The 144,179-nt window shown below is 37.8% G+C and overlaps 3 protein-coding genes across 4 annotated transcripts in view; 1 reads left to right on the forward strand and 2 right to left on the reverse strand.

Annotated features, from left to right (window-relative positions):
- The window catches only part of postnb (periostin, osteoblast specific factor b), a 15,347-nt gene extending 12,058 nt beyond the window's left edge, over window positions 1-3,289 (reverse strand). Inside the window, exons 1-2 of one of the 2 annotated variants that reach the window (XR_013782789.1) lie at window positions 3,006-3,289; window positions 2,269-2,367 (exon numbers count right to left, since the gene is read on the reverse strand). Coding sequence is in view for 1 of the 2 variants with exons in the window: in XM_079391645.1 (XP_079247771.1) it covers window positions 2,269-2,367; window positions 3,006-3,124 (218 nt within the window). In the remaining variant the exon portion in view is untranslated. The remainder of the gene's footprint in view (window positions 1-2,268; window positions 2,368-3,005) is intronic. The other variant, XM_079391645.1, reaches the window with a different exon arrangement.
- A 2,186-nt stretch (window positions 3,290-5,475) lies between these two features.
- Window positions 5,476-20,870, reverse strand: LOC306854053 (short transient receptor potential channel 4-like). The gene is made up of 11 exons (XM_079391840.1): window positions 20,735-20,870; window positions 19,538-19,965; window positions 13,596-14,114; window positions 9,828-10,164; window positions 9,537-9,676; window positions 9,136-9,449; window positions 8,243-8,438; window positions 7,687-7,878; window positions 7,373-7,414; window positions 7,189-7,278; window positions 5,476-6,740 (listed from the first exon to the last, which is right to left on the reverse strand). The coding sequence occupies exons 2-11, from the start codon at window positions 19,913-19,915 to the stop codon at window positions 6,201-6,203; spliced, it is 2,748 nt and encodes a 915-aa protein (XP_079247966.1). The 5' UTR covers window positions 19,916-19,965; window positions 20,735-20,870; the 3' UTR covers window positions 5,476-6,200.
- Window positions 20,871-39,985: 19,115 nt separating this feature from the next.
- Window positions 39,986-118,000, forward strand: LOC306854198 (FRAS1-related extracellular matrix protein 2-like). Its single transcript, XM_079392021.1, has 24 exons — window positions 39,986-44,915; window positions 47,908-47,997; window positions 80,856-81,002; window positions 87,810-88,040; window positions 91,407-91,532; window positions 91,740-91,991; window positions 101,451-101,600; window positions 102,390-102,599; window positions 102,725-102,922; window positions 103,077-103,241; window positions 103,704-103,886; window positions 104,774-104,904; window positions 105,008-105,163; window positions 105,337-105,640; window positions 106,184-106,315; window positions 106,473-106,804; window positions 108,911-109,103; window positions 109,379-109,483; window positions 110,050-110,177; window positions 110,327-110,461; window positions 113,587-113,713; window positions 113,801-113,988; window positions 116,215-116,361; window positions 116,439-118,000. The coding sequence occupies exons 1-24, from the start codon at window positions 40,343-40,345 to the stop codon at window positions 116,928-116,930; spliced, it is 8,895 nt and encodes a 2,964-aa protein (XP_079248147.1). The 5' UTR covers window positions 39,986-40,342; the 3' UTR covers window positions 116,931-118,000.
- The last annotated feature ends 26,179 nt before the right edge of the window (window positions 118,001-144,179 follow it).

Consider the following 144,179-nt stretch of genomic DNA (forward strand, 5'->3'; position numbering starts at 1 on the left):
AAATCTACACATGTGCATATCAAATTATTTTACTAAGAATCATGTAAATTAAGGAAATGTTTTTGACTTGTACTTTAAGAACTTTTTTAAATAAGGATTTTAAATAACACCATAAACAGATATCTTTATGTATCATTATTGTTGTTTATTTCTTTTCCATTCCCTTAAGTGTGTGATCAGCCAGTTCCAAGTTCATATGCATCATAACAGTCTCTTAATATGAATAATGGCTTCAATAAAACTCACCTAAGCTAATTATACCAACTATATAGCAGCCGTATTGTAGAGTTAATAAATAGCTTTTAATGGGAAACAGGTTTTTTATATGGTCCTCTGAGAAAACACCACTGGAGAGTTACGATCCGCTGAAGTTCTCAAAGCTGCTGATATTAAATGCACTCTAGATTCACAGATGGACACTAGTCAGGGTTAGTGGGCTGCCGCACTTGGAAATCTCCACACCAGCAAAATAGTTCCACGTGATGCAAGTTGCTGAATTCCCCAAACAGATAAAACAGCCTGCAAATCATCAAATGAGAAATGACATCCAGTGCTGAGTTCTGTGGAACATTGCACAATCTCAGAGACTTGTCAGTTTCCAATCACGAGACTGTAAGAACCTAATAGGGATTTCAAAGTTGTCCTCTATGTGACCGCCTTACAGAGGATCCAGAAGCAATAGTTTTGGATCATTTCTAGCCTCTGAGTATTCTATGGAAGTGAAGCACAGCGAAAGGGGATGCGAGGGATGTCAGTGAAGTCATTAGAGTTTCACTAGAACATGAGCTTCTAAAGAATATTTCCCAAAAACCGGAGGAAAACATGACTCCTGTTGACCAGACACTCTGAGGGAATACAGCTACATTAATCAATGGGGAGAAGGTCAGATTTTCCAATTTCCCTGAAGTTCTCCCTAGTGAGTCACCAGTTCAAAGGATCCACAACATTACGCACATGTTCAAACCAATAGGATGGAGTTAAAACCATCAGATGGTGGAGATATCTAGCAAAATATATCTAGATAAGCTTTGTAGAACATCAAACCAATGATCTGAATGAAAATGGACACTTCAAAAGGTAGTAATCTTCAATCGTCCCTCATCTGCACATTGAGAAGCCATCAGTGATATTGTTTTTTGCACTAATCTTTGCGAGAGATCTAGGACTGTCATACTCATCTCAATTATGTAGGCTAAACACACTAAACCAGATATTTACAAAGATTGCCAGACCGCTATGTAATGGTCTGCTGAGTGCAGAGAAAATACTCAGAGCAGAACAGTTCCTGGGTTTCAAATAATCAAAACTGCAAGGGAAGCAGAAAATCTACAGAATCTCTCAGGCAAGTCTGGATTTGCAAGTAAGGAAGTTTGAAACCACTGGAGGTAACCTCACAGTGTTCTTTGGTCACACGTGAACGGCCCGGGTAACCTTTACGTTGCCGTTTCCTCTCTTTCCAACCACGGAAAAAGAATTTGAAACCGGAGGCATAACAAACTCAACATGAATCAACGGTTGTGGTTGACCATGCTGTTCTCCAGAAACCACCAGGTCATTACTGGAGCCTTCACAGTAGGACTTTGTGCTCATCTTACCACATATTGTTGATCTAGATGTTAAAATCTTTTTTGTTGTTGTTGTTTTTTTACATTTCACACGTCATTAAGTTCACTTAGTTTTGCCAAAGAGCTTCCCGAAAAACAAAAGATCCTGCTGACATTTCCACCTTGTAGACAGCTGTGTATTTTTGCCGTAGGACAGAAATTTAAGGAAAGGTGTTTCAACACAAGCCAAACACTCCAGGCAAGATCTACTGCTTTCTTTAATTATCAATGGCATGTCCTGACAATGTCAGTGGGTCTCACCATTTTATACCAATTAAGGTTCTGCAGTTCTCCGGTGGTTTGTAAGACTGAGTGCTGTAGTAAGGCATGGAATTTAGTTACTAGCAGTGGAGTAATTCTTTTTCTATTTATCCATTCTTTGTTTTGGCAGCCAGGTTGAACTGTAAATCTACTGTTGCTGTCAAATTCTGTATTTTTCAAAGTTGTTTAAAGCACTGTAAATTCAACTATTAAGCTGCATTTTGGAGCTCTGCTTAAGTAGGAAATCATATGTGCATGTAGCTGTTGGAAATCTTCACACACTCTTACCAGTTGGGACAGTGACCTTTCACCTTTGTCCATTGGAGTAGCTGGAAATTTCCAGTGTCTGTCAAAGAGACAGGATATGTAATAGCCTCCAGAAATCATAAAACATCACACTTACGCTTTCTTTCCACAGATGGCCCCTTGGTACCAATTACGGCAAGTGCTGAAGTATTTCTTCTTTGTCCCCACCACTTGCTGGAGAGCGCACACATTTGGTCTGGAGAGAAGTAAGATAGGGCAAAATGAGTAAAGCTATGACAGAGGACTGCAACAGATGCATTTTTTTGTGACAGCATGGTGCTTTTCTTTAAAAAGTTATAATTAAAACAATGAACTTTAATTTACCATTTTCCTAAGTTATTTTTATAAATATATATAAATATACCTAAAGTAATATCAAATTAACTTTATTATGCCTATTAAGGCCTCTGAATAAATAAAATAAATAAATAATACTCTGATAAAAAATTATTAAAAAATTACTATAGTAAAAATACAATTTCAAACAAAATGTGAAAAATCAAATCAAATAAAAATTAAATTAACATTATTAATTAACATTATGAAAATCATTAAGAATGAAAAACACAAATAACGTTGTATCATGTATCTACATATATACTTTTAAATAAACTGTTTAATTCTTAATAGACTGTTTTTATAATACACCAATTTAAAAATAAAAAGTGCTAAAACTATTTTTTTCACAATTTACTTATGTTGCACAAGGACAAAGAAAGTTTAAATAAAAAACAACAATAGCAGCATATGTAAAAATATGTACAAAAACGGAAATATAAATCATAATAATTGCTCTTATTTTAATGATAATAAATAAAATTAACTATCTCTTACCCTTCTTTCTTTGCTCGAATACGACTATGAGCAACTATCTTGTCATAAGCTGAGGAGTCTGCCTGGTCAAAGGCAGACAGCACAAAGAGTGCAAAAGAAGCTGCAAAGAGTAGCTTCATCGCTGCTTTCCCCACTGTGAGACTTCAGAGCAAGAAATGGGCTCCAGCGGAGGGGGAGAGGGCTTTTATAGCTCAGCTCTCAGCAGCAGGAGAGACTGGCAAACTATCAGTGCACCAGCCTTTCCTGTTCACCAGTGTGTCTCTATGATCTCACCTCTTTATACTGAATAAGCAAAACACAAAGAGTGGAGGATTAATTCAACATGAGCTGAGCTAATGAATACATCATATACATGGGGCGATATTTTAATCCTTATTAGGATTGGTATGATTCTTTACTGATGATATTTCACATTTAAGAAAACCTGCAGAAATATGTAACATACGTATACTGTTACACAACGATTTTATAACTGACAAAGGATCCAAAAGTCTGAGAAATTATTCTATTTTGCATTTTTCTAATTTGATTTCACATTTTATATTACAAAATATATTATCAGAATAGCAATTTGAGTGATTTGTGAACAATTTGAAGAAAGAAAATCCAGAATGTCTTATATGACAGCAGAAATCAAACTTGTGACTTGATCATGTTAAATTTGACAATGATCCAAAAATAACATGTCTATACAAAGTTTGGTTACGCTTTATTTTAAGGTGTCCTTGTTGCAGTGTATGTACTGAGTTATATTAATTAACTACATGTACTTACTAAAAGGTTAGGGATAGGATTAGGCTTATTATTACTTGCATGTAATTATGCATAATTTATTATTATGAGAGCAAATACGTGTAACGTGTAACAAGGACACCCATTTTTTATATATATAAATTGTAGTTATCTGTTCTTTGGTGTACATTTTTCATAATCTTTCCAAACTTGTTTTTTTTTTAAAGTTAAATCTTATTTCTAGTCATAAATGAACATTAAATTCCATATTGTTGGTAAATCTGTAAATGAATGGAAAAGTATTTCAGTGAACTAAAACATGAAGAACAAAATGTTGCAACCCAAAGGCTGCAGGATTAAAACCTAAATCAATTTTACGTAACACTATAGCTTATTCCATGTAACCACATTTTGACACTAATACAAATCAAGCCCAGAGGCATTTGATACAGCGGACTCATCCAGATTCATGTCTCTGTGCTTGGCTCACTCTTCTGGCCAGATGCAAACACAACTATGAAAAGATGAAGGTGTCTAAGACAGCCTTTGGAACCTTTTGGATGCGTGGCTCCATCTTGTGGAAAACCATAACAACAACAACAAAAAATAAGATTTTTTTGACAAAACTCTACTGATATCTTTGCAGAATTTTTTTAGGGGGTCCAGTCTAAAGACATCCATCTTTCTTCCCAATGCCAGTTCTAAAGTGCACTTTGTTGTCCCTGGACTTAAAAAGAAAACAGATTTTAAATATCACTTAACTTAAATCCCTTAATCACAAAAGCTGCAGTGAATATAAATAACGACTTTTCCAAACACTCGCCCCAATGGTTGCCAAACATACTGGCATTTAAGGGCTTTTTTTTTTTCTTAAGACCTGCTAATAATCAAATTGCAATGAAAGATTCTTACTTGGCCTCACATGTCCTAATAAACTCTGACTCTGTCAAAACGAGATTTGGGTTATCTTTTGAAAAATGTGATGTTTAAAAACTGTCATTTGCAACCTCACAGAAACGTGTTTCTGAAGTGAAAGCACATACACATGAGACGCATCTGGAAATAGCTCCCTCACTTTCTTCCCACTCTCTCTCTTTTCCCTCTCTTCTCTGTCAGTGCTTTTATGGCTTTTGGAGAAGTCGTGCCGCAGTGTTGCATGCGATGTTGGCGAGCCGAGAGACATTGGTAGTAAATATCAGAACATGAACATAATCCCCTCAAGCTGCAGAGGGATTCTGCTGTAAACAGATAGGAGATCACGAGATGTGAAAGGAAAGTACAGCAAAAAGGAAAACAGTAAGAAAACATACATGTCTTTAACTGAAAGTTAGTTTAACGGTCCACCTAAGAACTTTCTGTTCTTGGAACATTAGTTTATAATTATAAAAATATAAAAAAAGAATTTTTCTAGGAAACATTAGGAAAAAGATTCACTGCAAATTTTTCATCGCTACCGCATTTACCTCAAAGACACAGGGAGCGACTCCTTTCAAAAGCAACAAGTCTGAGAAACTATCTGCTGACAATATATTCACTGCTAATTGAAAACAGCATGGTGTGCCCCCAGATAAAGAAACTTCTGTGAAGTCAATTAAAGAACAAGAGCGGCCACTGCGTGCTGCCATAGCAGCAAAAGACAAATAACAAGCAATTGTGAGAGTGAAAGATTCTACGACTTCTGAAATACTAATCAGCTAGTGTAGTGGAACCAGATTGGAAAAATGAGAGACGACATGGTGTGCGTAATGAAAAACTTCCAGTATATCAAATGTCTTCATTTTTCAAAAACAAGTTCAGAATGCAACAAATCATTAAGCATTATTAGTGGGCATGAAATTGGAAAAATACAAAATTGCATGCTAGCAATTGTGGGCAGAGAGAGAGAGATTGTATTTCTTATATAGCCACAGTTTAAATATTACTGAATAGCATATGGTTCATGAAAGTCAGGTGAAACATATTTATAAGAACCCAAAGCATTTCAAGAGTTAGATACTTCTCCAACATCACAATATTGAGGATGGTGCTTAGAAATCTGCAAATATGCAATAATAGAGTTTCTCTGGTCATTGATAACATGATTGTTATTTTTCAAGATTTATTCTCCCCAAGTTATTTTTCACAAAAAACAAAGGATGAGAGGATGCTGCACAGTGGAAACGTGAGGTTAAATACATAAAAAAAAAAAAACTAAACTATCCAACAGGTCAGTTGGACACGGTGTAGTGCTTTCCCGAGCTTTGTCCATTTCTTATCCTCCAGATCTATGGTTGCTTTTGGCATCTGTAATGCTGGGAAGTTTCTTGAGCCCAAAAACAACCAAGCAAATACCTTTTCCTGAGACAATTCATCTCGCAAAACCTCACCTCTAGAAAGGATACGGTTTCATCTCTGACAAAGTGCGTCAGCTACATTTGAGATTCAGATAATCCTTGGATACAAAAAGAATGAGTGTTTGTTTATCTAATGGTCATGTGGAGATGCAATGTGCTCTTTCTCTTGGTCCTCCAACACAATTTCCTCTTCTTCCATCAGGTACTTGGATTCATTTTCTTCCTGTTCAGCTTCTTCTGCCAGAGGTTTCTCAACCGTTTCCTCTCTCACCCAGTCTAATATGTCAGAATCCGATTCCTTTGCCTCTTCAGTGAGTGAGTAGATCTTATTTGTGTTGAGACTGTTTTGTTTCTTTGGAAATAACCCAAAGTCTGTAAAGTCCTTCCTGGCTTTGTCTTTGAGTATCGGGTCAGTCAAAACTACTGCTGATCCATTGGCCGGACAAGACTCTCTTGTCTCTTCAGATTTTTGTTGCTGTAGCACTGCAGTGACATCGTACAAATGTAATTTTTTGTTCTGCGGAAGAGCCGAGGAATATTGAAGTGAACCATCTGAATGAGAAACATCGGAGGCCGCTGTGCCAGTCTTGTTCGCACAAGTACTTTTCCGGTTGCCTTTCATCATTCCAATGACTTCGTAGCGGAAGCTAGAGATGTCCTGCTTCAGCTCCTGCAAAGTGATCAGAGTCCACCATTTAATTGTGTTTTTTTATTTGAAGTGCTTATTTTAAAGGTGCACTAAGAAGTTTTTATAATTTAAAATGTTTCTCACAATGGCTAGAATTTTGATGGTTTAAAATGTACACTGAAATTATAGAATGAAGACTCCAATCATACTGTATCAGCGGGCAAGAAAAAGCTGTTTTACTCTACATAAGGATGTCCAACCGCATGGTGGATGGCATTTTGAAATCTAAATACAATTTCATTAAGCTTTACTATTTTTGGACACTTTTAGTTGATTTAGTAAATACATACAAAATACAAGACGGTTGTATTTTAGGACCGGTAAAAACATGAGCAAAAAATTACTTGCTTTTGTCTCAAATCAATGTGAAAATAAAATTAAATCTGACATGCAATGACTATTTGGTAGACAAAGTAATTTTAGAGCTTACTTTGAAATTCTCCTCTGTAAGTCCTTCCTCGGTCTTAGCGTCTCGAATCATAGCTGCCACATATCGTTTTACCAAGTTCCTCAAGACCTCCTGCATTTAGGGAAACAGCAGTACAATTCAGGTGGAACAATGACAAAGAAAATCAAAGCAATATAGAAAAACTGTATTTTTGGTTATAAGCTACCTGGTATTGGTGGTTGAGTCTCACGTTTTCAGCAGCTCTTCTCTGAAAGGACAAAAGGAAGGGTATGTGTAATAATTTTATCTCGGTCCCCTACAATATTAAAGCATCTCTCTCTCATTCTAAGAAAACCAAGCACGCTGGATATCTTATGACACATATTTAGGTATAATGAAATTTCCCTTGCTGCATTACATAACCATAACATTTCCAATAAAAATGCATTCACTTTTCTGTCACATCATATGATTATTTATATAAACCAAATTTAACATAAAAGCCAAGCAGCAGCAAAATAAACTTTAACAGAGTCTCACCCCTAATGTCCCTAATGTCTCAGTCCTCTTTGACCTCCTCTTGAACACATGCACCTTAATCCATGCAATCAGGTAACATATGGATTTCGGACTGGGGATAATGTTGAAGGGAGGTGGCAAGGTGCCTCCTTCCTCAAAATAACTCATCCATAATTTAGTCCTGGCAAATTTCCACTCAATATCAGCATGGTCCTTCAGAAAAGTCAGAACACACTATACATGAGAGTCAGGTCATTACTGAGAAGTTTACACTTATGTATTCATACCAAAGTGCACAATGTACAGAACATTGTACTGTATTTTCCGGAATGTATATCATGTGGCGAATTATATAATGCAATTAAGGTCAAGCATGCTAAACATGCACAAAAAGTACAGTTTATAGTTTGTTTCATACTTCTATTTTTAATTATTTTCTGTTCTGAATAGCATTAATAGTCATGTGCAACTTGTTTTCCCGGAAAATATAGTATATACAATATGCAACAATTACTGGAGTAGGACGTCATAAAAATATACCTACAAGTGCTCAGGTCAGACCTCAGAATGTACTTACAGCGATATGCTGATAGGAATTGTTCATCATGGCAATGAGCATATTGAGGAGGACCACCAAGGAGATGATATTATAGGTACCAAACATGGTGGCACCCACAAATTCTGTGAACTTGTGGTCAGCTTGGACATTGGTCACATGCAGATTGATCAACCCAAAAATGGACCAAAACAAAGACTGCAAGGTCTCAAATAACCTACAAACAGAGTACATGCAAGATTAGAAAGGGTAGTTCCAATTTACACAACTTTTCAACATTTTCATTTTTATCTAGAAGTTAAAATTACTTTTTAAGATTAAACTGATTTATAAATGGTGTAGTTGACAATGACAATAGATCAATTAAAGGGATAGTTCGCCCAAAAATTTAAATTCCATAATTAATTACTCACCCCCATGTCGTTCCAAACCCATAAGACCTTGGTTCATTTTTGGAACAAAAATTAAGATATTTTTGATAAAATGAGCTTTCTGACCCTGCATAGACAGCAATGCAACTGAAACATTCAAGGCCTAGAAAGGCAGTAAAAAATAATTAAAATAGTCCATGTAACATCAGTGGTTCAACCGTAATGTTACAAGAGTACTTTTAATGTGCAAAGAAAATGAAAATAACGACTTTATTCAACAATTTCTTCTCTTCCGTGTCAGTCTCTGCCATGTGTTCATGAGAGTACCACAACACATCCCCATCAATGTCCTTACTACGTTTCTGTGACTTGAAGGTTTCAGTTACATTGCCGTCTATGCAGGGTTAGAAATCTCTCCTATTTCATCAAAATATATCTTAATTTAGGTTCCAAAGATGAACGAAGGTCTTATTGGCTTGGAACGACATAAGGTTTTAAGAATTGAGATACAAAATATTAGATATTAGACCCCCCAAGACTTACGTTGAGAAAGCGTTGTTTTGACGTTCACAGCGGATGCCTTTGCAGTTCATGCCGTCACTACTCTCGTAGTAGAAATAAAGCTGGTTGAGTCCATTAGCAAAGGCAAGTAACACCAGGCAGTAAATGAAGAGGAACTTCAGGATGTCCAGAAGCATCCGTCCTAATGATATCTGCAAAGGACCTAGGTGAGAATTGGCCGTGAAGAGCGAGATGAGGCGTAGAGAGCTGAAGATGTTGGCGATGGCGAACACCGCCTCAGCCACTAGTGTGGGGTGCCACATTTCCCAGGTTTCCCTGGGTTTGCAACCACTGTACTGTTAGTAAAGACAAAAGTAACAGTTAGCAAGTAATTCTTGATCAATTTCCAAGTGATTCCCACCAGTGATTGAGATGTAATGTACCTTAACATACGCAACAATCTTCAGGGAAATGGTTGCAAGATACAAGGAATTCATCACAAAGTCCATGAGATTCCACCAGTCATGGATGTAATCCTGAAATCCACCATCCCACATCTGCTTAATCTCCGTCCATATGAATCCTGCAAGTGCGGCCAAGAAATTGTTGGTTTAGTTTCAAAGACCTTCGTAATTCTCTGGTCCAAGATGAACCATGAATGTGTTGCATGGAGAACATTACAAGCAAACAGCTCAATTTAGGATCAGTTTATGGAATCATATGTTGTGTCTTACCTAGAACCCAGGGTAGGATCATCCACTCCACAGTGGTGGGCTTTGGACCTTGGCGATCAGGATTGTTAGAGACTATGTGCTGAGAGGCCAGCAGCAGGAGGAAGAGGAAGGTCAGGTAGGAGGCTGTGTGGCAAATAAACTTGATGAAAGGCTTGCGGATGAACAAGCCGTAGAGACTCTTGGGTGCCACCAGGTAACAGAGGGAGAGCAGGGGGAACATGAGGCCGATGAAGACACAGGTTATGAACTTGCCAGCCCAGTGACGTCTCCTCCAGCCAGGAAATTCATCATACCAGCGTGAGGCCAACAGCTGCTGGCAATTTGGCTGTGCTACAAACTGAGATATAAAAATAGGAGAATACAGGGAAATCACATGTTACTATCTAAGTATGAACAGGTGGCCTGAGAAACAAGCTGCAAACTCTGTAATTGTTTTTTTCCCATCGTTTTGACATTTCATCATCAGATTTCCCAGAATTTCCTTTTTTACCATTTGCAAGACGTACTAGAATTTTACATCCGTGTCCATATATTATATTGGCATAGTTTGTGTATGACATGGGACCTTTAACTTACAGAAATATCATTACGGCATGTATTCCACTCTAACTGAGCTTTAAACTGTCAGTAAGATTAAGTTACAGCACATGCAAACTATACATCAGTGTTTTCAGCAGATTCCCTAAAGCCAGACTCCATGATACTGTGTGAAGTGTGCATTAGTGTCTTATAAAGTCAGAATGATAAAGTAATCATGAACAGGGAGGCAGGAGGTTTGAGTTTCTTCCATTTATTCCCCATCAGACTGCTGAGCCTCCTACGGAATAGTTAACATGTTGCTTCTTATTGCATGAGATTCAAATACTTACACAAAGGTTTGCAATGTGATTTCACAACCACATTGTTGTAGCCAAAACAGTCCAAAAGAACAATGCCACCTATAAGTTGTAAAATCATAAAAACGTAAATAATTTCAATAAGAAATGTATTGAAAACCCATTTTTCTAACTTGTCGTGCAGTTTCAATTGATACTCCCCAAATTTTTCATCTTTACCACAAGCTAGTAAAATGTTCTTAGCTAACAACAATATAATCCGAAAAAACAGCAACTAAACTAAAATTAATTTTAAAATAAAATAAAAAGCCTGAAAATGCAAAAATAATCACTAGCAGTAATCTAGAGATATTTAATGTTTCTTAAAATAAAAATGAAAACCAATTCTTATATATACACTTTAGAATAGGGAACACTTATTCACTAATTTGCTAATTAATTAATAGTTAGTAAGGTAGTTGTTAAGTTTAGGTATTGGGTAGGATTAGGAATGTAGAATAAGACATTAATATGTGCTTAATTACTACCAATAAATGGCTAATATTCTAGTAATATGCATGCTAATAGGCAACTAGTTAAGAGACCCTAAAATAAAGTGTTACCAAAAAACAAAACTACATTCTAAATTCTTATAAAATAAAAAAACCCCACTAAACTACAGTAAATCTAAGTCAAAGAGTGAAAAATAACATGTAAATGTAAGCTGAAGGGACAAACTAAAAACAAAACAGGAAAAAAACAAAATTATAATAACCATGTGTATATTGATCGCAAGAATGCTGAATTAAATCTGTATGGTTTGACCTTAAAATGAAATTTAGTAGATATGTGATTAAGTCATAACTATAAGCCACCTTCTGGACAAAGCTGTAAGTTAAACTTTGTAAGTTAAATCTGCTTTTAATCTTTGCAAAAATAATTCTCTGAATTATTTGCATGGCCAAGCAAATCTTACAGTACTTGCAGCCAAATATCGACTCTTGCTCTTGATGCTTACTTGTTCTTCTCAATCATCCTCTTCATCTTGTCTCCTGTGATTTGCCCAAAGCCATTAGCGGAGTATCTAAAATGTCAAACGGAAGTGGGAGGGCGCCTAACCAAATTACAAACAAATGCATCCTCATTACAGCAGAGCCAGGCGTTCTGGAGGCGATGACGTCAAGTCTGAGATGATTTTAAGTGTTCTCCGTCAGGGCTGATTTGCACGGTGCAATCGGTTCTACCGCTCAACTAAAGGACTCTCTGTCATGGGGCTGCTGTACGAGCGAAGACAGTACCTTAATACACCTCAGCAGGACAAATAAGGCTACCACTTAAAATAAATAAATAAATAAAAACAATCAGGCTCAGTCTAGCATGTGTCTTTTTACTGCTGTAATCTACAGCAACAAGTGAAAAATGGAAGAAAAAAAAACTTTATATAGTGCCATGTTCATTTCTCGGGCTTTCAGAACTATAAATGTGAAAAGTGCAAACTTTAATACAATGTCCAAATCACAGTGCATGTATATTATGAACCGTTTAAGCACATAATTTGAAATGCTTCACCTCCACAATAAATAAATAGTACAAGTATTATTAAAGGCAATGGTATTTTTCTTATCCATTCACAGCAAACAATCTGCAACATGTTCTTTACTCTTACAATATAATGACTCATATCTTTTCATCTGAGCTAATACAAAGCATGCTGCATCTGATCTGGACTGTTCTCTGATATTATAGTGGACATCCACATGCACCGTTTAATTGGAGGCATTGTAGTAACATTTACAATAATAAGATTAGTGCTGATGTGGCTGTCACTGCCACTTCCAAAGACTGTGTGACTGCTGGAACAAATGCCATTTAATATGAACTTAATCATGTCTAATATAAATCACGAGCTGAGAAAAATATAATCAATGGATATTTAAGTAATTTGCATACATTAAGCAACAAAGTGGATCTTCAGGGTGTAATGTCTTTGCAAAACCAAAAGAGGGCAAAATTAATTTCAGCCACAAGGCTCCAGGATGTCACAACTAATTGCTGCATTATTATAATTTATTTCTTTATTTAGTTATTTATTAGTATATTAGCAATTTTTGTTTCATGTTCACGCTGCATTAAAAAAAAGAAAAACCCTGAAATTAGGCTTGTGGACTATATTCTAACCTCAAATTCAAGAGGCAAAGTAATTAGTAGCTATGAATCCACACTGCATGCTGAAAGTAGATATGACTCCTCACTCCTACACTGCAATAAGTTATAACAGGTCAAAAGGGCCCCTTTTATGAGATCTACACGGCGCTGAGGCATGTGATGACCTTGTCAACGGTGAAGAAAATTACCCGACTCTTAGTTTGGGCCTGTAACACTTCAGTGCTTTTGAATTAATGTACAATGGAGGCTTGAGTTTCATCTGGCTCACCTCAGGTATTGCTAAGAGGACCTTCTTGAGCATACAATATACGTGGGAGTTAATTTGTCCTTAGTTTAGTCAATCTTAGGGGAGATAGAAATCACAATCTGAAAGAACTAATTAGGTTATTAAAACCTTAAAAAATATTTGACCCAAAAAATATTCGGGCATTTTAGCTACACATAAAAATATATAAATTGACTGTATTATAAAAGTAAACTTTTTTTTTTTTTTTTTTTACCAAATGGCATTTATTTAAAATTCAAGTTACCATTATTTATAATATATATTTATAAATTATTTATAAGTTTCAGGTAACTAAATTAATTTATAATTAATTTAATAAATTAATGAAAAAATAAAATAAATGATCCTGAAACCAGTTAAATAAAATCAGATGTAAAAGCGTTTTGGTGCCACTTGGTTGAATATTTGTTACCTAATGCAATAAACTGTAGATATTTTGAATGTCCAAATATTTTTGAGCCAACTGTATGAAAATACATGATTGCAATACCAGATCTGTACCTCTTTTTGGCGGTACTTGATGGCCAATTTCAGTCGAGCCAGCTCATTATTGGCCTCATCCTGCAGCAGGTTGACATCATCACGGAAATTGAGGATCAACTCCAGTTCACGTGAGGACCGGGTTTGGTCCAGGAGGTCCTTCGCAAAGCGTTTGCACTGATAGGAGAGCTCCTCGTATTCGGCCTTGAACTCGTTTTCAACTTTGCTGAGCTCCTGGAGCTCCCAGCTGAGCTGGAAGGCGGTGAGGAAAGGATCCTCGCTGGACAGGGCGATGAGAGAGGGGCTGGCAAGGGCCTTGTAGATGTTCAGACGGGAGCGTGAGTGCCGCAGACTGTCCACGTCTGAACTGGAGACGCACTCCACGCAGTTACAGCGCACCTCGTGAGGCTGGGGGACCGACACACCTTTCTGCACCAGCATCTTGATGATCTCGTAGTTGTTGGCGTGGGCAGCCAGGATGATGGGAGTGATGTCAGGAGTGAAGTCTGAGAACTGTTTATCGAGAAGGATGGGTGGTACCTGGTAAGAAAATGGAAAAAATGGCTTAAATTAATCTGATAACACACATGCGCCATTCATTATTTTTCACTACACAATGGACCCAAAAACAATGAACACATTTAGAAAAGTAATATGAAAGTGAACCTGAATATCCTTGTTTTACAACTGAACATACCAAATACAGTATATTATAAAACTAAATTTTATACTTTTTTAAATAAATGCCACTTTGTTTGATATTTTGTCATAATGCATATATACCCAGGTAAAAAAAAGTAATATTTAAAATAGTTATTTCATACTAAGTATAGTTCAAATCTATTAACATATTTACTGACATATCGCTCGAGACTTACTGATAATAATTAAGCTTTAATTGAAGTGCACAACACATTTCTTACTATTAAGTCTAAAATTAAATGGTGCTATTATTGAAGATTGCATGATCTTTGAATAATGTAAGCCTTTAAATGCAAGATATTTAAAATGTAGTATACTTGCAGTAGTTCCACTTTAGCACAATCAAATATTGTTCAGTATATCTTTAGTTGGACTTCAGCAATACTTGCTCACAATTAAAGTGCATTAAGTACAAAATTAGTTGTTCCAATTTAGCAGACATTAAGTATACCAGTTTAGTATACCAAAAGTACTAGGATATCTTTATTAAGCACATAAATACGTAAAGGTAGTAAACCTAGCACGAAATAAATGTATTTCAAATATATTTTATTATATTTTTCCCAATGTTACATTTTAAATTTTGACGTGTCCAATCACTACACTGCAAAAAATAATTTTAAAACTGTAAATCATAGATGATTGGATTTAACAAAAAAAAAAATACATTGTTTTTACTACTTCAAAATTTCAGTTTAATTCAATGTGTTACTTGCTGTTTGTAATTACTATCAAATTCTTAGTAAAATTGTTTCTACACAATGTTTTTTTCAGTGTATTTGGGTCCACTGTATATAATAATAATAATAATATAATTTAATTTGAAACTATTTTCACTCTGAAATCACAAACAATTGCAAAGAAACAGCAAATAACACATTGAGTAATCTTTGTTTTATTTATCTTACAATTTTCTTACAGCGTACTGAAATACTTGCAATATTTATTACTGAGACTTTATTTTATAGTATGAATTTTTTTTAATATATAAAAATAATTTAAATATGCAAAACATTGGATGAGTATTCAGAGACCGTGTTGACAAGCATTTAGTGTTGAAAAACAATTGCCATAATGAGGACGCATTTGCTTTACAATTGGCATCTCCACATGAATCGCTGAAATAGCCATATTTGCTGGATAAAACCCCCACAATTAAGGCCTCGTTATTATTCAGATCTCAAATGTGAAGGACGGCTATGACAATGAAAACTAAAGAATATTCCAAACGAGAGAGGAACACAAAGGCATACATTAGGAATAAGGGTATAAAACAATAGGAGTGCCCATTGTTGGTTCAATAATGATGAAATGGAAGCTACATCAAATGACCCCGACACTGGCAGGGAAAAGGTCTTTCCTGAAAACCCTCTGAGCACATAAGGAAAAGACACTTGGGAGAGAGGCTACAGACAGGCCTGTGATCACTTTGAAGTAGCTACAGAGCTTCAGTAGCAGAGCAGAACTGTGAGAAATCCTGTCTGGAGTTTGGCCAGGTTTTTGCTTGAAAAGCATAAAAAATTTCTGTGGTCACATAAGACCGAGCTTTTCTAACCAAAGCAATATGAGTGGCAAAACTAAAAGTGCCCAAAACTACAAACAACAATACATCCAATAAATTACACTGGGGGAGCACAATACTGAAGCACTGGTTTTCATCAGCAAAAATGATGCACCTTATTAAAACTGAAGAAAGAATGCCTGGCACAATGTAGCAGGAAATTCAGCAGCCTATTTCAATCTGACGTTTGGGAAGAAGTTCATCTAAAGGACAATGTTTTGGACAAGGGCAAGGATAAATTAACATCAGACAATTTAAGTACAAGATAGTGAATGTCCTAAAATGTTATGGTTGAAGCACTAATCCATAATCCTAATCCAACCATGAAGTACATGCAGTACTCGAATCGAACATTCTTAAACGACATGCACTATCCCTTGTAAGTGTAAAACCAGGAACTTGAAGCATAACCATCTTAGAACCACGGTTTTAAAAATAGGGGATAATACATTATCTAATCCTTTAGTACAAGTTTTAAATCAGCTTGAACTAGCGAGTTGTAATATATACACTGCAACACGAAGACTGTGTTCTGTGATCACACCACATTTGGGGGACATGGATTTAAAAAAAAAAAAAGAGAGAAACAAAGAAAGAGCGTGAAAAAGAAAACCAGGCAGCATGCACAAAAAAAAGTGATTAAAAGTGAGAAAGAATAACGAGTGAAGTGAGAGAAAATGGGTTGAGAGTTTGAATTAAGCCACATTGAAGAGAAGGTGCGATTTGAAGGTATGTGGTGATTAGCACATTTTGACTGATATCTTCATCCCTTTCACAAGAGCTCCAAGCCCACGGTGGCAACGGCAAAAGCTTGACTATTTGAGGAAGATAATGAAGACTCCAGTAGGAGAGACATGTTCAGGCTGGCAGCCATACTGATTATCTGCTGCTGCAATATGACGCTTTGAAGCTCATCCTTAACCACAATAGACTGGAGAGGTGAAGGGAAAAGAACTGAAAAAAGTAGAGGACTTGACTCAAAATGTCAGTATGATGACAGTTCAAGTCAGTTGTGTGTTTAATAAGTGAAAAGAAGCCAGTCTCAGGACTCATTACGCACATCTCCAACAAAGCTGAGGGACAGCTTTTTTTGTTTAAATCTGAACTGTTTTTAACTACTAAAGAAAGAGACACTTTGCCACCATGTAATTTTACTGACACCTGATCTAAGCAATGCAACTTCCTTTGAAATAGAAAATAATGCTAAAAGTGTCATTTTTACATGCACATCCAAGATGTAGATAAGTTTGTTGCTTCATCGGAACAGATTTGCTTACCAACGTAAATGGGTGCCGTCAGAATAAGAATTCAAATAGCTGGTAAAAACATCACAATGATGCACAAGTAACTAAAGTCCATCAAATTAATATCTTGTGAAGTAAAAAGCGGCATGTGTCACGATTTGCTGGCGCAAGGTAACAAGGAGAAGAGGAGTTCTTCTACAAGGTCTTTAATCCAAACACATAGGAAACACAGAATGGCGTTTAGCATAATGACATACAACACCAGACACTAAAGACAGGGAAACACAGGGCTTAAGAACTCTGGGGTAAACTAGATAATTTAACACAGCTCGGTACTAATGAACTAATAAATCAACCTAAACGAGGACAGGAACAGGAAAACCCAAATAAGGACATAGAGGGAGAAACTAGGGTAAGGAAGGCACATGGGGAGCGAAACAAAACACAAAACAGGACATAAGTCTGACAGCATGTTTGTAGGAAAACAAGTCAAGCAATAAGACTTTTAACTTACAAATTATAAATTAGAATTCCATAATGATGCTCCCTCCGGTGAAAAAGCCCATCTCGTGTTGTACTCTCAATGGTATATCATTAAGAACTGATTTGGACTGTTTTTGCTTGTAAACAGTGCTTGATCTGTTAAAATTTCTCTCCTGATTCAAACAAGACAACTTTTTCACTGGAGAATGCAATATTACGGATAGAGGACTCTATCTTTAAACATATTAAAATGGATTTGTTTATTACAAACACATTTTTTTTCACTTAACAAGACATTGATGTACTTTCATTCAGACGGCACCCTTTCACTGCGGATCCATTGGTGAGCAAGAGATATACTGATACATTTTTCCAAATCTGCAATGAAGAAACAAACTCATCTACATCTTGGATGGCCTGAGGATGATAATTATTTTCCGCAAATTTTCATTTTTGAGTGAACTATTCCTTTAAGAAAAGAACAAAAGTACATAACTTTTGTACATAACATGACTACATAGCAGCCAGTTACCTTATTTTTTATTTTTCATAAATTACAAGAACTCACTAATGTGTTAAAAATCACAAGACATAGAGAGCCACATTATGATCATCAAAATCATCATTTAGAAAATCAAAGCAAACAACCTGTTCCTGTGTACTCACTCGCCCTCTTGTTGTCTTTAGACATGCTGATTTTGTCATTTGCATATCAAAAAGTTTTATAAATGTGACATTAATAGACAGACAGGAAGAGACACAGAGACAGAGGAAAAGGAAAAGCGCTCAGGGATTGAGGAAGGAAAGATCAGATGCACAGCTGCTCTGGTTTGTGCATCCATCCCATCAGTTTTTCTAGTCTATTCGTAGCCAATAAAGGAAAATTTAATCAAAGTTATAAGGAGTGGACAGACCAGTAAGACCCATGTTAAGTCACTCAGTTGGTGAGACAGCAAAGATTGGTCCTTTGAAAAGTAAACACCATTAGAACAACAGTAATTATTAATTCACATGCCTGAGTGTCTGAACAGCTTTTTATAGCAGACGGTTTTCTTCTCTGAAAAGAAGCAGACAAGCACACTTTTTCTAAAGTGTTCTTGTGTTGACAACTGAGGACTTAATTCCTTTCAGCCCTAAAAGCACTCCTATCTGCAATAACAGGTTGTTTACATGAGAAGTTGATAAGAGATCTTTTGAATGTTTTGTGTCCAGGGAGACCCAATGAAATATCTGGATAATAAAGCAAACATCTATATTCAGATATGCTCTACAAGTTCTCTTTTGGGGATGCGATTTCAGGACTTAAAATGGTACAGCTCTGTTCACAGACAGCAGGGAAAAACAACGCAAAATGTGTACAATAAAGTGCAAATATTCATATAATTATGCATAGTTAGGACAGCGAAATAAACAAGCTTTATGAACTTTAGCAGTTGCCACAAATTAATCTGCCACTCGGTATCTGCTTAATTTGGCAATTAATTGTTTTGTGCAATTAATTATTGGCAGCTGAGAGCATGAAACCATCAAAATTCAAACACCCAAAATTGTTTATGTGTTGTTGTATTTATGCTAACAAATTTGTTTTTATGCTGTTAATACACATTTCAATGCTTTTAATGAGTCACTGGCTTAAAACCAACCAGCCTAGTTTCCACAAGTCAGACTGGTCTAGTTTGATGGTTTTAGACGGGTCTGGGTACTTATCAGCAGGTCAGGGTTGGAGACAAGTTAACCAATCAGCTAAACAAACAGCACAGCTGAACACCAGCACAGGAGACCAGCTAAAACCACCTAAGACTTAAAAACTAGACTGTTTTAAGCTTTCGTTCTAGCAAGGATCATGCAATTTTTCAGTTCTTTATGGAATATTGTTGTTTTATAGAATATTTACAGTGTCTAACTGATTAGTTGGCAAGTTTGAGACAGAGATGTGATCTAAAAAACTATAGCAGACAGTTCTTCAAACAAACCTGTTTCTCTCCACTGGGCTTTTTGTGGTTCAGCAGGAGCTCCACGGCTCCCACCACCTCTTTACGGATGGCGTGGAGCAGAGCATCCCCGACATACACGTTGAAGCTGAGGAGCAGCTCAATGATCTCCAAGTTCTCATTCTCAATGGCGATGAGCAGCGCTGTGCGCCCTAGAGGATCGATGCAGTTGATGTTGATCTTGAAGTAGATCTCCGCCTCTTCCAGCGCTAGTTTCACACTGGCATAATCGCCCTTCTCCACGGCGCAGAGGTAAGACTTCTCCTGCACCGAGAGCTCTGACTCGGCGCGCACTATCCGCAGCGGAATGCGATCCCGGTACGAGGAGTTGTCAGTCCTGCGGTAGTACAGCTGCGACATTGTGACTTAATCCATCACAAAACAGTTGGAGAGCGAGGAGTAATAACAACCTAAAGACAAAACATCTGTATATACACTTGGGAATTGATAGACACTCAATTTGATGGCTTTATAATAACAGGCTACTGAAAATCGAGCATAAGCTAGCAGGTGCAAGGTAATAGACCACACAGAACCATCAATAAAACAGCTAGCAGCTAGTCATACAAGTGGTTAGTTTTTGTAACATTGTCTCTGGTCGCACAGCTAATAAACAACTTGGAATAGTGGGGTCACGCAAAAGGCTAGGCACAGCTGAATAGATCATATTTACAAGAAATACCACAACAATCACCATTTCTATTGAGTTATTAAATTGTAAAAAATAAAAGGAAATAAAATGCAAACATCAAATATCAAAGCAAAACATTATTAGTCCCTGGTGGTGTGAAATAAAGCAAGCGAAACTGCCAAAAAGCTTGATTCAAATTACGCATGGTATCACCTTTCCTGCTCATGTTTTAGCGACTAAAAATCAATCTTTTAATACAATATATATAAAATATCAGTGCTCAGCGATTTAAATTAAAGCAAGCAAACCTGCCAGAACACACTAATCTCCAAATTACGCATGCTTACGCAATGACACCACTAATCTTCGTTTAAAAAACAGCTTCAATTTCATCATTAAGAATAGCGAATAAACCTTTGAAATGGCATATGAAGGATAGCATTAAACGCTTAACGGTTAAATAAACAACACGCACAGATCCAAGATTAAATCCTTGGATATGGATTGATATTCAGCGCGCAGTGTAGCCTACTGTACAAAAAACTTACTTTGCTGTCGGAACTTTGATTCTCACATGTATAAAGCTGATGCAATCAACTTCACCGATTCATCACTGAAAATACTTTTGGAGCAGTATTCCTACGACCACATGAGGATTGTTACGCATGGCGACTGTATTGTACTGCCACAGCACCGACGCACTGCTGTAATCATGCTGGAATTGCATCTCTGACGTAGATGATGCTGATAATGATTACCAAAGTAGTAGTTAGGCTATATGAATTATGTAATGCACGTGCTCCTACACAGAGGCGCATTAATACAATGTAATTTACGACCAGTGGGGAAAAAAATAATTTCCCTTTTGTAGATCGTCCTATGCGTTTTTACTCTCCGCTGTTTTAAAATAAAAAGGCGGCGCGTGCCAACGCCACAACAGAGGAGGGACATTTTATTTATACAGTTTCAATGCACATCCACTAAACTTTAAAGACTGTCAAGAACTGTTCAAATGTTAGAGGAGACCGGTAGGGGTGTGAATTATAAAGGATTCTGGTCCCAATCTCAAAGAACAGATAAACATTGGTAAATTTAATAAATTGATTTGAAAAAGTGTTTGGTCGCGCCTTAAGCTTTGATTATTTAAAAAAAGAGCCGACTTAGTTCATTAGGAATAAGAATCATTAGGCTAACACAGAAATCAGACTACTCTGAAGTGTTGTATGATTCATTAAGAAGAACCGGCTCTTAAGAGTCATTTTTAGGGAATCAGACTGGGCCAGTCATGTATGTTCTTGATAAATTCGTTCTGCTCTTTCGTTTAAGAATTGGACATTAGTCGCGCTGTAGGTTTTGATTAATCAAAAATAAACCGACCTGGGGTGCGTTTCCCAAAAGCAACTACGGTCGCAAGTTATGTCGTTACCAATAGAGTTCAATGGGAATTACCACCATAGTTAGCTAACGATGCTTTTGGGAAACGCACCCCTGTTTAGGCCAGTTGAGGGGCCACTGCTGTGCGTCGTCACGAAAGCTAATCAACTGCACACGTTTTTAAGCATTGCCAATTTAGACATTCAAAAGAGTGCATTCAAGCACAAGTGCCGTGTTCGATGCGCACACAGAGAGCCGCGTTTCACAGACAGTACGCAAACCGCCACAAGCTCTCCGAGCTCTCTGACTTCCTCCTACGCATGAATGAACAAATAGCATACACCTGCCAGTTTAAACATACACAAAAAGTTTAATTCAGCACCCTGGCGCTGTGTTCTGTGCGCAAAGCGCGCATGCAGAGAGCCCATCTCATAGCCCTTGAACAGGAAATAGAATTTTGCATCTTCTTGCTCTTGAACCAACAAATACATACACATTTATTTTGTAATACCCGTTTTGGCGAGGATCCTAAAAAAAAATCGGTTATGTCTTAAGTAGTCTTGTGAAGCCAGACCTTCAGACTGACGGCTGAAGGTCTGGAATACATGGCAGCTTTCATTGGCCAAGGCCCTCCCATGATGCCATTTAACCAACATGTCAAACAACCAATCACAGTTCGTTTCGTTCAGCATCACGTTTCGGGGCGTGTAAATGTCACCACAATAATAGACTGGTGTGTAAAACTCTCCGACCTATTTTAAAGATTCTATGCTGCGAATTTGAAATATTTCACATACTTGAAATATCCAGCGTTTAACTGATCCTAACAAGAGCAAAAAGGTTACAGGCAACTGTTTACACCATTTCAGTCTTCCATATAGGAGTTTCATCAAAGGTGGTCTCCAGAAGCAATGTGATATCTAATTTCATGCAATTTGATTAAGCCAGATGCAGGTGCAGCTAATGTTTTTTGTAATATTATATGCAGCGCTCATGTTTATGAATGATATGGTGCTGGCAGTGGGGTCTTTATACCAATATCAGATAATGTAGAATAAGAATAATTATATTGCACAGCCTAATTTGTGTAATTTTCTTTTGTCTAATAAACTTTAATGGGTATCAAATGAAAAATAGAATTGGTTATATAGGCCTATATATAACAGATTTATTTACAGATTTAGGTTAGAACATCCATTATTTCAGTAACATTAAACCCATTTGATGAGTACAGAAATCCTAAATATCCGTTAGACCATTTGTTTGTCATACTGTAAGCTATTTGTCAATTAATATTAATATCAGAAAACATAATGACTAATCTTACTGGTTCTGTTCTTTTGGGTGTATTCTATGAAAAGAGAGTGCACTGTACAATATTAAACTGATTATTCATAAGTCACTACTCAGGCATTTCAGACAGTTTGTTTGCCAGACAACACTGACTAAATTAGAACATTTTGGGGATGGGGGGAAAGTTTCTAGAAATGTTTTGCTGTGTTGTCTACACATTACTCCCGTGAGAGATTGTCTGACCTGCATTCTGTCACGAGGAACAAGATTGCAAGAAGGTGACAGGACACTGTTTAATTGCTCTTCCTTGATGCAATTAAGAGAAGGAAATTCCGTTGGGCATTATGTTAATAATGAGATTGTAGTGTTGGTTAATTAAACAGTTGATTCTGCTGCAAATTAAGTATTGTTCAGAATGAGACCTAAGTTAAGTCTATCGTAAAATCATGGAAAATAACATTAAAATACTTTCATTTTGAAAGCTGATTCTACAGACAAGTGGGCCCATCTGGAAACCAAAAGGCATAAATGTCACTTCTAGTGAAATCAGTGTCACTTTTTGCAGCCTGTCAGCATGTCCCAGTCCTAACACCTCCTTCATGCCAAGCAGTTTTGTTTAAAAGGCATCATATCTGTGAACGCTCATTAAATGTCTTGCTTCCCGATTTATTATTTGCAAATGTATCTTTATTTCTTAACTATTTACATGTAAAACATAGCACGGGAATATTCAACATTCAAGGTTGTTTTCAGAAAGCTTCAAAATAAGTCGAACCCTCAAGCACAATGTGTTTACAACAAACTGGGGTGAGCATAAATCAGATCTATTTTGAGATGTGCACATGAATATTTGAATGGGATTAAAACAGTTTACAAGCTGATTTTGAAGTCCAATAATTTAACGGGGATAGATTGTATGAATCACCTGTTGAAAGTGTTGTTGGGGAAGTCGTGGCCTAATGGTTAGAGAGTTGGACTCGTAATCCAAAGGTCGCGGGTTCGAGTCTCAGGCCGGCAGGGATTGTAGGTGGGGGAGTGAATTTACAGCGCTCTCTCCACCCTCAATACCACGACTGAGGTGCCCTTGAGCAAGGCACCGAACCCCCAACTGCTCCCCGGGCGCCGCAGCATAAATGGCTGCCCACTGCTCCGGGTGTGTGTTCACGGTGTGTGTGTGTTCACTGCTGTGTGTGTGCACGTTGGATGGGTTAAATGCAGAGCACGAATTCCGAGTAAGTGACATACGGCCAAGTATCACCATACTTGGCCGTATGTCACTTCACTTCACTTATAATGGATACGGCCATCTATTCCAAGGGTCAACAAGACCACCTGATTCTTGATAGGCAATTTAAGTGTTTTTATATTTACATTTATGTATTTAGCAGACGCTTTTATCCAAAGCGACTTACATTGCATTCAAGTTACAGGTTTTTTTTTAACATTTTATCAGCTCTTGCTTTCCCTGGGAATCGAACCCATGATCTTGGCATTGCTAGCGCCATGCTCTACTATTTGAGCTGCAGGAAAGCATTTTATAGACGTCATTCAATGTCTCCAGCATTCATGTAACTACATTTGACCAGTTGGATAACAAGATGATGTTTCATCCTCTGTGGCATATGAGAGTCTGTGAGAGATATGAGAGTGTTAAATAATGAAATAACTAGGTGAGAATAGACATTCAAGCAAGAGCCACAGCAAACTGCTGTTTTTTTCTACTTGTCATCTTGACTGTGAGATTTGTAAGATGCGTCTTATGCTTTCCAGATTGATGTGTAGTCATGATACGTCTAGCTACTGTATGATTCTTTCACTTTTTTTTCCTTGTGGTTGTTTTTTGAACACTAATGTTCAAAAGTTTCATTTTTTACTGAAGTTTATGTTCACCAAGGCTGCCTTTTTATGTCAAATACAGTAAAAAAAAAGTCAATATTGTGAAATGTTGCTACAATTTAAAATAACTGTTTTCCATTTTAATGTATTTTAAAGTGTAATTTATTCCTGTGACTCCTTGCCATTATTCCAGTCTTCAGTGGCACACCATCCTTCAGAAATCATTCTAATATGCTTATTTAAACAGTTGTGTTTTTAATATTTGTGCGGAAAACTTGATCTTTTTTCAGGATTGTTTAATAAATAGAATATTTAGTAGGACAGCATTTACTTGAAATAACTGTAACAAAGCCTTTACTGTCACTTTTGACCAATTTATCACATCCTTGTATTATTTCTTTAAAAAATAATACTGACCACAAATTTTTGAATGGTAGCGTATACGTAAATTAAGATTTAACCTGCAGCGTGTGTTAAACCTACTGCTCTGAATGAAACTGAATGGTGACCAAAACTATAATCATCTGAATATATTATTTATATATAAATGGCTCAAAGTAAATTAAATAAATATATAAATAGCTCAAAGCATTTGAAATAAGCTCTGATCTGAAAGCACTACACAATTAGACAGTGCAAATAATGATGTCTGATTGTTGAACCAGAGGACTCTCTGCAAGCTCTTCAAATATCTGGTGGAGTGTTTCATCTCTGAACCCTTGGGGGCGAAAAGGGTTTCTGTGTGCTCATTTAACCCACCGTGCATTATGCAAGTATATGCAATTCTTTGAAGGGAGAATAAAATGAGTTAAAATGATTCCTCTGTCTAAAACCCAGAGAATTACTCATCAGCTATTAATAAACTAATACACTTGCATAAAACTTCACAGACAGCTGACATTTCTGCAGGTAGGATGGTTTGAGAGGTTTGAGTTTGTAAGGTCTTCATATTATGGGACTTTGTAGCTTAAATATTACAACTGACATTTAGTTGTGAGGAACACTTGTCTAAAATCCTATTAGCACATCCTGTTAGCATATAGGCTAGTAGGCTACAAAATAGAGAATTCTTGCTAAATTTGTATGCAAAGCCACAAACAAAGATCCATTAAAGCATTTAACAGTGTTTCTGTCCAACACTTGAAATAAACACCATAAACCCGAATAGTTTTACAAAACATTGTGTTTATGGTCAAATTATTTTGTCACGTGACACTTTGGCCGATGTTCAAAAATGTGGCTTGGAAATTCAGCTGTGTAGATGTAATTTCACTGAAGTGTAGTTTAGTGGCACATTTCCTGTTGCTTGTGTTGTGCATCAGATCCTAGATACGGGACGGCAGTCCGGAGATGTGGGTTATGTAAGCTAAATAACTTTTGTAAACCGGTGTCTGGATAATGTTTACTGTACAAATGTAATCAGTTAACTACAGCTGCCTGACCAAACCATGCAGCTCTGCAGCTTTGTTTCCATTACAAAATAGCTCCTGTCTCAGCCATAAAGTTTTTCTTACATCTGTGGAATACTACATGAGACATTTTTTATTATGACACGATCTTTTCCATGCAATTACAAAAAAGGCTCTCAAGCTACAAAAAAATTATGCAAAAGCACTTTCTCAGAAAGCCTCCTTTTGTGTTTTACAGAAGGAAGAAAGTCATACAAGTTTGGCCTATAAAAATATGTTCTAAGAACACTTATTACTCATTTTTCTAGGTTATACGAACATTTTAGGACACAATCAATTGTAGCTTTTTGCAAACATTTTGGGAACGTTACTTTTGAATGTTCTCTAAACATTCTGAAACTAGTAACTTATCAAAAAAACTACAAAATTAAAAAAAAATTGTGTGTGTGGATTAGAGGCTGGAAAGACTGAAAGAGAAAATGATCACATCAGCTAGTTCATGATCAAGCCATTGATCTAGGTCCTAGGAAACACAAAATACACCTCTGTAAAAACCATGCTGCCTCATCACATTGATTGCAGCTGTTGCCATGCCAGTGTCTAAAAGGTGGATTAATTGCAGTTTTTCATTCTCTGATTTGCATATTCCTCTATAAAGGGAAGTGAGCAGCTTTTCTCATTGCTGATGAAACCCAGACAAGAGAAAAGGGTGATCTGTCTCTTTCTTTCATACCAACAAATGCAAACACACACACACAAACCTCAAAGCAGCAAAATGACAGTAAGCACAGTCTGAATAGAATTAAACAGAATTTGTGATGATGATGGTGACAGATCTGGGGACGGAAAAAGCAAAGCTAGTGAATCACACTCATTTACGTTCCTTTGTGGATTTTATTGCTTTGTTTTGAAGTGTTCTTGTTCTCAACAAAGCAAATTAGGAATGTTTTTTTTGTTGTTTTTTTTGTCTTTTTATAGTGCATCCCATGTGATGTGTGAAAAAATGCCAGGCTTTGATATTTGAAAATTATTAGAGTTTCTTTTGCACCTTCAGAATGTAGGTGTATATTAAATTATTCTGCAGGAACCATAATCCTAAATGTTCATATTTTGACATTACTTATAGATTATTTTTAGTATAGTTATTTTTAATTCATTAATTTTAATAATATTATTTTGAGATTTCCCTTGGTAAGCACCATGTGCTTTGAATACCGTTGTCCCTGTCTTAACTAGTTTAACCATGACGTCTTTGTTTAGCCTAGTTAATCTAGACAAGCATTAAACCAGCCTGAACAAACATGGCAGTTTATTCTGGTTTAAACTTGCCTTTAGGACTCTCTGTATAATACTTGATAGCTAATTAATCTGTCAGACTAACTGAAGTGCTGTTACTAAAAGCTAAAGTATTGACATTTAGAGAGAGACTCAAACACCTGTCTAGCCACAGTCAGTGTGGCCAGCACTTTTTCTGGACAGAGATAAATTTGTCTTTATATGCTAGGCGTGGGTTCACCTGTTCTCATTGGAGAGAGCTACTTCTGAAGCACATCTCTCATCCTTTCTCGTTCCCACAGACGGAGTGGGTGGTTCACCTCAACAAAACAGACGTGCTGATTTGCATTTTTATAGTGTTAGTAAGTAGATATTTCCTTCAGACCTGAATGAATGAATGAATGATCGTTTAGTTCTCTTTATGGTAATTGATTGTGACAACCACTGCGGATTATTATTTTCCAAAGCAGACTGAGAAATATTCAGCTGTCACTGAATATCCCGCCTGGTTCATATTGTTTGATGAAATCAGTTCTCAGATCAGCAATGTGCGTGTGTGATAAATGATGGTTTTGTGAATGACTGACCATCACACGAAAAGACAGATTGCTTATGGGCTTTGTTGCCATTATATTGGCTGGAACAGATAAAGCATTTGCATGGATTTTGCATGCCTAAAATGTTGGTAGAAGTCCAAATCTGTCTGCGCCAACATGGGCGTCTCTAGTTTGAATCCCAGCTCGAGGACCTTTCCCGATCCCCCCTCCCTCTCCCACTTTGCAAAAACACCCAAAATAAATATTTTTATTAAAAAAAAGTCCAAATCTATAAGGTAAAATTATTATGATGATATTTGTTATAATGATAGCTTGTAAGTACCATTTACCATTTGATTTTTTGTTTTTTTAAAAGGCAATACAAAATATTTTATCTTTAATATTTCTTTCTTTTCACTTTTTATAGTGTAGTGGAGATCTTTAGCTATTTAAAATGATGTTGCATGTGAAGTTTGTCAAAATAAAATCTTTAAATTTTCATTAGGAGGCTTTTCTCAGCAAATACTGATATATGCAGTTAATTCATTTGATGCAATAATTAGATTAATATGTTGTTTTTTTATAAATTTAGCTATAGAAAATGCACAAAATGGCACAAATAATTAAAGTATTTGATTTTCAGACATAATATGAGGGGTTTTTTTTTTTTTTGGAAAGAATGTCAGTTAAACTCCTACAATCTCAGATATTTGTGTAGATGCTTATTTTTTATTTTTTTTATTTTTGTGGTTTATGAAACACATTTGCTAAAGATTTGGTCCTGGCTTCTGACACTTGCGCTGATAGAGCTATAAAAAGCACAGCATATGTTCTAAACCATAGATTGCCATTAAAAGCCAGGTTGAGTAAAGCGGCTACTTGGACTTTTTTTTTTCTCCTCATGGAATATTATTCTATATTCTGTTCTGTTCCCCAGACAGTTAGTGTAGGAGTTTGTGTGTCCCACAGTTTCATCAGTCACTGATGGCTCCTCACGGAGCAGATCCCTCTAACCACGAAGTGAGACATGTCAACTTCTCCACACAGCCTCTGATCCCCAATGTGTGAACTCTGAGTACTAACACAGCCGTGTCACTTCCTGTTTGATATGTGCAATGGTGTTACTGCAGCTATAGTCACCAATGACTGTTTCATTACTGAGAAGAGCAGATATTGTATTTGACGTGAAATAACACGCAGCTTTAAAGTTTTAAAAGACAGCAGAGTGTATATGCATCCACTTACTTTAAACAACAGAACAAGTCCAAAGAATTTCCACCTTTTAATTTTGAAAAAAAGCCAAACTGTTAAATTCATAAAGCAAAATACAGCAGCAACTGTTTTTTAATCATCTGCTAGTTTATTTTAGCAGTCTCTGGGTAGCATCGTCTGAAAGGAATTTCCTGCTGCAGGTTGTTTAATGATTCAATCATTCAAGCAGATGAAAGTATCTCAGGAACAAGAAAGGAGATTCATTGCTATTATGAAGGTTCAGTTATGTAATATAACCTACTTTCAATCATGTTTACGGATGGAGCAACTTAAGCATGCTGGAAAACGGTGACAAACATGTTTTAGGAAATTCATTTAAAAACTGAGTTACATGAATAAATCATCCTGATTTTCCAGTCACTCCATCCATCTGTCAGATGTTGCCCAGTGTTCCCCATCGCACATAGCAAAGGTGTATTTCAGTCTGCTTATCTACATAAATCACATTTAAAACACATTTTGTAGAATAGAAAGTTTTAGCTGTTGCCACTGTCATCATCTAGTGTCTAGTCAATTAGTGGACTTCAGAATTTATATTACTGTAGCGCAGTGTGCAGTGTTTGTCATGGGCCAATTGTTTTATATGTTTAATGGACTATTTTTTTAGTGGAGGTTTTAAGATGTTTCAAGACTTATATGTTGACATTTCTTTATTTGATAAGTGAGATTGCATAGCTAATTACCCCTTATTCCACGAATTCAGTATCTTTGTACGGTCACTCTCTTGTATGCATAATATGAAATAGTTTCATCCTTGTAAAGCCAATGTTGTTAGACAGAGAGCTCTCTTTACAAGGAAACACTGACATGTAACTGCTTTAACATTGTACCTTTCGTCCTGCTTACACTGCCTGGTTGCTTTACACAAGAGAGACAGTAAAACAAACCACCACCATCATTTTATAAATCAAAACCTGTGCCCCGGTCACTGTCTCTGTATAATTTGTAGGTACGTCTCTTGTCTATAAGATACATATTTTGTTGGAAATAACAAAGCATTCACAAGGTCTCCTATAAGTTTTAATGAGCAGCATGGCTATTGCTCCCACATGACCGCAGTCTACGAAGAGCCAATAAAAATGTTAAGCAGTTAACCAAATCAGTTTCAATGAGGGCTGTTTTGCTTGCATTTTAACTCTGCTGTTCCCTCACAGATCAGATCAACATTCATTCAGTGATTTCATTACATATGTTTAAAACAGAGCTTGCTCCTTAAGGTTGCATGACAAAATAGGGTGCGGTTTGAAGGATGGCCATGCATAACTAAGGCCAGTGACCTTTCAAACCAAGTAAACATTTGGTTTCATGTGAAGTGAGGTAGTGAATGTTGTTTGAATTCTGTTGACGTAAATGCCACTATGGTATAATATTGGAAGCATCAAGTATTATTGGTAATGTTTTGCACTATAAGGCATTTTCTAATGACAGACTTTCTACACATGAAAAACTTATTTTTATCAAAATAAAACATATTCAAATCAATGTGGTGCCAAATTCATAACCTGCACTAGCAAAGTTCACTATACTTTTTCAACAATTTTGAAAATAATACAGTATAAATTATAGAGAGTTAGTCCTTAGTTGTGATTTCACATTAGCAATAACTATGGTAACTAAATATGGTACTTTGGTGTAAAACTATATGATAACATAAGTACTTCATTAATCTCTGGATATGTAATGGACAGGATGGGAATGTCATGATGTACGACAATCTGATTCATCTGTTGCTTATTAAGCTGCTGTTTGGGCAGTTCGCTTGTGGTCAAATGGTTTAGTTTGCCTGAGTGCTTGTATATACAGAGTCACAGTTAAATTAATTTTAATTTTAGAAATTGGACATTTAACGCTTTCATTGCCATTGTTCTCCAGAACAGCAGCTTAAAACCAGCAGATGGAAACTGAAGAGATTGGATTACAATGATCTTAAGTCAAATGAGGCTACAACTGAGGCCTGTAAAAAAAGTGTGTGTGTGTGTGTGTGTGTACTTGTTTAAGCTACATTGTGGGGACAAAATGTCCCCCCAAAGATAGTAAAACCTGAAAAAATATATAATTTGGCCAGTATAAAAGTAATCGAAGTCTATGGAAAGTCCCCACAATTCACAGAAACAAACGTGTGTGTGTGTGTGTGTGTAATATTCACAACAATCTGAGGTCCTGTTTTAAATGTGTCTTTGAAAAGTACAGCTACTAATATAATTTCTTGTAATACAGTAATGCAGTGGGGAATGTGAAAGTTTTTATTACAGCGCCATCTATTGACATCAATTGTTCTACTAAATGAATAAAATAAATAAAAGAGCAGTTCTGGGTGAATCTGATATGTGTGCTTTATGGGCTTATAAGTTTGCATTTGTTGCATGTTTTTAAAACAGATGTATGCATTTGGGCATGCAATCTTAGGTTGCTATAAATAATGACATTGATATGGTTGCATGTCTGTAAAGTGTGCACAAGGGGGCAGTTCAGAGCTACTTACTATTTAACTGCACATTCACACCTGAGAGGGAAAATGTATGATTGCATATATCTACTTTAAGGTTATTTGCATTACCCATGTCTTTTTTCTTAAAAACTTATAGCATAAAAAGTAAAGCAACTTTGATAGTATTTTTACTATTTTCCAGGCTTTAGTAAAGGGGTCTCCAACCTTGCTTCTGGAGAGCTATACGGTCCTACAGATTTAAGATCCAACCCCAATCAAACACACCTGAACCAGCTAGGTCTTCAATGCTACTTGTTAATTTCAGACAGGTGTGCTGGAGCAGGGTTGGAACTAAAATCTGCAGGACGGTAGCTCTCCAGGAGCAGGGTTGGAGAGCCCAGCTTTAGTAGTAGCAGAATGACATTGTTTTAGGTGACTTTCTCAAGAGCCATAGTGGTGATAAAACAGGACTGACATTTGTCAGGCTACTGTACCTTGAAATGAACGATGATATGTTAACAAACCAGACTTAAAGTAGACTCAATGTAATCTGACATGATTAGCCCTGGTTAAAATCTATTTTAAATTAGAATTATGTTGGTTCTGAACATTGAAAGTCAGTTGAGAGGGTCTAACGTGTTTAGTTAAATAGGAATTAAAATTCTGAATAGTTCAGGACCTTATAAGGTATACAAGTAATAGGCCTAACCTGTAAAATACCGGTTCATCCACTCAACATTAATAATAAAAAAAAAACTAAATTCCTCATGGCAGATATTTTGGACTGTATAGTGTCATACCTGCTGCTAAGTCTAGTGGAAAAAGCTTAACTTTTGGAACTTTTGAGCAGCTCAATGAAAGATTAATGTTGCACCTAATTAATGCCACACAGGGAACAGTGAAAATATTTTTGTCAACCCCAAAAGCAACATTAGCCACCATTGATGTTAACCTTTAAAAGGCAGTTTGACAGCTCTCTGAAATCCTGAAATTGTTCTTTGTGCAGTATTGACATTTGAAAAATCGTATGAATGTCATATATATATATATAGTGGTGTGAAAAAGTGTTGCCCCCCCACCCCTCTCTGTTAAAACAAAACTGTGGTTTATCACACCTGAGTTCAGTTTCTCTAGCCACACCCAGGCCTGATTACTGCCACACCTGTTCGCAATCAAGAAATCACTTAAATAGAACCTGCCTGACAAAGTGAAGTAGACCAAAAGATCCTCAAAAGCTACACGTCATATTGAGATCCAAAGTAATTCAGGAACAAGTGAGGACGAAAGTAATTAAGATTTATCAGTCTGGAAAAGGTTATAAAGCCATTTCTAAAGCTTTGGGACTCCAGCGAACCACAGTGAGAGCCATTATCCACAAATGGCGAAAGTGGTGAATCTTCCCAGGAGTGACCGGCTGAGCAAAGTTACCCCAAGAGCGCAGCGACTACTCATCCAAGAGGTCACAAAAGACCCAACAGCAACATCTAAAGAACTGCAGGCCTCACTTGCCTCAGTTAAGGTCAGTGTTCATGACTCCACCATAAGAAAGAGACTGGGCAAAAATGCCTGCATGGCAGAGTTCCATGACGAAAACCGCTGCTGAGCAAAAATAACAAAGGCTCGTCTCAGTTTTGCCAGAAAACATCTTGATGATCGCCAAGACTTTTGGGAAAATACTCTGTGGACTAATGAGACAAAAGTTTAACTTTTTGGAAGGTGTGTGTGTCCCATTACATCTGGTGTAAAAGTAACACAGCATTTCAGAAAAAGAACATCATACCAACAGTAAAATATGGTGGTGGTAGTGTGATGGTCTGGGGCTGGTTTGCTGCTTCAGGACCTGGAAGACTTGCTGTGATAAATGGAACTATGAATTCAGCTGTCTGCCAAAAACTTTCACACAGGGCCATGTGGGTTTGGATTTTGTTTTCCCTTCATGATAAGAAAACTTCATGTTGTGTTTACTTGTGTTATTTTTTTATTAATATTTAAATTTGTTTGATCTGAAACCTTAAAGTGTGACAAGCAAAAAAATCAGGAAGGGGGCCAACACTTTTTTGCACCTGTGTGTGTAGGATGATACACTTACATCAGAAAAAAGCACTTGCAGACCTTGGTTACTCTTTAAACAAAGTCGTTAAGTGACTGTGTGTTGGTAGATGAAAGGGATGATGGCATTTGCAAAATGTAATCCCCCCCCCCCCCCCCCCCCAAAAAAATTTTTTTTTACAAGCAGCCATAAGAAACCAAAACATCTACACTTATACAATGTGAAATAAACCATTTGAAATGGAATATTTATGTGTTAAAGACCTTGTAGGCTTTCAATATGAAACACATTTTTGTTAAAGCATTTTCTTTCCAGTGTACTGCAGTATAGGGTGGATATACAGCATGCGCCAGCAGGGTTGAGAGTCCATCAGGCAGAAATTGTATCGTGCTGGGTGTGGATGTAGATTTGGCCCAATGCAGGATTAGAACAGGTGACCCTTAATGTGCCTTACTGACCACCGAACAGCTGGAGGCTTTGAGACTTATTAACAACTGTTTAAAAGTTTAGGGTGTGAGGGGTTTGTCCTGAGTGAGCTTGTTTTATAACCAAGTAACTTCTGATGTTAATTATCTATGACTAATTTATTTTTAAGGGCCTCCTCCGGCACAACTATAAAATGAATTTATCTTTCTGCTCATTACTTTTTCAGTATCACTTATAGCACTCATCTCATACAAATATGGTTTTAGGCCGCATTTGAACATTTAAAACCTTGAAATCATGTAGATAAATCACATTGGGTGTAATGTAAGGAAACCACTTTAATTAAAACAACTGTTATTAGAGACATTTAAAGAAAATCAATTTAGGTGTGAAATGTGTGTTATACAGTCCCATTAAAAAGTTTGGAGTCAATAAGACTTTTATTTTATTTTAAAATATGTATATATACCTTTTACTTGGCAAGGATGCAATTAAATTGATCAAAAGTGACAGTAAAGACCGTAATATTGTAAAATATTATTGTGATTTAAAACACACATACACACACACATACACACTTTATTAGACAAATGCAGCCTTGCTGAGGATAAGAGACTTCTTTCAAAAATATTAAAAATCTTACCAAACCAAAGGTTTGCAACAGTAGTATATCTTTTGTAAATAGATGTAATGCTAGTTTAGATGAGATGTAGATGTAGACAAGAATAGGATGATTTATATCCAGCTAAGCCTAGAAAATGAAGTGTCTTTATAGGAATTCACAGAACATCTCATTTAAGCAATTTTAAAAGCATTTTATGCAAATGCATATGAACAATAGATCTTGATAGCGTTTTGTTGTAGAACGTTTTCAGCATAATTATATACGTTATAACGTTTTCAGCGTTATAACATCTTCATAATTATAGAGGATACTTTCTTTGATGTTTTCACTCCCAATCATTTTCTCAACCATTTCCTTAGACTGAAAGACAAGCCCAGACATCTGCACCTCTGACATATTCTGTTTTGACCTCTGTTTGCTGACCTGAGCACATCCGTTGAAAATTGTGTCGACATGTTTTAACAACAAGCTTCCCTCGTCCAGCATGAGAGCATGTCCAATCAAACACAGGCCACAGCCAGTGCAGTAGTAAACTAAAATAGAACTAATGAGGGCTGCATTGTCACATCTGATTGCATTTCAGGCAAAAAATAGACCCGAAATGCTCAGCGATTGTTGCAGTGGAAAGACCGAATGACAACTGCGATGCTTGGCAGCTATGAAAGTTGAATTCCACAGTCAGCAGCATCACAGAGTGCTGCATGTTTTCTTCATCCATATGATAATGTCAAAGTTATTCATTTGTCCTGTTAAGCCACTTTAAACTATTTTAATCTTAATTTATAGGCTAATGATTTCAAATGTAAGACAAATTCTGCTTTTATTTCTTCAACGTATTTGATTCCACCACCTAGTCTTGAATGATGCAAAGGACAATTTGTGCCAGATAGATGATCTGATACAGGTGATTTCATAGTTGAAAATTGTCTGTAAACCTCTTCTTAATCTTTTTTGTTTGAGGAAACTCAATAATTCACAAATGTATGAAAGGCATTGCTTTGAGAGTTACAGTACCTGAGTTGCTTTGTTTTGTCTGTTTGCATACTTTAATATTTTAAGAACTCATAGAAAACATGCTGCTGCCTGTTTTAAAATAGTTTAAAACTGTCAAACATGAATATGTAAATTAGTTTCGTTATTTAACATTAGAACAAAGTAATGTTAAATAGCCTCAGATGGTCTCTTTGTGCATTTTTCAGTAACATAAACACCCAGTGTTAAAGTCTTTAAATATGTATTTAAAATGAATAATGATCTTTTTAATTCAATCAAAGAGATGAGATTTATATATGTTCATAAATGCAATTATTTGACCAAAAATACAGTAAAAAGTAGCATTGTGTAATATTATAATTTCTAATACTTTTTTTTTTTTCTTCATGTTGAAAATGTAATTTATTCTTGTGATAACAAAGCTGATTTTTCAGCAGCCATCACTCCAGTATTTTATGTAAATCTCAAGAAACATTTATTGTTATCAATGTTGAAAACAATTGTGCTGCTTAATATCCAAAAATCTTTTATGAATAGAAAGAACGGCATTTATTTGAAATAGAAATCTTTCATTGTAAATGTCTTTACTGTCTTTTAAGGCATCCTTTGCGAATAAATTCATTTCTGTATTTCAAATAAATAAATGAATAACACCCCAAACTTTTGAGTGGTGTTTGTGGCCAAGTCTGATCAATCTCAACACGTGAAGTGACCAGGTGTATTTGCTCCCTCAGGGAACAAATGTCCTAAATAACAATAATCCAACACGTCAAGTCTGGGCACACAACCACAAGTGATGTTCTGGAAACACTAAAAGAAGATGAAATGCTATAATGTCTGGTGGCAAAGTACGTTTATCATAATAGCAAGGAAGGGGTATTCTTAAATCAAGCCAGGAAGAGAACATAAAATCCTGTGTGGAAAGTCCCTTGGAGGAAGCGCTTTAGAAAGTACATTTGAATGGAGCCCAGGTAATGCTGGGTTTATACAGAGATGTAGAGAGCTCATGCTGTAATTGACGAGTAGGATCAGACTGAGGTAATGACAATAATCTGGGGATGTAGGAAGTATTACAGTCTCTTTACTGTTACATGACTTTATCACCATGTACCAGCAGAGGAGACATAAAAGATTGTGATCAATAAAAGTGCATTTCATGAAAAATTATAGCAATGTCTGTTTTAAATACACATGATAATGCAGACAAGCTATGTTTGGACTGCTGATTGTTTCACTGCTGCCTTTCATCTTTTGAGAACATCTGCAGCTTCCTACACATCCAATAAAACCAAAATAACCATTATGTTAAACACAGGGCAGCAGCTGGGTGATGAGAAACACTCCTAGAGCTTTCACTTTGCCCATTATCCTGAAGTCAGTGTTGGAAAACCTTTTTTTATTCTTCATGCAAGTAAAAAGTGAGAAAGCACTATACCTTATTAATTGTGTCATATATAATTGCGATCATTTAAGCATTACAAATAGAAAATTGCAAATCTCTAGAATGGACAATAGATCCAGAAATCAGCACTAGGCACCTCTAATCTGATCTGTCTGATTCACACTGGGGGTGTTGACAGGGCTGAATTCCTCGGTGATGTGCATAATTTTAAGCCTTACTGGAAACATCAGCCAAACAGCAGGATGCCAGAATAGTTGGCTGTCTGAGTTTGTATGACTGTGTGTGTGTGTGTGTGTGTGTGGATGGAGCTTTCTTTGTACATTTGTTTTTTTTACTCAGTAAGAATGTTTATCTCTCAGGGTTATTCAAAAATACCATTGATTGAAACTGGTCTAATGATATCATTTATGCTGTAACGGAGCCAACGAGACGTGAAGCGTACAGATCCATTTGCAAGCTTTTATTCAAAAACATGGTCAAACACAGGCATGGTCAAACATCAGTAGACAGGTATGTTGAGGGCAAGACACAAGAGTATTCTGAGAACATGCGTGGGTCATCGATTGGCGAACAATATCCAAAGGGCTTGACAATAGGGGTAATCCAAGTACACGAGCAATAATCCAAACAGGGGCAAACAGAGTCCAAAAGGCAAGATGATAGGGCAATCCAAAAATACAAAAGCAAGAATCAAAACACAGGTAAACAGGCTAGGCAAGACTAAGACTATACAACTAGGAGTGGCTCCGTAAAGTAGCTATCAGCTATGACTGTGATAAACGCTAAACAATTCTCAGCAGAGAGGAAGAGGAAGTCCATGGCTTAAGTAAGGCGTGTGATGGGAATCAGCTGTGTGATCAGTGCAATCAACTGTGTGTGTGTGTCATCAGTGCAATGGATGATGGGAACTGTAGTCCTTGGTGAAGTGCAACAGTAGTGTAGTGCAAGAGTCCATGTGGTGAGCGAGTGGTGAGTGAACGGAAGTTCATAGACCGGATTCGTGACATACGCTGAATTTTTCATAGATGATTTTACACTGATACATGTTAAAAGCATGAACAGATTTTTTAATATAAAAGGCAATAGCTGTTTGTATCCACAATATTTAATAAACCGCTTGCCTTTATAATTTACCATGCAAGTATTGTTGTATTTCACATCAGTTTAAATGCACTGATCAAATAAAATATAAAGATATGGTTTGTAAAGACCGCTGTTGAGTGTATCTTCACTCATCTCTCTCTCTCTCTATCTCTCTCTCTCTCTCTCTCTCTCTCTCTCTCTCTCTCTCTCCAACACCTGCTCTCTTCTTTCACATCCTTTGGCAGCTGCATGAAAAGATGTGCACCTCTTATCAGTCAATAAAACACATCACATGTGTGAAATGCAGCTATAGTCCCAAGAAACGTTTGACCTAAATAACTGACATGCCTGATTTAGAGTCTCATTTAGAGCGTATTCAAAAAACCTTAACTGGAATAGAACAATACAGGAATATTTTAATTATATCACAGATTATATCACTATGGGGGTTTTACATGTTTTTTGTTTGTTTGTTTTTTAATGCAGAAGACCCCAAATGTTAAAAAATATAAAGGCAGCTGAATGTTTTCATGTTTTCAGATGCATTTGTACTGTGTGCAAAACAGCATGCATTATTTTACAAAGACAGCATGTGGTTTACAAAATTACAGAATAATTGTCTCTTGTCCGGATTTATTTTGTGTTAAATCAACAGGGTGTCTTTCTTTCCAATATTAATGTTAGATTAACATCTTTGATTTTCTAAAAAGTCCAATTGACTATCTTTATATATATATCTGTATATATATATATATATATACCACAGTGAAGTTCATGATTTTCTTTTTCACCACCAGAGAGAGCTGGCACAATGCACAGCACCTATAATGCATGTCAGACCATTATAGAAAGGAAAAAGTCTTTACATAATCTTACCATTTTGTATTTGATTTCTGCTTTCTGACAGTTTTTCACTTTATTTGATACTGCCAAAGCCAACAGCATTCCCTCAACATGAAAAGCACCTGTTAATTTTTATTTTCACTCCATTTATTATCTGTGTCCTGTCCTGTTGCTGTCATTCTGTTGCACTGTGGAGCTTCTGTCACCAAAACAAATCCCTCGTTTGTGCAAACATACCTGGCAATAAAGCTGATTCTGATTCTAATTTATTTATTTATTTGATTATTTCATGAAAGTGAAGGACAATTTTTTTTATACATTTCAATGCATGATTTTCTGACCAAGTCAGTTTGATTGCCTTTGCTCTTATGAAGTGAAACATTCTCCTGCCCAGTGATAACTGTGCCAGATTCAATCAAGAAGTCTGAGGTAAAATGTGTGACTGTATCAGTCAGTCTTTTTTATTATTTTAGCTTTTCTAGAAAAAAAGTACATGAAAGCCATATAAATACTAGTTAGCTTAAAGGAAGGAATGCTAAAACGGCTTGCCATAATATACCCCAACAAGTCAATCCTTCTGAATTCATGCAGATCGGTCCCCGCTTGCCTTTGTGTGACACTGCATGCGACCAATCAGAGCACTCCGAACGCATTCCATCGTAACGTCAACCAATAGCGTGAGAGCGGGGCGTGATTTCCCTCTCACGGCTCCGCAAGGCATGAAGTTTATTCAGAGTGCGAGCTGCTCAAGGAGAATGATGCACCTTTGCGCGGATGCGAATGGGAGATTTTTCTGTTGCGCGCTTTAACTTTCTCATGCTACGGATTGTGCCGAACGTGTAATAGTAATTCTGGCTCGCATCACAAATGGCTCGGAGTATAACAGAGCAGCGGCAACGTAGAGCGTTTCATGTGCACTTGTTTCTCTTTATACTGACTTTGTTTCGCGATGCATCTGCACAGGGATTTGAGAGTTTGGGATTAACGTACGGTTTAAGATCTGAACTTTCAGAGGATGCTATTCTTGTCGCCAATAATGGAATACGGGTTCCTTTCGGCAGATCTGTCTATATTGATCCAATCAATGACCTGGTTACCCAAGTTCAGCCTGGAGACAAGTGCACCATAACAGTTCTGGATAATGACCTGCTGTCACAGAGACCGGGACAGCTGTCCCCGAAAAAGTTTCCTTGTGAATTTGGTCCCAATGATGTAAAATACTCGCATTTCGGATCCAGGAGCCCTTCAAAAGACAGAGTAAGAATTCAGCTCAGATATGATACTCAGACTGATACAGTCATCATTCCCTTTATGATGGAAGTTGAGGTGATTTTCACTCAGCTTGAGATTCTCACCAAACACATGCCTGTAGTTGTAGAGAAACTGCTTGGAATGAGTAATCCCCTTGATAAGAAAATCCTGGAGTTTACTTATGATAGAAATGCTCATTTATGTAAAGTTACATCTTTGGCCAGTGGCAGCTCATTACCCAGGTATGGAAAGCTGATTGATAATGGAAAACTGGGGAAACCTGTGGACTGTGATGAATTTGTCAGGATGGACATTCGCTATCAGCACACTTTTGCACATCGTTCTCCAAACCGAGATTATATTCCCATGTATTTAGAGTTACAAGACAAAGAAGCAAATGTACTGAAGCAAGAGTTTTTCCAAATTGTGGTGCTTATAAAAGAGGGTGAGGAAAACACAGCTCCTAAACCGAGTTTTGTGGCAATGATGATGATGGAAGTTGACCAGTTTGTAATGACTGCTATAACCCACGATATGCTTGCCGCTGAGGATGTGGAATCTAATCCTGATGATTTAATCTTCAACATCACTTCCCCGCTGTCTTTTGAGGAGGGCTACATTGTGAGCACGGATGACAGAAATTTGCCCATTACGTCTTTTTATCAAGCAGACCTGAAAGATCTTAAAATAGCCTATAAACCTCCCTCTGTGGATTCGGATATGGAGAGAATTTTCCAAATTGAGTTTGAAGTTGTAGACACTGAGGGGGCTATATCAGATCCCTTTGCGTTTATGATAGTGGTTAAGCCTATGAACACTCTAGCACCGGTTGTGACCCGTAACACTGGCCAACTGCTTTATGAGGGTCAGTCCCGGCCACTGTCCAGCTCACAAAACCTACAAATTAGTGACGAGGACAATTTAGACAATGTCCAAATCACAGTTATTAATGGACTTCGCCATGGAGAGCTCACAGTTCTGGGGTCCAGGAGAAAATTCTTTATCCCAGCAGATCTTGATGTTGGGAGCGTCATCTACCAGCATGATGGCAGTGATACATACAGCGATAATATCATTTTCAGAATGACAGATGGAAAAAATGAAGTCGAGTTTTTATTTCCCATTACAGTGGTGCCAACTGATGATGAACCTCCCATAATCAATGCCAACACAGGCTTAGTTTTGTTTAAAAACCAAATGATGCCCATTTCTCCTTTAATGCTTAGTGCAGCAGACATAGACTCTGAGGATTCAACTATTAAGTTCATCCTGGTGTCTCCCTACTCTACTATAGGAGAAGTCATACTTCGTCAATCAGATGCACCGGAGGATCCATCCACATGGAGGTTCAATTCTGAGGATGAGATGTATGAGAAAGTAGTGACAGAATGGTTCCAGCAGGACATCACAGAAGGCAAGCTGTTTTACAGGCATATCGGACCTCATAATACAAAGACCATCATGGACCAGTTTGTTTTCCGTGTGCAAGATGACAATGACCCACCGAACCAATCAGGCGAAAACTCTTTCATCATCAAAATTCTCCCCATTGATGATATCCCCCCAGAGCTCTATCCTGGGACCACTCTTCATGTGACCGTCCATGAGTACCAACTCACCTATTTCCGAAAGAAGTTCTTGCGCTACACAGACTTAGACTCAGAAGACAGGGACTTGAAATACACAATTACCCAGCCACCCACTGATACAGATGAGAACAGCCCTGGCATTCTAGGAAGCATCGTTTTAACTGAGAGTCCAAACTCAGAAGTCACCGAGTTCACTCAGGCACAGATTAATCATCACAAGATAGCCTACAAACCTCCTGATCTAGAGCTTGGAATAACCCCACATGTGGTGCAGTTCCATTACAAAGTTGAGGATACAGCGGGAAACAGCGCCAATGGAGTTTTCACCATATTTTTACAGCCTGTCGACAACAAGCCTCCCCAGATCACCAACACAGGCTTTACCATTCAAGAACGAGGGGCGCACGTCATCACACGTGCCGAGCTGGACACCACAGATGCTGACACGGACAGCTCACAGATTCTGTTTACAATCACCCAGCCTCCAAAGCACGGTCAGGTTAAGTACACTTTCACTGATATGACTAAAGGGAACTCATTCAATTTGGATGATATATCTAATGGCAGAATATCTTACATTCATAATGGTGATGAGTCAACCAGCGATTTCTTCCAGCTGGATGTCAGTGACGGCGTCCACGTTGTCACAATCACAGTCAGGATCAACGTGAAGCCTATTGACGATGAAGCACCAACCATCAGCCTTCCAGAGGGCACTATCGGTTCTTACATAGATGTCCTGGAGAACGGAGCGACTGAGATCACCACCAACGTCATTCAGGGTCGAGACGAGGACACTGATGACCTCAGGCTGACCTTTATTGTAGACGATCCCCCAGTGTTTGGTGAAATATTAGTGAATGGTGTGCCCTCCAATAGGTTCACTCAAGCAGACATCATTAGTGGCTTGGTAGTATATGCACATAATAGTGGAGAAATTGGCTTGACAACAAAATACGACTTCTTTAATCTTACGCTTACTGATTTGTCTGATGAATGGACAGTTGGGGGAAATAAAATCAAAGGGGTTCGTGTGCAGGTCACCATTTTGCCGTTGGACAGTCAGGCCCCTGAGGTCTTCGTGGGCCCCCAATTCACTGTCATAGAAGGTGAGAAAAATGTTATCGAAATTTTGCATATTAGTGCTAATGACATTGACACCCCTAATGATGACCTACTTTGCACAATTATTGTGCAACCCACCTCAGGCTACGTAGAAAACATCTCCCCTGCACCAGGCTCTGAAAAATCCAGATCTGGGATTGCCATTAGTGCTTTCACAATTAAAGACATTCGGGAAAACCACATTTATTACGTGCAAAGTATTCATAAAGGTGTCGAGCCAGTTGAGGACAGGTTTACTTTCAGGTGTTCAGATGGGATAAACTTTTCCGAGAGACACTTTTTCCCAATCGTGATAATCCCATCCAATGACGAAAAGCCAGAGATCCATATGAGAGAGTTTGTTGTGATGGAAGGCATAAACATTGTGATTGACACTCCAATATTAAATGGTGCTGATGCTGATGTTCCAGTGGATGAGCTCACGTTTATCATTTCAAAACCTCCGAACCATGGATATATCCTCAATCAGTTAACCTCAGGCACTATTCCTGTCACAAATTTCACTCTTGATCAGATACGAGAGGCTTCAAGTATTGTCTACGAGCATGATGATTCAGAAACCACAGAGGATAGTTTTGATGTTCTACTTACTGATGGCAAATTCACAGTGGAGAAAACCGTCATGATTATGGTCATTTTGGTTGATGATGAAACACCAAGGATGGCGATTAATGATGGCCTTGAAATAGAAGTAGGAGAGGTGAAAATAATCAACAATAAAGTTTTAAAAGCCACTGATCTAGATACAGAAGACAGCATTCTGACCTATATCATCCGTTATGGTCCAAATCAAGGGTTTTTACAAAAGCGAACACCATTTGGAACATTTGAAAACATAACTGTTGGAATGAACTTCACACAAAATGAGATCGACCAAGATATGATAATGTACATTCACAATGGACAAGAGGGAGTTCGTGACCTTATCAAATTTGATGTCACTGATGGCATTAACCCTTTGATTGACAGGTACTTCTACGTAACTGTGGGTGGAATAGACATGGTGTTTCCTGATGTGATCAGCAAAGGTGTTTCACTGAAAGAAGGAGGAAGGGTCACTCTAACCACAGACCTGCTCAGCACTAGTGATCATAACAGCCCTGATGAACATTTGGTGTTCACCATCACACGTGCCCCTATACGAGGACACTTAGAGTGCACTGATGCGCCAGGGATGCCCATTAGTTTGTTCACTCAGCTTCAACTAGCTGGGAATAAAATCTACTACATCCACACTGCTGATGATGAGGTGAAAATGGACAGCTTTGAGTTTGAAGTGACCGATGGTTACAATCCTGTGTTCCGCACCTTCCGTGTGTCCATTACGGATGTGGACAACAAAAAGCCTGTGGTCACCATTCACGGACTGGTCATTAATGAAGGTGAAAATAAGTTAATCACTCCTTTTGAGTTGACAGTGGAGGACCGTGATACAGTCGATCACCTTTTAAAGTTTACAATTACCCAGGTTCCTGTACATGGCAAGTTGCTGTTTAACAACACCCGTCCTGTCACTTCCTTCACCAAGCAGGACCTGAATGACAACATGATACGTTATAAGCACGATGGAACAGAGTCTGCCTCCGACAGCTTTTCGTTTACTGTTACCGATGGAACTCACACAGACTTTTATGTGTTCCCTGACACGGTTTATACGACTCGCAAACCCCAGATGATGAAAATAAGTATTTATCCGGTGGACAATGGAGTTCCACAGGTTGTGACTAATAAGGGTGGTACAACATTAAGGATTCTCCCTACTGGTCACCTTGGGTTCCTGATCACTAGTAAAACACTAAAAGCAGAGGACAGAGACAGCCTTCATGGAGCAGTGACTTTTAAAATGACTGTGGCTGCTGAACATGGCTACCTCATTGACTTGGGGAAAGGCAATGCTACTATCACCACATTCACCCAAGGTAGGTTTTATTATGTCAGTTTAATACAATATGCTGTGTTCATTAAAAAAAATGTTTAAATGAATTAATGGTACTGGTAGATTAATGCTTAGTGTATTGGAATAGTATGTGAGAAAATACTGGGTTAACATAAATGTGAGAATACTGTATTAAAGGGATAGCTCATGCAAAAATAAAAATAATGTGATCATTTATTCACCCCTATTTCATTCCAGACCCAAATGACTTTCTTTCTTTCATGCACAGAAAGTGATCTTTTTGAAGAATGTCTTGGCTTCTCATTTCCATATAATAAAAGTGAATCTGGAGTGAGTCTGTCAACGCCTGCTTGAAAAGAAATAAATAAATCAACACAAATATGCTTAAAGTTGTTTACCATCTGATCTCCCAGCCAGATCAGAGGAAAAGTCCCAAAACCCTTCTGAAACGGACTAGGAGACTGACAAACAAGCTTAGGTTGTTTTATTATTATTTTTATTTATTTATTTTGTTCAGCAGGACAGTTACAAAATAGCAAAAAGGCACTATTAAATTATCATAAAAGTACACTACACTGGTTTAGTTTGTCTCACAACCAAATTACATAGATGACAACAGTTTTGACAATGATTTGAGAGCTAGTGCAGATGGAAAGATTTATTTATTTTTTAGTAAAAATGTCAGTCTGTTCATCACAGAGCTAACATATGTTTCAGAAGAATATACTACATTTAAAGTGCTTCTTTCATTTTGGAACAACAGCATATTTCATTTTTATTATATGGAGAAGAGCAACCTGGGTAGGAGGGTGAATAAATTACAGCAATTTTCATTTTTGTTTGAACTATTTTATGATCTAAATAATAAGTCTTACAATATTCTAAGATATCTCCTGAAATATTGAAAGGTAATCTGGAAAAGTGCACACATTGTGACACAATGCACACAAAACGTTTTTGCCTTCAAATAAGACCTATATAGTATTCATGGGTAAAATAAGTCTTTTTCACCAACAGAGAGTACAAAGCAAACAGTTGTTATTCCCATAAAATTACAGTAAAGGCCTAAGTTCTCAGACATATCAGAAAAGCCTTAATATAGTTGTAAAAACTTGTAAATGTCAAAACTAGCAGGGGACATGCCACTGTGCTTCCCCTTTCTAAATAAACTCCTTTTTTAGGATTCTCTTTGAATATTTCAAGGGAATTTAGCACAGTTGGAGGTGGGGGTGTGGGCTACTGACAGTAAATAAAGTTGTTGCTCCCTTGTGGGCATTTGAAAATGATGGGTTTACATTTTTATGAGCTAGCCGCATTGAAGAGAAATGTTTTGACATCAAATATTGAAGATAGGCTGGCACTGTGGATGTAACACCCTCTCGTACAAAAAAACACGTACATGAAATGCACTCCAAAGACTGAGCACAAGAGAGGGTGGTGGAGAAATTAATAGATGGGTGCCAGTTGGAGACCTGCTGCTCTTTGTTGCTCCTTTCAGTCAGAAGGGAATTGATGTGCCACGGCTTCAGTTCTTCATATTTCTTTCAGTCTAAATTAAACACTGCCCAGCTGATAAATCTCAGACATAATGTGGTTTGGTGCCTGCAGCTCTCTGTGCAGGAGCAGATGGGCAAAATGCCCTTATTAGAAAGTGCTTTTCAACCTGGTTCATATAGAACCTGTCCCAAATGGCACCCTACTCCTCAGAGTTTGACACTTTTACACATGGGCTATTGGTAATGGTTCCTGTGGCGTTTAAGTGGGCCATTTGGGTCAGGGCTACACTTTTAGGACAAAAATTGTACATTTAGGAGTGTGCCTTTGTACCTTCTCTACCCCATAGTGTGCATTACTACCTTAAGAGCAGTGTTGGGGAAAGTTACTTTTAAAAGTAATGCATTACAATATTGGGTTACACTCTTAAAAATAAAGGTGCTTCACTATGCCATAGAATAACCTTTTTGTCTAAATGGTTCCATAAAGAACCTTTAACATCTGAAGAACCTTTCTTTTTCACCTTTCAAAGGTTCTTTGTGAAGAAAGAAGGTTCTTCAGATTATAAAAAGGTAAGAAAGAAATGGTTCTTTGTAGAACCAAAAATGGTTCTTCTATGGCATCGTTGTGAAGAACCTTTTAAGCACCTTTATTTTAAAAAGTGTACTCCATAAAAAAGTAACTAATTATGTTACTTATCTACTGTTTATGGAAAGTAATGCATTACGTTACTTTTGCATTACTTTTTGTCACCTGGGCTGGGCTTACTTATTTATTTTTAATAACAAACAAGGGCAACTATAAAAGCCCTTTCGCTCCAAAAGTGAAATTAATAAGCATCAGGCTGAAGGAAGTGCCTCTGGTCTGCACCTCACTCCCAATTTCTCTCAACATGGGAAAGGAGAGGTGAACAGTAACTGAGATATTTTCTTGTAAATTTAAAAGTAATGCATTCCTTTACTAGTTACTTGAAAAAAAGTAATCTGATTACGTAACTGGTGTTACTTGTAATGTGTTACCCCCAACACTTCTTAAGAGTAATGGGAGTCCAGCAGCGACCCACAATAAAATCCAATTATTCATTTATTTATTGCTTTAGTACAATGATAACACAATTACCAATTACTGAATTTTTTATATCAGACACATTACTATTTTTTTTCTTACCGGTCCTAATTAGTCTTAAAATATACTATAGCTGCCTTCATAGTTTTGGATCCTTCTGATTGGGGTCATATTTGGACATCCCTGACAGCAACAAGTTTGAAAACTCTTGCCTTAAGATACAAATATGCATCTTATTTGCAGTATATAAGCTATATGTGAATATTCTAAAAATGTATTAACAAATCTCTCTGGAGTACTTGATTTTGGTTGGTCAGTTGTGTCATTCTGAAAATTCTGAAATGTTTAATAAAATGGATCTTGATGTAGTATTTTTATAAAGTGCATCCCAACTTAACTTAGAGTCTAATATAGTTTAGAAAGTAAATAATCCTTTTGAATATTTCCTCCTCCAGCTGACATCAATGACATGCATATATGCTATGTGCTTCGAGACGGAGACAATGCCACAAGTGATGCATTCCACTTTTCCATCGAAGACAGTGGTAAGATATTTCAACCTCTTTTTATTGTTTTGGCCTCAGGATGTTTAAAATATGACTGGTGGGATTACAGACGTGTGCATTCCTATCTGCATCATCCTTCATTTCTTTGTGTGCTCACCCAGTGCTTGTGAAGGTGTGACTGTGCGAGAGCAATAACTAGAATCTGTGCGCGTTAGTTCCATCTGGGATGTCTTTTGATTGACACGTTGGCATATTGAACTGGAAAACTTTAAGAGCTTTGGTTGGTTTTTAATCATTTTAATGAAAAACATTTTTCAATCTCAAACTTTCTCTGATGGGTTGAATGAAACTGTTCAATTATAAACCTGCCAAGTGCACTTAGTACCCAGCGAGGTCCCAGAAAGCATTATTAAGGACTTGCTTGACTGCCAAAAAAATTAAAGCTGATATGTTAGAAACAAGTGCTCCACTTTGAAGATGACTTGCGTGATTAAATTTTTCATCTATATTTAGCCACCATAATATCATTTGAGAAGGGTGATTGTCTGTCTTAATGACCGCCATTGTCAGGCTAATTAGGTAATATCAAATACGTTTTATGATAGTTTTGTTTGAAATTCTGATAGATTAGATCATTTTTTTTACAAAGATCAACTCCATTCCCTTATTATTTGATTTTCTTGTAAATCTATCATCCTACTTGTCTTTCGTTCTTTATTTTTGTGTACACAGCCCACATGAAAACATTAAAGGCTTCCGATTTTATGCATGCAAATGCCAATCTCTTGTTTTAGTGGGCTTTGAGGGTGCCTTACGTTTCAGAGACCCTCCTGACAGCCTGTTCATTGTTCTCCTACGCCATGGCTATAAAGAAACACGCTGTTTTGTGATGGTTTCTCTTTTCCCATGAATATGAAAAAAATGCTCTCACCTCCCACTCCCAATCTTCTGTAACCACAGTGGAATCATCCGGTGAAAACCAGTGTCATTTCACACGGTTCTGTATGGAAAATGTACTGTAGATAGATAGAGGATGGGAGAAGAATAAATGGAAGTGTTTTGCATGGTTTAGTTCGGTCAGTATGTTCTGCAATGTGAGTTTGAACTCTTCCTGAGTAGGTTAATTTGTTAATATTTCGCTTTCTATCATAAAAGCATTAGATGAAGACTGACTTAATTTTTATGGATTTGGCATTCAATGGTGTTGTTCTAGGTGCATGCTAATTAGATTATTCATTCGCTGAGTCAATTGACTGGCACAAAGAGTCTGTGACTAACAGAATTTGGCACGAGGTTTGTGTGTCTTCTGAAGTTTGGCAATTATACAATGGGATTCTGCAGAATGTTGTCATACGCTCCTTTCAGAAAGGGCTCAAGATGCCCTCATTGTGTCTTGTGGCACTTGTTTGTTTTCTAAATGAAGTTTTCTCTTTTTCATTTTACGGCTTGTCAAATGATTAGGAATTCTGTGCTTCTTCAGTTATTATGTCTCTTATGCTCATCAAGACTGCGTTTATTTGACCAAAAATACAGTACAGCAGTAGTATCGTAAAATTGTGCTGCTTAATGTTTTGTGGAAACCATGGTAAATTTTCAAAATTTTTTGATAAGTAGAAGGTTTAAGAAAACAGCTTTTGTTTGAAATCAATTTAATGCATCCTTGTTGCATAAAGTAATTAATTTCTTTTAAAAAAGAGTAGCCTACTAACCCCCAAAATTGGAGTATCTTACATATATAAAAGTTTGTTGTGTTAATTTATGTGTCTACTGTAAGTAGGTACTGTAAGTTACCTTGATGTTTCTTTTTTCACATATAACATGTCTTTTAATAGAATTTTCTTAGTGGCAAAATTGTTAGTTTGTTAGAAACGATGCCTCAATTGAGGGATGTGGGTTAGAAAAAGGAGCTTGATTTCCAAATGCCAAGAAATGCTGTATTTATTCAGTGTGCAACTCCCTAGAATGGTTTGCACCTCCTTAAATAGACAGAATTTGTCCTCACCCTCATGAAACATCCATGAAATGGACTTGATAAGATCTAGAGGCCCCCCTGGACCTGGAGTATGCCTTAACAGCTTAAGCTTACCGGTGAGTGCTCATGTTCCTTACATGTTTAAAATTGTGCCCTCCAGGTGAACCAATGAGCAAAAAGACACGTTGAGGGAAAGCTGAAAACCAGCCCAGGACTTTGCTTCAATGTGGTCAGTTTTTCTCACCTATAGTGGAAGTTGTTAACTTAATCGTATTGGACGTTTTCATTAACCATTTATTAGTCTTAGCACCATCCCAATTCCCTACTCATTTGATTTATTTTGGGGCTTTTTCATACTGTGTAGCCTTGAAAGTACACATATTCGGATGCAGGGAGTGTTATTAGATATTCAACCTGACCTGGAGTCAGTTTTCAGAATTTAATTTGTGAACTGTTTGCTTATGAAATTCTAATACTGGATCATTGATAGCGAGGCTGCCAGGCTGCTGATGTTATTTGTAGGCATGAGAGCCACTGTGGCAGCCACACTAATTCCCCAGGTACCCCCTGCGGCTATTTCAGAGGCTGTGTATCAGGCAGCCGTGCTGGATTGTGTGTGTTCAGACACAGCTGTACCATGTCATGTTCCAGTAGCCAAAACCACTCTGCAGGTAGTGTTAATATAGGAAGAAAGAAAATGGAGATGAATCCAAGGGGCTGTTTAGGCTTTATCTTAATGCAACACTGCAGTACAGCTTATACAGGTTGTAAAATAGGGCATCTTTGTTGCTTGTAAAGATTAAGCGTTGGTTTATTTAATGTTTATTCAGACTAAGCCCAATAAAGTCGAGAAAATGCTTCTAGTTGTGTGGTCAGATTAAGCAGTTTGTTTTATAAGGCACTGCTATGCCTTGTCAGATAAATATGTTTTAATCTCAGGCATGAGCTGTTTGGAAATTTAGCCGGTCGTACTGGAAAAAAACATCAGTTTTCCCAGTCAATTCGCTTGAGGGCTTGCTTTCAGAATCATAATCAGATTGCATGTCTTTAAGTTACAAATACAGGGAATTTGGCGACAAAGAACACATGCCATATCCAGTACTCATGATATAACATTACATATACAGTACATATATGGGTGTATAAATGCATTATACAATAGATGCATGTAGCCAAGTCTGTCATTCATTGAGTGAACTGAATTATACAAATTTAGATGCATCCAGTTTTATTAGTACTAGCATTTGATTTAAGTATGATTTGACTTTAATTGCAAAAGACATTTATGGTAAAGTGGTTGACAATGTCAAAATGAATTTGTCGCCAATAACCTTTGTCCTTCTTCTACTCTAATGGAGGCCAAAATACAACTAGTGCAGTAATTAATCAACATCATTTTATGAAACGAGTTGAAATTGCCCTTCAAATTAATGCTGTTAGTTGGCAGCAGATTCTTTAGTAGAGTTGTCCTAAAAGCAGAGTAAATGACCATTTGGCTCAGATTCCCAATGAGTAATATAACTGGTCTCCAGAGGATTATTAAGTTTGCAAACTTTGACACAGATATCAGCAGGTGGTTAATGAAGGATTCAAAGTTGATGATGGTTATTGGATGATTCCAATTTCTTATTATTTGGGGAAGTGGTTACATTGCCAAAAACATGCCAGATGATGAATGCTAGAAGATGAAAATGCCAGTAGATATTATGCTTTTGAAGAAGAAATGAGAGATAATGAAAATAATATTGGATTATAAAAAAAAGATATACCACAAAATTATGATTTAGACTTTTTCTTGTATAATTCTGTCCTTATCACCAGTGGTACAGTACATGACACATTAGTAATGCACATTTTATTTGTTTTAATTCTGGTATTTTTAATAAGTTTTATATTATTTATATTTTTATTATCTATGTTTAATAAAGCTTTGTGCATATGAGACTAATGCAAAGTCCATGTTCTTTGGCAAAGTGGGATGCCAATGTTCTCTGCACTGATCCGTGAAAATAAAATGTAGTTTGTGACCTAAAAATAGAACAGCAAAAACCTGAGGTGATTTTAAATTTTTTTTTTTTTTTTTTTTGCCTTCAATTTAAGATGTGGATGCTCGGTTTTCTGAAGGCAAGTTTAAGAATGGCCTGTTTTGAATCTGAAGTGCTTCGAGCACTTTTAGACAGTTGGAAGGATTTTAAAATATAGATGTGTTTGAATTAGGTCGCAAGATTTCCATATTAACATATGCAATTCTTTTCTAAATGTTTTCATTGTGATATTTGTATTTTAGTGGCTTGCTGGTGTGATGAATTGCTGAGTCCTTGCACAGATCTGTCAAGGGACTGATGACGGTCTTGTAGCGCCGTGATTTATTTTAGCTACAAAAATGCTCACAGCCTTCAATGAGAATAGAGGGAACATTGTTGTGACTACGTGGTTCTGATTTGATCAAAAGTACTGAGAAAAAAAAAAGTTTGAAAAGCACTGTTCTGCCTTTTTCAATTCCCTCTGGGTTGTTCAATACAGTTTCAGACGAACACTGCTCAACAAAGAACAGATGAATATTACTTGTCATGTTGCCAAATACACTTGAAAAATAGCACAGTTACCTGAAGGCTCCTCATGAAATCCTCAGTGAAGTTTTGTGAAATGTTTGTCTGGCCTCACAAATAGTCTAGCGTCTCATTTAATGTATTTGAGGTAGACAACAAAGTCTTGGTTTTGTTCTGACCTTCTCATTTTTGAGAAATAATACTCTCTCTCTATCAGGTACAGCGTTCTTTACCACATTTTTGCATTTGTTTGAATAAAGGAAGCTGCTAAGCTTAAAAAAAATGGTATTAAGCCATGGAATTGGAGACGAAAGTGGTCATAATTGTTATTTGTGAGACCTGCCAGGTTGCTGAATGGAGATTAACTGAGAGTGGTTACTTGTGCTTCAGAAAACTCTCTCACCTTTGTCTGTAAAGATTCCCCTCACCATTGGTCAAACTACGGAGACTGTGTGGATAAAGATACTTTGTCTACTTTTTGTTTTGTAGATGGACATGGAGGCCCAGGGGCCATTTTTTGGCATGTTTGTTCACTTAATTGTTCTGTGCAGCCACCTTAACCCCTCCCTTCAATTTTCCCCTCTGATTCTTCTCCTCCTTCCCGGTAAATTGAGCTTACCTGAGCACACACAAGTTCTAGCACTGCCTGTGGGTTGTTTGTGGAGCTTTAGAAGAGCTGTCTGCCTCCAACCTCTAATCCACTCAGTCAGTCAGCGGAGGAGACGTCCCCACTGACAGATTCCTGCCTGCACCTTGCTCTTTGTTTTCAATTCCTGCCTTTTCTTTCTCTCTTTCTTTCTCTCTCTCTTTACCTTCTTTTTTTGTCTCTGTTCTTGCTCCTCTTGTGTCCAGGGAGGCTTGTTTTCTCAATTTGTGTAAGAGGAATACACACATAAAGTATAAATTAAGGCTGCGCCTTTTCATGTTTTTTTGATTATAGGAGTTGATATTATAAACTTTTTTTTTTAACATGGCGTGATTTTTTTTTTCAAGACAAAGAATCCAACACAAGTGCATGGGTGCATGGGTGTTTCCTCAACTAGTTTTGTTAAACTTTTATAGTGAGAAAATATATGGCTCACAAAGAGTGTTGAGAACATAATTTTGTAAGTATACAAATATCATTGATTAAAAATATGATGAGAAATTACTTAAAACATATTTACACAAAATTCACAATTTTTCACAAAATATATTGTTATATTATATTGTAATATAATATAATATGTAAGCAATAAGGTACTAGAGGCCGTTCTGTATGGTGAATAAATCACGGCGCGTCGTGCCTGCAACCCCTTCAGCCGTGATTTATTCACCATACAGCACGGTCTCGAGTACCTTAGTGCTTTTATAAAACGGTTACCACACAATAAAAAATAAACGCTGTAAAACCAAAAATGTATGTATTGAAATTGAAGGAAGTTCGTTAAATGCTGTCCTTCCGCTAAAAATTTGTTCCTGACAGCAACAAACCTCAAGAGAATGTTCCGAACATGCCTCTCATCTAAACGAATAGGAGCTCTTATCATCCGCTGTGTCTTTATTTTTTTAACACCATATATAATATTTTCTCACACACATACATCTGCCTATCTCTCAGCATGAGAACACGTCTGTTTTCCGTTTTTTAGTTTTAAAACGGACCGATTCGTGGCACAGCGTGAATTTGCAAGCGTCATTACAGGATAACCTGAATATGGACTTAGCTACAGAATCATACCTGAAACAGAAAAATAATAAATACAATATTCCCTCCTCACTTCGGAAGCTGTAGGCTTCCACACAGACGCGCGCCGCACACATATCAACACATCTCCGCATGAGAAGCGTTTATTAGACAGGGGAAGGGCGTGGTCTCAAAATTAAAGATGAAAGATTCAACATAACGCCAGCAGGCAGAGCCGATCCTACTTATACGCAGAATACGCAAGCTGCGTAGGGCCCCCGAAACACCAGGGAGCCCCCTTGCTCTCAAAGATGGTTTAATTTTAGTTTCGTTTTTGAATTTGGCCAGCAGTTATGAAAACATGAATGGTCATTTCTTCATTTTGTGGTGCGTTGTCACCCTCTTTTTACGTAAAAATCACCCAAATTATGTGACATGAATGTTGTTGTACAGTCTCTTGCTCGAGACCAAAAAAACGAGTTGAAAGCGTACCGAGCCGTGGAAGAGATACTGTTTCTCAAGCGCTTTCCGCGAGCGCGATTCGTTACATCCATTCTTTCATCCCAACATAATAGTTAATATTAATAATTTAAATTATTACATTTTCATCTCACAGCTGCCAAAAGAGAGAAAAAAGTAGATGGGAAATGTAGAGATTTTCAAGAGAAATTTATTTTTTTATATTAACATTTTTAAAATAACCCACTTTTTGCATTCATCTGTATCAATTTTTTTTGTAAAACCTTCAAAGGGCCTTTGATAAGAAAAATGTCCCCCACTCCTGCGTTAGTGCAGTCATATTTACTGTTGCTAGACAAATTTTATTGGCAAAATCTAGTCATTTCAATAAGAATCTGCATGATCTGAAGTTTCCCTACAAATGTTTTGCTCATGTTCAGATTTGTCTCACAAATTCACCAGTTTGACCAACAGAAATCTTTTGCACCATTGACAACAGATTTTTTTTGCCAAATTTTAACGCATCTTTAGTTTGCATTTATCACCGTAAAACCACATAATACACTGTGGTGAATTCACTAAACAGAGCTGTGGATTCTTTTACTGTTAAAGGGAATGTTCAAGTCACGTACGTAGACTTGCAAAACCCACACAAGCACTGGTCGCCTAACACAAAACTTGTGTTCAGTCATAACCATTGACCGTGGAGGGTCTCTTTCAAGCTAATCTCTGTAGCACCACCTCACTCCAATCTCAGGTTAGCAGAAGGATTATGTTTCACCACATGCCATGAGGTGCTACAAAGACAACAAGCTCATACATGCACCGGTCAGGTCAGAGAGTCTCTTACAGCCTTTATCCTTCATCTTCACAGCGGATGTGCATAGATCAGCATATTTGTTCCACTCTCTCATCTTTTCACATTCCATTATTAATGAAAATACCACCTTTGGCTTTGCAGAATGGTGCTTTAGCGGTAGTACAGATCCTTCAGCTATTAGAGACAAGTGGTTCATAATTACAGGTTAAGCACAATCATAAATCGCTGCTACCTATTTTAGGTCGTAGACAAAAGCATGCTTTTCGGCACATTATAGACACGGATTCACATAAACCATCTGGTCTCGGATTATAGACCATACAGGTAACATCTGCTGCCCACAAGGGTGTCATTATTATTTTCCTGGATCAACATATTGTTGTTTCACAGGAAAATAAAATGTGAAGTGGTTTGATTTTAATATCTCTTCTGTTTCCATATCCATTATCTGGAAACATACAGAAGGCTCTGGAAATATAGAAGTTACTGTACACTTGTTGCCATAAGAACTTTCTCGTCCTCTGCACACAGCAGTACCTTCAGTACTCTTGAGTGGGAGTTATGTTTCTCAGCAGCGTAGCTTGCTTACAAATACATGAGGTTAGCGGGTCATGAGAGCACAGCTTGAACTCCACCGCCATCTGTATTTAATGCTTTAACACTGGGGTTTGTATAGTGCATCTCAAGTATAGGAACCTTAAAAATAGTGTAACTGTCACTGTACTGTTGATTGTTAGCGGTTCTATAGCTGGCAACCCTGGTTATGTTAATGTACAATACATTGGTACCATATCAGGTATTTGCAAGATATTAGAGATTTTGTTTAATTTGGCAGTATTGGTTGATGTTGATTATGTGATTATTCATGCTTATTGGATTAATTGGATTACCTTTGCCTTATTTAACACTGAAGTTAATCTTTAATCTTTAAAATTAATATTATATGTACAGTATTAAAATAATGTTGTGATACCTAATTGAACTTAAACACTCTGTCACTGGGGCTGTATCCTAAGGTACAAAAGCTAAAAGGTACATATTTGTACCTTATTTATCCCTAAATAGCACATATTAGTACCTTAAAGGTACCTATTAGTACTTTAAAGTACATATTAGTATTTTAAAAGTATTAGTACATTTTGAAACAGTACCAGTTTTGTACCTTTTTTTCCGGAGAGTGAAGCATTTAAACTGATTTGTTTTTGATTTTAGCTTCCGTTTTATTTGCTGTTTTGGTTGGACAAAATAGTATAGGAATTCAGTATCAGCTTAATGGTATATTTATATTGTACATCCCTAATTGCAGCTATATATATGGTTATTTAGCTTTGACAACCAATTAATTTTTCTTACTGCTGAATTTTTATTTTGTAATTACAACAGTGTATAATGTTCGGTATTATCATCATCTATTTATTTTTGGCTGCTAACACAAAATTTGCAGGTTTGGCGGTTGAGAATCGGGGTGTTACTGAGATCGCTTCGTCATTTTGTGCCCTAGAGCAAGCATTTAACCTTAGGATTCTCTAGGGTGAGACTTTCTGGAGACTGGAATGGATTGTAAATCACTTCAAATCCAAATAACTAAAACTGGCAGTTGACAAAAAGGAATTTAAATGAACTTGATATGGTAACTCAATTGCTGTGGTCTTCCTGGTCAAATTCTAGCTGTGAAGTCAACAAGATGTTAACCCTCATCGTTTCTCTGTATTATCTTTGTACTGAAATAGTGTTTTAGGGTCTCTGCCGGGGTTCGCGTGCCCGACACACATTATCCCCATTCTGTCCAGACTTGCCCCGCCGGATCATTCAGAGTGTCGTCATTCCCTCCCTCAGGATGTTGCTCTTCCATTGGAAGGTTTGAAGACTGAAGTCTGCACATTCCATTCCAAAATCAAAGTTTACAGAAAATCAGCTATTAAACTGGGTCAGTTTTTCCATGCCAGTGCACCTCAAGACCTGTTCTGGTTATTTAAATATGGAGTAGGGCTTTGGAATATACATATACAGTATATGCTTTATCATATAATATGATAAAAAAGGATAAAACATTTTTTATTTAATTTATATTCATGCACACAATCTACCATTAAAATATTTGTGTTCAGTAAGACTTCTTATTTTTGAAAAAAAGTCTCTTATTCTTACCATGGCTGCATTTATTTGATCAAAAATACAGTAAAAACAGCAATGGTGTGAAATATTATTACAAATTAAAAAATGTTATTTGAATATATTTTGAAATGTTATTTATTCTTGTTATGACAAAACTTAATTGTCAGCATCTATTACCTTCGTCATCAGTGTCACATGATGCTTCTAATCAAATGTTTGTGGCATTTTATGTTGTCTGCAAAATAATTGCAGTTATACAGTAAATATCAAATATATTGCCCAACACTAGTTAAATATCCAATGTGAGTGTGACATTTCCCAACATATAGGCTTGAAGCACCAAAATAGACTGTGTCACATTTGTCATGCTGTCATTGTTACAATGTATGATACACTGTCAAGCCAGTCATACAGTTTTCTTGTTGGGTCTATAAGCATGAATACCTCTGTATGGTAAAGCCAATCTTTCATCTTATTTCAGTGGGCCTCAGTCATGGTTTTCAAAGGTAATATCCCGCAAACAAAAAGACCTTGTGCTGCAGACACGCTGTCACTCTGCATCTGTAAGCCTGGCACTATCACTCAATGCATCAGGCTGCATAATTCTTCCCTGGCCTTCAGTTTCTAACTGACTCCTTCCTGCTTCTGTCTTTGAGGAGCTGCTGACAGCCTGGGCCAAGCTGCAGCCTCGCAGTCCCTTCCCGCAGGGCTTGGGTGTCTTGACTTGAATCGGACAAGCCCCCCCACCCCCCCACATCTGTCCCTCTATCTTTGTCTCTGGCTCTCTTACTTACCTACTTACTGAAACGGGCTGTAAGTGATAGCTCACCTCAGCATACAGCTCCATCAGAACACTGTACAATCTTGAGAGTTTGGAGAGAAATGAGATCCTGTCTGAATTCCTCGTATGAAGATGTAGGTATTGTGTGGTGTTGTCCCGTATGGAATCAAGTGTTTGAAATGTTGGCTTTGGTCTGCAGGATCTTTGACAGCGGCATAACAAAAATTTGGGATTTGACTTGTTCCTACAAATTTTTTGAATAAAAATAAATACAAAATTTAAATTTAATAAAATAATAATAATAATAATAAAATAAATAAGTGTCACGGTGTCGTGGTTGTAGTAAAGGCTTAAGCGAAGGAGTAAACGAAAAAGGGATTTTAACAGACATCAACTCATGTAGACCATTTAAACAACATTAAACTGAGACAAAGAGCATACAGAAACTGAAGGCTTATAAAGGAACAGAAACAAAGGAGCTGATTAATACCAAACAGGTGATCTAAATGATCGAAGATAAACAAAAGGAGAACAGGAAATACCAAATAAGGCCAGACAGGAACTAAACAGAAACCAACACGTAACCGATATTGCCCCCCTCCCAGAAGGCGTGACCTGCGCCGTAACAGTATCATCGGGGAGGATCAGGGAGATCGGGGAGCCATGGCGGATCAGGAGACTCGGGGAGCCAAGGCGGTTCAGGGGTTTCAGGTGGCCATGGCGGATCAGGGGTCTCAGGCAGCTATGGCGGATCAGGAGTGTCAGGTGGCCATGGCTACATGCCTTCTATTTATTTTTATTTTATTTTATTATTTTATATCTAATGGTCTAAGACTTATTGATCCCAATCTACCCACTCTAATGCTTTCAAGCTGCCCTGTATGTTCTGGCATTGTACAGTGGTATCTCAGGGGAAGGAGGTGTGAGCAGCCGGTGCTGTTGAGCATCTTCTCCTGGGAGCCGACCTGTGAAGCACTACCCACCTGCCCCCGCCTCCACCTCCCCTAGGGATAAGGGAATTTTTAGAGCTGTGTAATGACTGGAAGGAAGTGCAGGGGGAGATGAAAGATAGAGAAGTGGCTCAATCCCTTGTAGTGGTTATGAGCAACTTCCTAAAGCCCTGAGCCATGTCATGCCATTCTTTCATACTGTTGCCTCAAATAAATTCCTATTTCTGACTTCTGGCTATTTACTGTTACGTGGCTCTTCCAAAAAAGCGCTCAGTTGAAAAGAAAAGCACAGTGTAGTTTAGTTCTGGATTTCCTTAAAGGATTAGTTCGCCCCAGAATGAAAATTCTGTCATAATTTACTCACCCTCATGTCGTTCCAAACCTGTATGGCTTATTTTTTCCCTGTGGAACATAAAATAAGTCATTCTAAAGACTTGTCCTGTTTGTTTTTGACATAAAATTACATTGAATGTCGACTGAGGCTTTCCTGATTTGAAGAATCATAAAAATAGTTCATATGACTCATGCTCTATATTCGAAGTCTTATGAAACCTTTTGTTTGAGAAACAGACTGAAATCTAAGTTATCTAAAATGATAATTGTTATTCACCTTAGCACTCATTGATGTGTTTATAATAGATAGTTTTATTTGTGAACAAATCATTCTTTGGAATAGGAGATTTTCAATGAATCAGGCAATCCACTTCACTATATCAGGTTTGAAAGATTTGTTCAGACTTCTCAAGTTCAGTGATTGACTCTGTAATCAGTTTGCAGATGTTAGGGGGAAGTCGTGGCCTAATGGTTAGAGAGTCGGACTCGTAATCGAAAGGTTGCGAGTTCAAGCCCCCGGCCGGCAGGAATTGTAGGTGGGGGGAGGGAATGTCCAGCGCTCTCTCCACCCTCAATACCACGACTGAGGTGCCCTTGAGCAAGGCACCGAACCCCCAATTGCTCCCCGGGCGCTGCAGCATGGCTGCCCACTGCTCCGGGTGTGTGTTCACGGTGTGTGTGTGTGCGTGTGTGTGTGTGTGCGTGTGTGTGTGTGTGTGTGCGTGTGTGTGTGTGCATTTGTTCACTACTCACTGCTGTGTGTGTGCACTTGGATGGGTTAAACGCAGAGCACCAATTTCGAGTATGGGTCACCATACTTGACAATACGTCACGACTTACTTACTTAAAAGTTCACTGAAAGATTACTGGTAAAATAAAGTTTTAAATTTGGGTTTGTTCTTCACATTAAGCTATTGTGTGATTTTTATGTTAATATTTTTATGTTAACTCTTTCCCGGCCAGCGTTTTTGAAAAAAGTTGCCAGCCACCACCAGCGTTTTTGATGAGTTTCATTTCATTTCATGCCCCCAGAATATTTTGTTGTATAAATATCTCAACAAGCATAGCCTACATCAAAATAAAGATCAGACCCTCTACTTTCAAACAAAACAATCAGTTTTATTCTAGCTTCAAGCATTTTTTTTTTTTTTTTTTTTATCAACACTGGAATGTAGGTAGGTTTCATAAAAAAAGCTAAATTAGAGCTAATTTTGAGCAAAAAGCTGAGAAAATAGCATTTTTGTCAAATGCTACATCTGGATCATATTCAGTAATATTATCAAAGCAAAGATGCATTTAGATGGCTTCCATCAGTACTCCTAAAGCTTGCACAGGCCTTCACCACTTTTTGGATTGACATTTCACTCTGTAGCATTAGGCAGTTTCCATTTATATGCGGTTAGTGTTGAAGATCACATTATTTTATGGTGACCATATTTGCCATTTTTCCCAGACACGTACTTGCCAGGATTTGTTTTGGCTTTGTTTTCCTGTTTTCATGTTTGCTGAAGGTAATGATGGTAAAGTAGTTTGACCAATAACATGCAGGCATTGTACATAATGCACCAATCAATGGTGTGTGCGAAGGTGGGATCTACGGTCAAAGCGATGCAATTACGCGTACATATTAGGTGTGTTCGACTTAAAAGCAGCGCGGCTCAGACCGATCAGTGTTTGACATCAAAGAGCATTTTAAAAGCATAAGGATCCGTCTGTATGGTACTTTGATGTCATACTCCGATCGGTCTGCACACGCAAACAAAGCCAAAACCTAGATATTTTAGGCAATATAGAAATATTGGCCAGGACGTGTGCATACATATGCATACATCGCTGGTTTCTGCATCTTCCTGGTCTGTGTTTTTGATCAGCACTTTCCAGACTCATTCAGGAGATGCGTAATAGCGCCCCCTAGCGTATAACAATGAAAACACAGAAACCCAGAAAATTCCATGTTTGGCAGGGAAACGTTGTCTCGTGTTTGGCGGGCAAAGAGTTAAAATCTTAAATATAAAAACTTTTTGTGGAGAGTAACACAATAATTTACTTTTAATAATTTTTTTTAAGTTTTAATTTTATAGAGACAGAAATTCAAAGTAACAATGTAGTGTAATGAGTAACAAAATTTTGCGACTTTTAAGTAACGTTCAAGAAGAACTTTTAAATGACACTGTTTTCAACTAAAAACAAAATACTTTTTATGTGTTTTGGCCTATGTGTTTTGGGGGCCTGAAAATGCAAACTTTTAAAAACTTTTAAAATGCGACTTTAAAAACGATACCGTTATTGCCTACAAAAAGCAAATTTTTGAAAATGGTGATGTTATGCATATTAGGCTATGTGTTCACAAAGTGTGGCTCTGCCAAATGACATTGCCAGCTACTGGCCTGGCATTCGTAATGCAGCGTTTAAGTCGTTTTTGCAGATCATTTTAACATTGTCTTCTGTACCTGAAAAACTCAAAAATATATTGTCATGTAAAATTACTGTAAATATTGTTTCATGTGCATATCAGACAAGATTGCTTTCATGCTAACTCAGAACCAGACTATTGCCTCCCATTTTCAAGGTGTTTTATTTTGTTGCACATTCAAATTCGGGACACAGTTTTTATACTAACAAAACTAAGTAATATATGACATACAACATGACCAGACTTGTTACAGAACCACAGCTGAAAATGCCTTAAAATTGAGTTTTTAAAGGCGTAATTTTCTAGTGTTCTGGATGACACCAGTACTCATTATCATGAATGATGAGCACTGTGACGGAACGGCTTTAAGCACCATGAGGGATAAAACTAATGAAAGAACAGGCTTTGCAGAAGTAAAGTGAAGCTCCCTTTTTCCTTCATTCAATCAATTTATTTATTCATTTATTCATGATTAGTCAATAGATGTCATTAACACTGCATGTCTTTAGCACTTGTCTAATCATCAGTCAACGCCTTTGCCCAAGCTGTAGCACTTTACGCCGCTGTCCTCATAACCTTGAGTTTTACAAGGAACTAAAGGGGATTTAGCGCATGTTGCAGACTGTGAAAGAGCCACCAGCGAGTGCAGCCCAATCCCAGGGGATGAAAGTCAATCTGTCCAGGCTGTGAGTGTAACCTTCGTCCTGTAAATCAATGACACGCACACTGACCGCCTCTTCAAGCCCCAGGACAGCAGCGTGAGCACCTTAGTCTGTAAAAACTGCACTGCCTTTCCTATTCGCTGCATTTGAATTTAGCACTGTATATATGTGCAAGCTTCAGCATGCCTTTTTTGCCCTACTAAATCAAGTAAATCACTTGATGTATGTGTTTTTATGTGTCGTTGGGGCTTTAGTCTGTTTGGGAACATGTATGGCCTGTGTTTAACAATATGTATTTACATAGCACTAAGATTCATTGATATTTAGATTTTTAGATTCCAGGGTCATTACTTCACCTGGACTTTTTTACTCCAGAGTATTGAGCTGCAATTACAGCTTCAGGAAATGTTTGTGAACCCTTTGTACTTGTACGCGCAAATGCAGTGTTTTTGTACTGTAGGTCAGAATGGATCTGATCAACACCTTCCATCTTGTCACAGTGTTTGAATTTCAGGTTAAATGACCCTTGAGCTTAGTTACATTTTAAAGTCCTTGGTTTAGGGATTTATATACTTTTTCCACCCTGTACTGTGAATGTTCACACAGTGAAATTATTTGTTGCACAACATTTTTGTCTGTTAAAATGAGTACCCTTAGTGAAAAAATAAATATATTAAAATGTATTTGAAATACATTTACTTCATGATAAGTATACTACAAATATATTTACGTATTTATGCACTTAATAAAAATATCCTGCAATTCGAGGGGTGAGAACCAGAAAGGCGTAAGTGACATTTCACCAGCTTTACAGGAGAGCCAAAACAATAGCCAGATTTACTGTCCGCTTGCGCCAGTGTAAACCCTCATTTGACATTAAAAACTACTGTCAGGATTTACTAAAAACACGCAGTGGGAAATTAGAGCTAAAAAGGCATGGACCCAGTTATTTTTGTGACTCACCTTATTGAATATGCATTTGTTGGAGTTTCCCTTTCGATCAGTAAATTTATGTGAGGAGAGTATTTAAATGAATCACGCAACACGATTTACTAAGATTTGCGCTCGTCAATTCACTGGTATTTGCGGCATTAACACCCACAAAAGCATGTCTTAAAGCAGATGGTAATTTGCGCTGCTCTTGGTAGATTGCGCTGGTTTTTAATGTGCACATTGTCAGTAAATCACTCCCAGAATTTTCCCCTCCCATCTGCGCTTTTATGGAATTGCATTCTAACGCTAATCTGCCCTGTTTAGTAAATCTGGCCCTTAAAATCTGATAAATTGGAACAACTAATTTTGTGCTTCATGCTCTTTATTGTGCAGAAGTAATGCTGAAGTACAACTAAAGATATACTGAACTATATTTGAATGGGCTAAAGTGGAACTACTGCAGGTATACTTTATGTACACTTTAAATTTCGCATTCATACAATCCTCCCCAAAAGTGACATTAAAACACATTTTATGCTTAATATTAAGAAATGTGCATTGTCCACAAGCAGAACTCCAAATAAAGTTTTATTATAATTTTTATTTCAGTAATTCTCAAGCGATATGACAGTAAATACGTTAATAGATATGAACTGTACTTAGTAAAAAAAAAAACTCTAATATCAGCCTATATTGGGCATCTTTATTTGTGACTTATTTGAAGATCAGATCAAATTTCAATGAGAATCTACATTGTCTTGTATCAGGTTCGTCTTACTCTTATGCACAGCATTTTTGATTGCCAGTTCTTCCACTCAGCTGCGTTGCTCTTTGCACAGCCTTCTAAGTGGAGTTAGAAATGGCATCCTGAATACCACTTTTCAGTGAAAAGGTCACCGGCTGTCCAGAATGCATCAGCATGCCACTTCAGAACATGGTAGTGGCCTTTCACGCTTGTGCACCGAGAAAGTTAAGGGCAATGTTCATTTTTAGGCACTCTTAAGGTCTGTGTACACGTTATCTGTCTATCTGACTACTTAGCTGTGATTCTCACTGTGTAATATTATGTTACATCAATCCTGTGTTCTTCTTTATGATATAATAATTTTCAGACTTCCTTCTTGTCTTCTAGCTTTATTTGCTTATTTTCAGTATGTAGGAACCACACAGTATTACACATCCAGAGATGTTATCTTGTAATTTATTTCTTAATTCTATGCACTTCCACTAGTGTTTTAGACATCAGTTTGCTCAAGTGAAAGTCTTTGGATGAGGGAGATGAATGGGAGAGAGTTTCATGGCAGACAGGGAATAAACTAGGCTTATACTGAATTAACTCGGACTTTGTCTGTCCCATTAAAAAGTTTTTTACCCTCTGGAGTAAGACTGAAAGGGACATGATGGGCATTTGGAAACTTTGTTTAGAGCAGTTTGTTTGGAGGTTTTTGTGGTGTGCTTTAAAACCAAATAGGGCCATTTAAAGTAAAGCCTCTATTGGCTGCTCAGTACTTTGAAAATTCACGTCTTTGCTGATAAGCAGGGAAATGGTTGCATTTAACTAGCTGTGATGAAAGAACAGTGTTTAAAAGCATAAATATGTGTTTTGACTGCAGATTGCATTAACAGATAAGTGTTAGCTGAAACATTAATTTGCATGTCAGTTGACAAAGCAGTGATGACCAGAGGATCATTAGCAGCGTTGTTTATATGTACAAATAAAATAAATGCATGTAAATAAATATTTCTTTACATTTATATTATTTTATATAAATTCATAGATTTTCTGCAAGCTTTTTGATGTTGTAAGTTGCTTTTATTTGATAAAAATGCATTAAAAAGTTATATTATGAAATATTATTACAATTTAAAATAGCGGTTTTCTATTTTAATGCATTTTAAAATGTAACATTTATGTTATGACAAAGCTGAATTTTCAGCATCATAACTCTAGTTGTCAGTGTCACATGATCCTTCAGAAATTATTCTATATGCTGATTTGGTGCTTAAATAACATTTCGTATTATCAATGTTGAATTGGTAATAAATTGGAGTTCTGCTTGTGGACAATGCACATTTCTTAATATTAAGCATAAAATGTGTTTTAATGTCACTTTTGGGGAGGATTGTATGAATGCGAAATTTAAAGTGTACATAAGGTATACCTGCAACAGTTCCACTTTAGCCCATTCAAATATAGTTCAGTATATCTTTAGTTGTACTTCAGCATTACTTCTGCACAATAAAGAGCATGAAGCACAAAATTAGTTGTTCCAATTTATCAGATTTTAAGGGCCAGATTTACTAAACAGGGCAGATTAGCGTTAGAATGCAATTCCATAAAAGCGCAGATGGGAGGGGAAAATTCTGGGAGTGATTTACTGACAATGTGCACATTAAAAACCAGCGCAATCTACCAATTGTGATGATTTAGGCTCACATTTAACAAAAACCCACCAATAAATTAGAATACTTCATAAGACCAATAATAAAAAAATTTTTTTAGTGAATTGTTGCACTAAACATTTTTAGTGAATTGTTGGCCTTCTGGAAATTATGTTCATTTACTGTATATGCACTCAATACTTGGTAGGGGCTCTTTTTGCGTGAATTACTGCCTCAATTCGGCGTGGCATGGAGGTGATCAGTTTGTGGCACTGCTGAGGTTGTATGGAAGCCCAGACAGCTTTGATAGCGGCCTTCAGGTCTTCTGCATTGTTGTGTCTGGTGTCTCTCATCTTCCTCTTGACAATACCCCATAGATTCTCTATGGGGTTCAGGTCAGGCGAGTTTGCTGGCCAATAAAGCACAGTAACACCATGGTCATTGACTTTTGGTACCTTTGGCAGTGTGGGCAGGTGCCAAGTCCTGCTAGAAAATGAAATCAGCATCTCCTTAAAGCTTGTTAGCAGAAGGAAGCATGAAGTGCTCTAAAATTTCCTGGTAGATGGCTGCGTTGACTGTGGACTTCAGAAAACTCAGTGGACCAACACCAGCAGATGACATGGCAGCCCAAATCATCACTGACTGTGGAAACTTCACACTGGACTTCAAGCAACATGGTTTCTGTGCCTCTCCACTCTTCCTCCAGACTCTGGGACCTTGATTTCCAAATTAAATGCAAAATTTACTTTCATCTGAAAAGAGGACTTTGGACAGTCCAGTCCAGTTCTTTTTCTCCACAGCCCAGGTAAGACGCTTCTGACGTTGTCTCTGGTTCAGAAGTGGCTTGGTAGCCCTTTTCCTGAAGACGTCTGAGCGTGGTGACTCTCGATGCACTCACTCCAGCTTCAGTCCACTCCTTGTGAAGCTCTCCCAAGTGTTTGAATCAGCTTTGCTTGACAGTATTCTCAAGCTTGCAGTCATCCCTGTTGCTTGTGCACCTTTTCCTACCCAAATTCTTCCTTCCAGTCAACTTTGCATTTAATATGCTTTGATACAGCACTCTGTAAACAGCCACACCTTTCAGTAATGACCCTCTGTGACTTACCCTCTTTGTGGAGGGCGTCAATGTTCATCTTCTGGATCATTGCCAAGTCAGCAGTCTTCTCCATTATTGTGGTTTCAAGGAACAAGAGAGACCCTGAATTTATACTGTAGGAATGGTCATTAATTGAAACTCAAATGTAAATATTCTAATATTTTGTGATACTGATTTTTGACTTTCATGACCTGTAAGCTCTAATCATCAAAACTAAAACAAAAAAAACTTTTGAAATGTTTTACATGCAATGAATCAAAAATATATGAAAGTTTCACTTTTTAAAATAACTTACAAGAAAAAATGAACTTTTTCACGACATTCAAATTTATTGAGATGCACCTGTATTCCAATTTTTCTCCTTTTAATCACTTCAACAACACAGAAACTCCCTTTAAATCTAGTGCTTTTGTAGAATTTTCTGTTTTTATCTCCCCAAAATGTAATCTTATTTCACACCCTGTCCAGTTTCGTATAGAACAACATTAAAATCCTAGCTTCTTTCCAGTAGCTAGTTTAAGTTGAGAAACATCACCATAGGCAGTCCAGTAACTTCCCATGTTACCTTTTTGACAGGTCGAAAGTAGTTGTTTCAGGCGGCACAAATTGGCATTCTCTCTCTGCATGAATTTGCAGGAGAGATCCCTCTTTTTGAGAAAAGATTTGTGGCAAGCCACTCAAAAAAGTAACAAGTGACTAATGCTGTTCAAACATGTCCTTCCAAAAGAGGCGGCTCAGTTGGAACTCTCCCAGAGGGGAGAATAGGCTCGCCACAAACAACCTGAGAGCTATTAGCATGAAACTTGACAGTCAGGGGGCCCAGCTTTTACTCGCTGTGTCCTTGCGCTGAAGCCTTTCAGCAAACAAGCTATCATTATTCCGCCTGATGAGCCAGCAAACACTGGGCATTGAGGGGTCAAGAAAAACCACAGGCCTGCTCTCATTGTCACGTACCTCTCATCCTGAATCGTTATATGCCTGTGTTATTTTTTCCTTTCTGCTTCTAGTGTTCTCTGGCCCCTTTGCCGCCTCCTCTTCAAGTCCTGTTAAGATTTGCACTGGACTGACAATAAGGAGAAACGCACTACTGCTTTTCTAAGTTTAGTATATAATGGTTCTTTCAACCAGTTGACATGTTAGTGTAGACTTTGCCAAACTTGTAATGACATGCTACCATGCGTGACTTTAGTAATGACAATTATTTTAATTTAGGGGCATAGTGATGAAAATTAGAACTTTGGCAGTGTAGCCATTTAATTTGAGCCATTTTATTTTTGAGATAGAAAACAAGATGCTAAATTGCAGTTTGAATTTGAATGCAAGGAAATGGAGGTCCATCCATCCATTTGATTTTTGAAGACTGATTGATTGATTTTTGGCAAGACATTTTTGAAAGAGGTCCCTTGTGCTCTTATGCTGCAATTATTTGACCAAAAGTACAGTTAAAACAGTAATATTATGAAATGTTATAACTTAAAATAACTGTCTCCTGTTATTTTCAGTAGTTCAAAAAGAGCAGCTTTATTTGAAATAAAAATATTTTGTAACATTACAAATATCTTTACTGTTACTTTTGATAAATTTAATGTGTTCTTTCTGAATAAAAGTATTAATTTCTTTAAGAAAAGTCATAATAAAAAATATTTTAATAATATTGAATCATAATAATCATGTTTTTAATAATATAGTAATAATTAATAATAATAGTAATCATATTTTGAAGTGCTGTCAAACGATTTATTGCGATTAATCACATCCAAAATAAAAGTTTTTGTTTACATAATAATATGTTGATGCAATATCAGTAATATCCAATAGCCTGTAGCCTGTAGTGCAGTATATAACCCCTGATTTACACTGTCCACTGGAGCGGATCGCGACCACTCCAGTCAATCCGCGGCACGTTTCAGAAGCGGCTCTCCGCACGGCTTCACTAAAGATAGGCGCCTAGTCTACTTTTGACGGACGCCTGCGTTCAAGCCGCACAGCGAATACAAAATAAAAAGTCAAAATAGCTATATATGCTGCAAAACTGGCACAATTGTAAATAAGTTACTTGTTTTAAAAATGTGAAAGTGTTCATTTGTTTTGAAAAATGCCTTGTATTGGAACTGTTTTAAAAATGCTTGAAATGCTCTGTTGACTTTCCAGTATCAGAACAAATGCCAGCGTTATCCCGTTATCCTCCTGCTCACGGGTGCTGTAATTTTGTGGGGAAAACATGGAAATAATTTGTCATTTTATCTTGTAAAGATATGCTTTCTTCTGTTTTCCACACACATTTTTATGAAAATGGATATAGTACTGTTTTCAGGATTATAAATTGCATTTTTTTTTTCATCTGAAACGTGCTGCAATTTCCAAGGCGACTTATATAAAGCGATCAAGGTCAAGCGCAAAGCGTGCACATTAGGATTGGTGATGAATGAGAAAAGGGAAGTGAGTTTGTTTTGAGTTTGTATTGTGCATTTTCCAGCAACCACACCGCTAGTTTTAGTTTCGCGTTAAATATTTAAGGCTGGGCATTTATAATATATGTTTATAGTGAATGCCACTATAATTTGTGTTTGTTTTTTACTTATATTGTCATTCTTTTTTCTATTCTGAACACTGCTAAATTTGCAGAATTTTTTGTGGAGGGTGGGGAATATAAAAACATGTTTCTAATGTTTGTAAAGGTTTCGTTTATTTTACATTATTTCTGAATGAAATTATAAAATGTGCCTTATACATCGACTTGTACACCAATCCAATTTATCTGTGTGTCATAAAGTGCTCATAAAAACAGGTAGAGATGGTACAAGAAAAGATCTGCCATGTGTGTACAAGTATACATACAGTACAGTAATAAGTGAGTGTCAATTTAGAATAAAAAAAAAAATTCAAAGCTTCATTTGTTATAAACATATTATGCGGCCCCTCACTTAATGTGGAAAACTTGATGTGGCCCTCGAGTCAAAAAGTTTGCCCACCCCACCAGTGTGCAGCATCCACTTGGATGATGCGACGGCAGCCACAGTACAATGGCACCAGTGCGCTCACCACACACCAGCTACAGGTGGAGAGGAGAGAGCGATAGAGCCAAACAAGTGGATGGGGATTATTGACAAGGGCCAGTGGAGGGAATTTGGCCAGGACACCGGGGTTACACCCCTACTCTTTACGAGAAGTGCCATGGGATTTCTAATGACCACAGAGAGTCAGGACCTCGGTTTAACGTCTCATCCGAAAGACGGATAAGACGTATAAGACGTTAAGACGGATTTATATATACAAAATAAATATACACAGTACACACACATATATTATGTAAACAAAAACTTTTATTTTGGATGCGATTAATCGGGCTTGACAGCACTAATTTGTTTAATAAATTAACTTTTTATGGATTAGAATGGAAGAACAATTTATTTGCCAGAATGCATTGCCTGTGTTGAATTTCTTTGAAATACAATTTAGTAAATTACACTTCCTGTTATTCCCATGTAAATTCCATTTTACATTGTGAGTTCATTAAAATTCATAAGTTGAAAGAGAAAATGTTTATTTTTTCTGTGGCATTCTATTATTGTGTAATATTCTATAATATATACTGTACATTTTCCATTACAAAATGGTATATAAAAAATATAATTTATAATAATACCAATAATATTTTTAAATAAATAACTTGTGTGGATCACTTCATTTCCCAGAATGCATTACCTGTGCTGAATTTCTTTGAATTAAAACTTAAATTCCTCCTCCTGTTATTCCCATGTAAATCCCATTTTTATGTTTTGAGTTGTGACTAATTTAATTGTTTTTATTATTATTATTAATTTATAAAACAAAACAAAAAAAGACACTGTGGCCTCTACTGGGTCAGGCATTTTTCTAAGTGGACTAGTTGATAACAGCAACCTGCTAAAATATCCATGTCACGCTTTGGGTAAATACAAGTGTTTTTGAAGTGCAATTGACACACCAGTATCAGCTCGCCGTATTTCTGAAATGATTGATTAATGTCACCTCAGTAGATATGTCCTTTTTGAGCGTGCAGAGGCTGTGCATAATTGCTACTTTCAATATTTAATCGTCAGTGACCTTTATGTGTGCACACTGGAGGCTCTGCCATGCTAAAAGACTACACTTTGTTGTTGTTTCCAGTGGCACCAGTGGTAATTAAACCACTCAGTGGGTGGAGAGGACTTTCCTACAGATATAATAGCTGCACGAGGATGTAAATGAACGTTTCTGAAGTCTCTCATCATGAACCGGTTATACTGACTGCCGGATAATTCCTTTGTTCTATTTCTGCTGCAGTTTTCCATTAACCAATCAGTGGATCCGCAGTGGCATTACAGCGAGTTATTAATACAATGATGTCCACTTTCAAAAGACGAAGGGATTGGGAATGTGTTTGTGCTATTAATTGCTAAACTATTTCTTGCTATAGATATAGAAAAGGGTTGGATTATCCTAAAGAGACTGTTATCTATCCTGAAACTGAAGAAAAGGAGAGATTCTCACGTTGACTTGCTGCATAGTTGAATTTGGACTTTTTTTTTAGGGGGAGGAGAGTTTACATTAGAACAGGCTCAATAATGTGGATTACACCTACTATCGCTTACTTGTATTCAAACACTTGCTTGATCCTCGAGAAACTGTTTCAGAGCGGGCCATTCAATCAAAAAGCAGTGAAAGAAAGCACTGTTAAATAATCTTGTGTCCATCCAAGTCTGTGCTCTAATCCTCTTTTTTTAATGAGCAGCGGTCAGGGATAAGACCCGACCTTGGTGCTTTGGAATGACATTCTGCCTTTCTCTGCCTTTAAAGGAGATCACAGGGAAGGGAGAGAGAACGTTTCTTCCACTTAGTCTATGGTTTTGTGTGCGGAGAAGCTTTTAATAGCTTTTCATTTTGTGACATTTGAAAATGGTGTATAATATTCAACTATCACAGCTTTTAATGTTTTGAATAAGCTTTGGTTTTATAGATGACTATTATAATTATAATTATTTTATTTTTTTTTATTATAATTTGATTATAATTTTTATTTGATAGGTAGATTTATTATATATATATATATATATATATATATATATATATATACACACAAACACACTGGCCACTTTATTAGGTACACCTTGCTAGTACCGGGTTGGGCCCCCTTTTGCCTTCAGAACTGCCTTAATTCTTCGTGGCATAGATTCAACAAGGTGCTGGAAACATTCCTCAGAGATTTTGGTCCATAATGACATGATAGCATCACGCAGTTGCTGCAGATTTGTCGGCTGCACATCCATGATGCGAATCTCCCGTTCCACCACATCCCAAAGGTGCTCTATTGGATTGAGATCTGGTGACTGTGCAGGCGATTTGAGTAAAGTGAACTCATTGTCATGTTCAAGAAACCAGTCTGAGATGATTTGAGCTTTGTGACATGGTGCATTATCCTGCTGGAAGTAGCCATCAGAAGATGGGTACACTGTAGTCATAAAGGGATGGACATGGTCAGCAGCAATACTCAGGTAGGCTGTGGCGTTTAAACAATGCTCAATTGGTACTAGGGGGCTCAAAATGTGCCAAGAAAATATCCCCCACACCATTACACCACCACCACCAGCCGAACCGTTGAGACAAGGCAGGATGGATCCATGCTTTCATGTTCTTTACGACAAATTCTGTCCCTACCATCTGAATGTCGTTGCAGAAATAGAGACTCATCAGACCAGGCAACGTTTTTCCAATCTTCTATTGTCCAATTTTGGTGAGCCTATGCTAATTGTAGCCTCTGTTTCCTGTTCTTAGCTGACAGGAGCGGCACCCGGTGTGGTCTTCTGCTGCTGTAGCCCATCTGCTTCAGGGTTCGACGTGTTGTGCGTTCAGAGATGGTATTCTGCATACCTTGGTTGTAATGAGTGGTTATTTGAGTTACTGTTTCTATCATCTCTAACCAGTCTGCCCATTCTCCTCTGACCTCTGACATCAACAAGGTATTTTTGTCCACACAACTGCCGCTCACTGGATATTTTCTCTTTTTCGGACCATTCTCTGTAAACCCTAGAGATGGTTGTGCGTGAAAATCCCAGTAGATCAGCAGTTTTTGAAATACTCAGACCAGCCCGTCTGGCACCAACAACCATTCCACATTCAAATTCACTTAAATCCCCTTTCTTCCCCATTCTGATGCTTCAGCAAGTCGTCTTTACCACATCTAGATGCCTAAATGCATTGCTGCCATGTGATTGGCTGATTAGCTATTTGTGTTACCAAGCAATTGAACAGGTGTAACTAATAAAGTGGCTGGTGAATGTATATCCATCCATCCATTCAATAGTAATTTAGTTTAATAATAATTTTTAGCCATAAAATAATTATTAAATAATTAAATTAAATTAATTATTTAAATTAAATTTAAATTATTTAATTATTAATGATTAATTCATTTTTTTATATTTGTAATTGTTTTAACAATCACGCACAAAATGAGTTTTTATGCCCTAGCACCACTTTTGCTTTCTTCATCAGTTTTGCTTATAAATCATGCAAATTTCATATACCTGAGAGTCTAGCATGAACTTGTGTGAATGAAATAGTGCTAATAGGATTAGACTCCAAATTACAGGATTTAGTTTTTGTGTGCCAGTGTTTTCCAGGCATATAGTGAACACTGACCTTCATAAATCCCCCTGCCCGGTGTGATAGCAGAGTGCATGCACAGCGATGCCCGCAAATGCGATGCACTAAACGAAGGAAGTGCACTGCAAATTTGTCCTTTAAAATGTTTAAAGAATGTTAAAACACCTTGCACAACTGACATCTCCGGGGGGCTGAGAGGTGAGGAACAGCTGTAGACAAGCTTTATGGGTGAGAAGCTTTTACTGACAGCTTTGATGGAAGGCCATCTCGTTTATTGACAACGTGAAAATAAAATTCCCAAAAGGATTTAGTGCTTTTAGAAGCTTCTACAGCCTCTTAAGCGTGTTCTTTTTCCACTTGGAAAAGTGCATAGTGAAATGTATTTTGCAATGAAAAGACAAGCAAGGTATTTTTAGGCACTTCCACTGTTGGTCAGTGTGTATGGGGGGCTGGGATGGTAGGGGACTTAAGCCGGTGTGTAAGAGAACTGACCTCAGCGGCGATTGCAAATGCAGTCACTAGAGCATGGTGCAACTCCCAAGGCTCTAGCTCAGTGGTTCCCAACCTTTTTTTCATGCCCCCCCCCCACGTACACATATGGTAATCGGAGCCCCCCCCCACCCCACCCTTATTATATTTATACACGCCCATATATATATATATATATATGCAATAGTAATGTTATTTTTTTGTCAGTTATCATTATCAAAATCAGTAGCATCTGTAAAAAATTGCAACAACCTCCTTTTTTATATGGTGAAATTTCATTTTTCTGACTGTTTGAGTTTTATTAAAATTAACCATTATTCTTCCATAGTAGCATACATTTACATCCTGATAATGAGTTAAAACCACACACATAGCACCTCAATACTGTGGTAAAAATGCAACTATATGGTTTCTAGGTAGCCTATTTATATGTAAAACAGTAGTCTAAATACATTTATTATAAATGCACAAACACTAGCCCCACATTTCTGCCACAATACCATGGTGCAGTTAGTGTTACTACAGTAAATCCATGGTAAACGATTGCGATTTGTAGATTGAAAAGCCTTCTGACTGTATCATTGCACAGTGTTTTTCTGCTGTTTGTCATCCCTGGTGTATCTGTATTTAAACTAGTTTATATCAGTTGACTGACATGGACTGATACTGGTTTATACCAGTCATTTGTGTTCTTCACTGACTTCAAGTGCTTCTCACTGGATCTCACAGCAATGTTTAGTAGTTTTGTGATCGGTGAGTAAACTCATCTGCTCTAGTCAGCTCGATCTGCGCTGCGCCGCTGTTTGAACCGAGCGGATATTGTCCGTGTGACGCGGTTCAAATGAGTAGCGCTGTTTTGTTCCGCCTTTGCCGCATAAACATTAAATTGAATATTTATTGAAATTGGTTTTTCAAGGAAAATTATATCACCATATAATTATAGTTATAATTTTATCGCCCAGCCCTACCTTAAAGTATATCTGCTCCCGCGCCCCCCAGGTTGGGAACCACTGCTCTAGCTGACCTTTAGCCACAAACACTCTTGATTTCTCACTCCCTGTCTCCTTGAGAAACACGTAAATGAGCTGTGCTGACTTCAGTGAATTCTAGGCAGCTCCTCCTCACAAGAGTGCATGGTAATCCTGCTTTTGTGACCCAGGAAGTGAGCATCAGAATGGTTTCCACAACAACCCTGCTTTGCAATGTGGAATCAAAAAGAAATAAAAAGGAACGAGAGAGAAAGAGTGACACATTTTTGAAAAATTACAAATGAGATCTATTTAATATCTCATTTGTTTCTCCTACAGAAGAATGGGTCTCCGTGTTTTTATCCCGAGCAAAATACCCTTTTTAAATGTTAATAATTATTATGTTTCATAATTCAATTGAACACACTGTGTATATATATATATGAAGAGTTCAGATGCAAAAGCCTCTAAGCACGTCTGACGGTTTTCTTTAAAATTAGGCTACCATGCATAGGTTTCTATGTAAGTACTGGTACTTCTGAATGGGTTGAGGCTGGGATTTAGTGCATTTGAAGTGAAAGTACTTGATGAACATATATTATGTGTGGAGAGCATTCACTCAGTATCGTTATCTCATTTTTGAGCAAGATGGCTTTTAGAGGCTTTTGCATTGGAACTCTTCATGTGTATATATATATATATATATATATATATGTATGTGTATATATATATATGAACTTCACATAGACAATCTTAAAGGCAATTTTTTGCACCCTCAGATTGCAGATTTTCAAATTGTTGTATCTCGGCCATATATTGTCCTATCATAACAAACCATGCATCAATGGAAAGCTTATTCAGCTTTCAGATGATGTATAAATCTCAATTTCGATTTTATTTTTATTTTTTCAAAAAATGTATTTCAAATAAATATTGTTCATAAAAATAATCTCATAAAAAACCCTAATAAAAAATAACCTCATAAAAAATTCAGTTTACATACAAATATTAACCAGCACTACTGTTTTTAACTTTGATAATAATAATAAAAAAAGTTTCTTGAGCACCATTTAGCATATTAGAATGATTGATTTATTAATGATCATGTGACACTGAGGTCTTGAGTAAAGGCTTAAATTATATCACAGGATTCAATTATATTTTAAAATATGAAAAATATATTTGAAATTGAAATAATATTTCACAATATTGTTTTTACTATAATAATTTGAGCAAAAGACAAAAATCTTATGGATCCCAAACTACTGAATGATAGTGTACTGTGTAATTTAAGAATTTTGTAATTTTCTTAAATAATATAGAAAGCAAAATAGGAAGAAAACAGGAAAAGTGGGTCTTATTTTTTTCTATCCAATAACAGTGGCCACAGACTTTCTATTTTGCTCCAAGTTAGTCCTTAATTTAGACAGAGACAGCTCAGTGTTCAGCAGTGCTGCCTAACAGGCAGGTTTGTCTGATGGAGAGAGAATGATGGTGGGCACCGTGGGCCCCTCGCTCTCCTCGGTGACCAAATAAGGGCAGTCTGCAGACTCGGTGCTTATGGAGGAGACAGGGGGCACAGAGTTGGCAGCTCAGGCTTTACAGAGCCTCCAGTCTCATTCATAACAAATCTGTCCATCAAAAGCTGTTGTCATGCTTATTATGTTCTGGTGAGAGACAAGACATGCTATGTTAGGACTGTAGTGACTACTAAATCTATATTAGCTGTGCACAGAGGAACTTAAAGGCATACATTGTTAGTGTCATTTCTGTATTGCATAAAGTGATGAGCAATTGTTCATGAAATGGAAGCTCACCCTGTGCATTTTATTGGCCTTGCATATGCATTTCATTATTGCATATATAATTACATTATATATTTTTTATTAAAGTTTGTCATTTTTACTACTTCCGTTAGGTTGTCACTTAGATTGTGATTTAGATTTATAAAAATAAAAGAAAATAATTGCCATTTACATGTAATGTTTTTTTTTATTTATTAATTTTTTTCCCAAAAAATGAAGCATATGGTAAAAAGATATGTCAGCACGTATTGTCCATGAGGTTTTTTTTAACTAGGTGATATAAAGTGTGATTGCTCTAAATTTTATTTTATTTTATTTTTATTTTTTATTTTTATTTATTTCCCCAAAATATGCTGAATAAGAGGTAAAAGGATACAGTGTCAGCATTTATAAGTTTTTTTAATGAGGTGATATAAAGTGTGGTTGTTTTAAAATTGTGTTCTACAGTATAATGAAATTAGTAGTTTTAGTTTTCTAAACATATTGCTTTCAGCAACCAGCATATCATCAAAGAAAAATGGGGGGGGGGGGGGGGGGGTATAATTTTAAGATGGTTTTGAAAGTAGTGGGTAGTGCCTGCACTTTAAAAGGGGGTTCGGGAAAAAGCATTAGACCGTGACCTAGAAAGGAGGACCTTGAGAAAGCACTGGTGTTAACTAAACCCCTGCTCAGCAATCTTAACCTTCAGTTGTAGATTAACTGGGAGGTTTCCTTGAACTCTTTGAAGTGGGTTTATTCAGCTGAAAGGCAATCTCGCCTCCAATACCTGAACTGTGGGCCAGATCTAGAACAATGGTAGGCCTACCGTATATTGGCTGAACATGACTTATCATATTGCATTTAAAATGGTGTATGTGCATAAAAGTCAAAGCTTTAGGTGGTCTTCCTGTGGGAAAGACGTGTTTTGCATGAGATTGCCTTTAAAAATGCTCTTTGAAGGCTCCTTGCAGATAAGGCCGAGTGAATGAACATGTTGGATTTTCTTAGTTTTTTTCAAACTGACAGACACACTATTGAATGTTTAACTGAATAAACTTTCTATAGCATACGGACTTGCCATAATCTCTCCCACACGCCTATACAGACCTTCAAGGAAACTATTGAGTTCATTATGTGCAACCAAAGGTCTTTTCGAGTTGCACTGAGGAGAATGTGATCAGTTTTGAGTTGCTACTTCGACAGTTATTGTATTTTGTCAGTTGGAGGAACAAAGCCTCTAGAAACAATGACATTTCACCTCACGTCTTTCCTCAAAAGTGAAGTGAATCCTGTTTATTCGCTGTGTCACAGTCTTCGTCGAAGTCCAAAAATCTTTGTATTCTGCGAATCTCGAATTCTCTTTCATCAAAAGCGCGTTGACGCAGCCAATTATTCTGCAAAAGGGCGGACTTTGAAGATGAGCCAGGTACTTCAGCTCAGATCTGAATCTTCTGTCATTCTTGGTTCATTTCTTCAATCTGACAGGGTTTCATCTAACTCATTTTCTTGCTGTTTGGAGATGCTTTCTCTGCCGGTGCTTGTTATGGTTCATAAAAGCAGCTCTCACAAATGCTTCAAATGAAACCCTATCATTGGAAAATGTCTTCTTGTTTTCTTGATCCATATTTGTCAAGGTTAGAATGTGAAACATTTGAGAAGACACACTTTTAAAGGGTATTTGTGAGTTATTTTACCTTTCTGTGCTAGATGTTCGGATTTATGTATTTTTTTTTTTTTTTTGTAGTTGTAAAAATACTTAAAACAGGTGCTACTATTCAGCTGTACACACGCACTTTCATGTGAACTAAAAAAACACCTGGACGTGTGCGTCTCACCCTTTGCATGAAAGGGAAATGGGGATCCTTGAACGTGACGGGTTTGCAGAGCGTGACAAGTGGACAGTGGAGGAAGGAGAGGAGGAGTGCGGGGTGGGTACAGCCTATGTAGTGCTGCCAGAAGCAAACAAACCGCAGTCCACTGATAGCTCAGTACAAAGAAGGCAGAAAAGAACAGACTTATAGATTGAAGTTTCTCTCTTTCTCTTGCCTACTTCCTCTCTATCTCTTACTCTGTATTAACATGCCAGCTGGACTTGACTGGACAAATGATACATGCCAAATGCTGATTGGACGAGTCCGTCATACAGATCAAGCTTTCTCTTTGTTATACAAAGATTTGTGTGTGTGTGTGTGTGTGTGTAAAACTTGCCATTTTCTGTTGAAACAGGAAGGATGTTGGACATAAGATACATCAATAGATAAACTGTTATCTAAAATAAAATTAACTATGAAAAGAATGAAAAGTAGCTAGTTTTAAATGTATCATATCGCTGTATTCCTCTCTTTAAAACAGTAATGTTCTCAGTTGAATTCTGCAATGTCATATTTCTTTACATTATCTGTTGAATGAATTGTAAATACATTAATTATTTTTTAGTTGTTATTTAGTATATTTAATTTAATTTAAACTATTGAAACAGTATTTAATCACTATTTTTTATATATATATATATATATATATATATATATATATATAATTATATACAATTATTATTATATTAGGCATTATAATTTTATAATATAATATAATAAACAGTATTAAATAAACAGTGTGTGTGTGTGTGTATATATTAAATAAAACAATGAATTATGTATATGTGGGTGTGTGGTTATTAATAATTATATAATTAATAATAATAAAATATAATATTAAATATAATAATAATTATAACAATAGTAATAATAATTATTATTGTTATTGCTATTATTATACAATGTGTGCACAAAATGGTTACAAAAGCTTACAGGCAAAGACAAAAACCACACAATTTCAATTTTGATTATATTAAACCATATTACCTATTTACTTTATTGTGTCTGAATTATTAATATTTCAATTATCATAGATTGACAAGACATATTGCATTTTTTTTATATGTATTTATATTATAGGTCGTTATTTTGTATAATAGTTGCATCCCACATTTTGTGCATAAACCGGTTACCAAAGCTTAAAGATAAGGTCAAAATGCCACAAAATTCTAATTTAGATTTTATTAACCATATCTTGTATTTGCATAATTCCGTGTCTTTCATAATAATTCTACCTAAATTATGAATATTTAAGTTAACATAGATTTTGTAGACAGATTGCATTTTATATTATAGGTCGTTATTTTGTATAATAGTTGTGTCCCACATTCTGTGTATAAAATGGTCTCCAAAGCTTACCAGCAAGGTCAAAAAGCCACAAAATTCCATTCCATTTGATTTTGTTAAACCCCATCCTGTATTTACATAATTATATCTGAATTCCGAATATTTAATTTAGCATAGATGGACTAGACATATTGCATTTTTCCAGTATTTGCATCCCTACATGGGAAAAGAAAGCTGTGTGTGTGTGTGTGTGCGTGTGTGCGTGCGTGCGCGTGTGTGTAGATTGTAACTGGAAGGGATGCCCTCCAGGAGCGAGCCCTCACTTTGAATCCCACTTCAAACGCTGATGATAAAACAGACGAACACAGATAGAAAGCAGACAATCCTTTTTTATTTTAATTAGAAAAGAAGCAATTAGACCTGCACTTCCCCTCGCTGCTGCATCAGAGATTTTGAATGATATCACACTGTTCTTGTTGAGATGAATAAGGTACCCCGTGTGAATTGGAGGAGTCAGCTCCATTAAACCTCAGTGGGCCATATTAATGCTTTTACTTCAAAGAGAAAGCCTTTGCATACTTCTAACAAAAATGGATTGAGTTAAGTCTTAACTTTTGCTCATGTGTACCTGGATTGATACAATCAGTACACAGCAAACAGCTCGATCCAAATCATCACTGCACCTTTGATATTAATCTTTACCTGATTGTATGTTCAGTATGTTTCTTCTGTTTGCTCTGTAGGGGGCAACAAGCTGAAAAATCAACATTTCCGACTAAACTGGGCTTGGATCTCCCTGGAGAAAGAGTACTACCAGGTTGATGAGGAGAGCAAGTTTTTGGAGGTGGTCTTGAGACGCAGAGGTTACCTTGGCGAGACTTCATTTGTTAGTAAGTGATGTTAAGAGAGTACTTAATTTCCCATCATGCACTACTGATAAGATTTTATCAAGCCTCTCTGTAGTGGTAAATAACTGTGACCTCTAATTTGCTGATTGGAGTCTCTTTAAAGCATCGCTATTTTAGGCTCTTTGAACTTCTATTGATGTTGCTCCTCATGTCATCAGATTTGATTGCTTGATTTGCATCAAGACTTTGCTATGCTTCCGCCTACATCCACAATGATAATACTAGTTCCCTTTCAGCCAGTCACGTTCGATGTAACGTCCGAGTGACTGATGTAATGGGATCTCGCCCGAGAGCCCAATCACCATCGAGTGTTAACAAAACAAGCCAATGACAGTTGAAGTGCGTGTTTCACCAACGATGTGCAAACGCACATCAGCTTTTCGCTTCGGAGCCGAGCCTTCTGCGAATCTCCTAGAGTGTCTGCAAGACAGCATTTTGACGAGTGTTGGTGTGACCATGTTGCGGTCCAGATACCTCCTCGTCAAACGAGAGGGTATACCCCTCGCCATGCCCCGTTCTAGTTCCTCCATTTCTCAGCAGCGGGGGGCTACTTCGGCTCATGGTCAGGGTGATCTGAGGATCACGGTGAGAGCTTCCCCGTCGAGTGCGTCTCCACAGGCCTCTCATTCCTCCAGCACATCGCACCATCTGGTGTTTCTAGACGAGTTCGCTGGTTCCTCAGACAGGGCGGGGCTCAGCATCTCGTCCGAAGCGCCAGCAGATGACAGGATGTCGATCGCTGCATCGGAGGATGAGATAAGCTCTGGAGGTGACTTTTCGGCTGCGCTGCCTCCATCAGAAAGAGTGGCATTGCCCGAGTCAGATCCAGGGCTGACTGCTATGCTTTACCAGGCCGCTGAGAGCGTTGGGCTGCAAATATGCGTTTCCCCCAGTGAGCCTTCTCGCACAGACCCTGTGCAGGGTCAGGGAGGACGAGGAGCAAGTCCTTTTGGTGGCACCATACTGGCCCAATCAGACTTGGTTCCCAGAACTGATACTCCTCGCAACAGCCCCTCCTTGGCAAATTCCTCTGAGGAGGGATCTCCTTTCTCAGAGACGGGGCACCCTCTGGCATCCGCGTCCAGACTTGTGGAATCTCTACGTGTGGTACCTGGACGGGACGCGAAGGTTCTAGGTGGGCTACCCCCAGTAGTAGTAAACACCATCACTTCAGCTAGAGCCCCGTCTACAAGACACGCTTACAGGCTGAAGTGGAAACTGTTCGTCGATTGATGTTCTTCCCGCCGAGAAGACCCCTGGAGATGCCCGATCACGGTCATGCTCTCTTTCCTCCAAGATGGGTTGGAGCGAAGGCTGTCTGCCTCCACCCTCAAAGTGTATGTTGCCTCTATTGCCGCATATCACGATGCAGTACAGGGCTTGATGCTTACCTTTTCCCCAAGGAGTCAAAAAATTTAGGAGCGCATTAAAAAAATTTAGGGGCGCAATGCAAATTTTTCAAATTAGGTGTTTTAGCTTAATAAGGGGATACAAAGAGACATTTACAAGCACATTTATTTAATTTATCAGAATACAGAAAGTACACAAGGTTTTTAAATAATTTTACTTCAGACACTATTTAATAGGCTAATGGATCAATAGCTGTGACAGACAGACAGCAGTTAGTAAAGCTTGGTAAATTCACATCCAGCACTCGTACCATTAGCACTGGAGCTCCTCAGGGCTGCGTACTCTCCCCACTGCTCTTCTCCCGCTACACCAACGACTGCACCTCTAAATAGCCCTCTGTCAAGCTCCTGAAGTTTGCAGACGACACCACACTGATCGGCCTCATCCAGGACGGTGACGAGTCTGCTTACAGACAGGAGGTTAAGGAGCTGGCTGTCTGGTGCAGTCTTAACAACCTGGAGCTCAACACGCTCAAAACTGTGGAGATGATCATGGACTTCAGGAGAAACCTTGCTCTCCCCCCACTCACCATCACGAACAGCACTGTGACTGCAGTGGAGTCATTCAGATTCCTGGGCACCACCATCTCTCAGGACCTGAAGTGGGATATTCACATAGACTCCATTGTCAGAAATGCCCAGCAGAGGTTATACTTTCTTCGCCAGCTGAGGAAGTTCAACCTGCCACAGGAGCTGCTGAAACAGTTCTACTCCGCCATCATTGAATCCATCCTCTGCACTTCAATAACTGTCTGGTTCAGCTCAGCTACCTAATCTTACCTCAGAAGACTACGGAGGGTAGTCCGTACTGCTGAGCGAATCATTGGTACAACCCTCCCCACTCTTCAAGAGCTGTACTTATCCAGAGTGAACAATAGAGTTGGTAAAATCACTTTGGACCCCTCACATCCAGCACACTCCCGCTTAGAACTGTTACCGTCTGGTCGACGCTGCAGAGCTCTGAGCACCAGAACGACCAGACACAGGAACAGTTTCTTCCCTCAGGCAATCCATCTCATGAACACTCAACAATAAACGTGGAACACACAACTATAATACATTATCCATTCACCACACTCACTTATTTTCTCATTTCTAATTTGCACATACTTGACCTGTACATACATAGTTGTCTATATTATATATTGTGTTTTTGCTGCTTTGTACATTGCCTATTTGTATATTTGTATATTATTCTTTTATTATCTGTGTCCTGTCCTGTTGCTGTCTTTCTGTTGCACTGTGGAGCTTCTGTCACAACAACAAATTCCTTGTATGTGTAAAAATACTTGGCCAATAAAGCTCATTCTGATTGTGATTGTGATTCTGATTCTGATTACGTCAGTCACTCTGCCGTTACGTCGAATGTGACTGACTGAAAGGGAACGTCTCGGTTACGTACGTAACCCTCGTTCCCTGAAGGAGGGAACGGAGATGTGAAGTCCCGTTGCCATAGTTGCTGTACCACCGCTGTATGGCCGGGGCACACAGTCCCTGATGTGCTCTCATTTTATACCCGCGCTGCAGGGCGGGGTGCGCGTGGCGAAACACGCACGCCAACTGTCATTGGCTTGTTTTGTTAACACTCGAAGGTGATTGATTACGTACGTAACCTAGACGTTTTTATGACTCATAAAAGTGGAAATAAAAATCAGTAACCCACATATTATTTAATTGGCAGTCGAGTTTCTGCGGTCAGCAGAAAAACTTTCAATTCCTTGAGGGACAAGAACCTTACATGAGAAAGGTCATAGATCAAAGTTAAGCTATTGCATACTATATGCACATAAAAAGCACATAATTCATGCAATTTTGTAGAAAGAATCACTTATTTCATTGGCCTCTAGAATATTTGATTTAATCATAGCCTTTTGTGGTCAAATATTTTTAATGACCACTGAACTTCTTTGAACACCACTGACCCTGGTAAAGAATAACCTACATAATTATACAAGTTTTATATCTCTTGTAGCACTCCAGGGTCTCTTTCTTTATTTTGCAATCATTTACTGGTTTACTGTACACTACCATTCAAATGTTTGAGGTCAGAAACCTAGATTTATTTATTTAAAGAAATTAGTACTTTTATTCAGCAAGGAGGCATTAAATTGATCAAAAGTAACAGTAAAAACGTTTACATTGTTACAGAAGATTTTTCAAATAAATGCTGTTTATTTTAACTATTCATCAAAAAGTCCTGAAAAAAGTATCACAGTTTCCACAAAAAATATTAAGCAGCACAACTTTAATATTTAATTATAATAATTTTTCATTGTTCAACATTTTTACTGTTTTTATCGATTTTGTTTTATAAATAAATTCAATAAGAGATACCTTTTTTCAAAAATGTGTAAAATAATGTAAAAAATCCCCCAAATTTACAATGGTAATACTGAAAATCAGAATTGACACTCAAGTGTACACTAAGGTATACCTTGAATTCGGGAAGAACAGCAAAATTTCATGAATTTGAGAAAGATTGGACTTGTATCTCAAAAATACCTCAAATATTTAAAATATGACAGCAAAATCTAAATAAATAAATAATTAATATTTGATTGATTTAATAATATTTTATTCTAAACCAATAGCTTAGGATCTAGTTTAGTATTGGTTTAAATTATTTGGACAACATTATATGTATTTTTATATGCTTAGGAAAAATTGCTCTTACTGATGCAAAAACACCCATGAAAGTCATGGAATGTTACTCCTTAGTAGAAAATTTTAGCTTCTGGAATGAATGTTTATCAGATTTTAAGCTAAATTAGTTCTAGTAGCCCAACAGAGCATGATGCTAGCAACACCAAAGTCATGGGTTTGACTCCCAGAGAGCATCAGCAGTTCAGTCATCCCCAAGAGGGAGTTTTCCATTTGCATGAGCTACAACCTAGCATGGAAAACACTGTAAAAAAGTAAGTTACTCTGTCAGGATCACACTGACAGCCTTCCACAAGCTCTGATGAAACAGATGCATATTCCATCCACATGCTGAGCTTGACCACCATTCCACAACTCACCTTGGTTCCGGTCCAGGGCCTCTCGATAAGACGAGCTGCTAGCCTGCTGTTCATCTGCCACTCGCTGGGTCTGGATCAGAGACCATCCTGTGTTGAAGTGGGGAGATGAGGAAGTCTTTGAAATTATGATTTTTATTCAATTATTATTTAGATTTTTCACTCTCTCCCTCAGTTCCTCTTCAAGGAGGACTGATGTTCTCCGATTAATTGCATTTTATACTGGCACGTGAACTGACAATACAGGACCCCTCCTTTTTTGTGATGTACCTTAAAGCTGCAGACCGTAACTTTTTTTGGTTAAAAATGATCCGAAATCAATATTTGAGCAAGTACATAACCAGCCAGTGTTCAAAACTATCGCCTTACTTTAGCCCGATTCGCAACGGTTAGCTTATAATAATGTTTTCTAATTTGAGTGGTACAGGTAGGTTTTTCGCGGGAGATTCGAGCATGGCATTGCGTCATTACATCACGTCTGTAAACACAAAGACGTTTTCCCGGCTAGTAGGCTATCGCATGTGAGGATCCTGCAGGTGGCGGCTCATTTATAGCCTTTTCTCACTGCAGCTAGAATAATTAAATGTATCATTTTGATGGCGGATTGTGATCCAGAAAGGTTTATGTGTTTATGAAACATGTGAATGAAATTAAATTATATTCTAGTTTTAAACGTGCTTCTGATTACAGATAGCCTGAGTTTACACAAGATTTGTATTATAAGAAAACCAGTTCAAAGGGAGCATAGTTTGCTTTTGGGGTTAAAAGAATTTCTTAATATGATATTCGAATGGCATGACAATTATATATTAGACTGTTCAGAAATTGAAATCTACACGCTAATACACACTATACTCATTGTCACGCAATGCTGATGTTGTTAACGTTAATAATTTGAGAATAAAGTATAACAATAATAATAATTTGCACACTTTGATGTGATACGAGCTAACCGATCTTTAGATTAAATCACCATTGGTAGCGAGATTTATGGTAATGTTTTTTTCCTCAGTTGGGCAGAACAAACGTGGCAGACTTGTTACTTGTTCAGATGACAATATATGGTTAAAATTCTTATTTGGGTCATATATGCCAAGACGTAGGCTAGAATCTGTGATTACTAAGTGTTTGATTCACATCGTTGTGGTGACTGACAGCTACACATACTCCTCAAAACATTATTCATCCGCGCTGAAGCCGTGACAAAGAGGCAAAATTTACGGACTGCAGCTTTAATATCCAAGCGCTTCTTTCTAAATTTGCTTCAAAGTAGTCAGGGTTTTTTTCTTTGGCAACCCAATTTCTCCTCCTTTGCCAAAGCTTTCTCCCAGTCTGGTCTTTCCTCTGGCAGTTTTCCCCAAAAATGATTCTTCCCTTTAGTTATTTTTTTTCGTTCTTTTTTTGTGGGATATATAAATATTTCATAATACGTTGGTGACCTTTGAGATTTCTGTGGTGGGAAGATAGTGTTGTCCACTAGCTAATAATGCCCACCTGGCAACACCTGCTGTAAAGCTGCTGGCACCATACAAACCTTTGGACAGAGATGGACAGAGATCCACAGAGATCAGACAGAGATCCACCGGTGGGACTGCCAGGCTAGGATGATCATCTGATCTTCTGAGGGATGTGGAAGGACTAGACTTTATAGTCTTGACTTTATTCTCTTTCCAAAGAACGACACACCGCACTCTTTGAAGCTTTTATTACAGAATGGTTGCGTCACGCACACTGCAATGTCTCTACGTTGGCTGTTAACAAAGCTCTTCTGTGATTCATAGAAACTCAGATGAGGTGATATAAATAGGAGTTTTCTCAATCCCTTGACAGTGGTCTTCATTTGCTAGCAAACTTACTTGTATATAGCGGTTTGTTGACATTGTTAACAATGTTTTTTTGTCAATGTACATCTGTAAAACATATGCTCTTTTCACTCCAATGCACTAGAAAATATATATTTATTATTTATTTTATTCATTTATTTTTATTGCATTTATTTGTTTAGTTCTAGTGTAAAAACAATTTTAGTGCAGAAGTCTTCATTTGCTGGCATTTGCAGAAGTTTGGTTATTTGTATAGTTCCAATACAAAACATTTTATTTTTATTTTCTTTGCTTTTATTTTAGATTTTCTTTTCTTTTCTTTTTTTAAATTTGTAATTTTTTTTAATTTATTTATGTTCTTATTATACATTTTTTATATATTTTATAGTTTCATAGTCTTTATAGTTTATATATATATATATATATATATATATATATATATATATATATATATATATATAAAAGCACTAATATAAAAGACCTTAATTTGCTTACATTTCTGTGCTTTATTTAATGTTTATTTACTCTTTCATTCTTAAGGTATTGGTACCAAAGATGGTACGGCTGAAAAGGACAAAGATTTCAGAGGAAAAGCCCAGAAACAAGTGCAGTTTAACCCGGGTCAGATCACTGCTACCTGGAAAGTGCGAATACTGTCAGACAGCCTATATGAGCAGTCCGAGACCTTCCAGATTGTCCTGTCAGAGCCTGTCATGGGAGCACTGGAGTTCCCAGAGGCAGCAACCGTGGAAATTGTTGACCCTGGAGATGGTGAGCTCACAAAATCAAAACATGGGTTCGAGGTGCTGGGAATGGGTTAGGGTAGCAACAAAGGTCAGTATGTGGGTTCAGAAAACAGCCTTATTCAGACAAACTTCAGCATTAAGCAAACAAGTTCAGACTTCAACAAATCAATAGAAACGTTGCTTTAACATGATATATTTAGTCTAACATAGGTTATGTGTTTAGTCTGTTACTCAGTCTAGTCTTATTCAATCTAAGGATGCTGAAACCCACTATTGTTGAAAGGTTTGTGGTTGGCAAGATTATTAAATCTTTTTTAAAGAAGTCACTTAAGCTCACAGAGGCTGCGATTATTTGATAAAAATACAGCAAAAACAGTAATTTTGTGAAAAATTACAATTAAAAATAACTTTTATTATTATATATTTGAAAATGAAAAAGAACGTATTCCTTTTAAAAAATCTTACATAGTAGTGAAAATATTTGCAGTATGGAACCATTTCCTCCACTGAGTAAAATGTTTTAAAAAAGGTAATTACGACTTTTTGTCTCAAAATTCAGACTTTTTTTCTCGCAATAGTGAGTTAGCATCTTGCAATTCTGACTTTTTTTTTAGAATTGCATGATACAAACTCGCAAATATGACATTTTTGTCTCAGAATTGTGAGATATAAAATCTTTTTTCTTAGAATTGCAAGAACTCGCAGTTGCAAGTCATAAAGCCAGTATTGTGTGATATAAACTCACAATTACGAGGAAAAAACTGAGAATTGAGAGATTTAACCTAGCAATTCTGAGAGGTAAAGCCGCAATTCTGAGAACATATTCTTTTTTCCCTTTCAGGATTGGACTTTATATCTCATAGTTCTGAGAAGCTAAGTCATAACTGCAAGATAAAACTCGCAATTGTGAGATAAAAACTTGCAATTAGCTTTTTTGTTTAATTCAGTTGCGGAAACAGGCTTCCAGCTTTAGATATCAGTCAAAAATCTGAAATGACCACTCAAATATCAAATATTAAAGTTAACATGAAATGTCATTTGCAACCTATTTTACTATTTTACTTCTGTGTTATCAGTTATTTATAACTGAAACAGATGAGAAAATGTAGAACGGGACTTGATATAATCAATTAGGAATTAATTGGATTTCAAAAAAGTGGCTGGAGGGGATGGTTTGAAAAATAAAAGTGATTGGTTATGTCAGCCAAAAAGAAAAGCTGTTTTTTCTTGGGAATAGCTTGCAATGATGAAACTTAGATAACATGTATTTAGACCATAAATTAGGTCAGTTTTTATTGCATTTTTACTCTAGTAGATTACTAAAATTAGAAGTTTTGCATTTTAAATTTCATTTGCTGAGCAAGTGTTCCTTGTAAGCAATGTAATAATTAGTGTATGAGACAAATAGTCCGACCAAGCAAAGGTAAGCCAGAAAATGTGGAAAAGGAGTGTCGGTGGGGGCGGACATCACAGCTGTCAACTGTCTGTACATTGTAATCATAGTATAATATCTCCAGAACATCTGAATAACATCCTGGTGCCTCCTCATCAAAACACAGCAGCCAAGCCTCTGAAGTTGTGACAGGATCTACGGCTGATTTAGCAGGAGCAGTCCCTTTGTTCTCTGATCTGACTGAAATGAGCGCTTTCTCCGTAGATCTTACACTTATACTGCTTAAGATGGCAAAACTCACAATTGATTTCCCTAATATCTTGTGTGCTATATATATATATATTTACATTTATTCATTTAGCTGATGCTTTTATCCAAAGCGACTTACAATTGCTATACATGTCAGAGGTCGCACGCCTCTGGAGCCACTAGGGGGTTAAGTGTCTTGCTCAGGGACACATTGGTGTCTCACAGTGGATTCGAACCCGGGTCTCTCACACCAAAGGCATGTGTCTTATCCACTGCGCCATCACCACCGTGTGTGTGTGTGTGTGTGTGTGTGTGTGTGTGTGTGTGTGTGTGTGTGTGTGTGTGTGTGTGTGTGTGTGTGTGTGTGTGTGTGTGTGTGTGTGTGTGTGTGTGTGTGTGTGTGTGTGTGTGTGTGTGTGTGTGTGTGTGTGTGTGTGTGTGTGTGTGTGTGTGTGTGTGTGTGTGTGTGTGTGTGTGTGTGTGTGTGTAAAAAAAAAAAAAGCATAACTAATGTGTTGAAACGGCTAATAATAAAATGTGACATTCTGTAGTTTAGTTTGGAGTTCTTGACTCCACAGCCAACAGAGCAATTTTGTCTTTACTCTTCCAATACTTATGGAGGGCACTGTATGTAACTTATACATAACTTTGCCTCAGCAAACGCTCCTTTTTAAGCCACATTCATCAAAGATCAATTTCGATCTTCTCAATCTTTTTTTCAGTGCTTACTTAAGAGGATAACATTGCATAGTCCATTTGAACTGAAGTGCAGAGATCGATGGAGAGGCACATAACACTGCAGTCACAGTGGCCTCATATGACATTTATAAGTTACAGAGATAACTACAGAGATGGGTGGTGATGGCGCAGTGGATAAGACACATGCCTTTGGTGTGAGAGACCCGGGTTCGAATCCACTGTGAGACACCAATGTGTCCCTGAGCAAGACACTTAACCCCCTAGTTGCTCCAGAGGCGTGCGACCTCTGACATATATAGCAATTGTAAGTCGCTTTGGATAAAAGCGTCAGCTAAATGAATAAAAATGTAAAAAATGTAAGTCTGTGTTGTTCCTTTGCACAAGGACATATAAACAACTTAATACCGCAGTCTGAAAGGTTAAATCTCATTTAATTATCTTCAGCCTCTAAGTGCAAAGAAAGCTTCATGCAGATTTGAACAAGGCATATAATTGAGTCTGTTTTGAAAGAAAACCCACAAAGCTGTGTCCTTAGAGAGCTGCTCAGCCATATATCATCTCAATAGTGCCTGAAAATCAAGTTTTATACACATAAAGGGGATTGATTTATTTGAAGAGAAGACCGTGAAGTTAGTAAAAGTTTTAAACCCACAGATGCTCACAAATAGAATTAACTTTCATGCTGTCTTCTGGGTTTTCAACTAGGATTCATGTGATTGTTTTAGCCGTTCCCAACCCATCTGATAAGGGTGTTCATATCAATGGTTGAGAATTTCTTATCATGAAACTTGGGTCTGTCAAATTTTTATACAGTTCTGAACCTTTTGACAGCAACAGAGAGAGATCAATACCACTTTAAAATGCTGTAACAGAATCTAAGTTAAATATACATTTTTAAAAGGTTAGAAACTTTGAGGACTAAAATGTCAAGCTCTGAATGAACTTCTCTGAAATGCAATTGAATCCACCTGGACTCCTCACACAAACGATGACTTCACTAACTATTTTACATGTATTAATGCTAAATTTGATGGTTGCTTTTTGCCCTAGAATCCACAGTGTTCATTCCATTGGCCACATACTCGATTGAGGAAGATATTGGAGAACTTCTGATTCCTGTGCGAAGATCTGGAGATGTCAGTCAAGAGCTCATGGTTGTTTGCTTCACACAACAAGGTGAGTTATAATAGAAGATTAACTTAAAGGTATTCCCATTTCTTACAAACCAAATCAAACTTCATGAATTTAAACTTTCAAGCTCAGGAGATTTCTTCAACTACATTTTTTAAAATTTAAGTGGCGTTTATCCCAGACTAAACCCGTGAGATTCAATTTGAATGCTCACAACTTCCTCTAATCTTCCCTTTATTCTCATTCGTGCAGGTACAGCCAAGGGCACGGTTCCCACCATGGTGCTTTCCTATTCTGACTACATTTCTCGACCCGAGGAACACCACAGCGTGCTGCGTTTCGATAAGGGTGAGACGGAGAAAAACTGTCGTGTGGTCGTCATCGATGACTCACTCTACGAGCCAGAGGAAAGCTTTAATGTCACCCTCAGCATGCCCATGGGTGGCCGTCTGGGTCAGGAGTTCCCCACCACCAGGATCACCATCCTGCCTGATGCAGATGACGGTAAGATGCTTCACTGTGCTGGATGTGTTAGACTTGTTTGGTATTTATATATAAGTTTTGTAATGTTTCACCAAGAGAACAAGTATAGTTTGAGTTTGATGATCAGAGGATTTAAAAAATGAGGCAAATTATCCAGTGGGATTCAGTTCTGCTGTGCATAGTGGAAAATATAATTGCAAGAGTTTGCAACAGTTGCAGGACTTTTTGAGTGGGATTTAACTTAATCGAGAGTGTTTTGGACTGTTTAAGTAATGCACATAGAAGACTGGAATATTCTTAATCTTGAAATATTTATGAGCTTTCTGAAGTTTTTCAGGCAGGTAATCATATAAAACAAACTATTCTTTTAAGCACTTGCAGGCTAAGAGACGCTTGAAAACATTTTCTTGACAGGTGCTTCCATTCGAGGCTGCAGCTTGGGAAGCTGTCGGAGGCTTTGTTTTAACACAGTCCCGTAGTGATCTAGCTCAGAAATTTCAAGGCAAGATCACACCGAATGTTTAATCTAAATGCATAGGATTTATTGAACACCACAGCAAACCTTGAAATGATTTTCCAGCCATAATTCATGAAGTATGAAAGCAAAGAATGGTGGAGTCTCACTTTAAAGTGGGGAGAATGGATTATTTTATCTGTAGAGAGATAGTATTATTCCAATGTGGTGTTGTGGATTTCTTTCTTTCTTTGTGTGCCTGAAAGAGCCACCTGTCTAAACCTTTCAGAGTGAAGTTTATCTTGAAAAAAATTATTTGTGGGAAAATTGTGATTCAATTATCATTATTTGAAAATGTAATTGAATTCTAATAGGAAACAATCAATGGGTTATTAAAAAATTAAGTAGACTTAAATTTTATATATAAAAAAGTAATAATGAAATTTGGCTTTTCCCCTTTTATAGACCTAGTAATAATTTTAAGAAATTTTAGAAAATCTTCAAATAAAATTAAAATAATCGACTTGGATGTTGCTCAAAACATGTATTTTCTTTTTCATACAATGGAATTGATCAAACATAATAAAATTGACTGACTTTTATAATAATACTAAATCCTAAATACTAAATAGTTTTAATGATAAACAAAACAACAGATCCGGTCATGTATATTTTGTCCTTAAGCCTTTTTAAGGTTTGGTTTTATCTAATACAACTTTAAATGTACATCAAAAACAGGGCTATCCATTATGAAGCTGAAAGCTTCATGTCTACGGGTACACATGTGCATCTGTGCCCCAGAAAGCACCTTATCGCTCATCTCCAGGCATAGTTACTGGTGCTGTTCTCCATCATATCTCCCCACGGTGAGCAACACCTCCGGGCCTCCCCTCCTCTCACAGCTGCCCGGCTATCTCCTGAGACCAATGCTTATCCTGCACAGGCAGAGTAGACTGGAAGTAAAAGATCCAACCAAACCGCTGATTTTTTAATTTTTACCTACATGAAACTCAGATTCTGCTGAGAAGAAGGAGCCCTCCAGTTTGTGGGAGGTCTGAAATCTATTTGCATTTACACACACACACACATAAGCCAGAAGAAAAATCTTTGGTGAATTAATTTTATTCAGTTTGCTTTTGATGTGGAACAAAGTTTGAAGTAATTTGATTTTATACAAGCAAATATTTCATTAAAAATCTCATGGAAAACAAAACGTTGGGGAAATCAGATGATGGACAGTTTATAGATTTAAGCTCTCTTATCTCTTGGCAATTGAATCATAGATAGATTTCGTTTATTACTATTTATGGCAGGGTTCTATGGTGGTGAAAGTGTCCTTCTTGTTAGAGGACAGGGGTTACATGCTTGAAATTCCCAACAGTTGGTCACTGCGATGTAATTTAAAACGTTACGTGTCGAAACGCTCAGCTCTAGAGGCGTCAGCACAACTGTGCTGCCACATTGATGTCTCTGTCAAGTTTTTTTATGAGGGTGGACTTCATGGAATATTTTTCAATCTGTAACCCAGTCCAGAATGTCACCGAAACCATTCCAAATGTCAGGAAAGTGAAATACTGACAGGAAACATTTGGAGATCAAGTGGCTGGAAAAGTGATGGTTTCATTCATGGTTCCATTTACTGACTTTAGGTGATAATTCGCTATGTCTGCAGATAGATAGATAGATAGATAGATAGATAGATAGATAGATAGATAGATAGATAGATAGATAGATAGATAGATAGATAGATAGATAGATAGATACTTATTTATTAATTTAGGTCAGATTTTCAGTTTCACAAGTCTCTGGTAATGTTTGAGCTTACTGAAATAGGACAAAAGATGTTTTGTATAGCACTTTCTTTAGTTTTACCTCAGCTCTTGATTTTCAAGGTGAGGTAAATGACAATTGGAAGCCTCTTACGCATATCAGTTCGCAGGTTGATCCTATTTCTTGCACAGGGTGGAGGACAGCACTGCTGTGTAGAAACTGGCTTTGTTTGCATCTTCATTGTCATCTTGTTTTCCAGTCCAGATTCTTGGCTGATGTCAAGAATTTCAGCAAGGAGGAGTAAAAAAAAAAAAAAAAAAAGGAGAGAAAGAGAGAAAATGTTGCTTGGAGCTACTGTCTGACAGCAGTGCCGGTTCACTTTTGCAAATGACGCATACACCTGAAACCTGATCGAGAGTTTTTAGAAAAGACAGCACTGTGTCAGCTTATTGAGTGCCACCTACTTAGAGTCCTCAGAGCATGCACAGACAGCAACAACACCTGGTAAAAATAGTCTGCTTAGACTGGACTTTACTACAGTGAGTTAAAGATTTTCATCAAAACAAAAGTTTGTTGTAACAAATTAGCAAGCTTTTTCTGTTGTTGTTTTTTTCTTTTATTTATATGGATGGATGGAAATGTGGACGGACGGACGGACAGACAAAGACAGACAGACAGACAGACAGACAGACAGACAGACAGACAGACAGACAGACAGACAGACAGACAGACAGATAGATAGATAGATAGATAGATAGATAGATAGATAGATAGATAGATAGATAGATAGATAGATAGATAGATAGATAGATAGATAGATAGAGACAGGTTGAGACTTTCTGTTGATTCCTAAACCTAACTCTCATGCAAACCTTTTCAGGTTTTACTCTCCTTATATTTGGTTTTCACATGTCTTCTGTAATTGTATTGGTAACAAGAATCAGCTGGCAACGTCATATTTAGGAAATTTGTGTGTTGATAATGAGTGCAGTGGGACGTGTTCTTGCACGCTGTGGTAACTGCCTCTGGATACAGCAAAAATAACCCTTGCATGCATCGAGGAAGAACCACATTTGAGTTATTGTAACTGTAAAACAAAGAGGATACTTGTACCTCAAGATCAGGCTCACTAATATACTGCTTGATGTCAGGCTGTGAATATGTGCTGGGCTAATAACGCTATGATTATGGACCACTTGGAGAAAGAGATGTGAAGGGAGAATCCAGAAAGAGAAAAATGAGCGTAGGTGGCTGTCTGTCTGGAGCCTATTATTAAGATCCAGTCTTCTGATTCTGGGTCAGCCTGGAGGAGACGAGGCAGATGTCCTGTGGAGAAGCTGGTGATTGAAGGGAATTGTTAGGCCACATTTCTTTTGTCGTCTGTTTGTTGATTCCTGGCTATACATTAATTGAAGAAATATTTTGTCAACAATAACAAAGATTATGCTTTAAGGAAAAATTTAAATGGATAGTTGTTTTTGGCTTTATTTTATTTATTTTTTCATTTAAATGTTAAGTTTTGAAATGTTGTATGCATTTGTCATTTTTATTTAATTTCTTTATTTTTAAAATGTGTATTGGTAAATACACTAAATCACTAAATAATAATAATAATAATATAGTACTATACATACTACAGTATATATAGAGAGAGAGAGAGAGAGAGAGAGAAGAGTGTATTTTATAGTTATATAGTTTTATATTGTGTCTGAAAGTACATGTTTTGAATTTATATATAAAAATTTATTTTATTTTTCAAAAAAAAAAAAAATTATATCAGGGTGATACAATTGTTCTGCTATCAAAAGCCGCAATAAAAGAAGAAAATTCTTGAAAAATAAAAACTAGATTGTCTGCAAATGCATTTAGATGTTGTTTGTTTGTTTGTTTGATAACTGCATTTTTATTTATACATTTTAAAATAAGTAAAGGAAAATGTTACTTTTTTATCATGGCCATTTCTTTAAGGCAAAACATTTTGAAACAAATCTCTCCCTCTGCTGATGAAACATTTACGGTCTGCATTGTGCGCGAGAAGAATCAGCAAACAGAATTCTGAAGCATAATTTTGATGTGCGAATTGATGTACAGTTATTATGAGAAATTCGTCGGAGAGAAAACATTGACAAAAAAAAATCAAATAAACTGCCATGGGTGGGCGTTATACATTAAACAATATTTTAAAAATAAGAAATATTTCATGGTTATAAAAATCATACTCTTCTTTGATTACATTTCCCTGGCTTTTGATTACATTTACTTTGGCTTTTTCCACCTGGAGGTTTAATTACAGTGAGTTGAAATGAGGTGAGAGGAAGCTGTGCGTTAATGTCTCCTGGGTCCGTCCTTGTGAAAGCTTTGCTGGCTGGAGTTACTTCGAAGAGCAGCTTTTGACCAAAGTTGTCAACCGTGAAGTGAAGTAGAATACAGTTAAGAGTGAGTGTCAGAGCATACTATAGTGTTCAGGCCAGATCATTCAAGTTTTGATAATGATAATGCATTAGCGTACCAGTCTGGAGTTCCTATAAAGGAAAGAAAACCCTCAGTAGTCAAATTTAGCCCACTAGCACAATGGCAGCCTGCCACATGGGTAACCTAATCCACTCAGTGAAGCGCCTCAGTTTGGGTTTGGGTCGTGTAGGAGCCAATGGTTTGCTTTTCAGTTAATGGACTGTGGTGCTTTGAAGCTCACTGTTTGTCCCTTTTACAAATGATCCTTATCTGATTGTGGAAGCAGCGAGACACACCAAAGCGTACCCACACAACAAGCCAAACCAAAGCACTCATTTCATATCACCTTCCGATCGCTCACAGTACTTTGTGTCTCTGTAGGGACAGGCGCTGGCAGTGCCAAGGCACATCATGCAATTATATTTAATGTGTCTCCAAGATGTAGATAAAGCTAGAGATAACTGCCTCTCTGTTTTTCTGAAGTGTGCACTTTATAATGGGATTTTCACCACATGAATAATTTAGCCTTATTTTCGCCCTTGGACTCAAACCTCTAGGCAGTGCCTAAAGATGTATTTGCCCCTCGAGAGCTTTAACACAACTTCACACGAACGTAACGTGCGTTTTATTGCAGGTAAAACATGTCGACTTTGTGACTTTGTTAAGTTTAGCCTTTGATCATTAATGAAAGTTGGTAATTTAGGAGTTTCAGCGCATTAAACAGGAAACACAATATAATTACTTTTGCTCTTACTTAGGCAGTATGCATTGGGACGGCAAGTTTGGAATAGAAAAGCAAGTTTGGGTTATATATAGTTTCTATTTCGATATATGTGACTGTGGCTGTGAAAACCCAGCTAAAGTTATTTTTTGTGATGTACTGTTATCTACATAAAATCATCCTTCATACGGTAAAGAAGGTATAATGTATCATTCTGTGAAAATGTAGCCTTGAAATCAAACTTTGATGCTTGTTATCTCATAATTAGATTTTAGCCTGGATTTCACAGACAGAGTCACATTGTCACGGCCTCTGGGCTGTGCACATACAAAAGTGTCACGACGATGAAGAGCGCACGCACGCACGCGCACGCACGCACGCACGCACACACTAACTGACAAAACTAGAATGGACAGGAACTAATATAGGGCAGATAACGAGGGGTAGACAGGTGGACACAATGAAGGTGATTAACTAATAATTAGACAATGACTTAATGAGAAAAGGAACAGAACCAAATTTGGGCAAACAGGAACTAAACCAAAGCAGAAGACAGAAACTGAATGAAAAGCACAACAAAAGAGTTCAGGGATGTGACAGTTCGCCCCCCTCCCGGAAGGCACATCCTCGCGCCGTGGAGACTTGGGAGGGACTTAGGAGGAGGATAAAGGAGTGGATGTGGGATGGTGACAGGCTGGCAAGAAGGCAGGCAGATATCACTGGAGGAGGTTCGGGCGCAGGACGGACACCCAGGAGGAGAATGAATAATAGAGTCCAGGGTTGGGACGACGGAGGGAGGAGCCAGAGAGGGTCATATGGAGGGAGGAGCCAGGGAGAAGACAGGCAGGAGCAGGAGGAGCCAGGCGGGACCCAGGCCATAGTCATGATGGTGGCCCATGGAGGAGCCGACGGAGGGAGGAGCCATGGTTGAGGAATGGCCGCTGACTCCAGAGGGCTGACCAATGGTGGCGGAGCAAGTGGAGGTGGAGCCCAAGGTGGCGACAGAGAGCCGAAGAGCCAGGATGAAGCATAGGATCAAGGCGAAGCCGGAGGCTTCGGTGACCGAGGTGTAGGCGGAGATCCGGAAGGCCGCGGTGGAGCCGGAGCGACAGAGGACTGAGGTGGAGCTGGAGGGAAGGAGGAGCCCAACGGAGCCAGAGGGACGGAAGGATGGAGCAAAGCTGAAGGAGTGCAGTCCCGAGGTGGAGGTAGGGGGACGACTGACCAAGGCAGAGCCGGAGCGGAGTTGGTGGACTGACAGGCTCCAGTGGAGACGAGGGAGCTGTCAAGCCGCTGGGTCGCTGGACCAAGGCGGAGTCTGGGCCTCGGAGGCTGAAGGCGGAGTCGAGGGATCCTCCAGGCTCAACGCCAATGGAGCTAGAGATGGGCATACCAGCGGCAATCCCACGCCACATATGGTGAGCTGAGGGTGAGTAGAGAGGCTGACGAAATCCAGCGATGGTGTTGAGAAAGGGAACAGGTTTATGAGAGGCAGTGGGAGAGGGAGGTTGGGTGGGATATATTGCCAATCCGACAGTTCAGATGAAGACTGAGTGAAGAGTATTTCCGTATCAAAGTCAATTAACAGTCCAGAGTCCAGTGTTAGCTCACCCTCAGCGGTGGCAGAGTGGGCGGTGCTTTCCATAGCCCCCGTGATCTCCACAGCTTTATCCATCATTGCTTGTGCTGTCGGCTCTCGCACCTGGTCAGACAGTTGGGGCTTAGGCTCTGGGGCGATCGTCAGCTCTGTCGCTCCTGATGGCGATGGCGTAACGACTGCGGCAGGCTCTGGCTCTGTGGTGGGCTCTGGCAGCTCCGCGCCGTGGAGTGGAAGTTGACTGCAATACACCAGCACCTACTCGATGAAGGCGGCGAGGCTCTCTCGAGGACCATCCCTAGACAACTGCTGTCATGTAGTGGGCAAATATGGGCAAACAGGAGCTAAACCAAAGCAGAAGACAGAAACTGAATGAAAATCACAACAAAAGAGTTCAGGGGTGTGACATATTTTAAGAAATTAATTTATTTGTGTGTTGGCAAAGCTGAAATTTGGAAATCATTCTGATATGCTGATTTGGTGCTCAAGAAACATTTCCTGTTATTATCAATGTAGTTGTGTTGCTTAATATTTAAACTTTTTTTTTTTTTGACATTTTTAAGGGTTCTTTGATGGATAGAAAGTTTAAAATTAAAAATAAAAATCTTTTGTTACCTTATAAATGACTTTACTGTCACCTTTGATCAGTTTAATGCATTCCTGCTTTAAAAAAGTATAAATTTCTCTACAAATAATTAATAAAATATTTAATAATTATTAGAAAATCTTACTGACCCCAAAAAATGGTGTACATTTATTTTATTTTATTTTAAATACCTTAATGTGACATTACAAACTGTACAAACTTTATACTGTATAAATGGTTATACTGGTTATAAAACTGAGGATTTATTAATTTTTCAGGATACGTTTTAAACCAAAAATGAAATTCTGTTATACTTAATTGCCTTGCTTACCATGTTATACAAACTTGTGTCTTTATTTATTTTTTATTTATGGCAGGATGTCCAAGCTGCTCTGTTTATTCACGCTCATATTCTAAACATTCAAACGTGTCACTTACCGATCAGTCCCAAGACATGCCTTCAGCTGTCTAACCTGCCATAATGTGGCATGAGATATTTGTCAGAATTTTTCATGTTTCAGTGAACTCTTTTTGTCAGTCAAACAGTCTTCTCTGTCCCCATCAGTATTTTCCTGTTTCACTTTTCATGGTTGCTGAGTTCATAATGTAAGAGTTAGAGCTTGAATAACCCTTCAGTGGCAGGTAAAATCATTCAATAATGGGGGCCTAACAAAAGCTCAAATGTTGAAGTGGTTCTATTTTAAGCTTTTTAATGGAAAAAAGTGCAATGATAACAAACCCATCAGTAAACACCTTGCATGACCTCATCAGTACATTCCATCCTAATGCGTCAACAGTTCAGTGTTGGTTTAGGGGTAAAAATGAACTTGCTGTTTTTTTTATCACGTCGTCTGTGAGGCCTCCAAGCCACACAAGAATAAACGAGTGAAAAAGAGTCTCATCACACATATTGTTTGTTTTCCTTAGACTTAGATGCGCTTCCTACCGTGGACGCATAGCAGCTTAAACTCCCTCAACACCCTCAGTGTCTTACCCTCAATCAGATTCAGTACATGACACAGTGTCTTCCAAGAAAACACATTTGGAAGCTGAGTGTGACATAGACCTTTCAGCAGCAGATAGGGTGTTAGCGAGCTATGAACAAGGATTCGTCAGTGGATTCTAAGTCGGGTAAAGTGTTAATTGCAGACAGACAGGTCCATGCTTGCCCGTCTATCTCCACATCCCCCGTACCTTCTGTTAAAGCCACCTCAGACCACCTCCTCACTCTTAAAAAGACAGTTCACCCAACTGAAATGAAAATTCTGTCACTTGTATGACTTTATTTTCTGGAACACAAAGATATTTTGAAAAATATATGTCTTAAAGGGATAGTTCACCCAAGAATAAAAAATATTTTACTAAACTTAATTTTGTTACAAGCTTGTATGAATTTCTTTCTTATGTGGAACACAAAAGCTATTTTGAAAATAAATTAATAATAAATAATCCATATTAATATAAAGTCAGTGTTGTTTTGGACCCCACTGACTTTCATTATATGGACAAAAACAGTTTTTCCTTCAGTGTTATGACTAGTGTTATTTTAATATCATTGATATACTATTATAGTATTGTGTATAGTTTATTTCTATATTTTAATTTTAGTTTTAATATTGTTTTGTTGTTGTTTTTTATCAGTTTTTGGAGTTTTTTTGTGAATGTCCATATGGTTTTTCAAAGTTTTTATATCAGATTTTGATGTACAAATGTTACATTTGGCAACTCAAATGATTTTATTTAATTTTTTTACATTTATTTCATGTAACAGAATTTGTATGGCTTTTATAATGTTAGTTTGAGTTAACTACACGTTGGTTAAATTAATGATCATTTGGTGATCAAACTTCCATCTTGTAAATTATTCCCTCAATAAAACATCTCTCTTTTTCGTTTAACAGCCCCAGTGTTTTACTTTGGAGAAACTGAGTACCATGTGGATGAGAGTGATGGTTATGTCGAAGTCCGGGTTTGGAGAACAGGAAGTGACCTTTCCAAAACCGGAACTGTCACAGTACGGTCTCGAAAAACTGAGCCTGTTTCAGCCGAAGGTATGTATCAGACAGATTGCATATGTCAGTTCTCAGTTTTAAATGTGCAGACGCTTTCATATATAATTACTGTAAACATGCTCAGTTGATATAATACATTATCTAGCTTGTATTTCGAGAAATCTACACAGTGAGACAATAATATGTTGCTACAGGCCCCTCAGGCTTCAACAATAGACAGCGCCAGACGACAAGAGCCCATCCTATGATTTACTGACAAGATGTAAACACGACTAGGTCTTCAGTGGCTCTATCTAACATGATCTAGAAATACTAATGTTGTACAAACATCCACATGTACAGTCTTTTGAACACAGTCCAGAATGTTGAAAGCCTCTGTTTATGGGTTGTCTTCACACAATTTATTCGTAAACTCAAACTATTGACTGTCTGGTTCACGTTGTAGCTCATTCTGACCAGGAACAGTCCAGTCGTGTTCAACCACAGTTAATTTCATTCAACAGATTCAGTGAATTTGAAATCAGAGTCACCACAATAATAGGCCAGCATGTAACGAAGTGGCAGCTCATTCAAACAGTAGCACACACTGCAAAATACCTAGTGGAAAATAATTTCAGTTTATTCAGTAAAACATAAATAAATATACAATTTGTGAAGGTTAAAACAAATTTCATTAAAATCAAATTAAATTTGATTAAAACATGAAACAATTGGTCAGTTCTGCTCTTGAGAGAGGTTTATTTTCTATGAGAATTTATTTTTGTGCCATTGATATTTCTGGAATATTTTTTCCATTGCCTTACCAACATTCTGTAAACCTTAATATAGCTGGTGTGGACTACGTTGGGATTAGTAAGAACCTAGACTTTTCCCCGGGCGTCAACATGCAGACGTTCAAGGTTACAATCCTGGATGACCTGGGACAGCCGGTGCTGGAGGGGCCAGAGAAGTTTGAGCTGGTTCTCCGTATGCCAATGAACGGCATATTGGGTGAACCAGGAAAAGCTACAATCTACATCAATGACTCCATCTCAGATTGTGAGTGATCTTACACTAAACCATAAAAAAGCTAAATATAGTATAATTTTATTCATATTATCTTAGACAACAAAAAAACAAGAATTTTGATAAATAAGATAAATACATTTGTTTTTGTTTTTTAGTGCCCAAGGTGCAGTTCCGAGATCCTAAGTACGCAGGTAATGAGAATGATGGACAGATATATGCTATTGTGTACCGGAGTGGAGATTTGAGCTACAAGTCCAGTGTGCGGTGCTACAGCCGTCAAGGTTCGGCCCAAGTCATGATGGACTTCAACGAGAGGCCGAACACAGACATCTCCACCATTGTCTTTTTACCAGGTATTATTTTTGGATGTATTAAGAGTGTTTGTCTCTATAAAAGAGCTATAAAAAAAGTTTTATTTGGAAGGAAATCCAGTAATTCTTTCCCAATTTGAAGTGTTGACATTTTTACGCATACTAAACAAAAACTCCCTATTGATTGCTTGTGTAGGAGAGGTGGAGAAGCCTTGTGTCCTCATCCTCGTGGATGACACCGAACATGAGGAAGACGAGGAGCTGAGATTGGTGCTGGGAAGCCCCAAGAGCGAGTCACCATTTGGGGCCTCCATAGGGGCTCAGAATGAGACACTCATCAAGATAAAGGACGATGCTGACAGTAAGACTTTTATCTCCCACTTTCTCACATTTCTGTGCCCACTTGCAATTGCTGTTATCTGTCAGAGTCCTAGAAAATACTGTATTGAACTGTAAGGCAGTGTTTTTTAATCAGAAAAAAATGCAGATATTAAAGGCGTATAGAAGATGATAAAGACGAAAAACTTACAAAAAAGAATGCTTTATTTCACAATAAATATTTAAACAATTAAATGCACATATCTGCTAGATAACTCTCGTAAGATCAGGATAAATGTAATATGTCAACATTTATAGGCACAATATCAAATATATGGATTAAAATCTTATAGATCTGGACTGGAAGCTACAAAACTCTCAATTTGATTTCATGTGATCTTTAATCATCTTTCTGCCTAAGGTGATTGGTCCATATCAACCCCGAGTGAAGTGATATTTTGGTGCTGACATACATCTCTCCTTTCCCATGATCTTCTTTCCCCAGAGGCCATTATCAGGTTTGGAGCAACCAAGTTTAGTATCAGTGAACCCAGTGAGTCAGGGCAAATCTCAGTGGTGAGGATTCCGGTCCAGAGGACAGGAGACACATCCAAAGTGTCTGTGGTTCGGGTCCACACAAAGGATGGCTCGGCTTCCTCTGGAGAAGATTACCATCCCATCTCTGAAGGTGGGTTCAAACACAACATCATAGCATGGTTTTCAAAGACAGCTCTCTGGGGAATCTCACAAAACCTCCCAAGAACGTCTAGTCCATATATTACCCCATAAACATTATTTTTAACTAAAAAATATATTGCTCAAAGAACAATAAGCTTATTTTAGGACCATTTATTATTAATATTTTTATTTGACTATTTTAAAGTCTTTTTTTTGCATTATTTTTATACTATAAAAAGAAAAACATTTCCCTTCCACATTCACAGTATTGTTATATAAAATAATAAAAGTAAGAGGACAAGAATATACAAAAGAATAAGATAGATTAAAAATATAATTTTCATTAGTGTAACTTTTTTTATATACATCATAATAGTATTTGTATTATATTTACCTAATTTATGCTAATTTAAATATAACAAGTATACTACTGTTACTACTATAGTTATTTTACATTTACTTTATGCAGATTTAAATAAAAACATGTATAATTGTTAATTTATGCTGATTTAAAGTAAAAAAATATATATTTGTTTGTTTTTTTTACTCTAGTGTTGTTAAAAATGACTGCATTACAATATACAAAACTAAAGTATCTGAACATAATAAGTAATGAGAATTTGGGAAGAAAATGTCTTTAGTTTTTATAAAAAATAATGTTACAATGTGAGTAATTCTGATGGCCAAAAATAGCCTTTTTTTCTAAAAGAAAAATATAATTTCCTTTTTTTTTTTTTTTTGGTAGTGATGCATGAGCTGGACACATTTCTTCATGTTTCTTTTACATATATGTTGTGCCACACTGGTTATTTATCACACTTTAAAAAAGGCTTTGTAATGTACTGTACATATAGAATATCAAAATCAAACATGAAAATGACAATTTCCCAACTGCAGATGTGGAGTTTAAAGAAGGAGAGACTGAGCACATCGTGGAGGTGGAAATTCTGTTTGATGGTGTAAGAGAGATGAGAGAGGCCTTCACTGTCCACCTCAAACCTGATGAGAACATGGTAGCAGAGATTCAGGTACTCCAAAATATGCCAAAAAATGACTTTGTATAATCAGTAGTATTATACCTGTTGAAGGATTCACACTGTGTTCATTATATCTTCTTTTCCAAATCTCCAGGTCAGCAAAGCCATCATCTACATTGAAGAGACGAACAGTATGGCCGATGTGACCTTCCCCGCGGTGCCTGTGGTGGTGTCTCTGTTGCAGTATGATGATACAAGCAGCACTAGAGATTCTCAGCCGGTCGCAGGATATCCTGTAGTCTGTGTGACGGTAGGTTCACTGCACAGGCAAAAAAAGAGTGAAAAATAGTGAATTTAGACACAGTAAAGGTATGTAAACTTGCTTACCAAAAATAAACTAAATATAAAATAAACAAAAAACTCTGTTTAAACACTATCTGATTTGTATTTATTTATTATATATATATCATATATGTATTTTAGTCGTGCAACCCCAAGTATCCTGACTTTGACCGGACGGGCTCCATCTGTGTTGCTGAGCACATCAATAATACCCTGACCCGGTATCGCTGGCTGGTCAGTGCCCCGACAGGACCTGACGGTGTGACCAGCCCCATGAAGGAAGTGGATTTTGACACCTTCTTCACCTCCTCCAAAATGATCACATTAGACTCAGTGTATTTCCAGGCAGGCTCGCGTGTGCAGTGTGCAGCCCGGGCTGTCAACTCCAATGGGGATGAAGGCCTGGAGCTCACCAGCCCCATAGTCTCCATCAGCCAGGAAGACGGTGAGTTTTTGGCATTACAGATTTAACTCTGATATTGAGCCTAATCTCACGACGAAAACATACCTGTGGGAGCTTTTTTGCAAGATGCAAAATGTGTAGCACCATGTACGTCTCGTGATGTTTTTGATGTGAAATGTCCACTGAGTGACACTAAAAGAGTGTTCATTTTTCCGTGATTTTTTTTTTGCTATGCTATTTTTCAGGACTGTTATCATTTTCACAGCTACTTTTTTGATAGTAATCTGTATGATAATATTTTAAAGTTTTTTTTTTTCTTGTCATTTTACCCAAAGTCCACTTATGTTAGTCATGTTCAGGATTTCTTTCAAATGTTTAATTCATAATTCACACACAATAATCAGATCAAGTTCCCAATGGATTGAAGTTAATACTGCCTTAACAATTTTCTGATTGAGTATACTATTTCACTTGGGTCACTATTGGGTCAAATTGGGTTGTTAACTTAACAGAGTTTCTCCTAATGAATCGATACAGCTCCTATTAACTGCTGCGGTTTAATTTTTGTTTTCCTTTTGTCATCAGGTATGTGCCAGCCTCGGGTTGTTGGCACAGTTGGAGCTGAGCCTTTCTCTGCCAGGCTGCGCTACACTGGAGCAGAAGATCCAGACCACCCAAACCTCATTAAACTGACTGTTACCATGCCCCATATTGACGGTCAGTGCACCTTCACACCAATTTGACCATAGTGAAAGGCAGATTTGGCTGCATGCAGATTAATTATAAAATTAGAAAAGATTAAAAAATGCTTTTCACTTTCTGTGTCAGATCAGATACATACATGTTACATCATTCTCCTCATTCCCTTTGATAGGAATGTTACCTGTAGTCTCCACTCGGCCGCTCTCCAACTTTGAGCTAACCCTGAGTCCAGACGGTATGCGTGTAGGAAACCATCGCTGCTCTAACCTGCTGGACTACACAGAGGTGCGGACACGCTACGGCTTCATCACAGATGCCACCCGCAATCCGGATGCCATCGGCGGGACTGCGCCCTACCAGTACAGCACAACCCTCAGGGGCCAAAGCACCCTACGATTCTACCGAAACCTGCACCTGGAGGCCTGCTTGTGGGAGTTTGTCAGCTACTATGACATGTCTGAACTGCTCAACGATTGCGGAGGGATCATCGGGACTGATGGACAGGTGAAGAAAGAGGAATCTGTTTTTTGTTTTTTTTCTATTTACATGCCGTGCCTTTAGCATCAGCCAAATAAGAAGTTATAGTATAGACACAAAGGATTTTTCTTTTTACATTTTTGAATAAAATGATTACTTATTGGACAAGGACATATTAAATTGATCAAAAGTGAAAGTAAAGAGTTTAATAATATCGCAAACGTTTTCTACAAAACTCTAACAGTGCAGCTCTTTTCATCTGTGATGATGCTAAGAATGCAGCAAATCAGCATATTAGAATGATTTTTGAAGGATCATGTGACACTGAAGACTGGAGTAATGGCTGAAAATTCAAAAGGCATAAATTACCCTCTAAAATATAATCAAATAGATAAGTTATTTTAAATTGTAATAATATTTCATAATATTACTGTTTTACTGTAGTTTTAATCAAATAAATGCAGCCTTGGTGAGTTTAAGAGGCTCCATTAAAACATTTGAAAAATCTTACTGACTCCAACTTTTGAAAGGAAGTTTAAAATGTTTTGTGCCCTTAAAAGGGGTTAACATGTCCTTGTCTCTCTTTTGTTTTGGTTCAGTGTCAGTTTAGGAATTTATTAAATCGTTTTAAGGTTTAGCCTCCAGCACTTGATATATGGATTCCCAGTCTTTGCCAAGCCTTTAAAGAAAATACTTTTTTCACAGTTGTGAGATCACATCAATCTATTACACTGTGGCTGACCGTGTTAAAGGCATTTGCTTTATGTACCTCTAGTCCTCCTTTAAGCCGCTCACTATTTGTCTTTCGCCCACAATGAGTCAACACTGACCTTTGGATCATAAAAAGCATCTTGTTTTTTCTGTCCCCCCTTTTAAATCCTCTAGCTATAAGAGTGTAGCCCTTTAAACAAGCTTTAGACAACTGTTTACATGCCTGTTTGAGCCAGTCGTTTGTCTTCACCATGGACACATGCTATGTTGGTGTACTGTGCAGTTAATTAAAGTGGACGAATGTCATTAAACAGAAATGGATGGGTGTACAGGCCACATTCAAGTTCAGTGAAGCTGATCGGTGAAGTTATCCAAAACATTTTCCTGGAGAGTTAGCAGTTGGCGGATAGCAGTTAAAGTCAAAGTAAACTGCCATTTTTAGCAAATTAATTAGCTAGTAAATTCAAGTTTACTACAAAGATTTTAGGATTTTCAGGAAACTTTACTATTAAAAGTTTGTGATTCTGACCGTAATTTTAAGAGTTTAAAGTTTTTGATTCAATCCATTAATGATCACTTTGTAGGATAAACTGAGTGTATGCAGAGTTTGCTTAAAACAAGAGCAACATCACAATCTTCTGGTGACACATATGTATATACAGTCATTCCAGATACACACAAGTATGGGCTTTTGCCCCTTTTTTTCCCCCTAATTAAGATTTTATGTATTTGTATATTAAAGTATATGTGACCCTGGACCACAAAACCAGTCTTAAGTCACTGGGGTATATTTGTAGCAATAGCCAAAAATACTGTATGGGTCAAAATTATAGATTTTTCTTTTATGCCAATAATCGTTAGGATATTAAGTAAAGATCATGTTCCATGAAGATATTTTGTACATTTCCTACCGTAAATATATCAAAACTTAATTTCTGGTTAGTAATATGCATTGCTAAAGACTTTATTTGGACAACTTTAAAGGCAAATTTCTCTACATTTTTATTGTTTTGCACCCTCAGATTCCAGATTTTCAAATAGTTGTATCTCGGCCAAATATCCTAAACATACATCAATGGAAAGATTATTTATTCAGCTTTCAGATGATGTATAAATCTCAATTTAAAAAAAATATGACTGGTTTTGTGGTCCAGGGTCACCTTTGTGTAATAATCATGAAGTTAAAAGTCTAGTTCCATTTTTTGGGAACCAAAAAATAACATTCTATGTAGGTTCTTTTTTTTTCTCTCTCTCTCTCTCTTTGGCAACAAACTAAAGAGAACCTATGTAGAAAATTCTCTAATAGTTATTTTTAGAATCTATTTTTATAACCACTAATCATTCTAAAAGCATATAATAACCCTGCATTGTTAGCTGGGTAGTTATTATATGCTGAAGTATTGACCTTTCTGTCGTGTGTAGGTGCTGAACCTGGTGCAGTCTTACGTGACCCTGCGTGTGCCCTTGCACGTGTCATACGTCTTCCACTCGCCCGTCGGCGCTGGTGGATGGCAGCACTTTGACCTGCAATCTGAGCTGCGTCTCACTTTTGTTTACGATACTGCCATCTTATGGAGAGATGGCATTGGTAGTCCACCAGAAGCTGAATTACAAGGCAAGACAGCGTTTATTTGAATGAAAAACACAGTGTAATAAATCTAGCAATATTTTTGGACTATTTTATATTATTTTTGCATAGTAGCCTACTTACAGCACTGTTTACAAGTTTTAGGGTCAGTAATTTTTTGCTTGTTTGTTTATGTTTTTGTAGTGAGCTTCTTATGTAGACAGACTTTTTAAAATCAGAAATACAGTAAAAAAAAACATTATGAATTATTTTCGCTGCTTTGTATTGAAATATATATTAAAATGTAATTTATTTATTTATAGGTGCCCTCTATCCTACAAGCATGCGCATCAATGAACAAGGCCGTTTGGTCGTGAACTTCCGTACAGAAGCACGTTTTCGGGGACTGTTTGTCACTGCACATTCAGGTGTGTTATTAAACATATTAAATATACTACAAGTACCTATAAATGATTTCATCTGGTTCTAGGAATTATTTTTAATTTGCTTTTTAGCTCATATCTTCATTATGTAATTGGATGAAACTCACAAACACTGTCAAGAAGTTTACTGCTCGTATTTCACTCAAAAATCTAAATAAACAAGAAATTATTTTTGAATAAAGAAAATTAATCTTATTTATGGAACCAGAAATTGTTTTGGACATTTTTATTACTAGATTTAAATTAAAATTGCAGTTATTTATACATTCATATTTAAATGTACAATACATACAATATGTCATGAATTTAATTTATGCTGAAAGTGTGTAAAAAAAAATAGTTGTAAACGTTTTTTTCCCTTAAAACAGTATTAATGCTAAATATATTATTTTAACATTTTTCATTCTTTTTTCATTTTTCTTATGCTTTTGGGGTGAAACATTTTTTTGTGATATTTGCCCATTTTTAGTATTAAGTAAATTTTCTGAAACCAGCTATGATGAGATAGTGTCTTGCATTCATAACAAATAATAACATTTGTGTCAACACAGCCTCCCCCATGACTTCCATGGTCATGTGTGCGGACCATCCTGGGCTGACCTTTAACCTTAGCTTGGTGAGAAGTGAGCCGACATACAACCAGCCGGTGCAGCAGTGGACCTTCAATTCTGACTTTGCTGTAAGTCTTTAGGGTGTCTGATTATGCCATTTTTCTTTGTTCAAAGCAAAATCTGCTCTTGATACTATATGTTCATGATTGGATTTGTCATTATTGGGTCCCTTTACTGTCTCGTCTGATACAGTAAGTGTTGAAATACTTTCCTGCAGGTGAGGGATTACTCAGGCACGTACACGGTGAAACTGGTTCCCTGCATGGCTCCTCCCGGTGTTGAGTACAGCTTCCGCCCCGTGTGCCACCCCAGAGAGCCAATTACCTTTGATCTGGACATACGATTCCAACAGGTCATCATTACTGAATCACAAGCACTCATCAAAGGAGTCATGGCAAAGGCTGCATAGCCGTGTGTGTGTGTGTGTGTGTGTGTGTGTGTGCAATTCTGTCAGAAAATGCAACCCTTCTCTCAGAAAATTGTTGCAGTTGCAAATGTTTGGGTACTCACATGTTTATTTATTTTTATTTTTTGCATTGGAACAACACAAAAAAACAGAAGAAAAGTCCAATCTTATACAATTCCACACAGAATCCAAAAAATGCACTGGACAAAATTATTGGCACTCTTAACTTAATATTTGGTAGCACCCCCTGTTGTACCCTGTGTCAGCTTGAATTTGTTTGGAAGTTAATCAGGGTTCTTTATCCACCATTCGAACAATCCTTCATTGTAATTTTTCATTAATGTTGCTCTTCCGTCCACATCCAGGGAGGTTAGCTACATGAGCTGTAAACCTCTTGATGATATTGCGCACAGTGGACACAGGAACATTAAGATCTCTGGAGATGGACTTGTAGCCTTGAGATTTTCCATGTTTTTCCACAATTTTTTCTCTCAAATCCACAGACAACTCTTTACAGTTTTTTCTTTTCACCATGCTCAGTGTGACACAACACAAAGGTTGAGTCAACTTTTCTCCATTTTAACTGGTTGCAAGTGTGATTACTATATTTGCCACACCTGTTACTTGCCACAGGTGTGTCTAAATACAAATTACAGGAACATCACGTTTGAAAAGCAATTGTTTCTTACAATTTTCACAAGGTGCCAATAATTTTGTCCAGTCCATTTGTATAACTATATTTGTACTGCCAACTTCAACTAAATTTCATTTATTTTGATTAATAAAGATTAGAGATGCACCGATGTATCGGTATCGGCCGATAAAATAAATTTATTTCACTATCGGCCATCGTGACCAGGTGAATCACCCGTAGTTCAAGCCAGCATTGCCAGATCCACAGTTTTTTCTCTATACCGAACATTTGTAGCACGCCTCGATCCATCCAATAATCACAAAGAGCTCTGTGCTTTTTTACTTCTGATAAGAAACAAACTCTCAGCTTTCAAATCCTGTACATTCTATCATGAAATACAAACAATGAATGCGGTTTTGACGCTTTTAAATGTGACGTGACAGATCGCTATTGCTCCTCAGTTCAAGTTCAAGTCTCTTCCTGTTTAATAAGTTATAGCGCAAAATACACATGAATGTACATAAGATGTTGCAGTATGGCTTACCAAAATGTATCATGTCTGTCTAATGTAATTGCTCAATCAGTGTTTCAACCTCTGAAAGATGCCAAATCAAACACTGTCTGTCTGTTGGTGGGCGTTATCCTGGAAGTTTCTCTGCCTGAGAAATACAAGGTGTGGCGTGTGAGCATGCGAACGGGTTGAAATGCGTGTGTCTCACGCCCAATGCGTGAGACTTGAGAGCCCTGTCATCAACTGTTGTTTTTTCAGCCGATCAGGTCGTTGTTGGTTGCTGGTGTCGCAGGTGGTTTCCAAACTCTTGATTTCTCCATGCCCTTTGTTTTTGCTAGAGCTCTAACTGACTTCCTCTTTTCTTTTAGCATCCAAATTGCTTGCTTTTCTCTCAAAGTCAGCTCCCTCGTCTTCATCCTGGTTTGTGTGTCATCATCGAATGCAAGATTCAGAATGCAGAACATTTACATTTACATTTAGTCATTTGGCAGACGATTTTATCCAAAGCGACTTACAATTGGGGAATACAAAAAGCGATTCATCTTGAAGAGGCAGTCAGACAGAGGAAGTGCTCGTAACACCAAGTCTCAGTCATTGTTCAAATAAGTACAAGCTAGTAGGTGGAGAGAAAGATAGAGGGAAAGTTTTTTTTTTTTTTTTTTTTTTTGAGTTTTTTTGAGTTTAGGATGAAGTCAAGTACTGCTGAAAGAGATGAGTTTGGTAAGAAGTAATGGATATAACTGATACGACACATTCCCTGCTTTTAATATCTGAAGAATTAATGCAACAGGACACAGCTGATCACTTAGAAAGACCTGTGAGGCCACTGTTCCAATACTTATGCTCACATCAGATAGAGGGATGAACTCTAAAAGTGCTGAACTTCTTAGCTGGTGAAACATCTATTTTTTGAATCACCCAATAATAAAATATGACATTCTGTAGTTTTGTCTCATATTCGTCTTTTAATCATATTTTTAAATGTCTTGACTCCACAGCCAACAGAGAAATTTTGTCTTTACTGTTCCAATACTTTTGGAGGGCACTGTATGTTTGAATAAATCTGGTATTAAGGTATCCACTGTTTAAAACTAAAACAAATGATTGAAATATGGATTCATTGTTATTCTTAATTTAAAAGCACAACAACAATAAAACAGTAGGCTACAATAGGAATAAGAAGGAATAAAGGAATAAGACGAGGCATGGCATAGGCTACACCAGAACGTTTAGCAAACACTGAGGAATCAAATAAATAAAGAACATTTAAAGAAAGCCTCCATAGCGTAACGTGAGATAAACAGCAAAGACAAAACCAACATGTTCACCTTCTCTGGTTTAAGAAGCAGTCTTTTATTTTACTTTCGCTGGAAAACCAAATCATCTGTCTCATCATTAATACGCGGCGAGTATTAACCAGGCTCTGCTCCCAAAAAACTCGCATTGAAAGCGCCTCTCTCACTCTCTTCACGTGATCAGAAATCTTAAGGCCAAAGTATACTTCGGCCGTCCGTGTCCACGCACCGTCCGCATTACGTCATTTTCATCATCAGGAGGGCTCGAGTACAACATCTCATACGCGAGGTGAATGTTGACAGAGCGCAGGTCAAGTAGGTGGTACTGCACATGTGTTGAGCTCATCTGTCCGCACTAATCCGTGGTTGAGTATACTTCAAAGCTGTGCGGACGCAGCTGTGCGGTGAAATTCAGTATCGGTGCATCTCTAATAAAGATATATATTACCTTCAAAAAATGTTTATATTTCAAAATCTAAGAAAATTCTAAAATTATACAATATATATTAATATTAATTATAATTTGCAAAACACAATCCCTTCGAAGGCCACTACTTAAATGAAGTATTAGCTTTAAGGCAGAAATCTAACATATTCCCAATTTTTCTAATCATGTTTGTGTTGTCTTTAGGTGAGTGATCCAGTGTCTGCAGAGTTCAGTCTTAACACACAAATGCTGCTGCTTTCAAAAAAGACTCTCTGGTTGTCAGACGGCTCCATGGGCTTTGCTCAGGAGAGTGATACGGCTTTCTCAGAGGGTAAAATGCTATGAACAACTCTTTATTTCTGTTTGATTATTTGAAAAATTACACCTGTCATTAATTTATGGCTGTTGCATTCTTTAGGAGATGTCATCTACGGCCGTGTAATGGTGGATCCCGTTCAAAATCTTGGAGACTCGTTCATCTGTAACATTGAGAAGGTGTTCCTGTGCACAGGGGCGGATGGATACATCCCAAAATACAACCCTGACAACTTTGAGTACGGCTGCCTAGCTGATTCACCGTCTCTTTTGTACCGATTTAAGATCATTGTAAGTATGAACACTGTAAATTGTAATATTGTAAGTTCACTCCACTTTTTTTTTAAATAGGCTCATTTTACAACTCCGCTAGAGTTAAACAGTTGAGTTTTACCATTTTTGAATCCATTCAGCCGATCTCTGGGTCTGGCGGTAGCACTTTTAGTTTAGCTTAGCATAGATCATTGAATCAGATTAGACCATTAGCATCTCACTCAAAAATGACCAAAGAGTTTCGATTTTTTTCCTATTTAAAACTTGACTCTTCTGTTGTTACATCGTGTACTAAGGCTACGTTCACACTGCGAGCCTTAGTGCTCAATTCTGATTTTTTTTCTCAGATCTGATTTTTTTTGTATAGCTGTTCACATTGTTGTTTTAAATGTGGCCAACATCAGATTTACAGTGTGAACAGATCATGGTTCTGAACTGCCCCGTATGCGCAAAAGAGCGATACAAACAGGGTTTCCAGATTTTCACAACCAAATCCGCCAATTGTTTCTCAAAACTAGTCCAAAACTAGCCCAATCATGTTCAGGGGGTAAATATCGCTTTAGTGGGGTTGCGTTAACCCACAAAGTTGAAAAACAACCTGTGGCAACAGTGGAAAAAGTAACCCAATTCCGCGTTGAAACTGTGGATTTGGCAACACTTGCGCAGCGCGCCATCATACAGAAGTAAACATGGAGGATATAATGTAAGCGATTATGCGGCAATATGAAAAAATAAAGACAAGGATGTGACGAAAGACAGCAGAGTTTTGAAACTTTTGATACAAGCCCTCATGTTTTGCTTGTGGAGTTGTCACTGTAATACATATGAGTTCTGACACATCACTGTACTTCCACTGACTACCTTTCACTACTATCTTGATAACTCTGGGTATGTAAAATCTTTTAAGTGTCTCTCGTCAGCGCGGAATTATGACGAATGTCGATCTAGAGTGACGTAAAAGCCTCATGAAATCCAACATGACCGTTCACATTGCGGTCGCATTGCAAAACATCTGACATGGATAGGATTTAGTACCACATATGGAAGTGGTACAAATCGGAATTGAAAAGATCAGATTCCATGCGGTTTGTGTTGTTCACACTGTCATGATAAAAACAGATCTGAGTCACGTGTGAGCAAAAAATCAGATTTGGGCCACATTTGCTTGCAGTGTGAACGTAGCCTAAGACTGACGGAAAATAAAAAGTTGCGATTTTCTAGGCCGATATGGCTAGGAACTATACTCTCATTCCGTCATAATAATCAAGGAACTTTGCTGCCGTACCATGGATGCTGCAGGCGCAATGATATTACGCAGCGCCTGAAAGTAGTCCCCAGCTAGGTAACTAGTTATGATATCGAAATTATGATATAGGAAAAATATCGAAATTCTTTGGTCATTTTTGAGCGAGATGCTAATGGTCTAATCTGATGCAATGATCTATGCTAAACTAAGCTAAAAGTGCTACCGCCAGACCCGGAGATTGGCTGAATGGATTCAAAAACAGTAAATCTCATCTGTTTAACTCTAGGGGAGTTGTAAAATGAGCCTATTTTCAAAAAAAGTGGAGTGTCCCTTTAATAAAGCCCAAACCTTGCATAAAAAGTTGGACAATATAGATTAGATGTCCAATATTATGGATTTAATAAAAAAAAAAAGCAAAAGGCAAATTTTGTAAACCGCAAAGCCACCAGGAAAATGTAAGAATTTAGGTAAAATTTTATTTCCATACTTAATTATAAAATGTGAAATTCTTGTTAAAAAAAGTTCATTAATATAAATCAATCTCTAAGTTGAAGTAAATTTTCTTAGACTCGAAAAACCACTTAGATGCTGTAGCATCAAAGAAATACATACAAACAGTTATACAAAGTTACAATTAATCATATTTAGGAAACTTTTGCAGACATACAATGAAATTAAACATAATAGCTGCAATCTAGATCTAGCTGACTCAGTGTTATTTTAGTATCTATAATTTATTGTTAGTGTTTTTCTTTATATATTTTCCGTTTTAAGTTTTAGCATTTTTAGTAATTTTGGTACTTCAACTTAAACTAAACTTTTTTTACTGTTGGTTTGGTAGGTAACTGAAAGAAATAAAATACATTTTAATGTTAAATATTTTTCATGTCAAGTAGATCTAACTTTTACATTAGCATGGAGAACATCCTTGTTTTTGCGCAGCACTCAGGATCATTAGGCAGTATAATGTAAAATTTTTAACTCATTCTGCTTTACAGGACAAAGCTCAGCCAGAAACTCAGGCGAGAACATTTGGCAGCATTAGTTTCAATGCTTTCCTCGCTGTAGACGATCCTCAAGCGTTGCCGCTGGTGAGGCAGCCGGGCTCTGATGGCTTTAGTTTGGATTCTACAGCTTTGTTTCAGGTAAGAGTGACATAACAGCTGCCAAATTAAGAAACATTGCTATAATGTTGTGGTACTAACACTATAACGCTGTCCAGGTGTCGACAGGCAGGGAGTGGTACATTCACACCATCTACACTGTCCGGTCCAGAGACAACGCTAACCGAGGCATCGGGAAAAGAAGCCTTGACTATCATTCTGTGACACACAGCCACTCGATTTCCAAAAGGTCAGCCAACAATGTTCTAGATTTGGCTCAGGATATTGGCACAGAAAATAACCGCGGCACAAACATCTTACACATAGCGCTGGACCGCAGCGCTCAAAAACATTCCAACCTTCATGAGGAATCCCAGGCGGAGGGCATCGTTCCTAGAGAATTGAATCAAAAAGACTCTAGTGACGACCGGCTTGTCTTGATCATAGGAATCTTAGTAGGTCTTCTCTTCACCATCTTCCTCGTCATTCTTGTTATTCTGGTGGTGCGATCTAGATGGGACAAGAACATGACTGAGTCCCCGAAATGCTCCAGCAGCACAGAGCCCATGATAGGGCAAGGCCTCAATAGCAACGACAGCTCAGAGGTTTGATTTCCCAACAGTGGGCCCTTTTATTCAAATCATTTTTGTTTGCAAGTGCCTCTTGTGCATTTGCTCGGGCACGCAAGGACATATAGTGATTCGGAGTGGTTACACTCTACCTCTCCTCGGGATTTTGTTGGTCCGAAAGTGTACTTGAATTTCAAAAGCACTTCTGTTATCACTGCTTTAATAATTGTTTGAAGTCTGAATCTTTTGCTGAGATAATGGATTGTAAACTACTGTTACTACTGCTTGATGGCATTGATATTCATCCAAATGAAAGTTTTACTTTATATCCAAAGGTGCTAGATGAAAGAACGGTATTATGGGAAAGACGCTATTGTATAAATACAGGTTGTTTTCAGTCACTGATCATTTTTAATGGCTATTTAATCAAATTTTAGTCTATACTGGATGGGTGATCCATCCATCCATGATGCTCAAATTGTTTTTGTTGTTATTTTTTACATTTATGTGTTTTTTCACCGCTATTGTTTCTACTTTACAAATGAAATGTACTGCAATACAATAACTTCAGTAACATCAAACTAGTGTTTTTGCTTTAATCAAGTTTCCATAAGAGCAGGGGTTGCACTGCACATTTTGCATGTCTCCTTTGTCTGACACAACCATTTCAGGTCTTGACTTGGAGTTGCTACTAATGAGCTGATGAGTTGAATCAGGTGTGATTGATAAAGGAGACATGTGCAGTGTTGGATAGGCTCAAGGAACGAGTTTGGGAACCCCTGCATACGAGTGAAATGGTTTCAGTTTTGGCGCAACAAAAGCACATTAGTATTCTTTTTCTGTATTTTACATATTTATGGTCACTATCAAGTTTGCATGGTTTTCTTTTTCTTTTTATCTACACTTACTGTGTAAAAATGTATTATAGTGTATTATAAGCCAGACAGAATGTTTGGGGAAATGATCAGTGATTTTTGCCATGTAACATTTCTTTGACGTTTTACAGTCAGCATTTGTTTTTGTTTTTTTGAGATCATTGAGATCATTGTCATGACTTTTGTACCTAAATGTGATGCTAATTAGCATGGTATCAAATGAACATTAATGAGATCAAATTTAGCTTTTCTTTGAGATGCCTCAACACACACACACACACACACACACAAAACCCTACTGATTTATTGGTCAAACAATTTGACAGTTGGAAGTCTTTATTTATTTATTTTTAATGTAATTATGTCCAAGAATATAGCATAGTACAGTATATAGAAGATATACAGCTCTGTAAAAAAAATTATCAATTATCAGTTTGCTTTTAGGACAACTTTGTAAGTAGCTTGATTCATGCACCCTTCACAAAAAGAATGTGCCCGATTCCACACTGTAAAAAATGATCGTGATTTTAACGGTAAAAAACTGTGAAAATGCTACGGTAAAACCCTGTTACATGGTTAACGGAAAGTTCCTGTAAAATTTACAGGGAAAAACCGTAAACTGACGTTCCCAGAATTCCCTGCGTTCCATTTCAAATTCTGTTTGAATTTGACGTTTTTTCTTTGAAATAACTGTTTCTTCTTAGTTTTTTCTTATCAGTTATGTTTATTAGGGTTGTATGTTACATTTAATGTTGTTACATTAATGTTTATAGCATATTTCAGTTTAATGAGTCTCACCATGATGGTGTTTAGTGCTTGTGTGAATGACACTGTGCACCTTCTGTATATTCTATTGTTTAAAAGTTGCTTGTGATGGGCTTTGGCTCATCGTGTGACTTTCTCATCATCACCTGCATTTGGTGGTTATCAGTGTATTTCAAAGGAACAAAACAGATTTCAGTACTTTAATAGGTTGGTATATTAAGATTATATCAGTTAAAGAAATTACGGTATTTAACTGTAAATTTAAGTTAAAACCTAAAACGTTGCTACCGCATTTTTTATGGTAGAATTCTGGCAACCACAGCTGCCAGTTTTTTACCGTAAATTTGACAGGTTTGTTTTTACAGTGCAGCTTTTCTGAAGCACACCCTGATCATCACTGATCCTACATCAAATTTCACAGTGTAGGCCTCACATTACCATTAGACGACGAGGTGTTGGGCAAAGCTGAAAACTGAACAGTCCTCTAAGGCAGAGGTCCCCAACCACCAGGTCACGACCCGGTAGGAATTCTTCCATGGCCCGGTAGTGGGTCGCGACCCGGTGAGAAAGTTCTGGGGAAAATGTGTATAGATATGATGCTCTGTTATTTATTGTGCGTAAATGATTTTTCTAATTATTCTGTATTTTCGTTGTATGCGATTGATATCAAGTAGCAATTTGACGATTTCATGTTAAATTAGTAAATAAAAGATTGCTCTGATCTGTCATGGCTAGGGCTTTTAACGGATCGCAGTTGATCTGTGATATACTGACCAGGTCCAGACCCCACCGTTCGGCATGTGATTCGCAGATTAATTTGCCAATTTACTCGTTCAAGCTATTTAAAACCACAAGAAGAAGAAACGAAACAGAACTCGATTCGTTACTCACACACTGTACTCGCACACACCTGCCAGGGCAGAGCATATCCGTAAACTCATAGATAATAACCAAAACAATCCAAGGTTTTTATTTAGCACAGTGGCAAGATTAAAAAATAAACAGACGCCACCCGATCTAAATATTCCCTCACAGTTTAACAGTAATGACTTTATGAATTTCTTCACTGATAAAATAGATAACATAAGATATAGATTCTACTGCGTCTAGTATTTCTGCTTCATTCATCGCACCCAAAGAAAAACTGCAGTGCTTTACAACTATAGGACAGGAAGAGCTAAATAAACTTATCAGTACATCTAAACCAACAACATGTTTATTAGATCCTGTACCCACTAAACTACTGAAAGAGTTGTTACCTGTAGCAGAAGAACCGCTTCTCAATATCATTAACTCATCGTTATCTTTAGGTCACGTCCCAAAACCATTCAAGCTGGCGGTTATTAAGCCTATTACTAAGAAACCACAACTAGATTCTGATGAACTGGCAAATTACATGTTTCACTCTGCACACAGCGCTTTGATTTGCAGGTGTGTTTGCACTAAGGATTAGCGCCTCTCGCAGCTCTTTGATCTGCTCGCGCTATTTTCACTATTAAGCTGTCCTTGCTGCGCTCGCGGTTGTACTACTTCAACGAAGTTGGCCCCACCTCCCCTGCTCTCGTGTTTCTCCCCTCCCAGTTACCTCGGAGAAGAAATATCAAATCGCGGGTTTGAGCGTTCAAGCTTGAGTGAATTTACGCTGGCCAAAGCCCCGTGTTTCACTCTCCATACAGCTTTGATCTGACAGTCTGTGTCTTGCCCTGCCTCCCCTCGTCCGCTACGAACGGATCTGATGGGATGCGTCACATGCGTGCATTAGTTTTTGATCTGCCAGGGTGTTAACACACAAAGATCATCAGCACCCCTCTTCTAATGAGTGGTTTGATCTCTTTAGGCAGATTGATAGAAAGGGCTGTCATTATGATTATCTCTGTCAGGTTCAGACTCTAGACCCCGCCCACGGGGGAGTTAACTGCTCTCCTGATGGAAGCATTGAGTCTAGCGCCGCGAAACGGCCTCTGTCACGCCTCTGAACACCCCGTTTAGCTCGGTGTGTCGACGGCAATGTGTTTGTGTACATACTGTTGTGAACTGGGCCCATTTATATAGCGCCCACACAGCCGATCACTACTATAGTGAGGAAAAATAAAACGCAAACATTTTCAAAGGAATAATATTCTCTTAACAGGTGTGTCGAGTCCCCACACGACGACTCGCCACCCAAATTAATTCCAACACCCTTGCCACACGGGCCGAGGCCTGGCAGGCCATCCCCGGAGTGTCACAGTGGGTTCTGGGGATTATAGAAAGAGGTTATACACTTCAATTCGCTCGAGGACCTTAGTGCGAAGCAGCAACGCTCACGTTCTGCGAGCCGAGGTGGAGAAATTGCTGGTGAAAGGAGCTATAGAAATAGTTCCCCCAGCTCAGAGCGAATCAGGCTTCTACAGCCGTTCCTCGTCCCCAAAAAGGATGGCGGCCTCCGGCCCATCCTCGATCTCAGACGTCTGAACCGTGCCCTCATGAGACGGCCATTCAGAATGACTACATTGAAGCAGATCCTCTCGCAAATTCGCCCAGAGGACTGGTTCTTTTTGCTGGATCTGAAAGACGCTTATTTTCACATCCGGATAGGCCCCCATCACAGACGATTCTTGAAATTCGCCTTCGAGGGTGTGGCTTATCAATACACGGTCCTGCCCTTCGGGCTGGCTCTAGCTCCCCGCACTTTTACGAAGTGCATAGACACGGCTCTCTCCCCTCTGAGACAGATGGGAATCCATGTCCTGAATTACCTCGACGACTGGCTCATTCTGGCACAGTCAGAGGCAGAGCTGGTAGCACACAGGTCCCTCCTCCTCAGGCACTTGGAGAACTTGGGACTCAGGATCAATTTAGCCAAGAGCTCCCTGTCCCCCAGCCAACGAACTTCGTTCCTGGGGACAGTTTTCGACTCCGCCTGCATGAAGGCGAATGTCGCGCCAGATCGCGTTCTGGCCATACGGCAGCTCGCGGCTTCCTTCAAGATTGGAGCCTCCTACCCACTCAAATCGTTTCAAAGAATGCTGGGCCTCATGGCCTCCGCATCGCCAGTTCTTCGGTTGGGCCTTCTCAAGATGAGACCCCTTCAGTACTGGCTGAAACCTCTAATTCCGCCTCATGCGTGGCGTCATGGACGCATTCGTGTCAGGGTGAACCGGGCCTGCGTGTCAGCCCTGGTCCCCTGGAGGAACCTACGATGGTTCGAACAAGGCGTGACAATGGGTTTGGTTTACAGAAGGAAGGTTGTTACAACAGATGCTTCCTACACAGGTTGTGGAGCTCTGTGCAACGGCAAACCGACCTTCGGCTCCTGGACGAACGCAGAAGGACAAATGCACATCAACTGCCTCGAAATGGAAGCAGTATGTCGAGTTCTTCAGTTCTTCCTGCCAGTCCTGAAAGGTCACCACGTGCTAGTCCGCTCGGACAGCATGACGGTGGTGTCGTACATAAATCGCCAGGGTGGGCTCACCTCGAAACGCCTTTTCGAGATGGCAGAGTGCCTCTTACTATGGGCACATCTCAACTTGCGTTCACTGAGAGCAGCTCATGTGCTCGGCATTCTGAACCAAGGAGCAGACATGCTCTCTCGGAACAATATCCCCTCAGAGGAGTGGATGCTCCACCCACAGACGGTTCAAGGAATCTGGTGAATCTTTGGCAGGGCAGAGGTCGACCTCTTCGCCTCCAAAGACAACTCTCACTGCCAGATTTATTTTTCGAAGAGCGAGGACGCGCTGGCCCACGAATGACGCGCTGGCCCACGAATGGCCCAACCTCCTTCTTTACGCTTTTCCCCCGATCGCTCTGATTCCTCAGGTAATCAGGCGGATCAGGGAATGCAAGCACAAGGTGCTTCTATTGGCCCTACTCTGGAAGAACCAGCTTTGGATCCCGGAGTTATCGCAGCTGCTAATAGCGGCTCCGTGGCCTATTCCCCTGAGGCGAGACCTCCTCTCCCAGGCGAACAGAACGATCTGGCACCCCCAGCCCAAGCTGTGGGACCTGCATCTATGGGCACTCGATGGGACTCTGTAGATCTCCCCGAGAATGTCCTGAACACCATTGAACAGGCTAGAGCCCCGTCCACGAGACGCCTCTACGCCTCTAAATGGTCGGTTTTCTCCGCCTGGTGTCAAGCCCGCAGTAAAGACCCGACAACATGTGATATATCAGTGATATTGTCATATCTACAGGAGCTGTTGGATAAGGGCCGCGCCCCTTCCACGCTCAAAGTCTACGTGGCAGCTATAGCAGCTTCTCACGCTCCTATAGCCGGACAGTCGGTGGGCCGGAACAACCTGGTTGTCCGTTTTCTGAGGGGATCTCGGAGGTTCAATCCGCCCCGACCCCTCACAGTCCCTGCATGGGACCTGCCTACGGTCCTGAGAGCCCTTAAGGGCCCTCCTTTTGAGCCACTACAATCTGCAAGCTTAAAAACACTGTCGCTCAAAACCGCTCTGCTACTAGCGCTAGCATCGGTAAAGCGAGTAGGTGACTTGCAGGCTCTCTCTGTAAACCCTGCCTGTCTTGAGTTTGGGCCTAACGACTCTAAGGTCGTCCTAAAACCAAAACACGGCTATGTCCCTAAGGCGCTCTACACTCCGTTTAGAGCCCAGGTTATTACGCTCTCTGCGCTCCCCTCTTCTAAGAAGGACCAAGAGCTCAACCTTCTCTGCCCAGTCAGGGCATTGAGAATGTACATCGAGCGTTCCACGCCATTTAGGCAGACGGAACAACTCTTTGTCTACTTTGGCGGCCGCACCAAGGGGTCTCCGGTCACAAAGCACAGAATATCTCGATGTTAGTTGACGTTATCGCACTAGCATACTCCTCCCTGGGCCTCCAGAGCCCCATTGGAGTGAGAGCTCATTCCACGAGAGGCGTGGTCTAGTGGTGTGTCTATGGCAGACATTTGTGCGGCGGCCGGCTGGGCCTCGCCGTCCACATTTGCCAGGTTCTATAGATTGGATGTCCTGGCCTTATAGGCTAGGTTTCTCTCTGCTTAGATGGCACACACCTGTCTTAAAGCGGTCCCCTCAGGCATTGCCTGATTCTCCAAGAACGCTCTTGGCCCCATTCCTGGTGCTGAGGCTGTACTTATGACCGTTGAAACGATTTCTAGGCTGGACTGACCTCTGAAGAGTTCGGTCCTCATGCCTCCTGCAGGATGCTTCCTGCTCATAATTGGTCCCTCTGAGCCTTACTGCTCAAGGCCAGTTTTATGGTTGTCGTTTCTCTTCATGGCATGGCGGGATTGTATTTGTTCCCCATAGCGTCTAGCGACGCAGTACGAGTGTAGTATTGACAGGGAACGTACTCGGTTACTAACGTAACCTCGGTTCCCTTAGATACGGGAACGAGTACTGCGTACTATGCCATGCCATGCAGCTCCACGACTCAGGTCGTCGCTTCAGTCGAATTGGCCTGTTTTCCTATGGCGAAGCGCCCGCTTAGATAGCCAGATGACCCCGCCCCTTCTGGCAGGCTTTGCCGCCATAGGCTCGTGCAGTCCCAGACAGCATGGTAACATTGGTTCAATGTTGAGTTTTGATCCAAACCATCATTTTGGTTGACATCAAAATTTCAATGTTTAAAGTGTGTTGGATCAGCATTGAAATTTTGATGAAAGGGAACAGCACACATGGGTGAAGACAGTGACATTGAACTAACAGTGAGTCTTAGTTTATGAGCACAAGATCTTGCAGGCATGTATCTGTGCAAAACACTACTGGGTGTTTCCCAATCAGTGGGGCGTTTCAGTTCATGATGGGCACTTTCAATGGTGTTACCTCATTTGCTCTAATACACTGGGGGTTTGGTTTAGGGGTGGGCCCTCATGATTTTAGCAAGTCTTTTGAAAAATGGTTGAAAAACACCAATTGTAGTTTGAAAATTGGCACTAATTGGTATACGCCCATTTTGGTTTTGCATGTGGGCTTCTCAGTAGTTAATTGATGCTTCCTTATTGATAGAAAACACAAGGTGCGTCCTATATGGAAGTCTTGACATGCATGACCTCTCTGAGTTTCAAACAATGGTGCATATAATTAATTTCTGTTTTTAGCATGCTTTTTACTTGCATTTTATTTATTGTTACTAAATCTACTAACATACATTAATTTTCAAAGTAAGTAAAAAGTGTTGAAATAAATTGCACAGATAGCATGGGGACATTGATATAATGTGGCATTTTCATCCAAAACATGTTGAATCATCATTGATATCTTGATGAAAGGCAACAGCCAAAATGGAAGTGGGTGATGAAAAATTATCTATAGCCTTGATTGATAAAATTCTACAATATTTAGCTGATCTCTAGGATCCCATGAGCATGAATATTAAACTTGACATAGCCTATGTTTCTGTTACTCTGCAATTACTTCAAGGCATTCAGTAGGAGGGGTTAAGGCTGATGAGGATGGATAATTAAAGAAATAAGAAGCACACCCTTAATTATGCTGACATTGATCATACATTGAGTTGTAGTCCACAGCATAACTGCTTGTCACAAGATTGGATTGTATCCCATCTCCTGCTAGCAGATTTATTAGGTAAACATTCACATTCCTGAAAGAGTATCAAACGTAACAGTTCTAAAAGGTACAACTCAAAATCAAAGATGTTTTCATGTGATATTCAAAGAGATTAATTGTTTAGCATTAGGTAAATCTGCAGCTTTAATGAAACAGCTTTATAATTAAGCTGTTCCCACAAGCTAAATTCAGAACAAACATTTCACTTGCTACAATAAGTAGGTCATTGGTAAATTAGGTGCCATATAATTTACAAACTATCAACATACTGAAGTCTTGTGTATTATAGCTCTTCCATTTGCAAATGTTCATAGCACTAAATGTAAAATATATTGAAACAGTAATAGATTTTAGATTATTTTAAATCAGTGATACTAAAATCATGTTCTAACTGTCTGTATTCAGTAAATGTTATATTTTCAATATATTTTTATGTGACTTTATGTATGTATGAGAACTTATTTTACTTTTTTAGAGAATCCAAAAGAAAAGAGGCACAGTCTGACATAGTGAGCCAGATTTTATCAAATTGAACGGTTGCACCACTTGCAGCAATAATGACTTCACGGTGGTCAAAGAGGCGTAAATTGAAATCAATGATTAAGTCCACAGAGTCAGAAATACTACAACAATTCAATGAAACCAGTGCACAGAATTCTGTGTCAGAAGAAAATAATGTTGAAGCAGTAAAAGATTATGTTGAAAACCCTAAAGTTGTTATAGACTCAGCTGGTTCAGATTGTAATGACTCAGTCACAGATGAGTTCCCTGGTGGGGTGTCTGATGAGGTTCTGTGGCATCCAACCAATATACGCAATGTTAATAATGACACAGTCAACTTATCAGACGTTGACTCTGATACTGAGTCAGAAGCTCCAACGAGTGAGTTTCTTTTAAGGAGTTTGCGATATTGGGCCTCAACCTTCTCAGTCTCACTTGCTGCACTCAGTGCACTTTTAAGTATTTTGAGAATGTTTCATCCAGAATTGCCCACAGATGCCAGGACAATTCTTAAGACCCAAACCCATGTATCTACCACAAAGATGGAAGGTGGGGAGTATTTATCATTTTGGCTTGGCAAAGGGGATATTGTCGTGTTTGAAAAGCTTAATTCTGCCTGAACAATTGAAAATAGTTAAAGTACAGTTCAATTTAGATGGCCTTCCACTTTTCAAAAGCTGTACACTTCAGTTCTGGCCAATTCTTGCCATTGTCAACTGTGACTATACTAAACATCCCTTCCTCGTTGGCCTTTACTGTGGTATGAAAAAGCCCAAGTGCATATTTGAGTTCTTAAAGCCATTTATTGATGATTTAGCTGATGTTCTTATGGGTGGTATTGTTTACAATGGTCAAAACATATTGGTAGAAGTAAGCTCTTTTGTGTGTGATGCCCCTGCCAGAGCCTTTGTTAAAAATATAAAATCTCACAATGGCTACTCAGGCTGTGACAAATGTGTTCAAGTGGGTAAGTGGCAAAATAAAATGACATACCCAGAAACTGATGCAAAGTTGAGGACGGATTCTGATTTTAATGATATGATTGATGAAGACCACCACTTGAACCAAAAACTTTCTCCTTTAGCTGGCTTGGTAAAAATGGTTACCATGTTTCCATTAGATTATATGCACTTGTGTTGTCTAGGCGTCACTAGGAAACTTTTGAACTTATGGATCAGAGGTAAAGCACATACTACTAGGTTGTCCACTCAAACTGTAGCTGACATTTCTGAAAAGTTAAAGCTGCTGAGTTCCTACACGCCGGTTGAGTTTAGTCGAAAACCAAGAGGGTTATCAGAAATTGACCGCTGGAAAGCTACTGAGCTGCGCTCTTTTATGTTGTACACAGGCCCTGTTGTGCTTCAGAATAGCATTCAAATGCCGATGTATGAGAATTTTATGCTGTTTTCTGTTGCAATGCATTTGCTTTTATCCTCTGGAACCCCAGAGGCGATGATTGATTGTGCTCATGAATTGCTTGTCTCATTTGTATGCCACTTTGGACAACTGTATGGTAAACATGAAATAGACACCAGCTCTACAATATACACCAGCTCATTCATCTGGCTGAAGAGTATCGTCTCTTTGGACCTTTGGATAATGTGTCAGCATTTCCTTTTGAGAATTATTTAGGACAAATAAAACGTCTTTTGCGCAAGCCTCACTTACCCTTACAGCAAGTTGTGAAAAGGTTATCTGAGATGCCAAGTCCAGATTCACCAAAGCCTCACGAGTGCAACTTAAGTCAGACACATTTTGACAGTCCAGTGCTCCATAGCCTAAGTCTTGGCAAACAGTTCAGAAAAGCTGTCACTGAAAAGTACACTCTGTCAATAGTGCAAGGAGATAATTGTGTACAAATAGTTGGCCACATTGCTATTTTAAGAAATATCATTAAGGTAGATGGAGTACGGATTTTTGTCCTGTTTCAAAAGTTTCACAATCAAGAGTCATTCTTCTCCTACCCATTTGAGTCAACCAGCATAGGTTGTTATAAAGTTTGGGAGTTGCATGACAATCTTGATATGGCCAGGCTCCAAGATATTAAGCTGAAATATTTCCTCTGTCCTGACAAGAATGTTTTCATTGCCATGCCACTCATCCATATGACGCAATTAATTGTTTGTAGATTAAAACATGATTTTGCTGTTGTAAGAAAAACTTGTACTTAACATAATTAGTTCCTGCTTTTCCACCTCCAAGGAAAAGTTTACATTACTAATCTTGTATTGTAGGGGAGTTATTTTGTTTTAAAAAATGAAGCAGTGGTGCATCGTTCAATTTCAAAATGGTGGCACAGAAATTGTGCCACACAGCTGGCTGATTGGAAATAAGCTTCTTTGGCCACCATATCCACCCAAAGACACAGCCAAGATACGGGCTGCAGTGAAAAAATATGAGCTGCCTACTGAGGAATGGTTGTCCTATGAACCTGTTAGACACCTCGCAATTCGGGGTAAGTGTATAAATTAATATGAGTTGGAATTTGAATTATTGTGTACTTTATTACACTCACAACATATAACTTGCAGCCACATATGAAGAAGCTGAGAAGGGTTTGAAAAGATATCTACAGGAGAACTGCGACACAAGTGACATTCAGTCTGAAGTAGAAACTGAGAAGTTTAAAAAAAGAAAATCCAGGTAACACAATTAATGAATGGCAAGGGGAAAGAATAATCATAACATGAAATTCCTAGATGTATCTGAAGTTTTATTTCTCTATTAGACACAATCCCATTTACAACACAACATCTGATACAGAAGAGGAAGTTAAAAAAAGAAAGCTCTGCCCAGCTCCTAGACTTCTATTTCGAGGTATAACAGTGATGTTATGTAACTAAGACTGAGTGGCACAATATATGCAATTGTTCCATTTACGTGGACATCCCAAAATGTAATTTTGCTAACATGTCAAATCTGTTTCACTGCAGTCTCCAATAAAATGCAGGCTCCTGTTCAATCAGCTTCCAGAGTCCAGACCTTTGTCCAGCCCTCTATTCAAATTCTGCCTAACCATCCCTCCGAGTCCTCTGACCAGATGTGCAGCAGTTCTGAGTCAAGTGACTCATCAGCCCTGTACCCCTGCCAGGAACAGTCTTCCAAGGATCATGAGGGCAGGGCCGCATTAACACTGTAAGGGGCCCCTGGGCTTTACCACTTGTGGGGCCCTTCATCCACCAGAAATACAGCCTACATTCACACAATCTTAATAATCACAAAGTGCAAGTTATCAGCCTTTTATTTTGCTGAAATAAATGCCATAACAAAATATCAAAACCAATAAGTCATCAAGATTCATGTACAACATACACAAATATCATTGCATGAACTATGCACATATTTTGCACAGGCTATCGACTCCTTGCAAAAAAATTGGCCTTTTGTTTTCTAGAAATAAATGCGATAAACTTTCATATAAAAAAATTCACTGTTTCATTTATAATTTCAAATAAACAATATACAAAAATGATACTGTCTGAACATGTTTCTATTATTTATATAAATTAATCAGATCATGGGCACAGGCTACTTAGAACTACATTCTACATCGGCTCCATCTTGCAAACAAATTGGCCCTTTGTTTTTCAGAAATAAATGCAATAAAGGATCTAAACTTTCATATATAAAATTTCACTCTTTCATTTATAATTTCATATAAACAATTTACAAAAAATCTTACTGTCTGAACATGTTCCTTTTAATGCTATAAATCAGGGGTGGCGAACGTCGCTCCTGGAGAGCCGAAGCCCTGCAGAGTTTTGCTTCAACCCAAATCAAACACACCTGAACAAGCTAATCAACGTCTGAAGGGTTACTTGAAAGCTACATGCAGGAGAGTTTTAATTAGGGTTGGAGCTGAACTCTGCAGGGCTGCAGCTCTCCAGGACCGGAGTTCGCCACCCCTGCTATAAATTAATCAGATCATAGGGAGTACATTACAAAGGTTTCCTTCGGCTTTTTTGGGATGAAAAATCTCTTATGACATCAGAAAAGTTCAACCCCCTTAGTATGTCACTTTCGATTGACATGCATGTCAGATGATTAAGTCTTTCTTGTGCCATTGTCGATCTGAGTCTGTTTTTTACCAATGACAACTTTGAAAAAGAACGTTCTCCAGTTGCATTTGTTACTGGTATAGTTAAAAAAAGCCTCAGGGCAATGTCCACATTTGGGAATACGGTGTGAATGTTCCTTTTTCGGATTAGCTGTAAACACTGACTCGCTGATTTTATATCTGTATTCCTGATGTATTCCCTAAAATGTTCGAATTCATCAACTAAATCTTCTTGTAAGTCACAACTATATTTCTTTTGAAGCAATGTGGCAGATGAACGAATTTGTTGTGGCGAGAGTTCAGTGACCTTGTTCAAAAATCCAAATGTGTTGTCCAGTTCTTTGTAGGCCTCACATCTCTTGCTTACCTCTGCAACAAGTTTATCAATGATGACATTAAAAACTTTGACAACAAATTTATGTCTACCTGACATTGCAATGTCACAATCTGGTCCTGATGACTCGTCTGCTTGTTTCTTGCGCCGCCTGGTTCTCTGTGTGTCTGCCTTGTAGTTTTGTGTGACACTTTGTGACATTTTCTTTGCTCTCTCCTCAAACATGTCAAACTGATCACGAAGACCAGAGACGAAGTCTCTTAGTGATGAAATGAGCTCATGTGCTTGTGAGAGGTCCATTTCCACTTTTTGCAGGTACTCACTGACATGCTGAAACCGCCTTAGAATAGCGTCCCACATAGTAGTAAGGAAAGCCACCTCAAGATTGTCCATTTGGTTATGGAGAGTTTCTGCCTCGCTGCGTGTAGTCATATTTTGGTTTTCATCTTCTGCAATTGTTTTAAGAGTGCCATGAATGCATTCATAGTTTATATACAATGCGTGTACTGCCTGGGAATGTGCTGACCATCTTGTCTCTGATAAAGATTTAAGTGTCTCTACTCTCCCTCTGTCATTGCACTGTAGTCCAGCAGTTAGAATTTGCCAACGCCATGTAGACTTTGAGAAAAAGTTGAAAAGATTCTGAATAAAAGCAAAAAACCCATTTGTCTCTAGGCAACAGTCTACTGTATTTACTCCGACCAAGTTTAAAGAATGAGCAGCACACGGAACCCATTCTGCCAATGGGTTGATCTCCCGTATGCGAGCCTGGACTCCTTTATACAAGCCAGCCATGTTGCTGCCATTGTCATAGCACTGACCTCGACAGTTTTGTATGTCAATGCCCATTTCATTCAAAACTTCAATGACTGAATTAAAAATGGATTCACCTGTGTGACTTGTTATTGGCAAAAAGGTTACAAACCGCTCTTGAACCACACCTTCAGGTGAGATGTAGCGCATAATGACAGTCAGTTGATCAGTATGTGCAATATCTGGAGTTGAGTCAACACTTACAGCAAAATACTTAGCCAGTTTGATTCTGTTAATTATTTCTGAGTAAACCTTTTCTCTCATTAATTTCACAAATTCTTCACAAGTAGTGGTTGACAAGTATGATGGTGTGCCTCTACCGGCATTTCCAAAGCGAGCAATGTGATCACTGAGAAATGGATCAAATTGACTAATCAGTTCGAGCAATCCTAAGTAATTGCCATTGTTTTGCTGACCAAAAACATGCGTCTCCCCTCGAAATGCAAGTCCACGCTCAGCTAGGAACTTCACAACAGCCACAACCCTTTTGGAGTACACTAACACAGTAGTGGCATTCTGTCTGAAACTGTTCTCGTAGTTCGTTGTCAATCTGTCCTTTCTGTGCAGTTCGACATGTCCAAACATACATACACCTGTGATGTGACTCAGAACTCTCATGCTCAGCCACACGCTGTTGTGCATGCTTCCAGTCATTAAAGCCACAGGAGGAAAATGGGGAATCTTTCTTCTCAGAAAACAAGAGGCACACAAAACAAAATGCACATCCCTTTGAAGGAGAATAAAGCATCCATTCACGTGACACAGATTCACCATTTTCAAGCTTGCGTGAGAAGAGACTTTTGGAAAAACTCCGTTTCTGGTGTTTGTACTGTTTTTCTGACACAGAAAAATCAGAATTTCTGTTCTGGCATATTAAAGGTCCTTTCTCAATCCAGTATTCCCTTGCTTCTTCTTTAATGCAGCCCCAGCAACCTGGATCTGTGTTTGTGTAATCCGGTTGATTTGAGGGTGAAGTTAGAACTTGTTCACTTGCTGCGTTACTCTCCAAGCTTTCCTCAATGCAGTCATTTAGGACGTCAGAGGTGCGTGGTTCATCATCCAGGGCTGGGGCTGTGTAAGATAAAAAATTTTTTTTAAATAAAAACCACACACAAAAAGGCTATTTAATATTTTTATTTTTAAATATTTAGGAGCACAGTCAAAAAATTCAGAAGCACCTTCTGATCAATGACAAAAATCCCATTCCAAGGTAATATTTGTCTCCTTAAAGTGATTTACTGTGGCATTTTTTCTAACTTTATTAAAAGTATATAATTTTATGTCAAATTCAAAAAATCTAATGAATAATAATCTTTTCCAAAATTTCTAATTAAAACAATAGAATAAGAACAAGTAGAATAAGAAGAATGAGTTACCAATCAAAAGAAATAAATAATAAAATTAATTTCCACTAAAGATGGCACAGAAGAACACAGAGGCATATAGGTATATTTACAGACATTTAAAGAGGCTCAGAGGTGGCGTGGGTGTTTTAAATTCATAACAATGTTGTGAGATTAATGTTTTAAATATAAAAATTTGAAATTGAAATTTGTTTTATTGAAATGATTTAAATAACTGAAATGATACTTTGAAAAAATAAAATGGCCAGCAGGTGGCGGCAAGTCACTGTTTTCTCACTGAATCATTAATTCAATTGATTCGTTCGAACGGCTGATCATTGGCTCACTAGATTCCTTTAAAAACGCAGGTTCATTCATAAACAAAATACCGCTGTGTTTGCTTGGCAGAGGCTCGGCTCTGGCGGTGTGCTCCCTAAATCTTTGGGGACTTTGTTTGAAACTATTTACCTTGACGAAATAGAGCAAAATCAATTGTTATTGTCAGACAATGTAACGTTAAGTCCCTTAATATTAACTTCTTGTTTAATATTGCAAATGCGACTGAAATGGTCGCATTGTAGAGCCCTGAAAGGCATACACAACTTGTCTTTATTAATATAGCCTATAACAAGAGTACTTTATTTGTTTGTTAATATGTAGGATATTCCTATTTAATTACATTTATGCAGAATCGTTCACATCAGCATCGCGTTTGGATCATAAAAAAAATATTATCCACAGCGTGTGTAGTGGCTACTGCAAACTCAACTATTTTAAGATGAGAAACAAGTTAATTAGTTGACTAATTATAGCCTACTGAATCTAGCTACTGCTAGCATATGACCTAGCATTGGTGGTGATTGCCTTCCCCCTTCGCCATGATCTTCGTCTTCATCTTCTCCTATGCCTGTGTTAAAATATGCCGTGAGCTTGGGAATTTTTGTCAACAAATTTGACTGACGTTCAACTTTACTTTTTGCTATTTTTCTCTTTTGAGACCCGCTTTCGTATTTTCGAGACATCTCATCAACTCATCCATTTGACTCGATGGCGGCAGTTTGCTTATTAAGAATTCAACGTGAGTACGTCACATGTGAATTCGATACAGGCCAATCACTGGACGCGTTCAGAAACCTTAAGCAATAATGGATATTTTTATTGGATTTCAGACAGAACATATAAAGGCCACTGATGATTGCAGGGTTCAGTAAGTGAGAGATTTTGACTGACATTTGTCGCGCAGGAACTGCATTCAAGCACAGGCATTCAAAGCAAAGCGATAAAGCGTAATTTTAAAGGGACTGTCAATTTATTATAAAATGCGGTTAATTTTTTTTTCCGGCATCACCGGGCCCCCCCGCCAGCCCGGGGCCCTGGGCTTAAACCCAGGTAAGCCCGTGCATTAATGCGGCCATGCATGAGGGTATCAATTCCAGAAGTGCTTTGGCAGTTTTGCAATGAGACCAATATTTGCTTTGATTTTAATGTCCAGCATCCTAATTTCAGGCAGTTTACACCAATATACAATACTTTTATTATCGTTAATTTATCCTAAAATATAATTTGTTTGCTAATGTGCGAGTCTGTTCACTAGCAATAGTCTTTCTTGTTGCAGATGCAAGGGATTCTGCAAGACAGTTAATGAAAGGCAAGTGCAGAGAAGTTTTCCTACTTTCATTACACAGTATACGTGTTAAATATGTTTTGACCTGTAATGTTTTTTATTCTCCACAAGATGTTGCTTTACAAAAGTTGATCGGAACTGTAACTGAACTTGTAAAAGAAGTCAAGGAACTGCGTGAGGAATGTCAGGAATTCTTCAGACAGTCCTTACCCTCAAAGAAACTTCTGCAACCGTTGCCTGTCTCAGTCCCTCTGCACAATAGTGATGAGCTTGAGAGTGCAGAGGAGATATTAGCATCCAGTGAAGCAAGGACAATAATGGTTTGTGGTTCTATGTAGACCATTTTGTTGTTAACCCAATTTTTTTTTTTTTTTTTTTTTTTTTTTACATTTTACATGTTCTCTCTGCTTTGTGTTCACCTTTTGTATGGCAGGTAAAACACTTCAGCATAATTGGAGGAACCCCATTGGAAGTTAGGGTCCGTCGCATGCTTTCTTGTGCACTGACCAATGAGCTGGCATCATCACTAAATTGGGCTGGGAAGATGGTTAAAAAGCAGTCAAGGCAAAAGAGGGTATTCAAGGAAACGTTCTTGAATATGTGTATATTTGTTGAGTTATTACTATCGATGATTTTAATTGTCGTTCTGCCTTTTGTGTTCCCAGAAATTGACCTTACTTCATACAATATTTCCCTGTTCCAGTTCCTCCATTAATGTACTCAATTGCATACATTTCATATCCTGTTGTTTTTCTTTTGTTAGATGCTATGACTTTGCAGATGGGTGTGGGAAAGGTTTCCCAGTATGAATATAGTCAGGCAGTCCAGAAATGGCTCCGATATGCACCGTACCGTGTGGGCGGAACTGCACTTCAAGCAAGTACAACTGTTCCGTCGGTGCCTCCAGATACAAATTAATTTGTTTTTTTGTTCATTGGTTTATTTGTTTATTGGTTTACTTTTGAGTCTGTATGATGCTTTTTTTTTTTTTTTTTTTTTTTGACATGGAATTGAGTGCTTTGAGTTGAATGAATGAATGAATTAAAAGGACAAAGACTGGAAAATAAAGAAGAATGTGATTGAAACAGTGTTTTTAATTTTTTATTAATATAGTTGGTTGAATATTGATTCAATGTTATGAGCATGTTTTTGTCTTCAATATTAATAATGTTTCGAATGTGGGTGCAAAAGTGACGTTGAAACAACATCACTTTGTAATGTTGAAGCAATATTAACACCATTGATTTGTGGTTGAAATCTGAACATTATTTCAATATTAACTGAGGGTGCAAGAGTGATGTTAAAGCAACATCACTTTCTAACGTTATTTCAATGTAATCAGCGTTGACACATCAACACTGACTCAACATTGTTTCAATGGTTACATGCTATCTGGGGTACCACTGACAAGCCATTGGTTCGTTTTTTATTACTGCACGAACCAATGGCCGTGCAGTCACACTGCGTGATTGAAAAAGTCTTCAGTCCTCGGAGAAAAAGGAGTTTTTCCCATAGCGTCTAGCGACGCAGTACTCGTTCCCGTATCTAAGGGAACCGAGGTTACGTTAGTAACCGAGTACATTAGAAAATAAGTAGTAGGCTAAATGAAGTTGCCTATAAGGTGATTAGTCTGATTAACATGACACACACAAAGAGACATACTCAAATTGAAGAATTCTGTTGTTTCAGGTTTTTAGATTCTAGGTTTATGTTTATCATTGTCATATTATACATTTTGCGTTCTGCTCTTTTTATGTAGTTTTCAAGTATTTTAGTTCATACAATATTATATATTTATTTCAATCCCATGCTGAAAAAAAATTATAAAAACCAGCACATAATTTGTGATGGTTTTATTGATTTATAATGAGAATTGTATTGGTTTTAATGGAAACTGTAATGGTGCCTGATGGTCTCTTCTGGTAATTGGTCGTTAAAAATAAACCCCCCCCCCAAAAAAACACTAAATCCTAATGTAATATGTACCAAAACACACAGGAAACCATTATTTAATTATTTTAATGGTTAAAAGTTGATAGTTTGTAATGGTATTTGTAGTGAAAATCATTAGAATTTCTGTGATGGTTTCTGTTGTTTTTGTCAGCAGGGTTACCATGGGTTTTGTGATGTTATTTGCCATAAATGCGCCAGTATTGCTGCAATATTGTGAGATATAGCGACTGTTTGTAGTGTAGTTGTGGTGGGCCTATTTGGGAGAAAATCCAGGGCCGTTTTTTTACTCCCAGTCTGTCCCTGCACACCCCCCATCAGGTTGGTACTGGTCTTCTCATTTCTAATAATTGGAAATACTCAACCCACTCTTCCCTATGCATTAAAAATTATTTTGAGTTTCATGCTATTATGGTAACATCTCCTGTTAAACTCCATAAATGATTTATAACCTTCCTGGTCATATATAATCCTTTATAGAGGAGCTGTATGGGCTGCTGTACTCATTCTCTGTGGATGGCAGTCCACTTGTAGTCTTTGGTGACTTCGAAATCCATTCTGGAGAAGCCTGACATTCACATGGGGCGTCGGCGTCAACGCCTCTCGTTTACTTTGAATGGAGTGCAACGCCGGACCCACAAACAATTAAGTTCAGCAACGCTTGACATCACCCCATTCAAAGTAAACAAGAGGCTATGACGTCAACGCCCCGTGTGAATGAGGCATTACACTGCAGACTTCCACTTCCACGCCTAGCTTCATTCGATCTCATGTTTTGCCTGCATTGCTTTGAACTATGCTGTAGAATTGTGTGTTTTGCAATCAGGGCCATCCCAATTATGGGGCCCTGGCTGCAACGTGTTCATTGTCAAATGAAGTTTATTTTTCATTCTTACAAAAGGATGTTATTTTATTTGAAAAAGTTATATATACACAGTATATAAAGTATACACTATACTTTTTCCTGTGCTTAATCTGTGCAAAATAATGCTTTTTATGTGTTTTTATGCGACTGGCATTACTAACAATGAATGCATCCATCTTGGTTTTCTGACTTCTCTTCTGGAACATGGTACACAGTTCATTCCCAGCTGTGACATCTGACTTCTGAGGTAAATCGAATGCAGCATATGCACACTGTGACAAAGGGTCAGATGTAAAGCATGTGTCCGGGGTGACATCTCACATCCCAACATCCCAAACTCATGAATGTATGAACTAGCTTTTCTGCATCAGAAACGGGTAGCATGTTTCGAAGCTTGGCAATGTTTCTAAGATGGAAGAATGCTGTTTTTGTAACATGGGAAATATGATTTTCAAAGGACAAGTTGCTGTCTAATATAAGACCCAGATTTTTGACTTTAGAGGACGTAACAGTACATCCGTCTAGTTGCAAATTGTAATCCAAGAGATTCTGTGTACTGTTTTTTGGTCCAATAAGTAATATCTCTGTCTTATCTGAATTTAATAGGAGGAAATTATTGGTCATCCAATCTTTTACATTTTTTACACAATCTATTATCTTAGATAGTTTAGAAGTTTCATCTGGTCTTGTTGAGATATATAGTTGAGTATCATCAGCATAACAATGAAAACTAATCCCGTATTTTCTAATAATATTACCAATGGGCAACATGTATATTGAAAATAGCAGAGGATCTAGGACAGATTCTTATGGTACTCCATACTTTACTGTTGATAATTGAGATGACTCCCCATTTAAATGAACAAAGTGGTAGCGATCGGACAGGTAGGATCTAAACCATCTTAAAGCCTGCCCTTGAATACCAGTATAGCTTTGTAATCGATCTATGAGTATGTCATGGTCTATAGTGTCGAACGCAGCACTAAGATCAAGTAGTACTAGCAATGAGATGCAGCCTTGGTCTGAAGCAAGAAGCAAGTAATTTGTAATTTTAACAAGTGAAGTTTCTGTACGATGGTGAGGCCTGAAACCTGACTGAAATTCTTCATAGAGATCATTTTTTTGCAAGTAGGAACACAATTGAGCAGACACAACTTTTTCAAAAATTTTAGACATAAACGGAAGATTTGAAATGGGTCTGTAATTTGCCAGTTCATTAGAATCTAGTTGTGGTTTCTTAATAAGAGGCTTAATAACCGCCAGCTTCAATGGTTTTGGGACGTGAACTAAAGATAATGATGAGTTAATGATATTGAGAAGCGGTATTTCTGCTACAGGTAACAACTCTTTCAGTAGTTTAGTGGGTACAGGATCTAATAAACACGTTGTTGATTTTGATGCACTGATAAGTGTATTTAGCTCTTCCTGTCCTATAGTTGTAAAGCACTGCAGTTTTTCTTTGGGTGCGATGAATGAAGCTGAAATACTAGACACAGTAGAATATACATTTGTTATTGTATTTCTGATGTTATCTTTTTCTTCAGTAAAGAAATTCATAAAGTCATTACTATTAAACTGTGAGGGAATATTTAGATTGGGCGGTGTCTGTTTATTTGTTAATCTAGCCACTGTGCTAAATAAGAACCTTGGATTGTTTTGGTTATTATCTATGAGTTTGAGGATATGCTCTGCCCTGGCAGCTTTTAGAGCCTGTCTATAGCTGGACATACTGTTTTTCCACGCAATTCTAAAAACTTCCAAGTTAGTTTTTCTCCATTTGCGCTCAAGGTTACAAGTTCTGGTGGGAAGTGTGCCATCTGTGATCGCGTGCAGTTGCTGACGCTCGCTAAAACATGCAAGTGCTTTCTTATGTGCGCTGTTTTATCGGTTTCACTTTCAAAATCGATCACGTTCAGCAAGGAGGGGAGAGGATGGAAAGTGGGGGGCACAGCAACTCGTTTGGGGGGTTAATGAAACAACCCGAACACGACCAGAGGGTTAATGAAACAATTATATTTTATTTACTGACAACAACAAGAAACATGAATATGAGTAAAAGAATAAAAGTAACCATGAAAATAAACAAACAAGTCAATGACACATGAAACAAAGCTTTATTTAAACTTATTCTAACAATGATGTATTTACAGGCGGTGAACCCAAATCCTACTGCCATCTCAACACAGCTGTGCCAGTTCTGCAGCTTTATTCTGATAAAGCAGCTGACCACCGTGTCCACCTTCACCTGTCTCTGCGGTCCAGTGTTGGGTGTAACGCATTACTAAGTTCTGTAATGAAATTACTTATCCACTGAAAAAGTAAAGTAAGGGATTGCTGTTCAGTTTTAGGTAATTTAATTACAGTTACTCAAAGTATTTGCATCACATACTGTAAATAATTTCAACAGTTCTAAAATCAATATTGAATTTGAAATCTAAATTTAGAGTCTTTAACCCGCTGCTCGCAAGCGCGTTCACTTTCAGTTTTTACTGATTCACAGAGAAAACTTAAATACTCAGATACAGATAAGACTAAAATCAATCTAATCTAAAAAGGGCCTACTTTTATTTGTGTACACAGACAATAACAACAAAACATTGTGTTTTTCTAAAATAAACAAAACAAACAGGGTGCATGCTTTCTGCCTCAGTGAACAACTTTCTACGCATCACAAACTCAGCGAATATTTGACACAGAGACATGAGAAATATATCTATAGAAAGCTTGAAGTGTCTACTTTTAAATGAATGAATTCAAATTGAAAATGAATATTATCTGATTATGTAATCCGTATGAAAGCAAGGTAGGCTACAGTCTTTCCTGTATCTGAAAGCTTAGTGTCTACTTTTAAATGAACGAATTCAAATCAAAAACGGATATTATCTGATTATGTAATCCGTATGAAACTGAGGTACAGTCTTTCCCGTATCTGAGCTCATTATATGCAGTCACCTGCGCACACATGCCCTCACCTAAAAATAGATAAATAATCTTAAAATAATCAAGATTCATCTAATTTTCATCGTTTTGACCTCAGAAGAACAGTGCGATCTGATGCGGCTTTATTCAGTGGAGAAGATAATTTCTGTAATGTATTCTTACCTACATTAGTTAACGTGTTATTTTTACATAAACCTGTACGGATTTTACTAGTTGGGCTTTTCCTGAACATCTTGCCAAACTGAAATGTATTGTTTAACTTTTCTTAAGCTTTTTTGTTTTTCAGATATTTTGTAGAGTATTTCTATTTAAAGAAGGTTACATTTTTTATAAAAATGTTTAAGTATTACAGTTGTTTTAAAGCTAAAAGGCTAAACTATTATACGTTTGACTCAAATTGAAAGAATAAAGAGTTTAATTTCTATTGTCTATGCTTTAACGTTTATAGGTATTTTAAGATGTAGCCTAATTAGCTATTTGAATAATTAAGTTACTTATTGAGTAACTAAATTACTTTTCAGCCAAAGTAATTAGAAAAGTAATTGAAATACAATATTGATGATGTAATTAGTAACTGTAATTAATTACTTTTTGAACTTACCCAACACTGCTGCTGTCCATCACGTCCCTCGTTGCTGCATTTGATCATGGATGGGAAAGGGACATCGAGGCTGTCCTTGCCTGAGTGCACAGAGAGGATGAGGAAGACCCTGAACCACACAATCTTGAACAAGAGCAGAAGAACACGTTCGAGACAATCTGGCTCCTGCTGTGTCTGCTCCAAACATTAATGTGCTGCTCTCCATGAGCACCAGTACCTGTAAAACATTTACACAGAGTAAAACATTTTACATTTCATGTTTTTAGCATTCCATTTCTTGCAAAATTTTGATTCAGGTTTACAATAACATGCACATTTTTGCTATAGCTTTATTATTTTTGTGGTGTAGTGAACTGGTATACGGAGGCGGCATCATCATGCAAAGAATCAGCGTAAAGGATCATTCCGAAGGGTAAAGGACCATTTTGAAAGGCCTTTTGAAGTGGCTAACTTTGAGCACTTCGGTTTGGAACGCCACGTCAATATGGCAGCCATGATTGTTTTTACTCCGAAGTGCCCTTCGGAGGGCAATATATCCAGTTTCGAACGCACCGTCTATCTACAATCTCAATTAGGAGTGTCAATGGTCAATTAAGAGTGCACGTATTATATACAGTTTGTCCGTGTGGCGGATCAGAGGTAAAAACAATATAAATACTGTCTTTAGACCTCAATGTATCGTCACGAGCCGCAGGGTTTAATTTGGTTTTGTCTGTGTATGTTTTTTTTTTTTTTTCTCTCAAAGCCGTGAGTCCCATTGACTGACACTATATGACTGACAGACTGCAACGGTTTGAGTTAAAAATCTTAATTTGTGTTCTACTGAAGAAACAGTCACCTACATCTTGGATGCTCTTGGGGTAAGCAGATAAACATCACATTTTAATTTTTGGGTGAACTGTCCCTTTAAGTTATTATAACTGTGATCTACATTGCCTACATTGCATGACGCAAACTGTAAAGTGATGCATGAGAATACAGCATACTTTTTTAAAAAGGGACTTTTTATTTTCTGAGGTTATACGTCAACACTGCACACTGTATGCATGACTGGAATTGAATTCAAATTTCCAACCAGACCTGCTTCACCAGTTTTCTTCCTGCTTAACACTTCCTGTGTATTTACATTTATTCATTTAGCTGACGCTTTTATCCAAAGCGACTTACAATTGCTATATATGTCAGAGGTCGCACGCCTCTGGAGCAACTAGGGGTTAAGTGTCTTGCTCAGGGACACATTGGTGTCTCACAGTGGATTCGAACCCGGGTCTCTCACACCAAAGGCATGTGTCTTATCCACTGCGCCATCACCACCCCTACATTTGCTACATGTATATACTGTATATATTTGCTGGGACAAAACTCTTTCGGAGAAAAAGTATTTAAGAATACTGGCTTTAAGGCTACTACACTTGTTTAAAGTTACGGCAGTGTAATTGGGCCTAACGTTACTGCAGGAGCGGACTTAAAGGGGTCATCGGATGCTAAATTCACTTTTGAAGTTGTTTGAACATAAATGTGTGTTGGAAGTGTGTACACATCCATCCTATAATGATAAAAATCCACCCAGTGCTTTTTTTAAAATCTCTATTTTAAAATCCCCTTTCTCAAATCAGGCTGTTCTGAGGTTCCTGTCAGAATGACGTAGTTCTGTACAGGCCCCCTCCCACGATAGTTGATTGACAAGCAGTCATACCTTAGACCCGCCCTGAGTGAGCTGAGAGCTGTCCGCCATTGTGTCAGCTCTGGTGCAGGGGAAGATATAATGTCTCAGATTAAGCGATTGAAGTGTTTAGTTGTTGGATGTAATAATGGTTATAGCAGTCATCATTTACTCTGAGCCGCTGAAGGCAGAGGATTAACGTTACTTTCGCTTTGAAGTGAATGCGCCGATCCTCGATCTGCCTAAATGCATCTATGTTCTCCCGAATGATTCGTGATCAAGCTTTATGGACAGAAGAAGTGAGTATAAGGGTTTTTAATCTTTGCAAATCGCCTTTCCTAATAATGTGCTAGATAGCCCGTTTCACGGCTGAAGTTCAGGTTGCTCCATAGATATATATACCTAGATGCCTCATTATCGACTGATTCTATGGGCCGCGATATGTAAGCCATCCACCATTTTAGGAACAGTCTGCGAATCTTTGAGTGCATTGACTGTGTGTGTCTACAACAGAAAGTTATACACTTGTATATCTTTGAATATTCATTGATTATTATGGTGAATGCGAGATGGCTGCGTATCTGGAGCGGTCGAATAAGGAATCTACACATATCTATGGTCTGCTCGTCACTCCACAGAAGAGAGGGGCGGGGTCAGCAGAGCTCACTAGGATTTAAAGAAACGTGGACTAGATCAGCGTGCTGAAGACATCAGCGGATTTTGACAGGTTTAAAATAGTGTTTTTTACGCTACCATTGAGAATTTTTAACCAAAGTATGTTATAGACTTTTCATGAAGACCCTAAAGAATCATATCAACTTGTGTAAAATGGTCATCCAATGACCCCTTTAACTAATAGGCGAGGTAAGCAGCCGATTAGGGCCCCAGGGAATCAGGGGGCCCCATCTGATATTGCCGAAATATATTTGCAGCATTGAACAATGCAGCCAATCACAGACATATCTAAAATTAATCTGCATTGTTAAACCTTTTGATGTTTTATTTTAAAAAATCACAAAAATCGAACCTTTCATTGGATAATAAGAATTTAAAATGAGGGGAAATATCATTATGAAATGAATGTTTTTCTCTAATCCACATTGGCCACAATTAACGGCACCCTTTTATTCAATACTTTTTGAAACCTCCATTTGCCAGTTCAATAGCTCTAAATTTTCTCCTATAATGCCTGATGAGGTTAGACTCAGATCAGATCAGATCAAATTGAAAAGTTTTCAACTATGCACACTGTGACAAAGGGTTAGATGTAAAGCATGTGTCCGGGGTGAGTGAGTGAGTGAGTGAGTTAGTGAGTGAGTGGGAGGAGCCAAAGGAGAACAAAAGACAAAAGACATGGGAATATTCCACAGCACACCACCCAGTTTTATGTTTGCTAAAAACAGTGGCAACACTGCACACATGAGTGGAATTGAATTCAAATTTCCAACCAGACGTGCATCACCAGTTTTCTTCCTGCTTAACAACATTTGTGTACTTGCTATATATTTGCTGGGACAGATAAGATAAATTATTTATTAAGAGTACTGGCTTTAAGGCTGCTACACTTGTTTATGGTTAAAAGTAGACTGTAAAAAAAAATTATTTGTATAGTAGTTTTCTGTTATTTCAAATAATGTTCAAAACTTAGAAAAATTACAAACAAAATCTGTAACTTAACTTGACTGTTATTTTAGGTATAGGCGTACTATATCATTAAAGGCAAATTACAGTATTTTTTTTTTATACAGTATAATTAAATTAAATTACTGTTTCTTTTCTTTTTTTCATTTATAATCATTTATATATATATATATATATATATATAATCATTTTATAATCATTAGTCATTCACATGATTTATTATTTGTTATTTGTATCATTTATTATTATATTAAGTATTTTTTTTGTTTATTCATTTATTAATTCGTTATGGTTTTTATATTTCATATTTCTTATTAATTTTTCATTGCTTATGCATTTTCATTGTTGTTCAATCTCATGCTTGTGGGGTTTCATGAACTGTTTTGTCTGTATGAATAGAGACAGATAAGGGGGAATGTTTATGGAAACCCAAGGTTTATGGGATGTTGCTGTGAAGCAGTTTTGGTATAGCAGTACATGTTGAATTTGTGCTGGTCAGTCAAAGTCTGAACATTGAAACATACGCGACTAAGATTGTTCAATAAACTCTGTTACCTTTTTACCATCATCACTTCGTCTCCTGCTTCTGCTCTTCTGTGGCTTTTTTTGGTCAACTTCTTGATTGACAGAAGACTGTTAAACACTCATTTTGGGTATCAACAGCTCTAGTTGTTCTATTACTGGAAAACTGATATTTTCTGATGGGATCTGGCGTCCGGGGCTGGATCCTAAATATTATCTGGCGTGGAGACCCGATGTAACAATACTAACAATTTAATGTTCTTTTATATATTTAGG

This window comes from Barbus barbus (assembly GCF_936440315.1).
Source record: "Barbus barbus genome assembly, chromosome: 34".
Classification (NCBI taxonomy): Eukaryota; Metazoa; Chordata; class Actinopteri; order Cypriniformes; family Cyprinidae; genus Barbus; species Barbus barbus.

Bases quoted from the DNA above. Each gene is read 5' to 3' on its own strand.
- LOC306854053 (XM_079391840.1), bottom strand. From the start codon at position 19,915: ATGTCGCAGCTGTACTACCGCAGGACTGACAACTCCTCGTACCGGGAT. The intron at 10,165-13,595 runs GTACAGATCTGG...TTTATATCTCAG, and splicing joins TCAAGTACCGCCAAAAAGAG to TTTGTAGCACAGCCAAATTG. The intron at 9,677-9,827 runs GTAAGACACAAC...CCGCACTTGCAG, and splicing joins GATCCTACCCTGGGTTCTAG to GATTCATATGGACGGAGATT.
- LOC306854198 (XM_079392021.1), top strand. From the start codon at position 40,343: ATGATGGAAGTTGAGGTGATTTTCACTCAGCTTGAGATTCTCACCAAA. The intron at 81,003-87,809 runs GTAAGTGATGTT...TTCATTCTTAAG, and splicing joins TGGCGAGACTTCATTTGTTA to GTATTGGTACCAAAGATGGT. The intron at 105,641-106,183 runs GTGAGTTTTTGG...TTTTGTCATCAG, and splicing joins CTCCATCAGCCAGGAAGACG to GTATGTGCCAGCCTCGGGTT.